This window comes from Athene noctua, chromosome 38 (assembly GCF_965140245.1).
Source record: "Athene noctua chromosome 38, bAthNoc1.hap1.1, whole genome shotgun sequence".
Classification (NCBI taxonomy): Eukaryota; Metazoa; Chordata; class Aves; order Strigiformes; family Strigidae; genus Athene; species Athene noctua.
In genome coordinates, this window is record NC_134074.1 from 498,343 (window position 1) to 639,424 (window position 141,082).

Sequence of the window (141,082 nt, forward strand, 5' to 3'; positions counted from 1 at the left end):
CCCCCCACACCCCCCCATAACCCCCCTGACCCCCTGACCCCCCCAAACTCACCCACACCCCCCTACAGCCCCCCCACACCCCCCCATAGGCCTTTATAGCCCCCTCACACCCCCCCCATAGCCCCCTACACCCCCCCCATAACCCCCCTGACCCCCCCAAACTCCCCCACACCCCCCCAAACCCCCCTGACCCCCCCCAAACCCCCCCTATAGCCCCCCTGGCCCCCCCCAAACCCCCCCACACCCCCCCCATAGGCCTCTATAGCCCCCCCACACCCCCCCCATAGCACCCTACACCCCCCCAAACTCCCCCACACCCCCCCCATAGCCCCCCCACACACCCCCCCATAGGCCTTTATAGCCCCCCCACACCCCCCCATAACCCCCCTGGCCCCCCCCACACCCCCTCCCTAGGCCTTTATAGCCCCCCCACACCCCCCCATAACCCCCCTGGCCCCCCCCACACCCCCCCCATAGCCCCCCCACAGGCCCCTCCAGGCCCTGCCACCCCCCCCCACAGGCCGTTCCTGCCCCTCTAGGCGCCCCCCCCCCCACACCCCCCCCCCCCACCCCTTAACCCCCCCCCCCAGCCCCGGGCGTCGCCGCCGATGACGTTACCGGACGCTTCCCGCGCGCCGCATGACGCCGCGTCCCCCGCCCCAGGGCCGCTCTGTCCGCCGGCGGACGCCGCCTCTACTCCTCCCGCTTCCGTTCAGACGCCACGCCCACTCACTTCCGGTGACGTGAAGCCACGCCCCTTCCTTCCGTCCTTCCCCCTCCCTCCCCGCCTCGATCGTTTTCCCCGCCCTTTCCTTTCGGCATGACCTTTGGCCACTTCCGGCGGCGCTCTAGCCCGCTCCTCCAACGCCTCCTCTCGGTCCTCCAAACCCCAGTTGGAGTCCTCCAAACCGCTTTTCCCCGAGAGCTTTTTATTTTTCCTTTTTTTTTTTCTCCCCCCTCACCTCCTCTTTCCCTTCCGTGAGCCCGCCGCCTTGTGTTTGGTTTTTTATTTATTTATTTATTTTTGTTTGCGGATTGCTTCTCTATGGTCACATTCCCGGACGTGACGTCAAAAAAAAAAGCGGGACTTCCGCTTCCGGGCGCCTCGGGGCGAAGGGTTGGGTGGTGGTTGGAGGAGGAGGAGGAAGAAGAAGAAGAAGAAGGGGAAAGGGAGAGGGGGGGGGGAAGGGGAAGGGGGGGGCCGGCTGCTCGTTGTGGTTCGGAGGAGCCATGGAGGTGAGGAAGGGGAGGAGGAGGAGGACGTGGGGGGCTGAGGGGTCGTTTGTGAGGGGAAAATGGGCCGGGGGGGACACCCAGGGAGGAATTTGGGGCGGGAGGGAGGGAATTGGGGTCTGGGGGGGGGTACCCGTGGGGGTAGTTGGGGTGGTGGGGGGCATTTATGGGGGTAGTTGGGGCAGGAGGGAGGGGATTTTGGTCTGGGGGGGCACCCGCGGGGGTATTTGGGTGTTGGGGGGGCGCCCGCGGGGGGATTTGGGTGTTGGGGGGACGCCCGCGGGGGTATTTGGGTGTTGGGGGGGCGCCCGCGGGGGTATTTGGGTGTTGGGGGGGCGCCCGCGGGGGTATTTGGGTGTTGGGGGGGCACCCGCGGGGGGATTTGGGTGTTGGGGGGGCGCCCGCGGGGGTATTTGGGTGTTGGGGGGGCGCCCGCGGGGGTATTTGGGTGTTGGGGGGGCGCCCGCGGGGGTATTTGGGTGTTGGGGGGGCGCCCGCGGGGGTATTTGGGTGTTGGGGGGGCGCCCGCGGGGGTATTTGGGTGTTGGGGGGGCACCCGCGGGGGTATTTGGGGCGGGAGGGAGGGAATTTGGGGTGGGGGGATGACCCAGGAGGGAATTGGGGGCCGGGGGGGGCACCCACGGGGGGATTTGGGGTAAGAGGGAGGGAATTTGGGTCTGGGGGGGGCACCCAGGAGGGTATTGGGGTGGGGGGGGGCACCAGTGGGGGTATTTGGGGCAGGAGGGAGGGAATTTGGGTCTGGGGGGGGCACTCATGGGGGTATTTGGGGTAGGAAAGAGGGAATTCAGGGCCGGGGGGGCACCCACGAGGGTATTTGGGTCCGGAGGGGGGCACCCTTGAGGGATCTTAAATCATGGGGGGGGCCCCCCACGGGTATTTTCCATCCCTGGGGGGGGGTATATGGGTTCCCCCCACCCCACAGACCCCCCCCAAATCTTTGTACCCCCACCCTCTCCAGTTTCCAGGTGGAAGCGACAACTATTTGGCCATCACGGGCACGGCACATCCCTTCCTCACCGGGGCTGAGGTGAGAACGGACAAAATTTAACCAAAACCCCGTGAAATTTCCTCAAAACGCAGCCCCGGAAACGGGCGGTTTGGTGGAAGGGGATGGGAGGGGGGAAAAAAATGGTTTTTTTTGGGAGGAATTGGGGTGAAACGCTCAAAAACGTGGAGTTTTAAGGGAGAAAATAGGTCGAAACGATGGAGACGTTGTGTAAAACGGCGGCAAAATTCTCTCCGAAAGGGTTTGAAGGGCGGAAAAATGCTGCAAAATGGGAAAAAACGGCATCGAGATGGGATAGGATAGCTCAAAACGGCAGCAATGTGCCTCAAAAATAGCTCGATAGGAACAAAGTTCCTCAAAATAAGCCCCAAAGTAGCGGCAGCGCGCTTCGAAATCCTTCAAAACGGCGATAAAATCCCCCAAAATAGCAGCAGTGTGCCCCGAAATTCCTCAGACTAGCAATCAAATCCCCCAAAATCGCGGCAATATGCCCCAAAATCCCTCAGAATAGCAGTAAAATCCCCCAAAATCGCAGCAGTATGCCCCAAAATCGCAGCAGTATGCCCCAAAATCGCAGCAATATGCCCCAAAATCCCCCCAAATCGCAGCAATGTGCCCCAAAATTTCTCAAAATAGCAATAAAATCCTCCCAAATCACAACAATATGCCTCAAAATTGCAGCAATGTGCCTCAAAATTCCTCAGAATTGCAGCAATATGGCCTAAAATCCCCCAAAAATTACAACAGTGTGCCCCAAAATTCCTCAGAATAGCAATGAAATCCCCCAAAATTGCAGCAGAATCCCCCAAAACTCCCTGAAATCGCGGCGATGTGCCCAAAAATCCCTCAAAATTGCAGCAATATGACCCAAAATCCTTCAAAAATCACATCAATATGATCCAAAATCCCCCAAAATCGCATCAGTATGCCCCAAAATCCTGCAAAATCCCAACAATGTATTCCAAAATTGCAACAAAATGCCCCAAAATCCCCCAAAATCGCAGCAGTGTGCCCCAGAATTCCTTAAAATCGTAACTATGTGCCCCAAAATCCCCTAAAATCGCAGCACTATACCCCAAAATCCCCTAAAATCGCAGCAATGAGCCCCAAAATCCCTCAAAATTGCGGCCAAGTGCCCCAAAATTGCAGCAAAATCCCCCAAAATCGTAGCATTATGCCCCAAAATCCCTCAAAATCGTAGCAATAGGCCCCAAAACTCCAACAACGTGCCCAAAAATTGCAACAAAATGCACAAAAATCCCCCAAAATCACAGCCCCGTGCCCCAAAGTCCCCCAAAATTGCGGCAGAATGCCCCAAAATCCCCCAAAATTGCAGCAGTCTGCCCCAAAATCCCCCAAAATTGCAGCAGTCTGCCCCAAAATCACCCAAAAATCGCAGCAAAATGCCCCAAAATCCCTCAAAATTGCAGCACTGTGCCTCAAAATCCCTAAAAAATTGCAGCAAAGTGCCCCGAAATTCCCAGAAAACGCAGCAAAATGCCCCAAAATTCCTCAAAATTGCCACAATGTGACCCAAAATTCCTGAAAATCGTAGCAATAGGCCCCAAAACTCCAACAATGTGCCCAAAAATTGCGACAAAATGCACAAAAATCTCCCAAAATCACAGTGCCGTGCCCCAAAATCCCTCAAAATTTCATCAAAATGCCCCAAAATCCCTCAAAATCGCAGCATAATGCCCCAAAATCCCTCAAAATCGCAGCAAAATGCCCCAAAATCCCTCAAAATTGCAACAATGTGCCCCAAAATTGCAGCAAAATGCCCCAAAATTCCCCAGAATCGCGGCAATTTGCCTCAAAATCTCTCAAAACCGTAGCAATAGGCCCCAAAATTCCAACAATGTGCCCAAAAATTTCAACAAAATGCCCCAAAATTGCAGCAAAATGCCACCAAAATCCCTCAATATCGCAGCAAAGTGCCCCGAAATTCCCAGAAATCGCAGCAAAATGCCCCCAAATCCCTCAAAATCGCAGCAGTATGACCCAAAATCCCGACAATGTGCCCCAAAATTGCAATAAAATGCCCCAAAATTGCAGCAAAATGCCCCAGAATTCCCCGAAATCGCACCAAAATGCCCCCAAATCCCTCAAAATTGCAACAACGTGCCCCAAAATCTCTCAAAATCTCAGCAATATTACCCAAAATCCCAACAATGTGCCCAAAAATTGCAACAAAATGCCCCCAAAATCCCTCAAAATCGCAACAATATTACCCAAAATCCCTCAAAATCGCAGCAAAGTGCCCCAAAATCCCTCAAAATCGCCACAGTGTGCCCCAAAATTGCAACAAAATGCCCCAAAATCCCCCAAAATCGCAGCAATATGCCCCAAAACACCAACAATGTGCCCCAAAATTTCAAGAAAGGGACCCAAAATTGCAGCAAAATCCCTCAAAATCGGAGCAAAATGCCCCAAAATCCCTCAAAATCGCAGCAATATGCCCCAAAAAAATGACACTGTGCCCCAAAATTGCAGCAAAATGCCCCAAAATCCCTCAAAATCGCCAGTGTGCCTCAAAATTCCACCAATATGCCCCAAAATCGCAGCAAAATGCCCCAAAATCCCCTAAAATCGCAGCAATATGCCCCAAAACACCAACAATGTGCCCCAAAATTGCAGCAAAATGCCCCAAAATCCCTCAAAATCGCAGCGATGTGACCCAAAATCCCGACAATGTGCCCCAAAATTTCAACAAAATGCCCCAAAATTTCAACTTAACCCCCCAGAATTGCAACAAAATTGCAGCAAAATCCCTCAAAATCGGAGCAAAATGCCCCAAAATCCCTCAAAATTTCAACAAGGTGCCCCAAAATTGCATCAAAATGCCCCAAAATTGCAGCAAAATGCCCCAAAATTGCAGCAAAATGCCCCAAAACCGCGGCGATTTGCCCCAAAATTTCAACAAAACGCCCCAAAATTTCAACAAAACGCCCCAAAATTTCAACAAAATCCCCCAAAATTGCATCAAAACGCCCCAAAATCTCCCGGAATCGCAGCAATTTGTCCCAAAATCGCAACAATTTGCCCCAAAAAGCTTAAACTGGCTGAAACCCCCCCAATCGCTTTTTATTGTCATAAAAAAGGAAAATCCGCTGTTTTCTCCCAAAAAGGGCAGCGAGGAACGAAACCTCCCCCAAAAATCCCTTTTTTAGGCCTAAAAATGCCACAAAACGGCCACGCCCCCCCCCCCAATTTTTTGCGATTTTAGTAAAAACGGGAAAAATTCCGTTTACTCACCAAAATCGCGATTTTCATGAATCTGCGCCAAAACTCCCTAAAAATGGCGGTTTTTGGCCCAAAACGCCTTCAAATCGGAGGAAAACGACCCTTTTTTTTTTTTTAAATTTACTAAAAATGGGAAAATTAAACATTTCCCCACAAAAATCGCCGTTTTGCTGAGGAACGGGCGCAAAAACTGCCTGAAAATTCACATTTTGAGGCCTAGAAATGGCCCCAAAATATCCCATAATGCCCCCAAAAATTAATTTTTATTTAATTTTTATTATTATTTCTTAATTTTAAGCTTTCTTTGAATTTTTGGAAATTTAAAAAAATCTTAATTATTTCGTATTTTTTAAAAAAAATTTAAAATCATTTTTAATTTAAAAATTTTAATTTTAAAAATTTATAAAAATATTTAAATCATATTTTTGAAATTTTCAACTTTCCGTATTTTGAAAATTTATAAAATTTTCAGTTTTTTGGCTTTTTTACATTTTTGGAAGTTTTTTAACTTTAAAATTAAAATCATCTATTTTGGACTTTTAAAATTTCTTTAAATTAAAATATTTTTCACATATTAAACCTTAAAATTTTTTAATTTAGTTTTTTAAAAAAATTTTTTGAACAGGAAGAAATTAAAATTTAAAAATTAATTTTAATTAATTAATATTAATTATAAATAACGTGTAATTGATATATAAATATATTAATAATTAACTATAATTTTAATTAATTTTAAAATTAGTTTTTAAAATTTATAAATTCTTAAAATTTACAAATTAATTCTTAAAATTTACAAATTAATTCCAAAAATTTACAAATTCCAAAAATTTACAAATTCCGAAAATTTACAAATTAATTCCGAAAATTTACAAATTAATTCCGAAAATTTACAAATTAATTCCGAAAATTTACAAATTAATTCTGAAAATTTACCAATTAATTCCGAAAATTTACCAATTAATTCGTAAAATTTACCAATTAATTCGTAAAATTTACCAATTCGTAAAATTTACCAATTCGTAAAATTTACCAATTCGTAAAATTTACCAATTCCAAAAATTTACCAATTCCTAAAATTTACCAATTCCAAAAATTTACCAATTCCTAAAATTTACAAATTTTAAAAATTTCTTCCATTTTTTTCCATTTTTTAAAATGTTTTAAATTTCTAAACGTGTTTTTAAATTCACATTTTCAGTTAAATTTTTCCAATTTTAATTTTTACAGTTTTTTATTCTGAATATTATTATTCGTAATTATCTCCCCAAAAAAATTATTTTCCAACCTATTTTTAATTTTTCGTTTTCTTGGGGTTTTATTTTTTATTTTTTAAAAAGTTTTCAATTTTAAAAAATATTTTTAAATTAACCTTTTTGGTTATAATTTAAAAATTTAAATTTTTACAATTTTTTTATTCTGAATTTTATTATTCATAATTTTTATAAATATATTTTCCAACCTATTTTTTTAATTTTTCAATTTCTTTGGTTTTTTTTTAAATTTTTAAAAATGTTTAAATTTTAAAAAATATTAACATTTTCAGTCACGTTTTATACAATTTTTAATTTTCACAATTTTTATTCTGAATATTATTACTTTTCACTATTTTTCTTTTCAAATATTTTTAAACCGATTTTTAATTAATTTCTCGGGGTTTTGGGGTTTTTTAAAATTTTTTAAAATGTTTAAAATTTAATTTTTTATAGTTTTAATTTTTAAAAATTGTTTTTTAAAAATTTAATTTAAAAAATTGTTTGCGATTTCATTTTTTAAATTTTAAAATTCCATTTTTAACAATTTCTTAAAATATAGTTACTAATGTTTAAAGTTTAATTTTTAATTTTTTAAAAATTTTTTAAGAAATCAAATTTTAAAATTTTTTAAATTGTTTCTTAATTGTTTAAAGATTAATTTTAAAAAAACTTTAAAATTTTAATTTAAAAAACTTTAAAATTTTAATTTTAAAAACTGAAATTTTAATTTTAAAAACTTTGAAATTTTAATTTTAAAAACTTTGAAATTTTAATTTTAAAAACTTTGAAATTTAACTTAAAAATCGCTTAAAATTTAATTTTTATAAGTTTCAAATTTAATTTTTTTCATTTTATAAAGTTTCACTTTTAACATTTTTTAAAATTTAAATTTTTTACGCTTTGAATTTCATTTTTAAAAGCGTTTTAAAACTTAATCTTCCAAAGTTTCTTTAATTTTTAAAAATTTTTTAAAACTTTATGAATTTTTTTAATTTAATTTTTTTACGTTTTTTGAAATTTGGTTTTTAAAAATTCTAATATTTAGTATTTGAAGTATTTTAAAATCTAATTTTAAAAAATTCTTAGATTTTCCAAAGTTGCTTAAAATTTTTTTAAAGTTGCTTAGAATTTTTTAATATTGTTTACAATTTAATTTATTAAATTCTATAAAATTTAAACTTCAAAATTTTTTAAAATTTAAATTTTTTACTGTTCTAATAGTTTAATTTTTAGAATCTTTTTATATCTCGATCTTCCAAAGCTTTTTAAATTCAGCTCTTTCCAATTTTTTTATCTTTAATTTTTAAAGATTTTAAAATTTAATTTCAATTTTTTTAATTTCAAATTTTTTAGATTTCAATTTTTTAGATTTCAATTTTTTGAATTCCAATTTTTTTAAATTTCAAATTTTTTTTAATTTCAAATTTTTTTAGATTTTCAAGTTTTTGAAAAAATTTCAATTTTTTTTAAATTTCAATTTTTTTAGATTTCAATTTTTTTTTAAATTTCAGGGTTTTTTTTAATTTCGGGGTTTTTTTAATTTCGGGGTTTTTTAATTTCGGGGTTTTTTTAATTTCGGGGGTTTTTTGCAGTTTTTTTTTAAATTTCAATTTTTTTAAATTAGAACTTTTTTAAATTTGAATTTTTTCAAAATTTCAATTTTTTTAAATTTGAAATTTTTTTAAAATTTGCATTTTTTAAATTTAAATTTTTTAAATTTGAATTTTTTACAGTTTGAATTTTTTTAAATTTGAATTTTTTTTAAATTGAAATTTCTTTAAATTTAAATTTTTTTTAAATTTGAGGTTTTTTTAAATTTGAGTTTTTTTAAATTTGAGTTTTTTTAAATTTGAATTTTTTTAAATTTGAATTTTTTTAAATTTGAATTTTTTTAAATTTGAATTTTTTTAAATCTGAATTTTTTTAAATCTGAATTTTTTTAAATTTCACTTTTTCAAACCTCAATTTTTTCAAACCTCAATTTTTTCAAATCTCAACTTTTTCAAATTCCAACTTTTTCAAACTCCAACTTTTTCAAATTTGGATTTTTTTAAAATTTCGATTTTTTCAAATTCCGACTTTTTCAAATTCCGACTTTTTCAAATTCCGACTTTTTCAAATTCCGACTTTTTCAAATTCCGACTTTTTCAAATTCCGACTTTTTCAAATTCGGATTTTTTCAAATTTGGATTTTTTTTAAATTTGGATTTTTTTTTAATTTGGATTTTTTTTAAATTTCATTTTTTTAAATTTCACTTTTTCAAATTTCAATTGTTTCAAATTTCAATTGTTTCAAACCTCAATTGTTTCAAACCTCAATTGTTTCAAATCTCAATGTTTTCGAATCTCAATGTTTTCGAATCTCAATTTTTTCGAATCCCAACTTTTTCGAATCCCAACTTTTTCGAATCCCAACTTTTTCGAATCCCAACTTTTTCAAATTTGGATTTTTTTTAAATTTCGACTTTTTCAAATTCGGATTTTTTTTAAATTTGGATTTTTTCAAATTTGGATTTTTTCAAATTTGGATTTTTTCAAATTTGGATTTTTTCTAAATTTGGATTTTTTCAAATTTGGATTTTTTCAAATTTGGATTTTTTTAAATTTGGATTTTTTCTAAATTTGGATTTTTTTTAAATTTCAATTTTTTCAAATTCCCAATTTTTTTTAAATTTCCCAATTCTGTTCAAATAACTAACTCTCCCCTCCGCCCCCCCGCAGACCTTCCACACGCCCAGCCTGGGCGACGAGGAGTTCGAGATCCCGCCCATCGCGCTGGACGCCGACCCCTCATTGGCCGTCTCGGACGTGGTCGGCCATTTTGAAGATCTGGGGGAGCCCGGGGGGGGCGCCGCCGACCCCCCGTTCCCGCCGCCCCCTTACGGGGTGCAGAGCCTCGACATGCCCGTCGGGATCCCCCACGGCCTCATGGAGCAGGGCGCGGCCCTGCTGCCGGGGGGGCTCGCCATGGTGAGACGCAAAACGGGGCAAAAAACCCCGGAAACGGGCGAGGCGGGGGCGGGGGGCAAATAAAGGCGAAAGGGGGGGGGGGAAAAAAAGGAACAACTGGGGGTATTAATGTGTTGGGGGGGGGTATTAATGTGTTTTGGGGGGTATTAATGTGTTTTGGGGGGTATTAAGGCAGTTTGGGGGGGGTATTTAGGGTTTGGGGGGGGTATTTAGGGTTTTTGGGGGGGTATTAAGGGTTTTTGGGGGGTATTTAGGGTTTTTGGGGGGTATTAAGGCAGTTTTGGGGGTAATAAGGGTTTTTGGGGGGGTAATAAGGGTTTTTGGGGGGTATTAAGGGTTTTTGGGGGGTATTTAGGGTGTTTTGGGGGGTATTAAGGCAGTTTTGGGGGTATTTAGGGTTTTTGGGGGGGTATTTAGGGTTTTTGGGGGGGTATTTAGGGTTTTTTTGGGGGTATTTAGGGTTTTTGGGGGGTATTTAGGGATTTTTGGGGGGTATTTAGGGATTTTTGGGGGGTATTTAGGGATTTTTGGGGGGTATTTAGGGTTTGGGGGGGTATTTAGGGATTTTTTGGGGGTATTAAGGGTTTTTGGGGGGGTATTAAGGATCTTTTGGGGGTATTAAGGGTTTTTTGGGGGTATTAAGGGATTTTGGGGGGTATTACAGGTTTTTGGGGGGTATTACAGGTTTTTGGGGGGTATTTAGGAATTTTTTGGGTGGTATTTAGGGTTTTTGGGTGGTATTAAGGGTTTTGGGGGGGTATTTAGGGTTTTTGGGGTGGTATTTAGGGTTTTTGGGGGGGTATTTAGGGTTTTTGGGGTGGTATTAGGGTTTTTTTGGGGGTATTAAGGTTTTTTTGGGGGTATTAAGGTTTTTTTGGGGGTATTAAGGTTTTTTTGGGGGTATTAGGTGTTTTTTGGGGGTATTAAGTGTTTTTTGGGGGTATTAAGTGTTTTTTAGGGGTATTAAGTGTTTTTTGGGGGTATTAAATGTTTTTTTGGGGCATATTAAGGGTTTTTTGGGGGTATTAAGGGGCTTTTTTGGGGGTATTAAGTGTTTGGGGGGGTATTAGGTGTTTTTTGGGGGGTATTAAGGGTTTGGGGGGTATTAAGGGTTTTGGGGGGTAATAACTTTTGGAGGGGGGTATTAAGGCTTTTTTTGGGGAGCATTAAGTGATTTTGGGGGCAGCATTAAGGATTGGGGGGGGGGGGCCATTAAGCGTTTTTTGGGGTATTAAGGCCGTTTTGGGGGGGGGGGGGTGTATTAAAAACTTTGAGGGGTCGTGCAGGGTTTTGGGGCGCCTGAAGCATTTTTGGGGCGTCCCCCCAAAAAAAAAAAAAACCATTCCAGGAGCTGGATCACACGATGGGGGCTCAGTACACGGCGCCCCCCCCCGTCACCATCGACGTCCCCATGGCCGCCCTCAGCCCGGGGGGGCTGCTGGGTCCCGCCCAACTCACCACTATCGACCAGTCCGAGCTCAGCTCCCAACTGGGGCTCAGCCTGGGAGGAACCGGAACCGGCAACGGGACCGGGGGGGCCACAGGTCAAGGGGGAACCCCAACTTTAAGCGCGGCCCCCCCCTCCGTTCCGTCCCCCGAGGAGCGCCTCTCGCCCACCCCCTCGCCCACCGGCTCGCTGCAGGAGGAGGAGGCCGAGGATTTCCGCAGGGTGAGGAGACACCGGCACCCCAAAAATCCCAAATCCCCCCCCAAAGAACCCCAACTGGCTTTTTTTGCGGTGAAAAACACCCAAAACGGCGCTTTTTTGCGGTGAAAAACACCAAAACGGCGCTTTTTTGCGGTGAAAAACACCAAAACGGCGCTTTTTTACACTGAAAAACACCAAAACGGCGCTTTTTTGCGGTGAAAAACACCAAAACGGCGCTTTTTTACACTGAAAAACACCAAAATGGCTTTTTTTAACATTAAAAAACCCAAAATGTTTGGGTTTTAGTATGAAAAACACCAAAACGGCGCTTTTTTACACTGAAAAACACCAAAATGGCGCTTTTTTACGCTGAAAAACACCAAAATGGCTTTTTTTTAACGTCAAAAACACCCAAAACGGCGCTTTTTTGCGCTGAAAAACACCAAAACGGCGCTTTTTTGCGCTGAAAAACACCAAAATGGCTTTTTTTAACGTTAAAAAACCCAAAATGTTTGGGTTTTAGTATGAAAAACACCAAAACGGCTTTTCTGTGCTGAAAAACACCAAAGCGGCTTTTTTTTAACATTTAAAAACCCAAAATGTTTGTGTTTTAGTATGAAAAACACCAAAATGTCGCTTTTTTGTGGTGAAAAACACCAAAACGGCGCTTTTTTGCGGTGAAAAACACCAAAACGGCGCTTTTTTGCGGTGAAAAACACCAAAACGGCGCTTTTTTGCGGTGAAAAACACCAAAACGGCGCTTTTTTGCGGTGAAAAACACCCAAAACGGCGCTTTTTTACACTGAAAAACACCAAAATGGCTTTTTTTAACATTAAAAAACCCAAAATGTTTGGGTTTTAGTATGAAAAACACCAAAACGGCGCTTTTTTGTGGTGAAAAACACCAAAACGGCGCTTTTTTGCGGTGAAAAACACCAAAACAGCTTTTTTTTAACATCAAAAACACCAAAACGGTGCTTTTTTACACTGAAAAACACCAAAATGGCTTTTTTTAACATTAAAAAACCCAAATTGTTTGCGTTTTAGTATGAAAAACACCAAAACGGCGCTTTTTTACACTGAAAAACACCAAAATGGCGCTTTTTTACGCTGAAAAACACCAAAATGGCTTTTTTTTAACGTCAAAAACACCCAAAACGGCGCTTTTTTGCGCTGAAAAACACCAAAACGGCGCTTTTTTGCGGTGAAAAACACCAAAACGGCGCTTTTTTGCGGTGAAAAACACCAAAACGGCGCTTTTTTGCGGTGAAAAACACCAAAACGGCGCTTTTTTGCGGTGAAAAACACCAAAACGGCGCTTTTTTGCGGTGAAAAACACCAAAATGGCGCTTTTTTACACTGAAAAACGCCAAAACGGGTTTTTTTTAACATCAAAAACACCAAAACGGCGCTTTTTTACACTGAAAAACACCAAAACGGCGCTTTTTTACACTGAAAAACACCAAAATGGCGCTTTTTTACACTGAAAAACACCAAAACGGCTTTTTTGTGCTGAAAAACACCAAAGCGGCTTTTTTTTAACATTAAAAAACCCAAAATGTTTGTGTTTTAGTATGAAAAACACCAAAATGGCGCTTTTTTACACTGAAAAACACCAAAATGGCGCTTTTTTGCGGTGAAAAACACCAAAACGGCGCTTTTTTGCGGTGAAAAACACCAAAATGGCTTTTTTTAACATTAAAAAACCCAAAATGTTTGGGTTTTAGTATGAAAAACACCAAAACGGCGCTTTTTTACACTGAAAAACACCAAAATGGCTTTTTTTTAACATCAAAAACACCAAAACGGCGCTTTTTTGCAGTGAAAACCACCAAAATGGCTTTTTTTAAACGTTAAAAAACCCAAAATGTTTGCGTTTTAGTATGAAAAACACCAAAACGGCGCTTTTTAACGTTAAAAAACACCAAAACGGCTTTTTTTTAACATCAAAAACACCAAAACGGCGCTTTTTTGCAGTGAAAAACACCAAAATGGCTTTTTTTTACGTTAAAAAACCCAAAATGTATGGGTTTTAATACGAAAAACCCCAAAATGCCTTTTTTTAGACTTAAAACCCCAAAATGCCATTTTTTTATGTTAAAAACCCCAAAATACCTTTTTTGAGACTTAAAAACCCCAAACTGCCATTTTTTTAATACCAAAAACCCCCAAGTGCCATTTTTTTATATTAAATACCCCAGAATGCCACTTTTTATGTTAAAAACCCCAAAATGCCATTTTTTAACATTAAAAGCCCCAAAATGCCATTTTTTAGCTTTAAAAAACCCAAAATGCCTTTTTTGAGTCTTAAAAACCCCAAACTGCCATTTTTTTACGTTAAAACCCCCAAAATGCCATTTTTTAACATTAAAAACCCCAAAACAGCTTTTTTTAATATCAAAAACCCCCAAATGCCATTTTTTATGTTAAAAACCCCAAAACAGCTTTTTTTACACTTAAAACCCCCAAAATGCCATTTTTTAACATTAAAAACACCAAAACGCCATTTTTTTAATATCAAAAACCCCCAAACGCCATTTTTTTATGTTAAAAACCCCAAAACAGCTTTTTACACTTAAAACCCCCAAAATGCCAGTTTTTTAACATTAAAAGCCCCAAGATGCCATTTTTTTAATATTAAAAACCCCAAAATACCTTTTTTTACACTTAAAAACCCCAAAACAGCTTTTTTTACACTTAAAACCCCCAAAATGCCATTTAACATTAAAAACCCCAAAATGCCATTTTTTTAACATTAAAACCCCCAAAATGCCATTTTTTTACACTTCCAAACCCCCAAACGACATTTTTTTAATATCAAAAAACCCCAAACGCCATTTTTTTATGTTAAAAACCCCAAAACAGCTTTTTTTACACTTAAAACCCCCAAAATGCCATTTTTTAATATTAAAAACCCCAAGATGCCATTTTTTTAATATTAAAAACCCCAAAACAGCTTTGTTTACACTTAAAACCCCCAAAATGCCATTTTTTAACATTAAAAACCCCAAGATGCCATTTTTTTAATATTAAAAACCCCAAAATGCCATTTTTTTTAACATTAAAAGCCCCAAAACAGCTTTTTTTACACTTAAAACCCCCAAAATGCCATTTTTTAACGTTAAAAACCCCAAGATGCCATTTTTTTAATATTAGAAACCCCAAAATACCTTTTTTTACACTTAAAAACCCCAAAACAGCTTTTTTTACACTTAAAACCCCCAAAATGCCATTTTTTTAACATTAAAAGCCCCAAAACAGCTTTTACACTTAAAACCCCCAAAATGCCATTTTTTAACATTAAAAGCCCCAAGATGCCATTTTTTTAATATTAAAAACCCCAAAATACCTTTTTTTACACTTAAAAACCCCAAAACAGCTTTTTTTACACTTAAAACCCCCAAAATTCCATTTTTTTAACATTAAAAACCCCAAAACAGCTTTTTTTACACTTAAAACCCCCAAAATGCCATTTTTTAACATTAAAAACCCCAAAACAGCTTTTTTTAATATCAAAAACCCCCAAATGCAATTTTTTATGTTAAAAACCCCAAAACAGCTTTTTTTACACTTAAAACCCCCAAAATGCCATTTTTTAACATTAAAAACCCCAAAATGCCATTTTTTAACATTAAAACCCCCAAAACGCCATTTTTTTACACTTCCAAACCCCCAAACACCATTTTTTTAACATTAAAACCCCCAAAATGCCATTTTTTAACATTAAAACCCCCAAAATGCCATTTTTTTAACATTAAAAACCCCAAAACAGCTTTTTTTACACTTAAAAACCCCAAAATGCCATTTTTTAATATTAAAACCCCCAAAATGCCATTTTTTTAACATTAAAAACCCCAAAACAGCTTTTTTTACACTTAAAACCCCCAGAATGCCATTTTTTAACATTAAAAACCCCAAAATGCCATTTTTTTAATATTAAAAACCCCAAAATACCTTTTTTTACACTTAAAAACCCCAAAATACCTTTTTTTACACTTAAAAACCCCAAAACAGCTTTTTTTACACTTAAAACCCCCAAAATGCCATTTTTTTAACATTAAAAACCCCAAAACAGCTTTTTTTACACTTAAGACCCCCAAAATGCCATTTTTTAACATTAAAAACCCCAAAACAGCTTTCTTTTAATATCAAAAACCCCCAAATGCCATTTTTTATGTTAAAAACCCCAAAACAGCTTTTTTTACACTTAAAACCCCCAAAATGCCATTTTTTAACATTAAAAACACCAAAACGCCATTTTTTTAATATCAAAAACCCCCAAACGCCATTTTTTTATGTTAAAAACCCCAAAACAGCTTTTTTTACACTTAAAACCCCCAAAATGCCATTTTTTTAACATTAAAAACCCCAAAACGCCATTTTTTTAATATCAAAAACCCCCAAACGCCATTTTTATATGTTAAAAACCCCAAAACAGCTTTTTTTACACTTAAAACCCCCAAAATGCCATTTTTTAACATTAAAAACCCCAAGATGCCAATTTTTTACACTTCCAAACCCCCAAACGCCATTTTTTAACATTAAAACCCCCAAAATGCCATTTTTTGAACATTAAAAACCCCAAAACAGCTTTTTTTACACTTAAAACCCCCAAAACGCCATTTTTTAACATTAAAACCCCCAAAACGCCATTTTTTAACATTAAAACCCCCAAAACGCCATTTTTTAACATTAAAACCCCCAAAACGCCATTTTTTAACATTAAAACCCCCAAAACGCCGTTTTTTTAACATTAACCCCCCCAAATAGCGTTTCTTCCCCCTCAACCCCCCCGTAACCGCGTTTCGTTTATTTTTTTAAAACCTTAAAAACCCGTTTAAAAAAAAAAAAATCTGAATTTTTTTTTTTTCACCCTTTCCCCTTTTTCTCTTTTTCAGACCCCTGCCCCTAACCCCTCCCCCCCCGCCCTCCCGGCCCCGCCCACCCCGGCCCCGCCCCCGGGGGAGGGGCCTCGCCGGGGGAAGCCCTCCAAGAAGCCCAAGAAGAAGAAGGACCCCAACGAGCCCCAGAAGCCCGTCTCGGCCTACGCCCTCTTCTTCCGCGACACCCAGGCGGCCATTAAGGGCCAGAACCCCAACGCCACCTTCGGGGAGGTCTCCAAGATCGTCGCCTCCATGTGGGACAGTCTGGGAGAGGAGCAGAAGCAGGTGAGGCGCCGGGAGACACCCCAAAAAATTTGAGGGAAATCCCCCCAAAATTGGATGAAAAATCCCCCAAAAATTTGAGAGCGGGAACCGACGTTTTGAGCGGGAAAAACAAATGGAGGTGAGGGACATGGTGGTGGAGGGGAAAAGTGGGGAGACGCCGGTATTTTGGGGGGCTAGAGGACACCCCGAAAAGTTTGTGGAGGTTTGGGAACCAAAATTTGAGGGAAAACCTGCCAAAATTTGAGGGAAAACGCCAAAATTTGAGGGAAAACGCCAAAATTTGAGGGAAAACGCCAAAATTTGAGGGAAAACCTGCCAAAATTTGAGGGAAAACGCCAAAATTTGAGGGAAAACGCCAAAATTTGAGGGAAAACGCCAAAATTTGAGGGAAAACGCCAAAATTTGAGGGAAAACGCCAAAATTTGAGGGAAAACGCCAAAAATTTGAGAGCGGGCGGCGACATTTTGAGCAGGAAAAACAAATGGAGGCGAGGGACGTCGTGGTGGAGGGAAAAAGTGGGGAGACGCCGGTATTTTGGGGGGGCTAGAGGACACCCCGAAAAGTTTGTGGAGGTTTGGGAACCAAAATTTGAGGGAAAACCCCCAAATTTGAGGGAAATTCCCCAAAATTGGATGAAAAATCCCCCAAAAATTTGAGAGCGGGAACCGACGTTTTGAGCGGGAAAAACAAATGGAGGCGAGGGACGTCGTGGTGGAGGGAAAAAGTGGGGAGACGGCGGTATTTTGGGGGGCTAGAGGACACCCCGAAAAGGTTGTGGAGATTTGGGAACCAAAATTTGAGGGAAAACCTGCCAAAATTTGAGGGAAAACGCCAAAATTTGAGGAAAACGCCAAAAATTTGAGAGCGGGCGGCGACATTTTGAGCGGGAAAAACAAATGGAGGTGAGGGACGTCGTGGTGGAGGGAAAAAGTGGGGAGACGGCGGTATTTTGGGGGGCTAGAGGACACCCCGAAAAGTTTGTGGAGATTTGGGAACCAAAATTTGAGGGAAAACCTGCCAAAATTTGAGGGAAAACCTGCCAAAATTTGAGGGAAAACCTGCCAAAATTTGAGGGAAAACCTGCCAAAATTTGAGGGAAAACCTGCCAAAATTTGAGGGAAAACCTGCCAAAATTTGAGGGAAAACCTGCCAAAATTTGAGGGAAAACCTGCCAAAATTTGAGGGAAAACCCCGCCAAAATTTGAGGGAAAACCCCGCCAAAATTTGAGGGAAAACCCCGCCAAAATTTGAGGGAAACCCCGCCAAAATTTGAGGGAAACCCCGCCAAAATTTGAGGGAAACCCCGCCAAAATTTGAGGGAAACCCCGCCAAAATTTGAGGGAAACCCCGCCAAAATTTGAGGGAAACCCCGCCAAAATTTGAGGGAAACCCCGCCAAAATTTGAGGGAAACCCCGCCAAAATTTGAGGGAAACCCCGCCAAAATTTGAGGGAAACCCCGCCAAAATTTGAGGGAAAACCTCCCAAAATTTGAGGGAAAACCTCCCAAAATTTGAGGGAAAACCTCCCAAAATTTGAGGGAAAACCTCCCAAAATTTGAGGGAAAACCTCCCAAAATTTGAGGGAAAACCTCCCAAAATTTGAGGGAAAACCTCCCAAAATTTGAGGGAAAACCTCCCAAAATTTGAGGGAAAACCTCCCAAAATTTGAGGGAAAACCTCCCAAAATTTGAGGGAAAACCTCCCAAAATTTGAGGGAAAACCTCCCAAAATTTGAGGGAAAACCTCCCAAAATTTGAGGGAAAACCTCCCAAAATTTGAGGGAAAACCTCCCAAAATTTGAGGGAAAACCTCCCAAAATTTGAGGGAAAACCTCCCAAAATTTGAGGGAAAACCTCCCAAAATTTGAGGGAAAACCTCCCAAAATTTGAGGGAAAACCTCCCAAAATTTGAGGGAAAACCTCCCAAAATTTGAGGGAAAACCTCCCAAAATTTGAGGGAAAACCTCCCAAAATTTGAGGGAAAACCTCCCAAAATTTGAGGGAAAACCTCCCAAAATTTGAGGGAAAACCTCCCAAAATTTGAGGGAAAACCTCCCAAAATTTGAGGGAAAACCTCCCAAAATTTGAGGGAAAACCTCCCAAAATTTGAGGGAAAACCTCCCAAAATTTGAGGGAAAACCTCCCAAAATTTGAGGGAAAACCTCCCAAAATTTGAGGGAAAACCTCCCAAAATTTGAGGGAAAACCTCCCAAAATTTGAGGGAAAACCTCCCAAAATTTGAGGGAAAACCTCCCAAAATTTGAGGGAAAACCTCCCAAAATTTGAGGGAAAACCTCCCAAAATTTGAGGGAAAACCTCCCAAAATTTGAGGGAAAACCTCCCAAAATTTGAGAGCGGGAGCCGACGTTTTGAGCGGGAAAAACAAATGGAGGCGAGGGACGTCGTGGTGGAGGGAAAAAGTGAGGAAAAGTGGGGAGACGGCGGTATTTTGGGGGGCTAGAGGACACCCCGAAAAGTTTGTGGAGATTTGGGAACGAAAATTTGAGGGAAAACCCCAAAATTTGATGAAAAATCCCAAAAATTTGAGAGCGGGCGCCGACGTTTTGAGCGGGAAAACCAAATGGAAGTGAGGGACGTCGTGGTGGAGGGGAAAAGTGGGGAGACCCCGATATTTCGGGGAGCTAGAGGCCCCCCAAAATAAAATCATGGAGGTTGGGGGACCCCAATTTATGCGGGGGGGGGGGACCCCAAAATTTAAGGGGGGACCCCGAAAATTTGATTGGAATTAAAATAGACGCGTGGATCAACGTCACGGTTGAAGACGCAACTCAAGAGCCTGGAACCCCCAATTTGGGCAGGAGGGCAGCGGGGGGCCCCCCCCTTTTTCCCCTTAACGAATTCGGGGGGGGGTTCCCCTCAAAAATTTGGGGGCGCGCGCCCCCTTTTTTAACCTTTTTCCCCAGGTCTACAAGCGTAAGACGGAGGCGGCCAAGAAGGAATATCTGAAGGCGTTGGCGGCCTATCGCGCCATCTTGGTAAAAAACCCCCCCGCCATTTTGTTTTAACATTGCGGGGGGGGGGGGGGGGTCTCCCTAAAACGGGGGTGACGCCGTTAAGCGCCCCCCCCCGGACTTTTTTTTGGGGGGGGGAATATTTAAATTTTTAATTTTTTCGTAGACGTCGACGGAACCGCCGGAACCCGAACCCAGCGCCACGCCGCCGCCCCCCCCTACCGCCACGCCGCCCCCCCCGGCTCCTTCCTCCTCCCCGGCCCCCCCAACTCCATCCTCCTCCTCCCCAGATCCCCCCAATATCCCTTCGACCCCCCCAAACCCCCCCCAGGCCACCGTCCCCCCTCCCAACATCACCAAAATCATCATCCCCAAGCAGATGCTGCCGCCATCTTTGGCCGTTTCTTCTCAAGGCGGCGTGGTCACCGTCATTCCCGCCACCGTGGTGACGTCGAGGGGAGGGGGGGCGACGTCTGGGGGGGCGGGTGGTAGCGGGGGGGTCACCCCGATTCATTTAACGCCCCCCCCGCAAATCGTCACCCGTTCGGTCCTCCAAGCCGCCGCCGCTCAACTGCCCCGTCTGCAGCCGCCCCCCCTCCAACAAATGCCCCCCCCGCAACCTCCCCCTCAGCCAATCACCGCCGTCCTTACTGCGCCCCCCCCTTTACAGGCCATGCAGCAGCCCCTCCCTCAACAAAAACCCCGACCGCCCCCCCAAACCCCCCCCCAAACCCCCCCTCCCCTCCAAATCAAAATTCTGCCCCCTCCAGCCCTTCAGATCCAACCCCTCCATCTGCCCCCCGAGGAAATGGGGGGGTCACCCCAAAATGGCGGCGGAGGGGGGGGCGGGGGGGGCCCCCCAGTCGCCGCTCCGGTCGCCAATTCGGTGACAAATGTCGGGGGCCCCCCCTCGGCTTCTCAGATCCCCCCCGAGAGCGTGGAGATGATCGCCGGGGACGTGGTGCCCGAGGTGAGGGGGATTATTTTTTTTTTTTTTTTTTGGGGGGGGGGGGGCTAGAAAATGGGGTGAAGTGGGTCAAAATTTGGGGAGGGGGGGGGCACAAAGTAGGGGTAAAGTGGCTCAAAATGTCGGGTTTGGGGCTAGAAAATGGCGGGGGGGGGCACAAAGTGGGGTGAAGTGGCTCAAAAATTGGGGTGGGGGGGGCCACAAAATGGCGGAGGGGGGGGCCACAAAATGGCGGGAGGGGGGCAGAAAGTGGGGTGAAATGGCTCAAAATTTGGGGGGGGGGCAGAAAGTGGGGTGAAATGGCTTCAAAATTGGGGTGGGGGGGGCCACAAAATGGCGGAGGGGGGCAGAAAGTGGGGTGAAATGGCTCAAAATTTGGGGGGGGGGGGGCACAAAGTGGGGTGAAATGGCTTCAAAATTGGGGGGGGGGGTGTTCAAGGGGGAATGGGAGGTTCGGGGGGGGGGGGGCACTTGAACCCCAAAATTTGTCTCTTGAGACCCCCCCCCGACCCCAAAATCTGCCTTTAGCCCCCCCCCGAACCCTAAAATCTGTCTCTGAACCCCAAAATCTGCCTCCGAGACCCCCCCAAACCCCAAAATCTCTGTTTGAGCCCCCCTGAACCCCAAAATCTGCCTTTTAGCCCCCCAAACCACAAAATCTGCTTGAGACCCCCCCCAAACCCCCAAAATCTGCCTCTGAACCCCAAAATCTGCCTTTTAGCCCCCCCAGACCCCAAAATCTCGCTTTGAACCCCAAAATCTGCCTTTTACCCCCCCCAAACCCCAAAATCTCCCTCTTGAAACCCTTCTGCACCCCAAAATCTGCCTTTTAGCCCCCCCAGACCCCAAAATCTGCCTCTGAGACCCCCCCAAACCCCAAAATCTGCCTCTGAACCCCAAAATCTGCCTTTTAGCCCCCCAAACCACAAAATCTGCTTGAGACCCCCCCCAAACCCCCAAAATCTGCCTCTGAACCCCAAAATCTGCCTTTTAGCCCCCCCAGACACCAAAATCTCGCTTTGAACCCCAAAATCTGCCTTTTACCCCCCCCAAACCCCAAAATCTCCCTCTTGAAACCCTTCTGCACCCCAAAATCTGCCTTTTAGCCCCCCCAGACCCCAAAATCTGCCTCTGAGACCCCCCCAAACCCCCAAAATCTGCCTCTGAACCCCAAAATCTGCCTTTTAGCACCCCAAACCACAAAATCTGCTTGAGACCCCCCCCAAACCCCCAAAATCTGCCTCTGAACCCCAAAATCTGCCTTTTAGCCCCCCCAGACACCAAAATCTCGCTTTGAACCCCAAAATCTGCCTTTTACCCCCCCCAAACCCCAAAATCTCCCTCTTGAAACCCTTCTGCACCCCAAAATCTGCCTTTTAGCCCCCCCAAACCCCAAAATCTGCCTCTGAGACCCCCCCAAACCCCCAAAATCTGCCTCTGAACCCCAAAGTCTGCCTTTTACCCCCCCCGAACCCCAAAATCTGCCTTTTAGCCCCCCTAAACCCCAAAATCTGCCTCTGAACCTCAAAATCTCCCTCTGAGACCCCCCCAAACCCCAAAATCTCTGTTTGAGCCCCCCTGAACCCCAAAATCTGCCTTTTAGCCCCCCCAAACCCCAAAATCTCCCTCTTGAAACCCTTCTGCACCCCAAAATCTGCCTTTTAGCCCCCCAGACCCCAAAATCTGCCTCTGAGACCCCCCCAAACCCCCAAAATCTGCCTCTGAACCCCAAAGTCTGCCTTTTACCCCCCCGAACCCCAAAATCTGCCTTTTAGCCCCCCCAGACCCCAAAATCTGCCTCTAAGACCCCCCCAAAACCCCAAATCTCTCTCTGAACCCCAAAATCTGCCTTTTACCCCCCCCAAACCCCAAAATCTCCCTCTTGAAACTCTTCTGCACCCCAAAATCTGCCTTTTAGCCCCCCCAGACCCCAAAATCTGCCTTTTAGCCCCCCGAACCCCAAAATCTGCCTCTGAGACCCCCCAAACCCCCAAAATCTGCCTCTGAACCCCAAAGTCTGCCTTTTACCCCCCCGAACCCCAAAATCTGCCTTTTAGTCCCCCCAGACCCCAAAAATCTCTCTCTGAACCCCAAAATCTGCCTTTTAGACCCCCCCAACCCAAAATTCTGCCTCTGAGACCCCCCCTAGACCCCAAAATCTGCCTCCGAACCCCAAAATCTCCCTCTGAGACCCCCCCGAACCCCCAAAATTTCCCTCTTGAAACCCTCCTCAACCCCCAAATCTACCCCTCAGCCCCCCCCAGCACCCCAAAATCTCCCTCTGGCCCCCCCCTAGCCCCCCAAAACCCCCCTAAACCCCACATCATCCCGTTATCCCGACAGAATACTTTCGGGGGTATCCCCCTCCCCTTTATTTTTGGGGTGATTTTGGGGTTTTTTCGTGCAGGTTGAGTCCCCCACGCAGATGGCGGTGGAACTGGTGGCCGAATCGCCGGTAGCCGAGGACTCGCCCCGTTGCGTCCGGGCCGGTTGCGACAACCCCCCGGTAGCCTCCGGAGACTGGGACGAGGAATATTGCAGCAGCGAGTGCGTCGTCAAACACTGCCGGTCAGTTATTTTTTTTTTTTTGGGGGGGGACACCCACAAAACACCCCAAAAAAACAAAAAAAACAAACCCAAAATCCTTCAAATTTCGCCTTTTTTCTCCCCGTTTTTGACACACGCGCCCCCCCCCCAGGGACGTTTTCCTCGCCTGGCTCGCCGCTCGCAACGCCGGCAACAGCGTCGTCTTCGTCAAATAACACCCACCCCCAAATTTTGGGGTCCCCGCTGCCTGTACCCCAATAAAATTTAAGGGACCCCAACCCTGAGTCTTTGTTGTTAAATGGGCGGGAGCGATTTGGGGCGGTTTAGTGGGATTTTGGGGGGGTGAGAGGGTGTGCGTGTGCGCTGGCACGAGCGGTGCGTCTCTTCGGCTTTGAAGGTGCCCCAAAAATGCACCTTTGTGCCCCAAAAATCCTCCTTTGTGCCCCAAAAATCCTCCTTTGTGCCCCAAAAATGCACCTTTGTGACCCAAAAATCCTCTGTGAGCCAAAAAAGCACCTTTGTGCCCCAAAAATCCTCCTTTGTGCCCCAAAAATCCTCTTGTGCCCCAAAAACGCACCTTTGTGCCCCAAAAATCCTCTTTTGGACCCAAAAATGCGCCTTTGTGACCCAAAAATCCTCTTTTGGACCCAAAAATGCACCTTTGTGACCCAAAAATCCTCTTTTGGACCCAAAAATGCCCCTTTGTGCCCCAAAAATCCTCTTTTGTGACCCAAAAATCCTCCTTTCTGCCCCAAAAATCCTCTTTTGTGACCCAAAAATGCACCTTTGTGACCCAAAAATGCCCCTTTGTGCCCCAAAAATCCACCTTTGTGAGCCAATAATCCTCTTTTGTGACCCAAAAATCCACATTTGTGCCCCAAAAATCACCCCTTGTGCCCCAAAAAGCCCCCATTTGCTACCAAAAATCCCACTTTCTGCACCAAAAATCCTCCTTTGGGCCCCCAAAATCCTTTGTGCCCCAAAAATTCACCACTTTCGCCCCAAAATCCCCACTTTCGCCCCAAAATCCCCACTTTCGCCCCAAAATCCCCACTTTCGCCCCAAAAATCCCTCTTTTTTCCCAAAAATCCCACTTTATGCTCCAAAAACGTGTTGTGCCCCAAAAATCCCACTTTGTGCCCCAAAAACCCTCCTTCTGACCCAAAATCCCCCTTTATGCCCCCAAAATCCCCCTTTATGCCCCCAAAACACCACTTTATGCGCCAAAAATCCCTCTTTTGCCCAAAACCCGCCCAAAAACCCCAAAATCCTTCAAATTTCGCCTTTTTTCTCCCCGTTTTTGACACGCGCCCCCCCCCAGGGACGTTTTCCTCGCCTGGCTCGCCGCTCGCAACGCCGGCAACAGCGTCGTCTTCGTCAAATAACACCCACCCCCAAATTTTGGGGTCCCCGCTGCCTGTACCCCAATAAAATTTAAGGGACCCCTCCCCTGAGTCTTTGTTGTTAAATGGGCGGGAGCGATTTGGGGCGGTTTAGTGGGATTTTGGGGGGGTGAGAGGGTGTGCGTGTGCGCTGGCACGAGCGGTGCGTCTCTTCGGCTTTGAAGGTGCCCCAAAAATGCACCTTTGTGCCCCAAAAATCCTCCTTTGTGCCCCAAAAATGCACCTTTGTGACCCAAAAATCCTCTGTGAGCCAAAAAAGCACCTTTGTGCCCCAAAAATCCTCCTTTGTGCCCCAAAAATCCTCTTGTGCCCCAAAAACGCACCTTTGTGCCCCAAAAATCCTCTTTTGGACCCAAAAATGCGCCTTTGTGACCCAAAAATCCTCTTTTGGACCCAAAAATGCACCTTTGTGACCCAAAAATCCTCTTTTGGACCCAAAAATGCGCCTTTGTGACCCAAAAATCCTCTTTTGGACCCAAAAATGCGCCTTTGTGACCCAAAAATCCTCTTTTGGACCCAAAAATGCGCCTTTGTGACCCAAAAATCCTCTTTTGTGACCCAAAAATGAACCTTTGTGACCCAAAAATCCTCTTTTGTGACCCAAAAATGCACCTTTCTGCCCCAAAAATCCTCTTTTGTGACCCAAAAATTCACCTTCGTGCCCCAAAAATGCACCTTTGTGCCCCAAAAATCCTCTGTGACCCAAAAATGCACCTTTGTGACCCAAAAATCCTCTTTTGTGACCCAAAAACCCACCTTTGTGAACCAAAAATCCCTTTTGCCACAGAAATCCCTCTTTGTGCCCCAAAAATCCCTCTTTTGCCCCAAAAATCCCTCTTTTTGCCCCAAAAATCCCACTTTTTGCCTCAAAAATCCCACTTTTTGCCTCAAAAATCCCACTTTTTGCCTCAAAAATCCCACTTTTTGCCTCAAAAATCCCACTTTTGCCACAAAAATCCCGCTTTTGCCCCCCAATTCCCTCTTTGTGCCCCAAAAATCCCTCTTTTGCCCCAAAAATCCCTTTTTGCCTCAAAAATCCCACTTCTTGCCTCAAAAATCCCACTTTTTGCCTCAAAAATCCCTCTTTTTGCCTCAAAATTCCCTCTTTGTGCCCCAAAAATCCCTCTTGCCCCAAAAATCCCTCTTTTGCCCCCAAAATCCCCATTTATGCCCCAAAAATCCCCATTGCGCCCCAAAAATCACTTTTTGTCCCCAAATCCCCATTTATGCCCCAAAATTCCCCATTTCTGCCTCAAAACCCCCACTTTGTGCCTCAAAACCCCCACTTTTGCCTCAAAACCCCCACTTATACCCAAAAAAATCCCACACTGTGACCCCAAAATCCCACTTTTTCCCCCCAAACCCCCCTCAGCCGCCATTTTGTTGCTGAGGGCAAGCCGGGGCAGGCGGCGGGGGGGGGAGTCTCATTTTTCCCCCGTTTCCCCCAAAAAAAACCCATCGGGGCTGCCCCAAAATCACTGAAACCAAACCCCCAGAGTCCCCTTTTTCATTTTATTCCCCCAAACCGCTAAAATCTCCTCGTTTTACCCCAAAAATCACCCCCCACACGCTACATATTTTTGGGTTTGGAGATGATGCCGTCGGGATAATGCTGCTTGAACTGAGCCACCACGTCGGGGTCCAACAGGTGGATCCCGTCCAGTTGGTTGCCCAAAGTGATCCTGGAAAACCCCCAAAATCGCTAAAAATCGACCCAAAAATCCTCCTTTGGGCGCCGAAATCCTCCTTTGCGCCTCAAAAATCCCCTGTTGTGGCCCAAAAATCTCCTGTTTTGCCAAAAAAAAAAATCCTCATTTGTACACCAAAATCCTCCTTCGTGCCCCAAAAATCCACCATTTGCACCCCAAGAATCTGTGCCCCAAAATCCCCATTTATGACCCCAAAACCCCCACTACACCCCAAAAATTCCCCTTTATGCTCCAAAAATCCCCCATTGCACCCCAAAATCACTTTTTTGTCCCCAAATCCCCATTTATGCCTCAAAATTCCCCATTTATGCCTCAAAATTCCCTCTTTTGCCCCAAAAATCCCACTTTTTGCCTCAAAAATCCCACTTTTTGCCTCAAAAATCCCACTTTTTGCCTCAAAAATCCCACTTTTTGCCTCAAAAATCCCACTTTTGCCCCAAAAATCCCACTTTTGCCCCAAAAATCCCACTTTTGCCCCCAAAAATCCCACTTTTGCCCCAAAAATCCCTCTTTTTGCCTCAAAATTCCCTCTTTGTGCCCCAAAATTCCCTCTTTTTGCCTCAAAAATCCCTCTTTGTGCCTCAAAAATCCATCTTTTGCCCACAAAATCCCTCTTTTTGCCTCAAAAATCCCACTTTTGCCCCAAAAATCCCACTTTTGCCCCAAAAATCCCACTTTTGCCCCAAAAATCCCTCTTTGTACCCCAAAAATCCCTCTTTTGCCCCAAAATTCCCTTTTTGCCTCAAAATTCCCTCTTTTGCCTCAAAAATCCCACTTTTTGCCTCAAAAATCCCACTTTTTGCCTCAAAAATCCCCATTTATGCCCCAAAAATCCCCCATTGCGCCCCAAAAATCACTTTTTGTCCCCAAATCCCCATTTATGCCCCAAAATTCCCCATTTCTGCCTCAAAACCCCCACTTTGTGCCTCAAAACCCCCACTTTTGCCTCAAAACCCCCACTTATACCCAAAAAAATCCCACACTGTGACCCCAAAATCCCACTTTTTCCCCCCAAACCCCCCTCAGCCGCCATTTTGTTGCTGAGGGCAAGCCGGGGCAGGCGGCGGGGGGGGGAGTCTCATTTTTCCCCCGTTTCCCCCCAAAAAAACCCATCGGGGCTGCCCAAAAATCACTGAAACCAAACCCTCAGAGTCCCCTTTTTCATTTTATTCCCCCAAACCGCTAAAATCTCCTCGTTTTACCCCAAAAATCACCCCCCACACGCTACATATTTTTGGGTTTGGAGATGATGCCGTCGGGATAATGCTGCTTGAACTGAGCCACCACGTCGGGGTCCAACAGGTGGATCCCGTCCAGTTGGTTGCCCAAAGTGATCCTGGAAAACCCCCAAAATCGCTAAAAATCGACCCAAAAATCCTCCTTTGGGCGCCGAAATCCTCCTTTGCGCCTCAAAAATCCCCTGTTGTGGCCCAAAAATCTCCTGTTTTGCCAAAAAAAAAAATCCTCATTTGTACACCAAAATCCTCCTTCGTGCCCCAAAAATCCACCATTTGCACCCCAAGAATCTGTGCCCCAAAATCCCCATTTATGACCCCAAAACCCCCACTACACCCCAAAAATTCCCCTTTATGCTCCAAAAATCCCCCATTGCACCCCAAAATCACTTTTTTGCCCCAAATCCCCATTTATGCCCCAAAAATCCCTCTTTGTGCCCCAAAAATCCCTCTTTGTGCCCCAAAAATCCCTCTTTGTGCCCCAAAAATCCCTCTTTTTGCCTCAAAAATCCCTCTTTGTGCCCCAAAAATCCCTTTTGCCACAGAAATCCCTCTTTGTGCCCCCAAAATCCCTCTTTTTGCCTCAAAAATCCCTCTTTTTGCCTCAAAAATCCATCTTTTTGCCTCAAAAATCCATCTTTTTGCCTCAAAAATCCATCTTTTGCCCCAAAAATCCCACTTTTGCCCCAAAAATCCCACTTGCCCCCAAATTCCCTCTTTGTACCCCAAAAATCCCTCTTTTGCCCCAAAATTCCCTCTTTTTGCCTCAAAATTCCCTCTTTTGCCTCAAAAATCCCACTTTTTGCCTCAAAAATCCCCATTTATGCCCCAAAAATCCCCATTGCGCCCCAAAAATCACTTTTTGTCCCCAAATCCCCATTTATGCCCCAAAATTCCCCATTTCTGCCTCAAAACCCCCACTTTGTGCCTCAAAACCCCCACTTTTGCCTCAAAACCCCCACTTATACCCAAAAAAATCCCACACTGTGACCCCAAAATCCCACTTTTTCCCCCAAACCCCCCTCAGCCGCCATTTTGTTGCTGAGGGCAAGCCGGGGCAGGCGGCGGGGGGGGGAGTCTCAATTTTCCCCCGTTTCCCCCCAAAAAAACCCATCGGGGCTGCCCAAAAATCACTGAAACCAAACCCCCAGAGTCCCCTTTTTCATTTTATTCCCCCAAACCGCTAAAATCTCCTCGTTTTACCCCAAAAATCACCCCCCACACGCTACATATTTTTGGGTTTGGAGATGATGCCGTCGGGATAATGCTGCTTGAACTGAGCCACCACATCGGGGTCCAACAGGTGGATCCCGTCCAGTTGGTTGCCCAAAGTGATCCTGGAAAACCCCCAAAATCGCTAAAAATCGACCCAAAAATCCTCCTTTGGGCGCCGAAATCCTCCTTTGCGCCTCAAAAATCCCCTGTTGTGGCCCAAAAATCTCCTGTTTTGCCAAAAAAAAAAATCCTCATTTGTACACCAAAATCCTCCTTCGTGCCCCAAAAATCCACCATTTGCACCCCAAGAATCTGTGCCCCAAAATCCCCATTTATGACCCCAAAACCCCCACTACACCCCAAAAATTCCCCTTTATGCTCCAAAAATCCCCCATTGCACCCCAAAATCACTTTTTTGTCCCCAAATCCCCATTTATGCCTCAAAATTCCCCATTTATGCCTCAAAATTCCCTCTTTTGCCCCAAAAATCCCACTTTTTGCCTCAAAAATCCCACTTTTTGCCTCAAAAATCCCACTTTTGCCCCAAAAATCCCACTTTTGCCCCAAAAATCCCACTTTTGCCCCCAAAAATCCCACTTTTGCCCCAAAAATCCCTCTTTTTGCCTCAAAATTCCCTCTTTGTGCCCCAAAATTCCCTCTTTTTGCCTCAAAAATCCCTCTTTGTGCCTCAAAAATCCATCTTTTGCCCACAAAATCCCTCTTTTTGCCCCAAAAATCCCACTTTTGCCCCAAAAATCCCACTTTTGCCCCAAAAATCCCTCTTTGTACCCCAAAAATCCCTCTTTTGCCCCAAAATTCCCTTTTTGCCTCAAAATTCCCTCTTTTGCCTCAAAAATCCCACTTTTTGCCTCAAAAATCCCACTTTTTGCCTCAAAAATCCCCATTTATGCCCCAAAAATCCCCCATTGCGCCCCAAAAATCACTTTTTGTCCCCAAATCCCCATTTATGCCCCAAAATTCCCCATTTCTGCCTCAAAACCCCCACTTTGTGCCTCAAAACCCCCACTTTTGCCTCAAAACCCCCACTTATACCCAAAAAAATCCCACACTGTGACCCCAAAATCCCACTTTTTCCCCCCAAACCCCCCTCAGCCGCCATTTTGTTGCTGAGGGCAAGCCGGGGCAGGCGGCGGGGGGGGGAGTCTCATTTTTCCCCCGTTTCCCCCCAAAAAAACCCATCGGGGCTGCCCAAAAATCACTGAAACCAAACCCTCAGAGTCCCCTTTTTCATTTTATTCCCCCAAACCGCTAAAATCTCCTCGTTTTACCCCAAAAATCACCCCCCACACGCTACATATTTTTGGGTTTGGAGATGATGCCGTCGGGATAATGCTGCTTGAACTGAGCCACCACGTCGGGGTCCAACAGGTGGATCCCGTCCAGTTGGTTGCCCAAAGTGATCCTGGAAAACCCCCAAAATCGCTAAAAATCGACCCAAAAATCCTCCTTTGGGCGCCGAAATCCTCCTTTGCGCCTCAAAAATCCCCTGTTGTGGCCCAAAAATCTCCTGTTTTGCCAAAAAAAAATCCTCATTTGTACACCAAAATCCTCCTTCGTGCCCCAAAAATCCACCATTTGCACCACAAGAATCTGTGCCCCAAAATCCCCATTTATGACCCCAAAACCCCCACTACACCCCAAAAATTCCCCTTTATGCTCCAAAAATCCCCCATTGCACCCCAAAATCACTTTTTTGTCCCCAAATCCCCATTTATGCCTCAAAATTCCCCATTTATGCCTCAAAATTCCCTCTTTTGCCCCAAAAATCCCACTTTTTGCCTCAAAAATCCCACTTTTTGCCTCAAAAATCCCACTTTTTGCCTCAAAAATCCCACTTTTTGCCTCAAAAATCCCACTTTTGCCCCAAAAATCCCACTTTTGCCCCAAAAATCCCACTTTTGCCCCCAAAAATCCCACTTTTGCCCCAAAAATCCCTCTTTTTGCCTCAAAATTCCCTCTTTGTGCCCCAAAAATCCCTCTTTTGCCCCAAAATTCCCTCTTTTTGCCTCAAAAATCCCTCTTTGTGCCTCAAAAATCCATCTTTTGCCCACAAAATCCCTCTTTTGCCCCCAAATTCCCTCTTTGTACCCCAAAAATCCCTCTTTTGCCCCAAAATTCCCTCTTTTTGCCTCAAAATTCCCTCTTTTGCCTCAAAAATCCCACTTTTTGCCTCAAAAATCCCCATTTATGTCCCAAAAATCCCCATTGCGCCCCAAAAATCACTTTTTGTCCCCAAATCCCCATTTATGCCCCAAAATTCCCCATTTCTGCCTCAAAACCCCCACTTTGTGCCTCAAAACCCCCACTTTTGCCTCAAAACCCCCACTTATACCCCAAAAAAATCCCACACTGTGACCCCAAAATCCCACTTTTTCCCCCCAAACCCCCCTCAGCCGCCATTTTGTTGCTGAGGGCAAGCCGGGCAGGTGGCGGGGGGGGAGTCTCATTTTTCCCCCGTTTCCCCCCAAAAAAACCCATCGGGGCTGCCCCAAAATCACTGAAACCAAACCCTCAGAGTCCCCTTTTCATTTTATTCCCCCAAACCGCTAAAATCTCCTCGTTTTACCCCAAAAATCACCCCCCACACGCTACATATTTTTGGGTTTGGAGATGATGCCGTCGGGATAATGCTGCTTGAACTGAGCCACCACGTCGGGGTCCAACAGGTGGATCCCGTCCAGTTGGTTGCCCAAAGTGATCCTGGAAAACCCCCAAAATCGCTGAAAATCGACCCAAAAAAAAAAATAAATAAAATTACAAAATCCCCCCCCCCAAAAAAATAGACAAATTTTACCAGTTGGGTTGGACGTTGTGGGGGCGCCCGAAGAGCTCGATTTTGCGGGTGCCGGGCGAGAGGCGCTCGATCATCCCGTAGATCTCGTCGGGTTTGTGGCTGGTGGAACGCACCTTGGGGAGGGGGGGGGGGTAGGAGGTTTTGGGGTCCCCCCCGGAAATTTTGGGGTCCCCCCCGATGTGTTTAAACCCCCCCAAAAAAAACTAAAAACGGGTGCGTTTGGGTTTTTTGGGTTTTTTGGTTTTTTTTTTTTTACCTCGGCCACGATGACGTCGCAGTCCAGGCCGCGGTTGAAGCCCTGAGGGTTTCCCTTCACGCCCACCTGGAGGGGGGGACCCCAAAATTTGAGATCTGCACCCAAAATTGCAGCTAGGACCCCGTCTGCACCCCAAAATCCCACCCAGGATTCCCCCCGCACCCCGAATCCACCCATTTCACCCCAAAATTCCACCCTGGGACCCCCCGCATCCCAAATCCACCCGTTTCAACCCAAAATCCCATCCAGGAGCCCCCCCTGCACCCCAAATCCACCCGTTTCACCCCAAAATTCCACCCTGGGACCCCCCGCATCCCAAATCCACCCGTTTCACCCCAAAATTCCACCCTGGGACCCCCCTGCACCCCAAATCCACCCGTTTCACCCAAAAATCCCACCCAGGATTCCCCCCGCACCCCGAATCCACCCATTTCACCCCAAAATTCCACCCTGGGACCCCCCGCACCCCAAATCCACCCGTTTCACCCCAAAATCCCATCCAGGAGCCCCCCCTGCACCCCAAATCCACCCGTTTCACCCCAAAATTCCACCCTGGGACCCCCCTGCACCCCAAATCCACCTGTTTCACCCCAAAATCCCACCCAGGATTCCCCCCGCACCCCGAATCCACCCATTTCACCCCAAAATTCCACCCTGGGACCCCCCTGCACCCCAAATCCACCCGTTTCACCCCAAAATCCCACCCAGGATTCCCCCCGCACCCCGAATCCACCCATTTCACCCCAAAATTCCACCCTGGGACCCCCCGCATCCCAAATCCACCCGTTTCAACCCAAAATCCCACCCTGGGACCCCCCGAATCCCAAATCCCCCCAATTTCACCCCAAAATCCCCCCCAGTGCCCCCCCCACCCCAAATCCCCAATTTCACCCCAAAATCCCACCCAGGACCCCCCCCGCACCCTAAATTCCCCCCATTTCACCCCAAAATTCCACCCTGGGACCCCCCTGCACCCCAAATCCCCCTGTTTCACCCCAAAATCCCACCCAGGACCCCCCCGCACCCTGAATTCCCCCCATTTCACCCCAAAATCCCTCCCAGTGCCCCCCCGCACCCCAAATCCCCCCATTTCACCCCAAAATCCCCACCTGCGCCCCCCCACACCCCAAAATCCCCCATTTTCCCCCCAAAATCCCCCCCAGCACCCCCCCACACCCCAAAATCCCCCAATTTCCCCCCAAAATCCCCCCCAGCGCCCCAAAATCCCCCAATTTCCCCCCAAAATCCCCCCCAGCGCCCCAAAATCCCCCAATTTCCCCCAAAATCCCCCCAGCGCCCCAAAATCCCCCCAATTTCCCCCCAAAACCTCCCCGAGCACCAGAAGCCTCAAAACCTATTATTTTTTTTTTAAATCTTTTCGAGGCGATTTTAACAAAATCTACAACTTTTCGGGCTTCCCCTGAGCTGTTTTTTGGGGCGCTGGGGGGCTGATTTTTGGGGTGAAAAGGGGGGATTTTGGGGTGCCCCCCCCCGTACCAAGCAGTGCTCTTTGCCGTGGTTGAGCCAATGGCCGGTGCGGCCCGTGCGGATGATTCGCTGTAATTGGTTCGTTTTCACCCAAATTATCTCGTCGACTCGCTCGTACCTTTAAATTTTTAATTCATTTTTTTGGGGGTCAAAAAAGACATTTTGGGGGGTTTTGGACCACCCTAAACTCACCCCCAGAGGTTGAGGCACTCGCGGCCCAGCTCCATGGCTCTGGGAAAAAAAAAAAATAAACAAAAAAAAAAAAAAAAAAAAGAGGTTTTGGGGTGAAATGAGGGGATTTAGGAAAGGTTTAAGGGGTTTGGGGGGGAAATGAGGGGATTTAGGAAAGGTTTAAGGGGTTTTGGGGGGAAATGAGGGGATTTAGGAAAGGTTTAAGGGGTTTGGGGGGGAAATGAGGGGATTTAGGAAAGGTTTAAGGGGTTTAGGGGGGGTTTAAGGGGTTTAGGGGGGAAATGAGGGGATTTAGGAAAGGTTTAAGGGGTTTAGGGGGGGTTTAAGGGGTTTAGGGGGGAAATGAGGGGATTTAGGAAAGGTTTAAGGGGTTTAGGAGGGGCTTAAGGGGTTTTGGGGTGAAATGAGGGGATTTAGGAAAGGTTTAAGGGGTTTAGGAGGGGCTTAAGAGGTTTTGGGGTGAAATGAGGGGATTTAGGAAAGATTTAAGGGGTTTAGGAGGGGCTTAAGGGGTTTTGGGGGGAAATGAGGGGATTTAGGAAAGGTTTAAGGGGTTTAGGAGGGGCTTAAGAGGTTTTGGGGTGAAATGAGGGGATTTAGGAAAGATTTAAGGGGTTTAGGAGGGGCTTAAGGGGTTTTGGGGGGAAATGAGGGGATTTAGGAAAGGTTTAAGGGGTTTAGGAGGGGCTTAAGGGGTTTTGGGGTGAAATGAGGGGATTTAGGAAAGGTTTAAGGGGTTTAGGAGGGGCTTAAGGGGTTTTGGGGGGAAATGAGGGGATTTAGGAAAGGTTTAAGGAGTTTTGGGGGGAAATGAGGGGATTTACGAAAGGTTTAAGGGCTTTTGGGGGTTTTAAGGAGTTTAGAGGGGGTTTAAGGGGTTTTGGGGGGGCTTTGGGGGAGATGAGCGGTTTTGGGGTAAAATGAGGGGGTTTAGGAAGGGTTTGAGGGGTTTAGGAAGGGTTTAAGGGGGTTTAGGAAGGGTTTAAGGGGGTTTAGGAAGGGTTTAAGGGGTTCAGGGGCGTGATGAGGGGATTTGGTGGGAAATTAGGGGGTTTTGGGAAAGTTTAAGGGGTTCGGGGGGGCTCGGGGGTGGTTTTGGGGGGAAATGAGAAGGTTTAGGAGAGGTTTAAGGGGTTCGGGGTTGGTCCGGGGGGGGCGATGTGGGGTTTTTGGGGGGAAAAGAAGGGATTTAGGGAGCCCTAAGAGTCTTCAGGAGGATAATCGGGGGGGGGGGTGTCCCCTAAAATTACCTTCCGGTGACCCAGAGGAAGAGGAACCCCTCGTCCTGCAGGACGGGGATGTTGAGGCGCCTCATCTCGTCGTCGGTCAAAGTGCCGTAAGGCAGCTCCATGTGGATGTCCCAGGGGGGGTCGGCCATCACCACGGCGAATTTCCCCAAAATGCTGACGTCCAGGTAACGGATATCGCAACAAATCCACTGAAAAATCCCGGCGGGGACACACACGCACCCCCCCCCGATGGGTCAGCGTGGGGTTAAAGTGGGGGTTTGGGGTGGGGGGCGGAAAGAAAAACGGTGAGGGAAAGGCGAGGAGGGGGGGGAAAAAAAAAAAAAAGTGGGATTCAAAATGGCGGACGGACGCTCAAAATGGCGGCTGGCCCTGGGGAAGTGGCGGGAAATGGCGGCGCCTCCCTCAGGGAAATGGTGGGAAAGGTGGAAAATGGCGGGAAAGGTGGAAAATGGCGGCGCCTCCCTCAGGGAAATGGCCGGAAAGGCGGGAAATGGCGGGAAATGGCGGCGCCTCCCTCAGGGAAATGGCGGGAAAAGCAGAAAATGGCGGCGCCTCCCTCAGGGAAATGGTGGGAAATGGCGGCGCTTCCCTCAGGGAAATGGCGGGAAGGCAGAAAATGGTGGCGCCTCCCTCAGGGAAATGGCGGGAAAGGCGGAAAAATGGCGGCGCTTCCCTCAGGGAAATGGCGGGAAATGGCGGCGCTCCCTCAGGGAAATGGCGAGAAATGGCGGGAAATGGCGGCGCTTCCCTCAGGGAAATGGCGGGAAATGGCGGCGCCTCCCTCAGGGAAATGGCGGGAAAAGCAGAAAATGGCGGCGCCTCCCTCAGGGAAATGGCCGGAAAGGCGGGAAATGGCGGCGCTTCCCTCAGGGAAATGGCGAGAAATGGCGGCGCTTCCCTCAGGGAAATGGCGGGAAAAGCAGAAAATGGCGGCGCCTCCCTCAGGGAAATGGCGGGAAATGGTGGGAAATGGCGGCGCCTCCCTCAGGGAAATGGCGGGAAATGGCGGCGCTTCCCTCAGGGAAATGGCGGGAAAGGCAGAAAATGGTGGCGCCTCCCTCAGGGAAATGGCGGGAAAGGCGGAAAAATGGCGGCGCTTCCCTCAGGGAAATGGCGGGAAATGGCGGCGCTTCCCTCAGGAAATGGCGGGAAATGGCGGCGCCTCCCTCAGGGAAATGGCGAGAAATGGCGGGAAATGGCGGCGCTTCCCTCAGGGAAATGGCGGGAAATGGCGGCGCCTCCCTCAGGGAAATGGCGGGAAAGGCGGAAAATGGCGGCGCCTCCCTCAGGGAAATGGCCGGAAAGGCGGGAAATGGCGGCGCTTCCCTCAGGGAAATGGCGGAAAATGGCGGCGCCCCCCCCCTCAGGTAAATGGTGAGAAACGTGGAAAATGGCGGGAAAACCAGAAAATGGCGGCATTCTCCCCCTTGGAAAATGGCGGGAAAATGCGTAAAATGGCAGCACCCCCCCTCAGGAAAACTGCAGGAAAATGGAGGGAAAAGGCGGAAAATGGCAAGAAAAGGAGAAAAAAGGAAGGAGACGTGGAAAATGGCGGCGCCCCCTTCAGGAAAATGGTGGGAAAAGGCGGGAAAATTGCAGGAAAATGGCGGGAAAACAAAAATGGCGGCAAAACCCAAAAATAGCAGGAAAAGGCAGAAATGGTAGCGCCCCCCCCCCCCCCTCAGGAAAATGGCGGGGAAAGCAGAAAAAGGCGAGAAAATTGGCAACGCTCGCCACAGGAAAATGGCGGGAACAGGCGGAAAATGGTGGGAAAAGGCGGAAAAGTGAAGAAACAGCAGTGCCCCCCCCTCAGGAACATGGCGGGAAAACCAGAAAATGGTGGCGTTACCTCAGGAAAACGGTGGGAAAAGGCCCAAAGTGGGCGGGGAAAAAGGCCCAAAGTGGGCGGGGAAAAAGGCCCAAAGTGGGCGGGGAAAAGGCCCAAAGTGGGCGGGGAAAAAGGCCCAAAGTGGGCGGGGAAAAAGGCCTAAAAGGGGCGGGAAAAAGGCCTAAAAGGGGCGGGGGAAAAAGGCCCAAAGTGGGCGGGGGAAAAAGGCCCAAAGTGGGCGGGGAAAAAGGCCCAAAGTGGGCGGGAAAAAGGCCTAAAAGGGCGGGAAAAAGGCCTAAAAGGGCGGGAAAAAGGCCTAAAAGGGCAGGAAAAAGGCCTAAAAGGGCGGGAAAAAGGCCTAAAAGGGCGGGAAAAAGGCTAAAGTGGGCGGGAAAAAGGCCTAAAAGGGGCGGGGAAAAAGGCCTAAAAGGGGCGGGGAAAAAGGCCTAAAAGGGGCGGGGGAAAAAGGCCCAAAGTGGCCGGGGAAAAAGGCCCAAAGTGGCCGGGGAAAAAGGCCTAAAAGGGGCGGGGAAAAAGGCCTAAAAGGGGCGGGGAAAAAGGCCTAAAAGGGGCGGGGAAAAAGGCCCAAAGTGGGCGTGGAAAAAGGCCCAAAGTGGGCGGGGAAAAAGGCCCAAAGTGGGCGGGAAAAAGGCCTAAAAGGGCGGGAAAAAGGCCTAAAAGGGCGGGAAAAAGGCCTAAAAGGGCGGGAAAAAGGCCTAAAAGGGCGGGAAAAAGGCCTAAAGTGGGCGGGAAAAAGGCCTAAAAGGGCAGGAAAAAGGCCTAAAAGGGCGGGAAAAAGGCCTAAAAGGGCGGGAAAAAGGCCTAAAGTGGGCGGGAAAAAGGCCTAAAAGGGGCGGGGAAAAAGGCCTAAAAGGGGCGGGGAAAAAGGCCTAAAAGGGGCGGGGAAAAAGGCCTAAAAGGGGCGGGGAAAAAGGCCTAAAAGGGGCGGGGAAAAAGGCCTAAAAGGGGCGGGGAAAAAGGCCTGAAAGGGCGGGAAAAAGGCCCAAAGTGGGCGGGAAAAAGGCCTAAAAGGGCGGGAAAAAGGCCTAAAGTGGTCGGGGAAAAGGCCTAAAAGGGGCGGGGAAAAAGGCCTAAAAGGGGCGGGGAAAAAGGCCTAAAAGGGGCGGGGAAAAAGGCCTAAAAGGGGCGGGGAAAAAGGCCTAAAAGGGGCGGGGAAAAAGGCCCAAAGTGGGCGGGGAAAAGGCCTAAAGTGGGCGGGGAAAAGGCCTAAAGTGGGCGGGGAAAAGGCCTAAAAGGGCGGGAAAAAGGCCTAAAAGGGCGGGAAAAAGGCCTAAAAGGGGCGGGGAAAAAGGCCTAAAAGGGCGGGAAAAGGCCCAAAGTGGGTGGGAAAAGGCCCAAAGTGGGCGGGAAAAAGGCCTAAAAGGGCGGGAAAAAGGCCTAAAAGGGGCGGGGAAAAAGGCCTAAAAGGGGCGGGGAAAAAGGCCTAAAAGGGGCGGGGAAAAAGGCCTAAAGTGGGCGGGAAAAAGGCCTAAAGTGGGCGGGGAAAAAGGCCTAAAGTGGGCGGGGAAAAAGGCCTAAAAGGGCGGGAAAAAGGCCTAAAAGGGCGGGAAAAAGGCCTAAAAGGGGCGGGGAAAAAGGCCTAAAAGGGGCGGGGAAAAAGGCCTAAAAGGGGCGGGGAAAAAGGCCTAAAAGGGGCGGGGAAAAAGGCCTGAAAGGGCGGGGAAAAAGGCCCAAAGTGGACGGGAAAAAGGCCTAAAAGGGCGGGAAAAAGGCCTAAAGTGGTCGGGGAAAAGGCCTAAAAGGGGCGGGGAAAAAGGCCTAAAAGGGGCGGGGAAAAAGGCCTAAAAGGGGCGGGGAAAAAGGCCTAAAAGGGGCGGGGAAAAAGGCCCAAAGTGGGCGGGGAAAAGGCCTAAAGTGGGCGGGGAAAAGGCCTAAAAGGGCGGGAAAAAGGCCTAAAAGGGCGGGAAAAAGGCCTAAAAGGGCGGGAAAAAGGCCTAAAAGGGCGGGAAAAAAGCCTAAAAGGGCGGGAAAAAGGCCTAAAAGGGCGGGAAAAAGGCCTAAAAGGGCGGGAAAAGGCGTAACGCGCGGTTACCTGAGGGGGGAAGAGTCGATCGGCGCCGGCGTCGGCGCCGGGGGCTCTGGTGAGGTCCTGGGGGGGGCTGCGGTCGCGGGGGTGGCTCTGAGGGGGGGTCCGGGGCGGCGTTTCCGGGGGGGCGTCGATCTCGTAGTGGACGTACTTGCAGGTGTCCATGTGGAAGCAGGTGTTGAGGAAGGAGCAGTCGCCCAGGGATTCGTCCGTGTGCTTGTTGATGATGCGGCTGTGAGGGGGGCAAAAAAAAATGTGAAAAAAAAGAAAAAAAAAAGTTAAAAAATAAGGATTTTGGGTTTTGGGGGGGGTTTGGGGGGAATTGAGGGGATGGAAAGGGGAAAATTGGGGGTTTAAAGGAAAATGGGGGTGGTAGAGGGGGGTATGGGGGCGACAAAGGGGGATTTGGGGGAAAATTGGGGCGATAAAGGGGGTTTGGGGGAAAATTGGGGCGATAAAGGGGGTTTGGGGGAAAATTGGGGCGATAAAGGGGGTTTGGGGGAAAATTGGGGCGATAAAGGGGGTTTGGGGGAAAATTGGGGCGATAAAGGGGGATTTGGGGGAAAATTGGGGCGATAAAGGGGGATTTGGGGGAAAATTGGGGCGATAAAGGGGGTTTGGGGGAAAACTGGGGCGATAAAGGGGGTTTGGGGGAAAACTGGGGCGATAAAGGGGGATTTGGGGGAAAACTGGGGCGATAAAGGGGGTTTGGGGGAAAACTGGGGCGATAAAGGGGGTTTGGGGGAAAATTGGGGCGATAAAGGGGGTTTGGGGGAAAACTGGGGCGATAAAGGGGGTTTGGGGGAAAACTGGGGCGATAAAGGGGGATTTGGGGGAAAATTGAGGGATTTAGGTTTTGGCGGGAGTTGAAGGGGATTTGGGGGGAAACTGGGAGGTTTATGGGGGATTTGGGGGAAAGGAAGAGGAAAATTGGGAGTTTAAAGGAAAATGAGAGGGGTAAAGGGGGATTTTGGGGAAGATTGGGGCGATAAAGGGGGATTTGGGGAAAAATTGGTGCGATAAATAGGGTTTTGGGGAAAATTGGGGCAATAAAGGGGGTTTTGGGGAAAATTGGGGCAATAAAGGGGGTTTTGGGGGGTTTTAGGGGAATTTGGTGAGGTGATGGATGGAGACCATGGTGGGGGATGAAGACCGTGGGGGGGGTGGATGGACGGAGGCCATGAGGTGATGAAGACCACGGTGGGGTGGATGAAGCCCACGGGATGATGGAAGAAGCCCACGAGGTGATGGAGGAAGACTACGAGGTGATGGAGACCATGAGGAGAGGGATGAAGACCGCGAGATGGCGGCGGAAGACCGCGAGATGGCGGAAGACACCCACAAGATGGCGGAAGACACCCACAAGATGGCGGAAGACACCCACAAGATGGCGGAAGACCACGAAATGATGGAAGAAGCCCATGAGATGGTGGAGGAAGACCACAAGATGGCGGAGATCACCCACAAGACGGCGGAGGACACCCACAAGATGGCGGAGGAGGACAATGGGATGATGGACGAAGGCCACAAGACGGCGGAAGACGCCCACAAGATGGCGGAAGACGCCCACAAGACGGCGGAAGACGCCCACAAGATGGCGGAAGACGCCCACAAGATGGCGGAAGACCACGAAATGATGGAAGAAGCCCACGAGATGGCGGAGGACGCCCACAAGATGGCGGAAGACGCCCACAAGATGGCGGAAGACGCCCACAAGACGGCGGAGGACGCCCACAAGACGGTAGAAGACCACGAGATGATGGAAGAAGCCCACGAGATGGCGGAAGAAGCCCACGAGATGATGGAGGACGCCCACAAGATGGCGGAGGACGCCCACAAGATGGCGGAAGACGCCCACAAGATGGCGGAAGACGCCGATGGGGCGTGGCCAACTGACCGGAAGTGAAGTTTGCGGCAGGGCCTGTCGGCGCCGGTGGCCTTGACGCACTCCTCCTTGGTTCCGTGGTCGCAGAACTCCTGCACCTGGGCGCGGCCCCGCGACCGGAACTTCTCCACGATGGATTGCTCCTTGGCCGTCGTCGTGTTGAGGAGCTCCAGGATCTCCTGGCTGACCTTTGGGGGGGGACACAAAAAAAGTTTGGGGGGTGAGCGAGTGGGGTCGCCCCCCCAAAAAAAAAAATCCCCGACACCCCAAAAAAAAAAAGAAAAAAAAAAAAAAAAAGGAACCGCCAGCTCCGAGGCGGGGAGACGGGGCCAAGACGTTCCCAACGCGATGGCGGAACCTCCAGAACTCAACGTTTGGAAGAGGACCCAAGAGTGTTCCCCAACATTTTGGGGGTTAAATCAACTTTTTTTTGGTGGAATCTCCAAAATTCAACGTTTTGAGGGAACACCCAAGACTCTTCCCCAACATTTTTGAGGTAAAAACACTTATTTCTTGGCAGAACCTCCAAAACTCAACGTTTTGAGGAGCACCCAAGACTTTCCCGCCACATTTTTGAGGTAAAAACACTTATTTCTTGGCGGAACCTCCAAAACTCAACGTTTGGAAGAGGACCCAAGAGTGTTCCCCAACATTTTTGGGGTTAAATCAACTTTTTCTTGGTGGAATCTCCAAAATTCAACGTTTTGAGGGAACACCCAAGACGTTTCCGCCACATTTTTGAGGTAAAAACACTTATTTCTTGGCAGAACCTCCAAAACTCAAAGTTTTGAGGAGCACCCAAGACTTTCCCGCCACATTTTTGAGGTAAAAACACTTATTTCTTGGCGGAACCTCCAAAACTCAACGTTCGGAAGAGGACCCAAGAGTGTTCCCCAACATTTTTGGGGTGAAATCAACTTTTTCTTGGTGGAAGCTCCAAAATTCAACGTTTTGAGGGAACACCCAAGACTTTCCCGCCACATTTTTGAGGTAAAAACACTTATTTCTTGGCAGAACCTCCAAAACTCAACGTTTTGAGGAACACCCAAGACTTTTCCGCCACATTTTTGAGGTAAAAACACTTATTTCTTGGCAAACCTCCAAAACTCAACGTTTTGAGGGAACACCCAAGACTCTTCCCCAACATTTTGGGGGTTAAATCAACTTTTTCTTGGTGGAATCTCCAAAATTCAACGTTTTGAGGGAACACCCAAGACTTTTCCGCAACATTTTTGGGGTAAAATCACCTTTTTCTTGGCGGAACCTCCAAAACTCAACGTTTGGAAGAGCACCCAAGACTCTTCCCCAACATTTTTGGGGTGAAATCACCTTTTTCTTGGCGGAACCTCCAAAACTCAACCCCTGAGGAGCACCCAAGGCTGTTCCTCACCATTTTTGGGGTGAAACCACCCTCTTTTTCTCCTCACCGCCGTCTCCAAGCCCTCCCCCCTTTATAACCCACCGCCCCCCGCCATGGCCGCCGCCATATTTTTTTTTTTTTTCCCCCGGAGAGCGTTCCCCCCACCTTCTTGCTCTGCTGCTCCTTCGTGGACTGCTGACTCAGCAAACTCTCAATCTCCAAATCCACGTCAGACGCTTGTTTCCGGGATTTTTTCGCCGTTTCCTTCCCCGTTTCTCCCGCCCCCGCCGCCGCCGCCGTCGCCGTCCCGCCGCCATCTTGTTCCGCCCTTCGCTTCCTTCCGGCGTTTTCTTTCCCAGAGGATCCTCCGTTTTCCGTGCCGGCCCCCGTCATGGCCGAAAGTTTGGAGTGATCGGCGTAAGTGACCAAGGTGGGTTGGGAGGGGTCGTCTTGAAGCAACCCCCTCCTCACCTCGATCAGTTCTTGGGCCGCGAATTTTTGGAGCAAACTCTCCACCCCGCGTTGGGTGACGGGGGCGTCGGGCTAAACTCCGCCCCACCCCGAAAAAAAAAAAAAAGTTAAAAAATTAAAAATTTATGAAAAAAATAGGAGATTCGGTTAAACAAAAAAAAAAAAAAGCGGGGGGGCAGGGGGAAAAAAAAAAAAAAAATTAGGAGGAAGGATCTAAGAGGGACTTACGGTGGCGATGGCGCGGCAAATGGCGACGGCGTCGGTGGGGAGGGGCAGGGCGAGGTCGGCAAGATGGCGGAGGAGCCGCCGCTCGAGGGCGGGGTCATTGGTGATGTCACCGCCCGGGGGACTCCCATTGGCCCCCCCCAGAGTCGTTCCGGCCCCTCCTCCTCCTCCTGTTCCTCCTCCTCCTTCGCCGACGACGGGGAAAATGGGGGGTCCTGTGCCCCCTCCCCCGCTAATGGCGGCTGTCAGGGCGGGGCCACCGGTGGGTGGGGCTGGGGGGGCGGGGCTGGAGGTGCGGGGCGGGGCGGCCAGGGAGGGGTCTGGGGGAGAGGAGGAGGAGGAGGAAGTCAGGGGAGGTGGCACCCCAAAATTTTAGGGATGCCCTTTGACCCCTGACCCCCCCAATTAATTCATGAGCCCCCCAATTAACCCCTGACCCCCTCATTAACCCCCGACCCCCCCACTTCAATTCCTGACCCCTCATTAACCCCTGACCTCCTCATTAATCCCCGACACCCCCCAAATTAATTCCTGCCCCCCCCCCCCCAATTAACCCCTGACCCTCATTAACTCTCTCACTCCCCCCAATTAATTCCTGGCCCCCTCATTAACCCCCAACTAACCCCTGACCCACTAATTAACCCCCGACCCCCACAATTAACCTCTGACCCCCCCCAATTAATTCCTGACACCCCCCCATTAACCCCTGACCCCCTAATTAATCCTCAACCCCCCTAATTAACCCCTGACCCCCCCAGTTAACCTCTGACCCCCTAATTAACCCCCAACCCCCTCAATTAACCCCTGATCCCCTCCAATTAACCCCTGACCCCCATTAACTCTCTCACTCCCCCCAATTAACCCCCGACCCCCCCCAAATTAATTCCTGACCCCCTCATTAACCCCTGACCCCCTAATTAACCCCCGACCCCCCCCCAAATTAATTCCTGACCCCCCCAATTAACCCCTGACCCCCCCAATTCACCCCTGACCCCCTAATTAACCCCTGACCCCCTAATTAACCCCTGACCCCCCCAAATTAATTCCTGGCTCCCTCATTAACCCCCAACCCCCCCCCAATTAACCCCTGACCCCTTAATTAATCCTCAACCCCCCCTAATTAACCCCTGACACCCCCCCCCAGCGCCATCACCCAGCGGATCCTGTTTCCGGCGCCGCTGCAGCCGCTCCCGCAGGGAATCCAGCTGCTTCTTGTGGGCCTGGATCGAGCTCCACGTATCCGACATGGCGGCACCGCCACCGGGAACCGGGAGCGGGAACCGGGAACCGCCGGCGGGAACCGGGAACCGCCGCCGGGAACCGGGAACCGCCGCTTCCCCTCGCCCGGATCCGGAAGGCGCCGGAAGGCCTTGAAGCCGCCGCCGCCATTTTGAGTGAGGGCACAACGCCCGCGTTCTTCACCGGGGAGCCATGGCAACGGCCGCCATGTTGAGTGAGGGCACAACGCCCGCGTTCTTCACCGGGGAGCCATGGCAACGGCCGCCATGTTGAGTGAGGGCACAACGCCCGCGTTCTTCACCGGGGAGCCATGGCAACGGCCGCCATGTTGAGTGAGGGCACAACGCCCGCGTTCTTCACGGCGGCGCCATGGCAACGGCCGCCATTTTGAGTGAGGGCACAACGCCCGCGTTCTTCACGGCGGCGCCATGGCAACGGCCGCCATTTTGATTGAGGGCACAACGCCCGCGTTCTTCACGGTGGCGCCATGGCAACGGCCGCCATTTTGATTGAGGGCACAACGCCCGCGTTCTTCACGGCGGCGCCATGGCAACGGCCGCCATTTTGATTGAGGGCACAACGCCCGCGTTCTTCACGGCGGCGCCATGGCAACGGCCGCCATTTTGAGTGAGGGCACAACGCCCGCGTTCTTCACGGCGGCGCCATGGCAACGGCCGCCATTTTGAGTGAGGGCACAACGCCCGCGTTCTTCACGGCGGCGCCATGGCAACGGCCGCCATTTTGAGTGAGGGCACAACGCCCGCGTTCTTCACCGTGGCGCCATGGCAACGGCCGCCATTTTGAAAGCTGGCTCCGCCTTTAACACTGCGCCACGGCGACGGCCGCCATCTTTGTTAAGGGCGCCCGCCGCCATCTTGTGGCTTGGCAGCGCCAGATTTAAACGGAGGGGGCGGGCGAGCGCACGACACCCTTTTTTTTTTTTTTTTTATCATCCTTTTTTTGGGGTGAAAACCCCCTTTTTTTGAAGGCCAACCCCCTCCCTTCTCCCATCGCACCCCCCAAACCATAATCAGGACGCAGCGGTGTTGGGGGGGGGGAGGCGGTTGGAAATTGGCTTTAATATAAACTAGGCGGGAGGGGGATTTTTGGGGTGCAGGAGGGGGATTTTGGGGGTCGACGCGGGTTTTGGGGTACAGGAGAGAATCTCCCACCCCCCCCCCAAACCCCCCCACCCCGTTTCTCCGCTAATTAAAACTAATTTTCCGCCTGCCCTTGGTTTTCGGGGTCCCCCTCGGCGGCGGTCGGGGCCCCCCCGGGGTCTTGCGGGGGTGCGGGAGGTGGGGGGGATGTTTTTGGGGTCCCCCTTGAAGTTTTGGGGGGACCCCCCCCGGAAAATAAAGGGGGACATTGGTTCCAGAAAGCCATAGGGGTCCCCCCGCTGTTGTTCCCCCCACGTGGGATTGGGGGGGGTGGACGGTTTTGGGGTGTCGAGGTCCAGTTTGGAGGAGCCTGTTTGGGGTAAAAAAGAAAAAAAAATTAAAAATAAAATAAAAAAAAATAAGGGGGTGTCAGTGCCTCGAAGGAGACACCAAAACCCTCAGGACACCCCAAAAAACCTAAGGTGGGGGGGGGCACACCCACTCCCCCCAAAATCCCATTTTCTTGCGGGGAAGAAGTAAAAAAAAAAAAAATAGTAATTTGACCAAAAAAATGTTAAATTTGGGGGGGAATCCCCCAAACTCAACCCCGTTCCCCAGAGTGAACCCCTAAACCCCTTTTCATTTAGGGGACACCCCCCCAAACACTTCCCCTTACATCAGGGTTCTCCGAAAAAAAAAAATTTCCCCTCAAAAAAAATAAATTTTCAGCAAAAAACCACATTTTTCCCTTCAATACCCCCCTCTTTCCCGAGAAAAAAAATATCCCCCCAAAAAAACATTTTTCCGTCAAAAAAATCCCTTTTCCACCCAAAAAAAACCCGCGTTTTCCCCTCAAACCCCTCATTCCCCTCAGAAAAAAAAAAATTCCCCAAAAATAACCACTTTCCCCCAAAATAAAACATTTTCCCCTCAAAAGAAACGCTTTTCCCCAAAAAAACCTGCATTTTGCCGTCAAAAAACTCCATTTTCCCCTCAGAAAAAATTCCCCCCAAAAACCCACTTTGCCCAAAAAAACCACATTCTCCCCCAAACACCCTATTTTCCCCTGAAAATACAACTTTGCCCCAAAAAATTCGCATTTCCCCTGGAAAAAACACATTTTCCCCAAACAAAACCCCTGCATTTCCCTTAAAAAAAAAAAAAATACCCCCCAAAAAAACATTTTCACCCCAAATCCCACATCTTCCCCCCTCAAAAACACTTTTCCCCCAAAAAACCTGCATTTTCCCCTCAAAAAACCAACTTTCCCCTCAGAAAACCCACATTTCCCCCCCAAAATAAACATTTTCCCCCAAAAAGCCCGCATTTTCCCCAAAAAAACCTTTTCCTCAAAAAACCTGCCCCTCAAAAATACGCCATTTCCTCCCAAAACCCCACATTTTCCCGCAGAAAAAAAAAAAATTCCCCTAAAATCCTGCATTTTCCAAAAAAAACCCTTTTCCTCAAAAAAACCTGCATTTTCCCCTCAAAAAACCACCCATTTTCCTCCCAAAACCCCATTTTTTCCCAAAAAAACCCTACATTTTCAAAAAAACCCACATTTTCCCAAAAAAATTCCCCACTTTCCCCTCATAAAACCCATTCTCCCCCAAAAAAAACATTTCCTCCCCAAAAAAATTTCCCCCCCAAAAAAATTCCCCCCCCAAAACCCCCACTTTTCTCTAAAAAAACCTTTTCCCTCAAAAAAAACCCTTTTCCCTCAAAAAAGTTTCCCTAAAAAAAACCATTTTCCCCTCAAAAAAAAAAATTTCCCTCAAAAAAAACATTTTCCCTCAAAAAAAAACATTTTCCCTAAAAATCCCCGCATTTTCCCTAAAAAAAACCATTTTCCCTCAAAATCCCCGCATTTTCGCTCAAAAAACCCACATTTTCCCTCAAAAAAATCATTTTCCCCCCAAAAACCCACATTTTCCCTCACAAAAATACCATTTTCCCTCACAAAAATACCATTTTCCCTCACAAAAATACCATTTTCCCTCACAAAAATACCATTTTCCCTCACAAAAATACCATTTTCCCTCACAAAAATACCATTTTCCCTCACAAAAATACCATTTTCCCTCACAAAAATACCATTTTCCCTCACAAAAATACCATTTTCCCCCCAAAAAAACCCCACGTTTTCCCTCAAAAAATATTTTCCCTCAAAAAAACCCTTTTCCCCACAAAACCCCATTTTCCCTCAAAATCCCCGCATTTTCCCTAAAAAAAATTTTCCCTCAAAAAAAATCATTTTCCCCCCAAAAAACCACATTTTCCCTCACAAAACCCATTTTCCCTCAAAAAAATAGCATTTTCCCCCCCAAAAAAACCATTTTCTCCCCCCAAAAAAACTCCCACATTTTCCCTCAAAAAAACCCCATTTTCCCCACAAAACCCCAAATTTTCCCTCAAAAAAACCATTTTCCCTCAAAATCCCTGCATTTTCCCTCAGAAAAAAACCATTTTCCCTCAAAAATAATAATTTCCCCCCAAAAAACACACATTTTCCCTCACAAAACCCATTTTCCCCCCCAAAAAAAACCATTTTCCCTCAAAAAACCCCATTTTCCCTCAAAAAACCCCATTTTCCCTCAAAAAACCCCATTTTCCCTCAAAAAACCCCATTTTCCCTCAAAAAACCCCACATTTTCCCTCAAAAAACCCCACATTTTCCCTCAAAAAACCCCACATTTTCCCTCAAAAAACCCCACATTTTCCCTCAAAAAACCCCACATTTTCCCTCAAAAACACCCATTTTCCCTCAAAAACACCCCACATTTTCCCTCAAAAACACCCCACATTTTCCCTCAAAAACACCCCACATTTTCCCTCAAAAAAACCCCACATTTTCCCTCAAAAAAACCCTTTTCCATCAAAAAAAACTTTTCTCCCAAAAAATACCATTTCCCCCCCGAAAAAAAATTTTCCCTCAAAAAACCACCATTTTCCCCCCAAACCCCTGCATTTTCCCCCCAAAACCCCGCATTTTCCCCCCAAAAAAAAACTTTTCCCTCAAAAAAACCCCTTTACCCTCAAAAAAGTTTCCCTCAAGAAAAAAATTTTCCCTCAAAAAAAACATTTTCCCTCAAAAATCCAGCATTTTCCCCCCCAAAAAAACCATTTTCCCTCAAAATGCCCAAATTTTCCCTCAGAAAAAAAACATTTTCCCTCAAAAAAAATAATTTCCCCCAAAAAAACTCACATTTTCCCTCACAAAACCCATTTCCCCCCCAAAAAATACCATTTTCCCTCAAAAAACACCCATTTTCCCTCAAAAAAACCCACATTTTCCCTCAAAAAAACTCACATTTTCCCTCAAAAAAACCCACATTTTCCCTCAAAAAAACCCACATTTTCCCTCAAAAAAACCCATTTTCCCTCAGAAAAACCCATTTTCCCTCAGAAAAACCCATTTTCCCTCAAAAAAACCCACATTTTCCCTCAAAAAACCCCACATTTTCCCTCAAAAAACCCCATTTTCCCTCAAAAAACCCCACATTTTCCCTCAAAAAACCCCATTTTTCCCCCTAAAAAAAACCATTTTCCCTCAAAAAAACCCCATTTTCCCTCAAAAAACCACATTTCCCCCCCCAAAAAAACGCATTTTCCCTCAAAAAAACCCTTTTCCATCAAAAAAAACTTTTCTCCCAAAAAATACCATTTCCCCCCCCAAAAAAAATTTTCCATCAAAAAACCACCATTTTCCCCCCAAAACCCCGCATTTTCCCCCCAAAACCCCACATTTTCCCTCAAAAAAAACCTTTTCCCTCAAAAAAACCCGTTTTCCCTCAAAAAAACCCGTTTTCCCTCAAAAAAAACCATTTTCCCTCAAAAAAAAACATTTTCCCCTCAAAAAAAAAATTTCCCTCAAAAAAAACATTTTCCCTCAAAAAAAACATTTTCCCTCAAAAAAAACATTTTCCCTCAAAAAAAACATTTTCCCTCAAAAAAAACATTTTCCCTCAAAAATCCGGCATTTTCCCCCCCAAAAAAAACATTTTCCCTCAAAATGCCCGCATTTTCCCTAAAAAAAAAAAATTCCCTCAAAAAAAATCATTTTCCCCCAAAAAACCCACATTTTCCCTCACAAAACCCATTTTCCCCCCAAAAAAATACCACTTTCCCTCAAAAAACACCCATTTTCCCTCAAAAAACCCCACATTTTTCCCCCTAAAGAAAACCATTTTCCCTCAAAAAAAAACCCATTTTCCCTCAAAAAAAAACCCATTTTCCCTCAAAAAAAAAAACATTTTCCCTCAAAAAAAACCCATTTTCCCTCAAAAAAAAACCCATTTTCCCTCAAAAAAAAACCCATTTTCCCTCAAAAAAAACCCCATTTTCCCTCAAAAAAAAACCATTTTCCCTCAAAAAAAACCCCATTTTCCCTCAAAAAAACCCATTTTCCCTCAAAAAAACCACATTTTCCCTCAAAAAAACACATTTTCCCTCAAAAAAAAACCATTTTCCCTCAAAAAAAAACCATTTTCCCTCAAAAAAAACCCCATTTTCCCTCAAAAAAACCCATTTTCCCTCAAAAAAACCACATTTTCCCTCAAAAAAACCACATTTTCCCTCAAAAAAAAAAACCATTTTCCCTCAAAAAAAACCATTTTCCCTCAAAAACCCCCTTTTACCTGTTTCCTCGCCCCCTCTTGTCCTTCCTCCCCTCCTCCTCCTCCTCCTCCATCATCCCTTTTGGGTTCCGCCGCCATTTCAGGACGTTCCTCTCCCGCCATTTTGTCTTCCTCCTCCTCTTCCTCCTCCTCCTCCTCCTCCTCCTCCTCCTCAGTCAGGGGGTCCCGCTTGGGGCTACTCCCGCCCCCCGATTCTTCCTCTTCGGATCCTTCCTCCTCCTCTTCCTCCTCCTCTTCCTCCTCCTCCTCCTCCTCCTCCTCGTTTCGGGGCGTCGCCCCTTGCTGATCGCCGCCAACGCTTTGAGGCGAAACCCCAACGATTTGGGGCGTCCCCCCGCCGGCGCCGTTGGGTAACTGCCCCCCTAAATGCAACCGAACGTGTTGCTGGAGGTTGAGCGCGTTGGTGAATCTCTTTTGACAGAGGGGACAAGAATTTGGGGGACCCCCGCGATGACCCCCAAAATGAGCCCGTAAATTCCCCCGGGTGGAAAAACAACGCCCGCAAATTTTACAACGGAACGGCCGTTCCGCCCCGCCGAAAAAAATTCCCGAAACGGTTCCTCCGTGTTGACCGAAATGTAACCTCAAAGCCCTCGGGCAACTTAAAACCCGACGGCAAACCGGACACTGGTGACGCGGCGACGAATCGGTCGAGGAAGACCCCGAGGCCGAAGAAAAGTTGGGCGGCGGGTCGATTTTTTCGACCAGTTGTTGAAGTTTCGACGTTTCCGACGGAGTCGTTTCGGTAAAAAACGGAGAACCCTTCAACCGACCCGTTAAAAAAGTCCAACCGGGCGATTTGCCCGGCGGCGTGTTCTCGTCGCCCGTTTTGGCTCGGCCTTCGGCGGCCTTCAAGAGGAGGAGTTTGTGGAAGGCGGTGAGGTGGTGGGTGGCCGCCGTCAGGGGTTGGGTAGCCACGGTGAGGTGGTGGGTGGCGGCGTTGAGCGGTTGGGGGAGGGCGAGGGGTTGGGTGGCCGCGTTGAGCGGTTGGGTGGCCGCGTTGACTTGGTTGGCCACCGCGTTGACTTGGTTGGCCACCGCGTTGACTTGGTTGGCCACCGCGTTGACTTGGTTGGCCACCGCATTGACTTGGTTGGCCGTTGCGTTGACTTGGTTGGCCACCGCGTTGACTTGGTTGCCCGCCGCCACATTGACTTGGTTGCCCACCGTGTTGACTTGGTTGCCCGTTGCATTGACCTGGTTGCCCGCCGCCACATTGACTTGGTTGCCCGTTGCGTTGACTTGGTTGCCCACCGTGTTGACTTGGTTGCCCACCGTGTTGACCTGGTTGCCCGTTGCGTTGACCTGGTTGCCCGCCGCCACGCTGACCTGGTTGCCCGCCGCCACGTTGACCTGGTTGCCCGTCACGTTGACTTGGTTGCCCGCCGCCGCGTTGACTTGGTTGCCCGCCGCCGCGTTGACTTGCCCAGCCCCGCCGCCATGTTGGCCAGCCCCGCCGCCCGCGTTGAGATGTTGAGCAGCCACGTTGAGTTGACCGCCGGCCGCAGACGGTTGGCCGGCCCCGACGAGATGTTGGCTAGCCGCGGCGAGGCGTTGGCCAGCTCCGGCGAGCTGTTGGCTACCCGCCGGCGCCGGGAGGAGGTAATCGAGATGTTGGGGGACGGGGTGGGGGTTCATCTGCACGTGGGGGTATTTCTCGCGATGCCGATGAAAATGAACTTTCAGGTTGCCCCGGGTGGTAAAACGGTTGCCGCAAACGTTACATTTGTAGGGTCTTTCGCCGGTGTGAGACCGGAGGTGGATTTGACGGGCGCTGTCGCTACCGAAAGCTTTGCCGCAAAACCCGCACTCGTGACGGGGGGTCCCCGAGTCCCCCCCGAGATTTTTGGGGCGCAAAAGACCCGGCGAAGAACCTCCGGCCAACGCCGGGAGGAAAGCGGTAGCCACGGGATGGGGTTCGGTTTTGAGGCCCCGGGCGGCGGCGGCGGCGGGAAAAGGAGGGAAGAGGTGAAAAAAATGGGGTTTGGGGGGGTCGTTTTTAGGAGGAAAAGGGGGTAAAGGGGTTTTGGGGTGCTCGAGGGTCCCCAAAAGTAGAACTTGCCGGCAGATTTCTTCCGTCATTTGCATCTGGTGGAGTTGACGTTGTTGGAGGACCCGGAGTTCTTCCAGGATCAACGGGAGGTTGAGGGGGGCCCCCCCGGATTGAGGGGGACCCCCGTTGGGTGGAGGGGGGTTGGGGGGCGGCGGGGGGTCCGCTTCGGCGTCCATTCCTGGGGGGGAGGAGGAGGAGGAGGAGGAGGAAGAGGAAGGGGCGACAGGACACGGGTGGGGGGCCGGGGAGGAGGAGCCTGCGGGAGGAGGGAAAGACCCCCCCCGAAATCAGGTGGGGCACCCCAAAAATCTATCCTTCCCCCCCCGCCCTCCCTCCTCATCCTCCTCATCCCTTTGCGATCCACTGGAATTATGCGGGGTGGGAGCCCCCCCTCAAAAAAAAAAATTAAAAAAAAAAATTAAAAAAATCAAGTTATTCCCCTTCAAAATCACGATTATCGGCCCCCCCCAAAAAAAATCTTGAGCCCGCAACCCCGAGGTCACGGGGATTGGTTCACCCAAAATGCTCATTATTCGCCCCAAAATGTTCCCCTTCCCGGCAGCTGCGCCCCCCCTAAAATCCACGCCGTGCCCCCAAAATCCAACGTTGTTCCCCACAAATCCCCATTATCGCCCCCAAAACCCTCATTATCCCCCTCAAAATCCACCATTATGCCCCAAAATCCACCATTATGCCCCAAAATCCACCATTATGCCCCAAAATCATTATTGCCCCCCAAAATCCCCATTATCCCCCCCAAAAAGCCCCGTTATCCACTCAAAACCCCCTTTATCCCCCCCAAATTATCATTATCCCTCAAAAACCCCCATAATCACCCCAAAATCATCATTATCCCCCCAAAACCCCCTTTATGCCCCCAAAATGATCATTATGCCCCACAAAATGCCCATTATTCCCCCCAAAATGCCCATTTTCCCCTCAAAATCATCATTATGCCCCCCAAAGTCCCCATTATCCCCCCCAAAGTCCATCACTATCACCCCAAAAATCCCCACTATCCCCTCAAAATCATTATGCTCCCCAAAATCCCCATTATCCCCCCCCCCAAAAAAACATTTTCCCCTCAAAAACCAACATTATGCCCCCAAAATCCCCATTATCCCCACAAAATCATCACTATGCCCCCAAAACCCCCATTATTCCCCCCAAAACCCCCAATATGCCCCCCAAATCATCATTATCCCCCCAAAATCACCATTATGCCCCTAAAATCATCATTATGCCCCCCAAAACCCCCATTATCCCTCCAAAAATCACCATTATCCCCCAAAAAAGCCCCCTTAGCCCCCCAAATCCCCCAATATCCCCCCCAAAATCATCATTATCCCCTCAAAATCCTCATTTTGCCCCCCAAACCCACAATATGCCCCCCAAACCCCCATTATGCCCCCCAAACCCCCATTATCCCCCTTAAAAATCACCATTATCCCCCCAAAAATCACGATTATCCCCTCAAAATCATCATTTTGCCCCCCAAAACCCAATATCCCCCCAAATCCCTATTATGCCCCCCCAAATCCCCATTATCCCCCCAAATCCCCCATTATCCCTCAAAAAATCACCATTATCACCCCAAATCCCCCAATATCCCCCCAAAATCATCATTATCCCCTCAAAATCATCATTTTGCCCCCAAAGCCCCTCAATATCCCCCCCAAATCCCCATTATCCCCCAAAAAACCTCAGTATCCCCCCAATATTATCAATATTCCCCCCAAAACCCCCATTATCCCCCAAATCCCCCAATATCCCCCCAAAATCATCATTATCCCCTCAAAATCATCATTTTGCCCCCCAAAACCAACAATATCCCCCCAAATCCCCATTATGCCCCCCCAAATCCCCACTATCCCCCCAAAACCCTCAATATCTCCCCAATATCATCATTATGCCCCCCCAAACCCCCATTATCCCCCCAAATCCCCCAATATCCCCCCAAAATCATCATGATCCCCTCAAAATCATCATTTTGCCCCCAAAGCCCCTCAATATCCCCCCCAAATCCCCATTATGCCCCCCTAAAACCCCCATTATCCCCCCAAAAATCACCATTATCCCCCCAAATATCCCCCCAAAATCACCATTATCCCCACAAAATCCCCAAATATCCCCCCAAAATCACCATTATCCCCCCCAAACCCCCTTTATCCCCCCAAAACCCCCATTATCTCTCCAAATCCCCTTCAGCCCCCCCCAAAACCCCCGATATCCCCCCAAAACCCCATTTTATCCCCCCAAAAATCACCATTATCCCCCCAAATCCCCAAATATCCCCCCAAAATCACCATTATCCCCACAAAATCCCCAAATATCCCCCCAAAATCACCATTATCCCCCCAAAACCCCCATTATCTCCCCAAAACCCCTTCAGCCCCCCCCAAAACCCCCGATATCCCCCTCAAATCACCATTAAGCCCCCCCAAACCCCCTTTATCCCCTCAAAACCCCATTTTATCCCCTCAAAACCCCTCATTATCCCCCCAAAACCCCCATTATCCCCTCAAAACCCCCCATTATCCCCTCAAAACCCCATTTTATCCCCCCAAAACCCCCCTTTATCCCCCCCCCCCCCCGCAATCCGCGGACAGACGGACACGGCGGCGGCGGCGAGGCAATGGCGGGGCCTTGAGGCAGAAGGATGGCGGAGGAAGGCGGAAGATTATAAAATGACCGGACAGACGGACACGGAACAGCCGGCCCGAGGGTTCCCCGAGTCACGGACAGACCGAAGGACACGGAGGAACCCCGGTGGAAGGGACGGACAGAGGGACAGAGAAAGGGTGGGGGGGGAAAGGGCGGGAAAACCGCGGCCTAAACGCTATGGCGGCGGCGGTAGGGAGGGGGGGGGGGGTGTTGTGTCTGTCTGTCTGTCTCTTCCCTCACCCACCTCCCGGCTCCGCCATCGCTGTGGGGGTGTCCCCCCCCGTCTAAAAAATAAAATAATTCCCCTTTGGGGAGGAAGAGGAGGGGATGAAGGCGGATGTGGGGGGGGGAAAGGGGGTACCCACCTCCCACCCCTCCCCTTTGCTACAAAATGGCGGCGGCGGGAGGGGAGGGGAAATGGCGGGAGGGGGCTCGGAGGAGGAAGAAGGAGGGAGGGGGGGGGGGAAATCCCTGTGGGGGGGTTTCACCCTTTAATTTTATTATTTTTATTATTTTTTTTGGGGGGGGGGACACATTTTATAGCGCCCTGCGTTACCTAGCAACCGCACGGAGAAAAACGGGGTGAAAAAAGGGGAATTTGGGTCTGGGGCCGCTGCCTTCCCCCCCCCCCTTCAAAAAAAAAAGGCAGATTTGTGCCCCCCCCAAAAAAAATTATTATTTTTTTGGCGCCCTGACAAGATTTTAGGGGGGGTCCCTGAGGGACTTTTGAGCCTTTTTAACCACTTTTTAACAACTTTTGTCTGTTTCCGTCTTTTTTTTTTTTTAAAAAAAAAGAAGTTTTGGGGAATCCTCTTAAATCACTTTTCAACACCCCCCCCCCGCCCCTCAATTTTGGGGGGGTCCCCGCTTTATTTTTATTTTTTGGGAGGGGGGGGAACAACTTTCCCAACTTCCTCCTCACGCCGATCCTTTCCGCCCCCCCCCCCGCCCCGAAAAAAACTCATTTTTAAACTTTTTTTCCCCAAAAAAACCGCCCCCCCCCCCGGCTAAAATCGAGGGGATTCTCCCCCCCCCCCACTTTCCAGAATTTAGGGGACCCCCCCCAAAAAAAAAAACCTCAAACCCCCCCAAAAAATACCGTGGTTGGAGCCCAGGAGCTGCTGCGGCTGCTGCTGCTTGCGGCGAGGCATCCCCCGAATTCAATTTTTTTGGGGAAAAAAAACCCAAAAACGGGGGTCACAGTATAAAAAATTAAAAAAAAATAAGGGGGGGGGACAGGGACAAAAAAAAAAGGGGGGGGAACACCCCAAAAAAAGTCCTTTCCCCCGTCCCGGAGCCCCCCAAAGCGGGGCCCCACCAGGGACACGCCTCCCCCCCCCCCTCCTTTTTTCTTTCAAAAACCTTTTTTTTTTTTTTTTTCCCAAAACCGCCTTTATTTCCCCCATTTTCCTCACTTTAACCCCTTGCCTCCCTGGGGGGTGGGGGGGTATTTGGGGGAGGTCTGGGTTTATTTTGGGGGTGTATGTTTGTTTTTGGGGAGTGTCTAGTTGATTTTTTTTTTGGGGGGGTACACACTGAGTTTTTGGGGTTAAAAACTTAAATTTTGGGGGATTAAATATTTTGGAAAAGTTACTAATTTTTGGAGGGATTATCAATTCATTTTGGGGGATTTCCACTTATTTTGGAGGATGTACATTTATTTGGGGGGGTCTCTGCTTATTTTGGGGAGGTCATATCGATTGGGGGGGGTCCAAACTGAATTTTTTGGGTTAAAAATTTAACTTTTAGGGGATTAAATCTTTTGGAAAAGTTACTAATTTTTTGAGGGATTATCAACTTATTTGGGGGGATTGCCACTTATTTTGGAGGATGTACATTTATTTGGGGGGGTCTCACCTTTTTTTGGGGGGGTCATATCGATTTGGGGGGGTCCACACTGATTTTTTTGGGGTTAAAAACTTACTTTTGGGGATTAAACACTCATTTTGATGAAGTTACTATTTTTTGAAGGGTTATCAACTTATTTGGGGGGATTGCCACTTATTTTGGAGGATGTACATTTATTTGGGGGGGTCTCACCTTATTTTGGGGGGGTCATATCGATTTGGGGGGGTCCACACTGATTTTTTGGGGGTTAAAAACTTACTTTTGGGGATTAAACACTCATTTTGATGAAGTTACTATTTTTTGAAGGGTTATCAATTTATTTTGGGGGATTTCCACTTATTTTGGAGGATGTACATTTATTTTGGGGGCCTCTGCTTGTTTTGGGGGGGTCATATCGATTTGGGGGGGGGGTCCAAACTGAATTTTTTGGGTTAAAAATTTAACTTTTAGGGGATTAAATCTTTTGGAAAAGTTACTAATTTTTGGAGGGATTATCAACTTATTTTGGGGGATTTCCACTTATTTTGGAGGATGTACATTTATTTGGGGAGGTCTCACCTTATTTTGGGGGGGTCATATCGATTGGGGGGGGGTCCACACTGATACTTTTGGGGTTAAAAACTTCACTTTTGGGGGATTAAACCCTTATTTTAGAGAGCTATAAATTTATTTTAGAGCTTTGTAAACTTAAATTTTATGGGCTATAAACTTATTTTTTAATGGGTTTTTATTGCGGGGGGGGGTGTGGGCTCACTTTTGGGGTGTCTAATCGATTTTCTGGGGGGTGCACACATTTTTTGGGGTGAAATACTACCTTTTTGGGGGCGCAGATTTATTTTGGGCTCTATACTTATTTTTCGGGTGTGTAAATAGATCTAAATAAATCTATAAATATATAAATAAATATTTTGGGGCAGTGTCTGCTTTTTTTGGGGGGGTGTTTACTTATTTTTGGGGTTAAATACCTTTTTTTTGAAGGTTACCCACTTATTTTGGGGGGGTTACCCACTTTTTTTGGGGGGGGTTACCCACTTATTTTGGGCTTGCACCCTTATTTTTTGGGCTTAAATATTTATTTTGGGGGAGTCTGTTATTTAGCGGCGGTGGATAAATCCTTGGGGGGGGGGGGCGGTTCTATACTTATTTTTTGAGGCAAAATCTACAAATTTTGGGTGCGGGCTTAATTTTGGGGGGTACCTACTCATTTTTGGGGCCTCACAGACTTATTTTTTTGGGGGGGGAGCCCCTCAAGCCAAGGGGGGAGTTTTATTGGGGCGATTTAATGAATATTAATAAGGAACCGGGCCACAAAGGGGTTGATTTTGGGGGAAATTCCCTCATTTTTGGGGTGATTTTTTTTTTTCCTTACCTGGGGGGGGGTGTTTGTGCAGAAGTTGGGGTGCGTCGCCTCTAGACGTCCTGGGGGGGGTAAAAATGGGGTGAATGCAGCGACCCCCCCCCCTCACATTGTTGTGTGTCCCCCCCCCAAGTTTTGGGGACACCCCCCCCCCCCCCCCCCCCCGAGGCCTACCCCCAGCCCTGAGGCCTAAACCCCCCCCCCGAGGCCTAAACCCCCCCCAAGGCCTTTCCGCCGCCCTCAAGCCTCCGCCCTCCGTCCCCCCCCCGCGTTTTAAACCCACCCCGAGCCGGTTGCTAAGGAAAAACCCGCGGTTGCTAAGGAAAAACCCGCGGTTGCTAAGGAAAAATCGCGCGGTTGCTAAGGAAAAACCGCGCCGTTGCTTGAGGGGAGGCACTTCCGGGTTTACCGAAGCCACGCCCCCCCTCCGGGCTCCGAGGGACCAATCAGCGCGCGTTGCTAGGCAGATTAGAGCGCCATTTCGGAGGCGCGGGGGGCCTAAACCCGTTCGGTTTCTTGATTTTCTTTAAATTTTTTTTTTTTGAGATTTTTTTTGTGTCGATTTTCTGGTTAATTGGTTTAATTTTGGGGCAGCCCCCCTGGGCCCCTCCCCCCAAAAAAGAGGATTTAAATTTGCTGGTTTGTTGGTTTGGGTTTTTTTTTTCCCCAAAAAAAAGTTCAATATTTTTTCAGGCAACACCAAGAAAAGAAATAATAATAAATAAATTTTTAAAAAATAAAGTTGTGCGTCTTTCTTCCAAATATAAGAATAATAATAAAAATAAAATAGACCGGATAACAATAATAATAATAATAATAATAATAATAATAATAATAATAATAATAATAATAATAACAACAATAATAACAATAGTAATAATAATAATAATAACAATAATAAGAATAATAATAAATAAATAGGGACAAAAATAACTTTAATAATTAAAATTTAATAATACAAGTTTAGTAGTGTATAATTTCTATAAAAACAATACAAGAAACGTCATGAAAACCACAATAACCGTAATTAAAATCAATACCAGCCATAATTATTAAATTGCACCTATTTCTGCTAAAAATCAGAATTAAAAAAAAAATCAAACGGAGCGGAGCCTTGCGAAAAATCAAACCGATAAAATCCCGATTCTGGGAAGAAAAATGGAGAAAGAGAAAGAAGGAGAAAAAGGAGAGAAGAAAAAGGAAAAGAAAAAAGAAAAAGCAAAATAAAAATAAAAAGAAAAAGAAAAAGAAAAAGAAAAAGAAAAAGAAAAAGGAGTAAAAAATGGGAAAAAGAAGGAGAAAAAGAAAAAAGAAAAAAAACGAGGAAAAGAAAAAAGAAAAGAAAAGAAAAGAAAAGAAAAGAAAAGAAAAGAAAAGAAAAGAAAAGAAAAGAAAAGAAAAGAAAAGAAAAGAGAAAAGGAAAAAAAAAACAAGAAAAGAAAATGAAAAAGAAAAAGTAAAAGAAAAAAAGAAAAAGAAAAAAAAAAGTCGCGTGTGTTTCTCCTAATAAAAATAATAATAATAGAAAATGACGTGGAAGTTCTCTCACCCGTGGGCCTGGGTGGGAGAAGAATCGAGAAAAACCATGAAAAATAAAAAAAACATGAAAAATAAAAAACCATGAAAAATAAAAAATCATGAAAAATAAAAAATGAAAAATAAAAATCATGAAAAATACAAAATCATGAAAAATAAAAAATCATGAAAAATAAAAAATCATGAAAAAAAAAGAAAAATAAAAAATCATGAAAAATAAAAAATAATGAAAAGTAAAAAATGAAAAATAAAAAATAATGAAAAATGAAAAAAAAAAAAAAATAATGAAAAATAAAAAATGAAAAATAAAAAATAATGAAAAACAAAAAATAATGAAAAATACAAAATCATGAAAAATAAAAAATGAAAAATAAAAAATCATGAAAAATAAAAAACCATGAAAAATAAAAAACCATGAAAAATAAAAAATGAAAAATAAAAAATCATGAAAAATAAAAAATGAAAAATAAAAAATAATGAAAAACAAAAAATAATGAAAAATAAAAAACCATGAAAAATAAAAAACCATGAAAAATAAAAAATGAAAAATAAAAAATCATGAAAAATAAAAAATCATGAAAAATAAAAAATGAAAAACAAAAAATAATGAAAAATACAAAATCATGAAAAATAAAAAATGAAAAATAAAAAATCATGAAAAATAAAAAATCATGAAAAATAAAAAAACATAAAAAATAAAAAGTAATGAAAAATAAAAAATGAAAAATACAAAATCATGAAAAATAAAAAATAATGAAAAACAAAAAATAATGAAAAATACAAAATCATGAAAAATAAAAAATAATGAAAAATAAAAAATCATGAAAAATAAAAAATAATGAAAAACTAAAAAAAAGAAAAATAAAAAACCATGAAAAATAAAAAATGAAAAATAAAAAATAATGGAAAATAAAAAATCATGAAAAATAAAAAATCCTGAAAAATAAAAAATAATGAAAAATAAAAAATAATGAAAAATAATTTTTAAAAATCAATATTTTAAAAATAATTTTTAAAATAATTCAAAATAATTTAAAAATAAAACAATGAGAAATAATGAAAAATGCTAAAAATAATAAAAGATAATTTCAAATTATTTTGAAATAAGAGAATTGGAACTATTCATAAAAAGAACAATAGAAATAATAAAAATTAAACATTGATAAAAAATAATAATGGAAATAAAAATGAAAACAAGACGAGAAAATTCATCAAAGGAAAAATAATCGCAATAAAAATAAAAATTCTGAAGATGAAAGTCGTGAGAATGAGAAAAGAAAATGAAAAGGATCAGATTAAAAATAAAAGTAATAAAATTATAAATAATACAAGTCAAAAAAATAAAAACTGAAGTAATAAAATAATAGAAATTAAAATAAAAATGATAAAGGTAAAAATAAGAAAATGAAAAGAACGAAAGTAATAAAAATAAAAATTAAAAATAAGATTAAAATAATAAAAGTGATAAAAATACAAATAATAGACGTAATAAAAATTAAAAATTAAAAAAAATAATATCAAAGTAATAAAAGTGATAAAAATACGAATAATAGAGTAAAAAATAAAAAATAAAAATAATAAAAATAAGATTAAAATGAGAAAAGTGCTGAAAATGCAAATAATAGAAGTAATAAAATAATAAAAAATTTAAAATGAAAATAAGGTTAAAATCTTAAATCGGAATAATAGAAGTTATAAAAATAATTAAAAATAATAAAAATAATATTAAAAGAATAAGTGAGAAAAATACGAATAATAGAATAAAAAAATAAAACAATAAAAAATAAAAAAATAAAAATAAGTTTAAAACTTTAAGTGATGGAAAATATAAATAATAGAAGTAATAAAATTAAAAATTTTAAAAATATTGAAATAAGTGTTAAAAAATAGAAATAATCAAATTAAAAAATAAAACATTAAAATAAGATTAAAATATTAAGTGATGAAAATAGAAATAAGTAATAAAATAATTAAAAATTAAAAATAATAAATGATATTAAAATCATTATTGATAAGAGTACAAATAATCGAATAAAAAAATTAAAAATAAAAATAAAATGAGATTAAAATAATCAAAGTGATGAAACCACAAATAATAGAATAAAAATAATAAAAAATTTAAAATAATAAAAATAAGATTCAAATAATAAGTGATAAAAAATAGAAGTAATAGAATTAAAAAAAAGAAATAAAAAATAAAAATAAGATTAAAATATTAAAAGTGACGAAAATAATCGGAGTCGTAAAAATAATAAAAAATTTAAAATGATAAAAATAAGATTAAACTAAGAAAAGTGATAAAAATACAAAAAATAAAATAAAAATATTCAAAATTTGAAAGTAATAAAAATAAGATTAAAATAATAAGTGATAAATATTCCTGAAATAGCACTAATAAAAATAATTAAAATAATAAAAATACCAAATTTATATTAAAATAATAATTTATATTAAATTAATAAAGATTCGAAATAAAATATTATATTAAAATAATAATTGATATTGAAGTAATAATTGATATTAAAATAATCAAATCAAAATCATCATTTATATTAAAATAATAATTTATAGTAAAATAATCAAAATCCGAAATAAAAATAATATATTAAAATAAGAATTTCTATTAAAACAATAATTTATATTAAAATAATATAAGCCGAAATAATAATTGATATTAAAATAATAATTGATATTTAATAAAATTTCGAAATAAAAATAAGATATTAGAATAATAATTGATATTAAAATAAGAATTTATATTAAAATCATATAAACCGAAATAATAATTGATATTAAAATAATAATTGATATTAAAATAATAATTGATATTAAAATAATAAAAATTCGAAATAAAAATAAGATATTAAAATAATAATTTTTATTAAAATAAGAATTTAGATTAAAATCATATAAACCGAAATAATAATTGATATTAAAATAATAATTGATATTTAATAAAAATTCGAAATAAAAATGAGATATTAAAATAATAATTGATATTAAAATAATTTATATTAAAATAATATAAACGGAAATAATAATTGATATTAAAAGAATAATTGATATTAAAAGAATAATTGATATTAAAATAATAATTGATATTAAAAGAATAATTGATATTAAAAGAATAAAAATTCGAAATAAAAATAAGATCTTGAAATAATAATTGATATTAAAATAGGAATTTATATTAAAATAATCTAAACCGAAATAATAATTGTTATTAAAATAATAATTGATATTAAAATAATAAATATTCGAAATAAAAATAAGATTTTAAAATAATAATTGATATTAAAATAATTGATATTAAAATAATATAAACCGACATAATAATTGATATTAAATTAATTGATATTAAAAGAATATAAACTGAAATAATTGATATTAAAATAATAATTGATATTAAAATAATAAAAATTCGAAATAAAAATAATATCTTGAAATAATAATTGATATTAAAATAATAAAAATTCGAAATAAAAATAATATCTTGAAATAATAATTGATATTAAAATAATTTCTCTTAAAACAATAAAAATCAAAATAATAATTTCTATTAAAATGATAATTTATTTTAAAATAACCAAAAAATCAAAATAAAATAACATCTTAAATTAATAATTTATATTAAAATAATTAAAAATTCAGAATAAGAAGCTATAACAATTGAAAAATAATAAAAATAATAAAAATAATAAAAATAATAAAAATAATAAAAATAATAAAAATAATAAATCATGAACATTTAAAAATGAGTGAGATTTACTCGAAGAAAAGTCTTAAAACCACGAATAATACGAGTAATAAAAAAAAAAAAAAATCAAAATTTTAAAAATCCGAAAAATAATCAAATTTAGAATATTAAAAATAATCAAATTTAGAATATATAAAAATAATTAAAATAATGAAATAAAAATAATTTTTAATCCGGACGCCAACCCCGCGTTTCCCCTAAAACAGCAGCAAAGTTTAAACAGCAAATTAATTTTTTTTTTTTCCCAAAAAACAGGAAAAAAGAAAAAATTCTTTTTAATGGATAAAATAATTAACAATTAATTAACACAATTAATTAACACAATTAACCGCCCCCGCTCCCACCTGCTGCCTCCGCCACGTCTCGCTGCTTTGGGGCCGCGCCGGGGGGGGCAGAACCTTTTTCTCTGCAAAATCCGCCCGTTTTGGGGCTTCCCCGCGCAGCTGCTGCTGCCAAAAATACCCATTTTTGGACCTGAAACCCTAAAAAGGGCTTTTTTTTCCCCAAAAAATTGAAGCTTTGCTCTCATTTTCGGGCTTTGAGTGAACAGCTGCTGCTCTCGGCACCTGAATTTCGGGGTGTCGTTCAGTTCAACTCCCTCAAATGGGGCGAAAATTAGAAGTTATTAGGGCTAATAATTGATTTATTAGCGCTAATCATTAAGTAGATCGGGCCTAAAAATTAATTTTAACCCCCAGACCCCTAAATTTGAGCTGATAATTAATTTATTAGGGCTAATAATTCAGTATATCTGGCCTTAAAATGAAATTTAATCCTCAGCGCCTTAAATTAGGGCTAATAATTAATTTATTAGGGCTAATAATTAAGTATAGCAGGGCTTAAAATGAAATTTAATCCCCAGCGCCTTAAATTAGGGCTAATAATTAATTTATTAGGGCTAATAATTAAGTCTTTCAGGTCTTAAAATGCAATTTAATCCCCAGAGCCTTAAATTAGGGCTAATAATTAATTTATTAGGGCTAATAGTTAAGTATATTAGGGCCTAAAATGAAATTTAATCCCCAGCGCCTTAAATTAGGGCTAATAATTAATTTATTAGGGCTAATAGTTAAGTATATTAGGGCCTAAAATGAAATTTAATCCCCAGCGCCTTAAATTAGGGCTAATAATTAATTTATTAGGGCTAATAGTCAAGTATATTAGGGCCTAAAATGAAATTTAATCCCCAGCACCTTAAATTAGGGCTAATAATTAATTTATTAGGGCTAATAATTAAGTATAGCAGGGCTAAAAATGAAATTTAATCCCCAACCTCCCTAAATTAGGGCTAATAATTAATATATTAGGGCTAATAATTGAGTATATCCGGCCTTAAAATGAAATTTAATCCCCAGATCCCTAAATTAGGGCTAATAATTAATTTATTAGGGCTAATAATTAACTATATCCGGGCTTTAAATTAAATTTAATGCCAAGACCCCTAAAATGGGGCTAATAATTAATTTATTAACGCTAATAATTAAGTAGATCAGGGCTTAAAATTAAATTTAATCCTCAGTCCCTTAAATTAGGGCTAATAATTAATTTATTAGGGCTAATAATTAAGTAGATCAGGTCTTAAAATGAAAATTAATCCCCAGATCCCTAAATTAGGGCTAATAATTAATTTATTAACGCTAATAATTAAGTAGATCAGGGCCTAAAATAAAATATAATCCCCAGCCCCCTAAATTAGGGCAAATAATTAATTTATTAAGGCTAATAATTAAGTATATCAGGGCTGTGGAGATTTGGGGCAAATAGAGATTTGGGGTGAAAATGGGTGAGATTTGGGGCAAATGGTTGAGATTTGGGCAAATCCAGTCAAAACTTGAGGCAAAAAAGTTGATATTTGGGGCAAAAATGGATGATTTGGGGCAGAAACAGCCACAATTTGGGGCAAATGGTTGGATTTGGGGCAAAAATGGCCGAGGTCTGAGGTAAAAATTGTTTAGTTTGGTGCAAAAGGTCAGTGTTTGGTAAATCTAGTCAAGATTTAAGGCAAAAAGTCAAAGTTTGGGGCAAATTGTCTAGATTTGATGCAAATAGTTGAGTTTTGGTGCAGAAACTGCCAAGATTTGAGGCAAATGGTTGAATTTTGGGCAAAAAAAGCCGAGGTCTGAGGTAAAAAATATTTAATTTGGTGTAAAAGGTCAGTGTTTGGTAAAACTGGTCAAGATTTGAGGCAAAAAGTCAAAGTTTGGGGCAAATTGTTAAGACTCAGTGCAAATAGTTGAGTTTTGCGGCAGAAACAGCCAAAATTTGGGGCAAATGGTTGGATTTTGGGCAAAAATAGCCGAGGTCTGAGGTAAAAAATATTTAATTTGGTGCAAAAGGTCAGTGTTTGGTAAATCTGGTCAAGGTTTGGGGTAAATAATCAAAGTTTGGGGCAAATTTTCAAGACTTGATGCAAATAGTTGAGTTTTGGGGCAGAAACGGCTGAGATTTGAGGCAAAAGTTGGGATTTTGGGCAAAAATAGCCGAGGCCTGAGGTAAAAATGGTTGAGTTTGGCCTAAGAAGGTCAGTGTTTGGTAAAACTGGTCAAGATTTGAGGCAAAAAGTCAAAGTTTGGGGCAAATTGTCAAGACTCGATGCAAATAGTTGAGTTTTGGGGCAGAAACAGCCAAGATTTGAGGCAAATGTTTGGATTTTGGGAAAAAATAGCCGAGGTCTGAGGTAAAAATTGTTTAGTTTGGTGCAAAAGGTCAGTGTTTGGTAAATCTGGTCAAGGTTTGGGGTAAATAATCAAAGTTTGGGGCAAATTGTCAAGACGATGCAAATAGTTGAGTTTTGGGGCAGAAACGGCTGAGATTTGAGGCAAAAGTTGGGATTTTGGGCAAAAATAGCCGAGGCCTGAGGTAAAAATGGTTGAGTTTGGCCTAAGAAGGTCAGTGTTTGGTAAAACTGGTCAAGATTTGAGGCAAAAAGTCAAAGTTTGGGGCAAATTGTCAAGACTCGATGCAAATAGTTGAGTTTTGGGGCAGAAACAGCCAAGATTTGAGGCAAATGTTTGGATTTTGGGCAAAAATAGCCGAGGTCTGAGGTAAAAATTGTTTAGTTTGGTGCAAAAGGTCAGTGTTTGGTAAATCTGGTCAAGGTTTGGGGTAAATAATCAAAGTTTGGGGCAAATTGTCAAGACTTGATGCAAATAGTTGAGTTTTGGGGCAGAAACGGCTGAGATTTGAGGTAAAAGTTGGGATTTTGGGCAAAAATGGCTGAGCTCTGAGGTAAAAACTGTCGAGATTTGCTGCACATGAGCAATGATTGGCAGAAGCGGTCAAGTTTGGGGTAAACAGTCGAAGTTTGGGGCAAAAATGCTTGAGACTAGGGGCAACCGGTGGAGGTTTGAGGCAAAACCCGTTGAGATTTGCTGCCTGGGGTCAGGGTTTGGTACAACCGGTCAAGGTTTGGGGCAAATAATCAAAGTTTGGGGCAATATCAGCCAAGGTTCAAGGCAAATGGTTGGATTTGGGGTAAAAATGGTGGAGGTTTGAGGTAAAACCCGTTGAGATTTGCTGCACATGGCCAAGGATTGGTGCAACCGGTCAAGGTTTGGGGCAAACAGTGAAAATTTGAGGCAAAAACCGTTTTTGCCCCAAGTCTTGACTCCTTGCCTTGAGTCTTGACTGGTTTTGCCCCAAACCTCAACAGTTTGCGCTGATTCTCAACCATTTTGCCCCAAAACTAAGGGTGTTTGCGCCAAACTTGACTGGATGTACCAATCATTGATCTTGTGCAGCAGCTCTCGGCCATTTTTACCTCAGACCTCGACCGTTTTTACCTCAAGTCCAACCGTTTGCCTCAAATCTCGGCTGTTTCTTCCCCAAACCTCGACTCTTTTTGCCCCAAACCTTGACCGTTTGCACTGAGTCTCAACCATTTGCCCCAAACTTCCCTGTTTTTTGCCCCGAACCTTGACTGGTTGTACCAAACGTTGACCGTTAGCAGCAAATCTCAACCGTTTGCCCTGACTCTTAATCTTTTTTTTGCCTCAAACCTCAACCGTTTGCCCCAAACATTGATTATTGGCCCAAATTTTGACTGGTTGGACCGAACATGGACTGTTTGCAGCAAATCTTGACCGTTTGTGCCTCAAACTTCAACCGGTTGCCCCGACTCTCAACCGTTTTTGCCCCAACCCTTGAGGGACGCTCCCGCTCGGGGCAGGATGTTCCTGGCCGGGTCCCGGCTTTGTGTCGACGCCTGGACTGGGCACAGAGAGTGTAGGGGGTGCAAATGGTGCATGATGGGGGCGAGGGGCTGGGTGTGGGGCAGGGCCTGGGAAGAGGCTGGGACGTGGGGACACGGCGCAGGGGTGTCGGGGCTCGGGGCCAACAGCTGCATCACGAGCATCTTAGGTGATGTTGAAGGTGTTGGGGCCAAAAACCAGGATTTGGGGTCAAATTTAAGGCGCCCAGTCCCGACATCGACCCGCCGGGGGTTCCCCTGGCCCCAGCCCCGGGGGAGCAAATCTGGGCCCACTGGGGGTCTGGGCTCAGGGCAGGGCCCGGCCTCAGGGTGAGGGTCTGGGCTCAGAGCCGGGGTCGCGCAGGGCTCCAGGATCGGGGCCGGGTCCCGGCTGGGCCCAGACCCCCGGGGGGTCCCTGACCCTCGTCTGTAAGGCCTCCGGTTTCACCTTCAGCAGCTTCGACATGCAGTGGGTGCGACAGGCGCCCGGGAAGGGGCTCGAGTTTGTTGCTGCTGTTGGCACCATTGGTGACACCTACTACGCGCCGTCGGTCCGCGGCCGCTTCACCGTCTCCAGGGACGACGCCCAGAGCACGGTCACGCTGCAGATGAGCAGCCTCCGGGACGACGACGCGGCCACCTACTACTGCGCCAAAGAGCCCGGTAGTGCTGGTGGCCCCGAGCCCCAAGACCCCTCCGCCGTGTCGCCAAACCCTCCCAAACCCGCTGAACCCAGCCCAGATCCTCGCCCCGAGTCTTCACCCTTCGCCCCAAACCTCGACTTTCTGCACCAGGAGTCACCCTTTGCCCCAAACTTCAACTGCTCCACCCAAATCCTCAACCACTCGCCCCCTGGTCTCGACCGTTTTTGCACCAAATCTCAACCATTTGCCCCCAAACTCATCAATTTTCACCCCAAGTCTCAACCAGTTGCCCCAAATCTCGACCATTTTTACCCCAAATCTTGACTGTTTGCATTGAGTCTTGACTGGTTTTGCCCCAAACCTCAACTCTTTGCACTCATTCTCAACCATTTTGCCCCAAACTTCAACTACTTTTGCCCCAAACCTTGACTGGTTGTACCAAACCCTGACCACAGGCAGCAAATCTCAACGGGTTTTGCCTCAAACCTCCACCGGTTGCCCCTAGTCTCAAACATTTTTGCCCCAAACTTTGACTGTTTACCCCAAACTTGACCAGTTCCGCCGACCATTGCTCATGTGCAGCAAAACTCGACTATTTTTACCTCAGACCTCGGCCATTTTTGCCCCAAATTCAACCATTTGCCCCAAATCTCGGCTCTTTCTGCCCCAAACCTCTACCATTTGCACTGAGTCTTGACAATTTGCCCCAAACTTTGACTTTTTGCCTCAAATCTTGACCGGTTTTACCAAACACTGATCTTTTGCAGCAAAACTCAACCGTTTTTTCTTCAGATCTTGGCCATATTTACCCCAAATCCAACCATTTCCCTCAAAATTTGGCCATTTCTGCCCCAAGCCTTGACTGTTTGCACTGAGTCTCAACCATTTGCCCCAGACTTTGACTATTTGCCCCAAAACCTTGACCGGTTCTACCAGACATCGACCATTTAGAAGCAAATCTTCAACATTTTTGACTCAAACCTCAAACAGTTGACTGAGCCTCAACCATTTTTGCCCCAAATTTTGAGGATTTGCCCCAAAATTCGAGGGGTTGTACCAAATATGGAACATAAGCAGCAGAACCCAACGGTTTTTAACCCTCCACTTTCTCATCGTCCTCCTCCTCACTTCCTCCCAGGTAGGGCCCAGCCTAGGAACGTCCCTCTCTGGGCGCAGATTTGGGGGTCGATGCCGGGATCGGGTGCATGAATTTTGGCCTTTTTTCATCTTCCGCAGGGCTGCGGGCGGCTGTGGGATTGGTCGAGACCGGAGGAGGCCTCCGGGCCCCCGGGGGGTCCCTGACCCTCGTCTGCAAGGGCTCCGGCTTCACCTTCAGCAGCTTCGGCATGATTTGGGCGCGACAGGCACCCGGGAAGGGACTCGAGTGGCTCGCGGGTATTAGCAGCAGTGGTGGTACCACAAGATACGCGCTGTCGGTCAAAGGTCGCTTCACCATCTCCAGGGACAACGCCCAGAGCACGGTCACGCTGCAGATGAGCAGCCTCAGGGACGACGACACGGCCACCTACTACTGCGCCAAAAGTGCTGATAGTAGTGATGTTGGTGCTGGCACGGAGCCCCGACACCCCTGGGACGTGTCCCCAAACCCCGACACAAAACCCAGGACTTGTCTCAGGCCCGGACCCTCGCACCAAGCACAGAACCCTTCCTCGACCCCAAATCCTGGGCTTTTGGCCCCAAACCCCGCCCTCTGTCTCATCTCTCAGGGCACCAGCGTCACCCCCAGCAGCTCCGACACATCCCGGGGGCACCGGGGAGGGGGCTGGAGTGGGGGCAGAACTGCCCGGCAATGGGGGGGACAGAGGACGGGGCTGTGGGGCCGAATCCAGCCAGGCCTGGAGCCGAGGATTTGGGCTCCATGGAGGGGTTGGGTGGCTGCAAAAGGTCCGGCTTTGGGGCAATTACTCTGGGCTGGGGGCAAGCGGGGGAGCCCGAGGGCGAGGGCTGGGGGCGGGATCGGGGTCAAGGCCGGGGGCAACGGCCCAGGGTGGGTGCAGGGGCCCAGGAGCAGGGGGGGAGATTCGTGAAGGGGCCGGGACGTGGGGACACGGCGCAGGGGTGTTGGGGCTCGGGGCCACCACCAGCACCAGAATCAGTTCCGCCATCTTTGGCGCAGTAGTAGGTGGCCGTGTCGTCGTCCCTGAGGCTGCTCATCCGCAGCGTGACCGTGCTCTGGGCGTCGTCCCTGGAGATGGTGAAGCGGCAGCGGACCGACGGCGCGTACTCTGTGCCACCACCGCTGTTAATTCTTGCGGCGAACTCGAGCCCCTTCCCGGGCGCCTGTCGCACCCAGAACATCCCGAAGCTGCTGAAGGAGAAGCCGGAGGCCTTACAGACGAGGGTCAGGGACCCCCCGGGGGTCTGGGCCCAGGCGGACCCGGCCCCGATCCTGGAGCCCTGCTCGACATTTGGTCCAAGCCCAGACCCTCACCCTGAGCCCGGGCCCTGCCCTGAGCCCAGACCCCAGTGGGCCCAGATTTGCTCCCCCGGGGCTGGGGCAACGGAACCCCGAGGGGGCAATACCGGGACCACGTGCCTCAATTTTGGCCTTTTTTTCTCTTCCGCAGGGCTGCGGGCGGCCGTGGGATTGGTCGAGACCGGAGGAGGCCTCCGGGCCCCCGGGGGGTCCCTGACCCTCGTCTGCAAGGCCTCCGGCTTCACCTTCAGCAGCACCTGGATGCAGTGGGTGCGACAGGCGCCCGGGAAGGGACTCGAGTGGGTCGCGGGTATTACCAGCGGTGGTAGCACCTACTACGCGCCGTCGGTCAAAGGTCGCTTCACCATCTCCAGGGACAACGCCCAGAGCACGGTCACGCTGCAGATGAGCAGCCTCAGGGACGACGACACGGCCACCTACTACTGCGCCAAATACGCTGGTAGTGGTGGTGGCACCAACCTCGGCTCTGAGCCCCAACACCCCTCCGCTGTGTCCCCAAACCCTCCCAAACCCGCTGAACCCAGCCCAGATCCTTGTCCCAGTTCTTGACCGCTTGACCCAAACCTTGACTTTTTCCACCGTTTCTTCACCGTTTGTCCCAAACTTCAACTGTTCCACCCAAAACCTCAAACATTTGTCTCCAAGTCTCGACCAATTTCTCAGCAAAACTCAAATATTTCCCCCCAAATTGTCTATTTTCACAGCATGACAGACTCCAGGGATCATCTTGGTTGGGAAACGCCTTGAAGGTCACCGAGTCCAACCCCTCTGTAGATCCTTGGGGCAAAGATTTTGGGGCCGATGTTGGGATTTTGGGGCAGAAGTTGGGATTTTGGGGCAGATGTTGGGAGTTTGGGGCCAATGTTGGGAGTTTGGGGCCGATGTTGGGAGTTTGGGGCCAATGTTGGGAGTTTGGGGCCAATGTTGGGAGTTTGGGGCCAATGTTGGGAGTTTGGGGCAGATGTTGGGAGTTTGGGGCAGATGTTGGGATTTTGGGGCAGACGTTGGGTTTCTGGGATGCAGGTGGGTGACACTGATGGTTGGGGGGAGGATTTCAGGCAGACGCAGGATCTGGGGGTGCAGGGTGGGGATTTCCAGGCTCTGGGCAGGGGCCCGGGAGCGGTGCGAGGATTTGGGGGAGGTTCCAGGTGCCTGTTGTCGCCAGAACATTGCGGAGCTGCTGGGGTGAGGTCAGAGCCCTGGCAGAGGATGTGCAGGGCCGGGCTTGGGGCCAAAAGCCCAGGATTTGGGGTCGAGGAAGGGTTCTGTGCTTGGTGCGAGGGTCCGGGCCTGAGACAAGTCCTGGGTTTTGTGCCGGGGTTTGGGGACACGTCCCAGGGGTGTCGGGGCTCGGTGCCAGCACCAACATCACTACCATAAGCACTTTTGGCGCAGTAGTAGGTGGCCGTGTCGTCGTCCCTGAGGCTGCTCATCTGCAGCGTGACCGTGCTCTGGGCGTTGTCCCTGGAGATGGTGAAGCGACCTTTGACCGACGGCGCGTACCAGGTGCTACCACCGCTGTGAATACCCGCGACGTAATCGAGCCCCTTCCCGGGCGCCTGTCGCATCCATCCCATGGCGAAGCTGCTGAAGGTGAAGCCGGAGCCCTTGCAGACGAGGGTCAGGGACGCCCCGGGCGCCTCATTTGCCCCAAATCTTGACCGTCTCTGCCCCAAATCTTGACTCTTCGCACTGAGTCTCAACCATTTGCCCCAGTCTGGACTATTTGCCCCAAACCTCGACTGCTTGAACCAAACATGGGTCATAGGCAACAAAACTCAACAATTTTACCCCTCCTCCTCCTCCTCCTCCTCCTCGCCCCCTCCCAGGCCTAGATCCAATCCCATTGACACCCTTCTAGGCTGTGGATTAGGGTTTTGATGCCGGGATCAGGAGCCTCAATTTTGGCCTTTTTTGTGTTCCGCAAGGTTGGGGGCGGCCGTGGGATTGGTCGAGACCGGAGGAGGCCTCCGGGCCCCCGGGGGGTCCCTGACCCTTGTCTGCAAGGGCTCCGGCTTCACCTTTAGCAGCACCTACATGAGATGGGTGCGACAGGCGCCCGGGAAGGGGCTCGAGTGGGTTGCGGGTATTTGGAGCGATGGGGGTAACATAGAGTACGCGCCGTCGGTCGAAGGTCGCTTCACCATCTCCAGGGACAACGCCCAGAGCACGGTCACGCTGCGGATGAGCAGCCTCAGGGACGACGACGCGGCCACCTACTACTGCGCCAAAGATGGCGGAACTGATTCTGGTGCTGGTGGTGGCCCTGAGCCCCGACACCCCTGGGATTTGTCCCTAAATCCTGGCACAAAACCCAGGACTTGTCTCAGGCCCGGACCCTCGCACCAAGCACAGAACCCTTCCTCGACCCCAAATCCTGGGCTTTTGGCCCCAAGCCCGGCCCTGCACATCCTCTGCCAGGGCTCTGACCTCACCCCAGCAGCTCCGCAATGTTCTGGCGACAACAGGCACCTGGAACCTCCCCCAAATCCTCGCACCGCTCCCGGGCCCCTGCCCAGAGCCCGGAAATCCCCACCCTGCACCCCCAGATCCTGCGTCTGCCTGAAATCCTCCCCCCAACCAGCAGTGTCACCCACCTGCATCCCAGAAACCCAACATCTGCCCCAAACTCCCAACATCGGCCCCAAATTCTCAATATCTGCCCCAAATTCCCAACATCTGCCCCAAACTCCCAACATCTGCCCCAAATTCTCAATATCTGCCCCAAAATTTGTGCCCCAACAATCCACATGTTGGTTGGACTCGGTGATCCTCAAGGTCTTTTCCAGTTGAGATGATCCTTTGCGTCTGAACACAGACGAGTTTGGGGTAAAGGGTCCGGCTTTGGGGCAATTAGTCTGAGCTGGGGCAAGTCCTGGGTTTTGTGCTGGGGTCTGGGGAGGATGTTGGGAATTGGGGACACATCCCAGGGGTGTCGGGGCTCGGTGGCACCATAAGCACCATAATAACCAGCAGCAGCTTTGGCGCAGTAGTAGGTGGCCGTGTCGTCGTCCCTGAGGCTGCTCATCTGCAGCGTGACCGTGCTCTGGGCGTTGTCCCTGGAGATGGTGAAGCGACCTTTGACCGACGGCGCGTAGTAGGTGTAACCACCACTGTTGCTAATACCCGCGACGTAATCGAGTCCCTTCCCGGGCGCCTGTCGCACCCATCCCATGTAGGTGCTGCTGAAGGTGAAGCCGGAGGCCTTGCAGACGAGGGTCAGGGACCCCCCGGGGGCCCGGAGGCCTCCTCCGGTCTCAACCAATCCCACGGCCGCCCACAGCCCTGCGGAAGTCAAAAAAAGTTCAAATTTAAGGCGCCCAGTCCCAGCATCGACCCGCCGGGGGTTCCCCTGGCCCCAGCCCCGGGGGAGCAAATCTGGGCCCACTGGGGGTCTGGGCTCAGGGCAGGGCCCGGCCTCAGGGTGAGGGTCTGGGCTCAGAGCCGGGGTCGCGCAGGGCTCCAGGATCGGGGCCGGGTCCCGGCTGGTTCCAGAACCTCGGGGGGTCCCTGCGCTTCCTCCGCTCCCGCCCCCCGTCCCCCCTGTGCTGGGAACGCCGGGGTCTGCCTGCGGAGCTGCCGCCAGCGCCGGGATCCGGCCCATGAAGGACCGACCGGGGGCGAAGCGACAGCGAAGGCTCCGCGGGGACCTGCAGGTGTGCGGGGACGGGAACTGAAAGAGCAACGCGGGCCCCAAGGTCGAACGGTTCTGAATGGCTGAAAGATGTGAAAAACTACGGGGTGGAGCCGCTGGGGGTCCCTGACCCTCCTCTGCAGGGGCTGCGGCTGCTCCGGCAGCAGCTTTGGGACGGGATGGAGGCGACAGGCGCCCGGGAAGGGGCGCGAGGACGTCGCGAGTATTAGCAGCGATGGTGGTTACACAGTGTACGCGCCGTCGGTCCGCGGCCGCTTCACCATCTCCAGGGACAACGCCCAGAGCACGGTCACGCTGCAGATGAGCAGCCTCAGGGACGACGACACGGCCACCTACTACTGCGCCAAAAGTGCTGCTGGTTATTATGGTGCTTATGGTGCCACCGAGCCCCGACACCCCTGGGATGTGTCCCCAATTCCCAACATCCTCCCCAGACCCCAGCACAAAACCCAGGACTTGCCCCAGCTCAGACTAATTGCCCCAAAGCCGGACCCTTTACCCCAAACTCGTCTGTGTTCAGACGCAAAGGATCATCTCAGCTGGAAAAGACCTTGAGGATCACCGAGTCCAACCAACATGTGGATTGTTGGGGCACAAATTTTGGGGCAGATATTGAGAATTTGGGGCAGATGTTGGGAGTTTGGGGCAGATGTTGGGAGTTTGGGGCAGAAGTTGGGAGTTTGGGGCAGATGTTGGGATTTTGGGGCAGATGTTGGTTTTCTGGGATGCAGGTGGGTGACACTGATGGTTGGGGGGAGGATTTCAGGCAGACGCAGGATCTGGGGGTGCAGGGTGGGGATTTCCGGGCTCTGGGCAGGGGCCCGGGAGCGGTGCGAGGATTTGGGGGAGGTTCCAGGTGCCTGTTGTCGCCAGAACATTGCGGAGCTGCTGGGGTGAGGTCAGAGCCCTGGCAGAGGATGTGCAGGGCCGGGCTTGGGGCCAAAAGCCCAGGATTTGGGGTCGAGGAAGGGTTCTGTGCTTGGTGCGAGGGTCCGGGCCTGAGACGAGTCCTGGGTTTTGTGCCGGGGTTTGGGGACACGTCCCAGGGGTGTCGGGGCTCGGTGTCACCACCATAACCAGCACCACCACCGTAAGCATCTTTGGCGCAGTAGTAGGTGGCCGTGTCGTCGTCCCTGAGGCTGCTCATCTGCAGCGTGACCGTGCTCTGGGCGTTGTCCCTGGAGATGGTGAAGCGACCTTTGACCGACGGCGCGTACCGGGGGTCACCATCACTGTAAATACCCGCGACCCACTCGAGTCCCTTCCCGGGCGCCTGTCGCACCCACTGCATGAAGTAGCTGCTGAAGGTGAAGCCGGAGGCCTTGCAGACGAGGGTCAGGGACCCCCCGGGGGCCCGGAGGCCTCCTCCAGTCTCGACCAATCCCACGGCCGCCCGCAGCCCTGCGGAAGAGAAAAAAAGGCCAAAAGTGAGTCACCCGATCCCAACATCGACCCCCAAATCTGCTCCCAGGGAGGGAGTTTCCTGGGCTGGGCCCTACCTGGGAGGGTGCGAGGAGGAGGAGGAGCAGGAGGAGGAGAAGGTGGAGGGTAAAAACCGTTGGGTTCAGCTGCTTTTGTTTCATTTTTGCTACAACCTGTAAAAGTTTGGGGCAAATCTTCAAATTTTGGGGGAAATAGTTGAGACTCAGCACAAACAGTCAAGGTTTGGGTCAAAAATAGTTGAGTTTTGGGGCAAACATCGGTAAGATTCGGGCAAGTGGTGGAGGTTTGAGTCCAGAACGGGGAAGATTTGCCTCTGAACAGTCGATGTCAACCATTTCCTCCCAGCTCATCTGTTTTCACCCCAAGTCTCAACCATTTGCCCCAAACCTCAACCGTTCCTGCCCCAAGGCTTGGCTCTTTGTCCTGACTCTCAACCATTTTTGCCTCAAAACTCAACCGCTTGCCCCAAGTCTCCACAGTTTTTGCCACAAACCTCCATTCTTTTGACTGTTGACACTGGGCCTCAACTGCTTTTGCCCCAGAATTGGACAGTTTGCCCCAAACCTTGACCGGTTGTACCAAACCCTGACCACAGGCAGCAAATCTCAACGGGTTTTGCCTCAAACCTCCAGCGATTGCCCCTAGTCTCAACTGGTTTTTGCCCCAAACTTCGACTGTTTACCCCAAACTTGACCAGTTCTGCCGATCATTGCTCATGTGCAGAAAATCTTGACAGTTTTTACCTCAGACCTCAACTATTTTTACCCCAAATCCAACCATTTGCCCCAAATCTTGACAATTTCTGCCACAAATCTTGACTCTTCGCACTGAGTCTCAACCATTTGCCCCAGTCTGGACTATTTGCCCCAAACCTCGACTGCTTGAACCAAACATGGGCCACAGGCAGCAAAACTCAACCCTTGTTACCTCTCCACCTCCTCCTCCTCCTCCTCGCCCCCTCCCAGGCAAGATCCAATCCCATCGACTCCCTTCTAGGCTGTGGATTAGGGTTTTGATGCCGGGATCAGGAGCCTCAATTTTGGCCTTTTTTGTGTTCCGCAGGGCTGCGGGCGGCCGTGGGATTGGTCGAGACCGGAGGAGGCCTCCGGGCCCCCGGGGGGTCCCTGACCCTCGTCTGCAAGGGCTCCGGCTTCGATTTCAGCAGCTTCTTCATACACTGGATGCGACAAGCCCCGGGAGAGGGGCTCGAGTACGTCGCGAGTATTCGCAAGGATGGTGGCACCTGGTACGCGCCGTCGGTCCGCGGCCGCTTCACCATCTCCAGGGACGACGCCCAGAGCACGGTCACGCTGCAGATGAGCAGCCTCAGGGACGACGACACGGCCACCTACTACTGCGCCAAAGATTATGATGCTGCTGGTAGTGGTAGTGGTGGTGGCACCGGGCCCCAACACCCCTGGGAGGTGGCCCCAAACCCCGGCACAAAACCCAGGACTTGTCTCAAGTCTGGACCCTTGGACCGAGCACAAAACCCTTCCTCGACCCCAAACCCACCTGCTCCGGCGCCAGATGAGCAAAAGACACAAATTCTGAGGCCAACATGGTCAAGGTCTGGGAAAACGTTTGAGACTTGGGGCAAAAGCAGCTGAATTTCAGGGTAAAAATCGTCAAGTTTGGGGGCAAATGGTTGAGATTTGGTGCAAAAATGGTGGAGACTCGGGGGCGAGTGGTTGAGGATTTGGGTGGAGCAGCTGAAGTTTGGGGCAAAGGGTGACTCCTGGTGCAGAACGTCGAGGTTTGGGGCGAAGGGTGAAGACTCGGGGCAAGGATCTGGGCTGGGTTCAGCGGGTTTGGGAGGGTTTGGGGACACGGCGGAGGGGTGTTGGGGCTCGGGGCCGAGGTTGGTGCCACCACCACTACCAGCTTCTTTGGCGCAGTAGTAGGTGGCCGTGTCGTCGTCCCTGAGGCTGCTCATCTGCAGCGTGACCGTGCTCTGGGCGTTGTCCCTGGAGATGGTGAAGCGGCCGTGGACCGACGGCGCGTAGTCTGTCCAACCACCAGTGTCCCAAATACCCGCAACCCACTCGAGCCCCTTCCCGGGTGCCTGTCTCATCCATCCCATCCCGAAGCTGCTGAAGGTGAAGCCGGAGCCCTTGCAGAGGAGGGTCAGGGACGCCCCGGGCGCCTCATTTGCCCCAAATCTTGACCGTCTCTGCCCCAAATCTGGACTCTTCGCACTGAGTCTCAACCATTTGCCCCAGTCTGGACTATTTGCCCCAAACCTCGACTGCTTGAACCAAACATGGGCCACAGGCAGCAAAACTCAACCCTTGTTACCTCTCCACCTCCTCCTCCTCCTCCTCGCCCCCTCCCAGGCAAGATCCAATCCCATCGACTCCCTTCTAGGCCGTGGATTTGGGGGTTGATACCGGGATCAGGAGCCTCAATTTTGGCCTTTTTTGTGTTCCGCAAGGTTGGGGGCGGCCGTGGGATTGGTCGAGACCGGAGGAGGCCTCCGGGCCCCCGGGGGGTCCCTGACCCTCGTCTGCAAGGGCTCCGGCTTCGCCCTCAGCAGTTTCGCCATGGACTGGGTGCGACAGGCGCCCGGGAAGGGCCTCGAGTTCGTCGCCAGCCTTCACAGCGATGGCAGTAGCGCTTTCTACGCGCCGTCGGTCCAAGGCCGCTTCACCGTCTCCAGGGACGACGCCCAGAACACGCTGGAGCTGCAGATGAGCAGCCTCAGGGACGAGGACACGGCCACCTACTACTGCGGGAAAGAGCCTGGGGGCAGCTCGGCCCCGCCCGCGCCTGGGAAATCCCCCGCCCGGGGGGTTTTGGGCGGGAGCAGCCATGCCGGGCTCTGCCCCGTTCCCCTGCCCCGGGCCCGACGGCCTGAGCTGCCCCCGGACCCTCCCCTGAGCCCCGAGCCCTGCCCCGACCCCGCTCCGGGCACCCAGACCCCGGCCTGCACCTGCCAGCTCCAGCCCGGGGACTCCTAAGCCCTGCCCGGAGCCTAAAACCCCCCGTGCTCACCCCAAACCTCTGCTCAGGCCCAAACCCCTGAGCTCAGCCCAGACCCCAGCGTCTCGCTGGGACGTGGGTGAGCCGCGTCCCCGAATTCCAGACAATCTCCCCAAAACTCTTCAGCTGAGCCTGAGCATCCCTGCGCTGTGCCCAGAGTCCAGCCTCCACCCCAGGGACCCCCTAAACCCAGCCTGGAGCCCAAATCCTTGACTAGACCAGGCTGGATTTGGCCCCGCAGCCCCATCCTCTGTCCCCTCCCACCCCCAGGGAGTTCTGCCCCCGCTCCAGCCCCTTCGTGGGCTCCCCCAGAACGTGCTGGAGCTGCTGGGGGTGACGCTGGTGCCCTGAGAGATGAGACAGAGGGTGGGGTTTGGGGCCAAAAGCCCAGGATTTGGGGTCGAGGAAGGGTTCTGTGCTTGGTGCGAGGGTCCGGGCCTGAGACAAGTCCTGGGTTTTGTGCCGGGGTTTGGGGACACATCCCGGGGGTGTTGGGGCTCGGGGCCACCACCAGCACCAGAATCAGTTCCGCCATCTTTGGCGCAGTAGTAGGTGGCCGCGTCGTCGTCCCTGAGGCTGCTCATCCGCAGCGTGACCGTGCTCTGGGCGTTGTCCCTGGAGATGGTGAAGCGACCTTCGACCGACGGCGCGTACTCTATGTTACCCCCATCGTTCCAAAGACTCGCAACCCACTCGAGCCCCTTCCCGGGCGCCTGTCGCACCCATGCCATGTAGGTGCTGCTGAAGGTGAAGCCGGAGGCCTTGCAGACGAGGGTCAGGGACCCCCCGGGGGCCCGGAGGCCTCCTCCGGTCTCGACCAATTCCACGGCCGCCCGCAGCCCTGCGGAAGAGAAAAAAAGGCCAAAACTGACATGCCTGGTCTCATAAACGACCTGCAACTTCTCGCTTGTGGAGGGCGTCAGCGGGGCTGGGTCATGGAATCCCAGAATCCTCTCGGTTGGAAAAGCCCTTGAAGACCCTCCAGTGCAGCCACGAACCTCACCCTGACCCTTGTCTGGGCCCAGCCGGGACCCGGCCCCGATCCTGGAGCCCTGCGCGACCCCGGCTCTGAGCCCAGACCCTCACCCTGAGGCCGGGCCCTGCCCTGAGCCCAGACCCCCAGTGGGCCCAGATTTGCTCCCCCGGGGCTGGGGCCAGGGGAACCCCCGGCGGGTCGATGCCGGGACTGGGCGCCACAATTTTGGCCTTTTTATCTCTTCCGCAGGGCTGCGGGCGGCCGTGGGATTGGTTGAGACCGGAGGAGGCCTCCGGGCCCCCGGGGGGTCCCTGACCCTCGTCTGCAAGGCCTCCGGCTTCGATTTCAGCAGCTTCGACATGCTGTGGGTGCGACAGGCGCCCGGGAAGGAGCTCGAATACGTCGCGGGTATTACCGACAGAGGTAGCGCCTACTACGCGCCGTCGGTCGAAGGTCGCTTCACCATCTCCAGGGACAACGCCCAGAACACGCTGGAGCTGCAGATGAGCAGCCTCAGGGACGACGACACGGCCACCTACTACTGCGCCAAAGAAGCTGATGGTAGTGGTTATCCTGGTGACACCGAGCCCCGACACCCCTGGGATGTGTCCCCAAACCCCGGCACAAAACCCAGGACTCGTCTCAGGCCCGGACCCTCGCACCAAGCACAGAACCCTTCCTCGACCCCAAATCCTGGGCTTTTGGCCCCAAGCCCGGCCCTGCACATCCTCTGCCAGGGCTCTGACCTCACCCCAGCAGCTCCGCAATGTTCTGGCGACAACAGGCACCTGGAACCTCCCCCAAATCCTCGCACCGCTCCCGGGCCCCTGCCCAGAGCCCGGAAATCCCCACCCTGCACCCCCAGATCCTGCGTCTGCCTGAAATCCTCCCCCCAACCATCAGTGTCACCCACCTGCATCCCAGAAACCCAACGTCTGCCCCAAACTCCCAACATCTGCCCCAAACTCCCAACATCTGCCCCAAAATCCCAACTTCTGCCCCAAACTCCCAACTTCTGCCCCAAACTCCCAACTTCTGCCCCAAAATCCCAACATCAGCCCCAAAATCTTTGCCCCAAGGATCTACAGAGGGGTTGGACTCGGTGACCTTCAAGGCGTTTCCCAACCAAGATGATCCCTGGAGTCTGTCATGCTGTGAAAATAGACAATTTGGGGGGAAATATTTGAGTTTTGCTGAGAAATTGGTCGAGACTTGGAGACAAATGTTTGAGGTTTTGGTTGGAACAGTTGAAGTTTGGGACAAACGGTGAAGAAACGGTGGAAAAAGTCAAGGTTTGGGTCAAGTGGTCAAGAACTGGGACAAGGATCTGGGCTGGGTTCAGCGGGTTTGGGAGGGTTTGGGGACACGGCGGAGGGGTGTTGGGGCTCGGAGCCGGGCTCGGGGCCACCACCAGGACCAGCTTGTCTGGCGCAGTAGTAGGTGGCCGTGTCGTCGTCCCTGAGGCTGCTCATCTGCAGCGTGACCGTGCTCTGGGCGTTGTCCCTGGAGATGGTGAAGCGACCTTGGACCGACGGCGCGTAGGTTGTGGTGACTCCATCGGGGTAAATACCCGCCACGAACTGCAGCCCCTCCCCGGCCGCCTGTCGCACCCAGAACATGACGTAGGGGCTGAGATCGAAGCTGGAGGCCTTGCAGACGAGGGTCAGGGACCCCCCGGGGGCCCGGAGGCCTCCTCCGGTCTCGACCAATCCCACGGCTGCCCACAGCCCTGCGGAAGAGAAAAAAAGGCCAAAATTGAGGCACGTGGTCCCGGTATTGCCCCCTCGGGGTTCCGTTGCCCCAGCCCCGGGGGAGCAAATCTGGGCCCACTGGGGTCTGGGCTCAGGGCAGGGCCCGGGCTCAGGGTGAGGGTCTGGGCTTGGACCAAATGTCGAGCAGGGCTCCAGGATCGGGGCCGGGTCCGCCTGGGCCCAGACCCCCGGGGGTCCCTGACCCTCGTCTGTAAGGCCTCCGGCTTCTCCTTCAGCAGCTTCGGGATGTTCCGGGTGCGACAGGCGCCCGGGAAGGGGCTCGAGTTCGCCGCAAGAATTAACAGCGGTGGTGGCACAGAGTACGCGCCGTCGGTCCGCGGCCGCTTCACCATCTCCAGGGACAACGCCCAGAGCACGGTCACGCTGCGGATGAGCAGCCTCAGGGACGACGACACGGCCACCTACTACTGCGCCAAAGATGGCGGAACTGATTGTGGTGCTGGTGGTGGCCCCGAGCCCCAACACCCCTGCGCCGTGTCCCCACGTCCCGGCCCCTTCACGAATCTCCCCCCCTGCTCCTGGGCCCCTGCACCCACCCTGGGCCGTTGCCCCCGGCCTTGACCCCGATCCCGCCCCCAGCCCTCGCCCTCGGGCTCCCCCGCTTGCCCCCAGCCCAGAGTAATTGCCCCAAAGCCGGACCCTTTGCAGCCACCCAACCCCTCCATGGAGCCCAAATCCTCGGCTCCAGGCCTGGCTGGATTCGGCCCCACAGCCCCGTCCTCTGTCCCCCCCATTGCCGGGCAGTTCTGCCCCCACTCCAGCCCCCTCCCCGGTGCCCCCGGGATGTGTCGGAGCTGCTGGGGGTGACGCTGGTGACCTGAGAGATGAGACAGAGGGCGGGGTTTGGGGCCAAAAGCCCAGGATTTGGGGTCGAGGAAGGGTTCTGTGCTTGGTGCGAGGGTCCGGGCCTGAGACAAGTCCTGGGTTTTGTGCCGGGGTTTGGGGACACGTCCCAGGGGTGTCAGGGCTCGGTGCCACCACCATAACCAGCACCACCACCACTATCAGCACTTTTGGCGCAGTAGTAGGTGGCCGTGTCGTCGTCCCTGAGGCTGCTCATCCGCAGCGTGACCGTGCTCTGGGCGTTGTCCCTGGCGATGGTGAAGCGACCTTTGACCGACGGCGCGTAGTAGGTGCTACCACCACCGCTGCTGATATATGCGACGAACTCGAGCCCCTTCCCGGGCGCCTGTCGCACCCAATTCATGGCGTAACTGCTGAAGGTGAAGCCGGAGCCCTTGCAGACGAGGGTCAGGGACCCCCCGGGGGCCCGGAGTCCTCCTCCGGTCTCGACCAATCCCACAGCCGCCTGCAGCCCTGCGGAAGGCGAAAGGTGAAAATTAATGTCCCCGGTCCTGAACATCCCTCCCAGCACCAGGGTCCCAGATTTGCTCCCCCGAGGCTGGTGCCAGGTGGGAGCAGGGACTGAGGGGACCTTGGGGGTCTGCCCTTTGCCCCCTTCCCTTGTGCCTCCTCTTCCAACGGCTCCGGCTTCACCTTCAGCAGCTTCACCCTGAACTGGGTGCGACAGGCGCCCGGGAAGGGGCTCGAGTGGGTCGCGGGTTTTGGCAGCGATGGTGGCACCGCAGACTATGAACCGGTGGTCCAAGGTCGCTTCACCATCTCCAGGGACGACGCCCAGGGACGATGACACGGCCACCTACTACTGCGCCAAAAATGCTGATGGTGGTGGCGGCCGCGAGCCGGGCCCCGTGTCCCCAGATCCCAACATCCTCCTGAAATCCTTTCCCTGAGTTTCAGCATCCCTGCTCTTAAGGCCAAAAATCTCATTATCTTCCTCAAAATCCCATTATTTTCCCCCCAAATCCTAGCTCAAACCCAGACACAACTGCCCTGCATCCCAAAATGTCAAGATTTTCCAAAAATCCCAACATATTCCCCCAAAATCCCATTATTTTCCCGCAAAATCCTTGCTCCAAACCCAGACACACTAGCCCGCATCCCAAAATATGAAGATTTTCCCAAAATCCCAACATATTCCCTCAAATTCTCGTTATTTTACCCCCAATTCCTTACTCCGAACGAAGACACAACTGCCCTGCATCCCAAAATACGAAGATTTTCCCCCAAATCCCATCATCTTCCCCAAAATCCTTTCCCTGAGCATCAATATCCATGCTCCAAATCCAAAAATCCCATTTTCTTCCCCAAAATCCTTGCTCCAAACCCAGAGTTGCTCTTCATCCCCAAAATATCAAGATTTTCCCAAAATCTCAACATATTCCCCCAAAATCCCATTATTTTCCCCCAAAATCCCGTTATCTTTCCCCAAATCCCATTATTTTTCCAAAAATCCCGTTATCTTCCTCAAAATCCTATTATTTTCCACAAAAACTCATTATTTTCCCCCCAAAATCCCATTATTTCCCCCCAAATCCCATTATCTTCCCCCAAAATCCCATTATTTTCCCCCAAAATCCCCAGATCTTCCTCAAAATCCCATTATTTCCCCCAAAATTTCATTATCTTCCCCAAAATTCCATTATCTTCTCCAAAATACCGTTATTTTCTCCCAAAATCCCATGATCTTCCTCAAAATCCCATTATTTACCCCAAAATATCATTATTTTCCCCATAATCCCATTGTTTTCCCCCAAATCCCATTATTTTCCCCCCAAATCCCGTTATCTTCCCCAAAATCACATTATCTCCCCCCAAAACCCATTATCTTCCCTAAAATCCGATTATTTTCCTCCAAATTCCATTATTTTACCCCAAATCCCATTATCTTCCCCCAAAGCCCATGATCTTCCTCAAAATCCAATTATTTCCCCCAAAATCCCATTATCTTCCCCAAAATCTCATTTTTTTCCCCAAAATCCAATTTTTTCCCCCAAATCCCATTATCTCCCCCCAAATCCCATTATCTTCCCCAAAATCCCATTATTTACACCCAAAATATCATTATCTTCCCCAAAATCCCATTATCTTCCCCAAAATCCCATTATTTACACCCAAAATACCATTATCTTCCCCAAAATCCCATTATTTTCCCCAAAATCCCATTATTTACACCCAAAATACCATTATCTTCCCCCAAATCCCATTATTTTCCCCAAATCCTATTGTTTTTCCCCCAAATCCCATTCTTTTTCCCCAAAATATCATTATTTTCCCCAAAATCCCATTATCTCCCCCCAAATCCCAATATTTACCCCCAAATATCATTATTTTCCCCCAAATCCCATTATTTTCCCCAAAATCCCATTATTTACCCCCAAAATCCCATTATCACCCCCAAAATCCCATTATTTCCCCCCAAATATCGTTATTTTCCCCAAAATCCCACGATCTTCCCCCAAATCCTTGCTCCAAGCCCAGACACAACTCCCCTACATCCCAAAATACGGAAATTTTCCCAAAATCCCAACATTTTCCCCCAAATCTGTGCCTCAGGCTGAGGGAGGGCAAAGGTTCCGGCAGCAGCGAAGAGCAAGGAATCCCAAAAACCCTTATTTTCGGGTTTTTTACCCCAAAACTACACCGCAGGGAGGGCAATTAATTAATTAAATTAAAATGATTTAATTAATAGGCCAGAAGGGGGCGCTGTGGAGTTTGGGATGAAATAATTGGGGAGAAAATTAAATAATTCGGGATAAAATTAAAAAATTGGGGGTAAAATGAAATAATTTGGGCTAAAATTAAATAATTCGGGCTAAAATAAAAAAATTGGGGGTAAAATGAAATAATTTGGGCTAAAATTAAATAATTCGGGCTAAAATAAAAAAATTGGGGGTAAAATGAAATAATTTGGGCTAAAATTAAATAATTCGGGATAAAATTAAAAAATTGGGGGTAAAATGAAATATTTTGGGCTAAAATTAAATAATTCGGGATAAAATTAAAAAATTGGGGGTGAAATGAAATAATTTGGGCTAAAAGTAAATAATTCGGGATAAAATTAAAAAATTGGGGGTGAAATGAAATAATTTGGGCTAAAATTAAATAATTCGGGATAAAATTAAAAAATTGGGGGTAAAATGAAATAATTTGGGCTAAAATTAAATAATTCGGGCTAAAATAAAAAAATTGGGGGTAAAATGAAATAATTTGGGCTAAAAGTAAATAATTCGGGATAAAATTAAAAAATTGGGGGTAAAATGAAATATTTTGGGCTAAAATTAAATAATTCGGGATAAAATTAAAAAACTGGGGGTAAAATGAAATATTTTGGACTAAAATTAAATAATTCGGGATAAAATTAAAAAACTGGGGGTAAAATGAAATATTTTGGGCTAAAATTAAATAATTCGGGATAAAATTAAAAAATTGGGGGTAAAATGAAATATTTTGGGCTAAAATTAAATAATTCAGGATAAAATTAAAAAATTGGGGGTAAAATGAAATATTTTGGGCTAAAATTAAATAATTCGGGATAAAATTAAAAAATTGGGGATAAAATGAAATATTTTGGGCTAAAAGTAAATAATTCGGGATAAAATTAAAAAATTGGGGGTAAAATGAAATATTTTGGGCTAAAATTAAATAATTCGGGATAAAATTAAAAAATTGGGGGTGAAATGAAATATTTTGGGCTAAAATTAAATAATTCGGGATAAAATTAAAAAATTGGGGGTGAAATGAAATAATTTGGGCTAAAAGTAAATAATTCGGGATAAAATTAAAAAACTGGGGGTAAAATGAAATATTTTGGACTAAAAGTAAATAATTTGGGATAAAATAAAAAAATTGGGGATAAAATGAAATATTTTGGGCTAAAATTAAATAATTCGGGATAAAATTAAAAAATTGGGGGTAAAATGAAATAATTTGGGCTAAAAGTAAATAATTTGGGATAAAATTAAAAAATTGGGGGTAAAATTAAATAATTTGGGATAAAATTATATAATATGGAGTAAAATTAAATAAAATGGGGTAAAAATAAATAATTTGGGATAAAATTAAATAATTTGGAATAAAAAATAACAAGAGTGCCCTGCAGAGCTTGCAATTAAATAATTTGGGATAAAATTAAATAATATGAGATAAAATTAAATAATTTGGGGTAAAATTAAATAATTTGGGATAAAAAAAAAACCTTGAGTACACTGCAGAGTTTGCAATTAATTAATTTGGGGTAAAATTAAATAATTTGGGGTAAAATTGAATAATCTGGGGTAAAATTAAATAATTTGGGGTAAAATTTAATAATTTGGAATAAAAAATGACTTAATGGTGCACTGTAGAGTTCGCAATTAATTAATTTGGGCTAAAATTAAATAATATGACATAAAATTAAATAATTTGGGGTAAAATTAGAAAATATGGGATAAAATGAAATAATGTGGAATAAAATTAAATAATATGGGATAAAATGAAATAATATGGGATAAATTTAACTGATTTGGGATAAAATTAACTAATGTGGAATAAAATTAATTAATTTGGGATAAAATTAACTAATGTGGAATAAAATTAATTAATTAATATGGGATAAAATGAAATAATGTGGAATAAAATTAATTAATGAATATGGGATAAAATTAAATAATATGGGATAAAATTAACTAATTTGGGATAAAATTAACTAATGTGGAAGAAAATTAATTAATATGGGATAAAATGAAATAATATGGGATAAAATTAACTAATTGGGGATAAAATTAAATAATGTGGAATAAAATTAATTAATTTGGGATAAAATTAAATAATATGGGATAAAATTAAATAATATGAGACAAAATTAACTAATTCGGGATAAAATTAAATAATATGAGACAAAATTAACTAATTTGGGATAAAATTGAATAATCTGGGATAAAATTAAATAATATGAGACAAAATTAACTAATTTGGGATAAAATTGAATAATATGAGACAAAATTAATTAATATGGGATAAAATTGAATAATCTGGGATAAAATTAAATAATATGAGACAAAATTAACTAATTTGGGATAAAATTAAATAATATGGGATGAAATTGAATAATTTGGGATAAAATTAATTAATATGGGATAAAATTGAATAATTTGGGATAAAACTAAATAATATGGGATAAAATTAAATAATATGAGACAAAATTAACTAATTTGGGATAATATTGAATAATTTGGGATAAAATTAATTAATATGGGATAAAATTGAATAATTTGGGATAAAATTAAATAATTTGGGATAAAATCGAATAATTTGGGATAAAATTAAATAATATGGATAAAATTAAATCATATGATAAAATTAAATCATATGAGACAAAATTAATTAACTAATTTGGGATAATATTGAATAATTTGGGATAAAATTAATTAATATGGGATAAAATTGAATAATTTGGGATAAAATTAAATAATTTGGGATAAAATCGAATAATTTGGGATAAAATTAAATAATATGAAATAAAATGAAATCATTTGGGATAAAATGAAATCATTTGGGATAAAACTGAATCATCTGGATAAAATCAAACAATTGACGATAAAATCAGCTAATTTGGGATCCTTTTTTTTTTTTTTTTTTTTTTTTTTTTTTAAAAAAAATCGGCTCGCATTAATTAATTCGGAATAAAACGAACCAATTTGGGATCCGACGAAACCATTTCCGACGATTAAAAAAATTAAAAAATGCCCCAAGGCCTCGCCGCGGCCCTTGCGACCGATTAACCGACCTTAATTAACGCAATTAAAAAATCTGGCGCCAAGCCTCAATCCCCCCCCCCCGGGGAGAGGAGTCCCCCACCCGCCTTCTCCCGCGCGTAATTAACGATCCGCGGCGAACGAGTGAAAAACACAAAACCGCCCGGCGGGCGCGCGCGCGAGGCGCGAATGAATATTTAAGGAGGTGGGCGGGGCGTCACGCTCGTATGCAAATTAACGGCGCCTCCACGGCCTTAAAACCCCCCGAAGCCTTTCTGGCGGCACATCCCCACCCTTCTCCTTCCACCATGGGCACCCGCTTGGCCTCCACCCTCCTCCTCCTCCTCGTGGCCCTGCCAGGTAGGCCCCAACCCCGTCTGAAGGTGGAATTTTGGGGGAAAAAATTGCCGATTTAGGGCGGATTCATTAATTTTCGGCCTTTTTTTTTTTTTATTTCCGCAGGGCTGCGGGCGGCCGTGGAATTGGTCGAGACCGGAGGAGGCCTCCGGGCCCCCGGGGGGTCCCTGACCCTCGTCTGCAAGGCCTCCGGCTTCACCTTCAGCAGCTTTGCTATGGGGTGGGCGCGTCAGGCGTCCGAGAAGGGCCTGGAGTACGTCGCGAGTAGTAACACCGGTGGTGACACCTACTACGCGCCGTCGGTCCGCGGCCGCTTCACCGTCTCCAGGGACGACGCCCAGAGCACGGTCACGCTGCGGATGAGCAGCCTCAGGGACGACGACGCGGCCACCTACTACTGCGCCAAAGCTGCTCACGGCGGCGCCGAAACGGCCACACGGACGACAAAAACTCCGCTAGCCGCCCCCCCCCCCCTGAAAATCACCCAACCGACCCCGGGGAAGAGGAAGAGGAAGAGGCCACGAGGCCGCTCGGCGCCGCGCTCGGACGCGCTCGAGCGGCGGCGGAGGCGGATGAAAGGGGGAGGAGGAGGGGGGGCGGGGAGGAAGAGGGTTTGGAAGGGCACCCAAGAGACTTTGTAGAGCACCCAAGAGCGTTTGAGGGCGCCCAAGAACCTTTGAGGGCTCCCAAGAATATTTGTAGGGCACCCAAGAGCGTTTGAGGGCACCCAAGAGGCTTTGAGGGCGCCCAAGAATGTTTGTAGGGTGCCCAAGAACCTTTAAGGGCACCCAAGAAACTTTGAGGGCACCCAAAAAACTTTGAGGGTGCCCAAGAGCGTTTGAGGGCGCCCAAGATACTTTGTTGGTCACCCAAGAGCCTTTGAGGGCACCCAAGAACCTTTGAGGGCACCCAAGAGCGTTTGTAGGGTGCAAAAAAGAGTTTGAGGGTGCCCAAGAGTCTTTGTAGAGCACCCAAGAGCCTTTGAGGACACCCAAGAGACTTTGGGGGCACCCAAGAACCTTTGAGCGCACCCAAGAACCTTTAAGGGCACCCAAGAGTCTTTGAGGGCACCCAGGAACCTTTGAGGGCACCCAAGAACCTTTGAGGGCACCCAAAAAACTTTGAGGGTGCCCAAGAGCGTTTGAGGGCACCCAAGAATGTTTGTAGTGTGCCCAAGAACCTTTGACGGCACCCAAGAGTCTTTGAGGGCACCCAAGAGCCTTTAAGGGCACCCAAGAGCCTTTGAGGGCACCCAAGAGTGTTTGAGGGCACCCAAGAGCATCTGTAGGGTGCCCAAGAACATTTAAGGGCGCCCAAGAGACTTTGCTGGGCACCCAAGAACCTTTGAGGGCACCCAAGAACCTTTGAGGGCACCGGAGGACCTTTGAGGGCACCCAAGAATGTTTGTAGGGTGCCCAAGATTCTTCGAGGGCACCCAAGAGCCTTTGAGGACACCCAAGAGCCTTTAAGGGCACCCAAGAGCATTTGTTGGGCAATCAAGAGCATTTGAGGGCACCCAAGAATGTTTGTAGGGTGCCCAAGAACCTTTGAGGGCACCCAAGAACCTTTGAGGGCACCCAAGAGCATTTGTAGGGTGCAAAAAAGAGTTTGAGGGCACCCAAGAGTCTTTGAGGGGACCCAAGAACCTTTGAGGACACCCAAGAGACTTTGTTGGGCACCCAAGAATCTTTGAGGGCCCCCAAGAACCTTTGAGGGCACCCAAGAGCATTTGTAGGGTGCAAAAAAGAGTTTGAGGGTGCCCAAGAGTCTTTGTAGAGCACCCAAGAACCTTTAAGGGCACCCAAGAGCCTTTGAGGGCACCCAAGAGTCTTTGAGGGCACCCAAGAACCTTTGAGGGCACCCAAAAAACTTTGAGGGTGCCCAAGAGCCTTTGAGGGCACCCAAAAAACTTTGAGGGTGCCCAAGAGCCTTTGAGGGCACCGGAAAACCTTTAAGGGCACCCAAGAATGTTTGTAGGGTGCCCAAGAACCTTTAAGGGCACCCAAGAGCCTTTGTAGGGTGCAAAAAAGAGTTTGAGGGTGCCCAAGAGTCTTTGTAGAGCACCCAAGAATCTTTGAGGGCACCCAAGAGTCTTTGAGGGGACCCAAGAACCTTTGAGGGCACCCAAAAAACTTTGAGGGTGCCCAAGAGCCTTTGAGGGCACCCAAGAGGCTTTGAGGGCACCCAAGAACCTTTGAGGGCACCCAAAAAACTTTGAGGGTGCCCAAGAGCCTTTGAGGGCACCCAAAAAACTTTGAGGGTGCCCAAGAGCCTTTGAGGGCACCGGAAAACCTTTAAGGGCACCCAAGAATGTTTGTAGGGTGCCCAAGAACCTTTAAGGGCACCCAAGAGCCTTTGTAGGGTGCAAAAAAGAGTTTGAGGGTGCCCAAGAGTCTTTGTAGAGCACCCAAGAGTCTTTGAGGGCACCCAAGAACCTTTGAGGGCACCCAAGAACTTTTGAGGGCACCCAAGAACCTTTGAGGGCACCCAAGAATGTTTGTAGGGTGCCCAAGAAACTTTGAGGGCACCCAAAAATCTTTGAGGGCACCCAAGAACCTTTAATGGTGCCCAAGAGCCTTTAAGGGCACCCAAGAGCCTTTGCAAGGAGCCACGACCCCTGCACGGCACCCAATCACCTTCACCTGGCACCCACACCCTAGCTTCCATGAGCCCCCCCCCCCCCAAAAAAATCCCTGTGTTGGCCCCCCCAAAAAAATCCCACGGAAATTTTGGACAGTTTTGACCCCCAAAATGGAGATTATTTGGACCTTTTGGCCCATCTCGGCCTAAATCTGGGCCTGGTTTGGCCCTTTTGCCACTCTTGACCCAAATCCGGGCCCAATTTGGCCCTTTTAGGCCCTTCTCCACCCAAACCTGAGACCTATTTGTCCCTTTTGGCCCCTCTCAACTTAAACCTGGGCCCAAAATTTGCCCCTTTTGGCTCCTCTCGGCCCAAATTTGGGCCTGGTTTGGACATTTTCGCCCTTCTCAACCCAAACTTGGGCCCAGTTTGTCTCTTTTGGCCTTTTTCTACCCAAACCTGGGCCCAGTTGGGCCCTTTTGGCCCCTCTTGACCCAAATTTGGGCCTGGTTTGGCCCATTTGGCCCCTCTTGGCCCAAACCTGGGCCCAAAATTTGCCCCTTTTGGCCCCTCTGTCTGAGCCTAAGAGTGGTTTGGCCCTTTTGATCCCTCTTGGCCCAAACCTGGGCCCAAAATTTGCCCCTTTTGGCCCCTCTGGGCCCAAACCTGGGCCTGATTTGGCCCTTTTGATCCCTCTTGGCCCAAACCTGGGCCTAAAATTTGTCCCTTTATGCTCCTCTTGCCCCAAACCTTGGCCTGGCTTGGCCCTTTTGATCCCTCTTGCCCCAAACCTGGGCCCAATTTGGCCCTTTTGACACCTCTCAACTTAAACCCGGGCCCAAAATTTGCCCCTTTTGTCCCCTCTCAGTCTGAGCCTAAGACTGGTTTGGCCCTTTTGATCCCTCTTGGCCCAAACCTGGGCCCAGTTTGTCCCTTTTGGCCCCTCAACCCAAATTTGGGACCAATTTGGCCCTTTTGACCCCTCAACACAAACCTTGGCCCAAAATGTGCCAATTTTGGCCTCTCTTGGCCCAAACTTGGGCCCAGTTTGTATCTTTTGGCCCTTTTCTACCCAGACTTGGGCCCAGTTTGGCCCTTTTGGCCCCTCTTGACCCAAATCTGGGCCTGGTTTGGCTCTTTTGGCCCTTTTCAACCCAAACCTGGGACTTATTTGTCCCTTTTGGCCCCTCTTGACCCAAATTTGGGCCTGGCTTGGACCTTTTGATCCCTATTGGCCCAAACTTGGGCCCAGTTTGGCCCTTTTGGCCCCTCAACCCAAATCTGGGCCCAAAATTTGCCAATTTTGGCCTCTCTTGGCCCAAACTTGGGCCCAATTTGTCTCTTTTGGCCCTTTTCTACCCAGACCTAGGCCCAGTTTGGTCATTTTGGCCCCTCTTGACTCAAATTTGGGCCTGGTTTGGCCCTTTTGGCCCCTCTTGACCCAAATCTGGGCCTGGTTTGGCCCTTTTCACCCTCCTCAACCCAAATCTGGGCCCAGTTTGTCTCTTTTGGCCCTTTTATACCTGGACCTGGGGCCCCTTTGGCCCCTCTTGCCCCAATTCTGGGCCCAATTTACCCCTTTTGGCCCCTCTCAACCCAAATTTAGGCCTGGTTTGGCCCTTTTTGGCCCTTTTCGACCCAAACCTGGGCCCAAAATTTGCCCCTTTTGGCCCCTCTTACCCCAAATCTGAGGATTCTTTTCCCGTTACAACAATTTAAGTCAGAAATCTGGCAATATTTTTCCCCTTTCTGGCGAGTTTGGCCCCAAATCTGTGTTCGCTATGATATTTCTCAGAATTTTTCCACCAAATTTCGCATTTCTCCGCCATTTTCAGCCAATTTTTCCTCCAAATCTCAAAATTCACATTTACGGCCAATTTGGCCCCAAATCTCGAAATTTTTTTCCACCAAATATTCTCATTCCTCTGCCATTTTCCCTCCGAATCTCAAAATTCTCTTTTACGGCCTTTTTTGCTCCAAATCTCAGAATTTTTCCCCTAAACTTAATTCACTTTTCTCCACTTTTTACAGCCTTTTTTTGCTCCAAATCTCAAAATTCACATTTACGACCAATTTGGCCCCAAATCTCAGATTTTTTTTCCACAAAACATTTTCATTCTTCTGCCATTTTCCCTCCGAATCTCAAAATTCTCTTTTACGGCCATTTTTGCTCAAAATCTCAGAATTTTTCCACCAAACCTTCACATTTCTCCACCATTTTCAGCCAATTTTTCCTCCAAATCTCAAAATTCTCTTTTACGGCCATTTTTGCCCCAAATCTCAGATTTTTTCCCCTAAACTTAATTCACTTTTCTCCACTTTTTACAGCCTTTTTTTGCTCCAAATCTCAAAATTCACATTTACGACCAATTTGGCCCCAAATCTCAGATTTTTTTTCCACAAAACATTTTCATTCTTCTGCCATTTTCCCTCCGAATCTCAAAATTCTCTTTTACGGCCATTTTTGCTCAAAATCTCAGAATTTTTCCACCAAACCTTCACATTTCTCCACCATTTTCAGCCAATTTTTCCTCCAAATCTCAAAATTCTCTTTTATGGCCATTTTTGCCCCAAATCTCAGATTTTTTTCCAAAAAACATTTTCATTCTTCTGCCATTTTCCCTCCGAATCTCAAATTTCTCTTTTATGGCCATTTTTGCTCAAAATTTCAGAATTTTTCCACCAAACCTTCACATTTCTCCACCATTTTCAGCCAATTTTTCCTCCAAATCTCAAAATTCTCTTTTATGGCCATTTTTGCCCCAAATCTCAGATTTTTTTCCAAAAAACATTTTCATTCTTCTGCCATTTTCCCTCCGAATCTCAAAATTCTCTTTTACGGCCATTTTTGCTCAAAATCTCAGAATTTTTCCACCAAACCTTCACATTTCTCCACCATTTTTGGCAATTTTTCCTCCGAATCTCAAAACTCTCTGCTTTTTAGGGCCATTTTTCCTCGGAATCTCAGATTTTTTCTCCACCAAAACCCCACATTTCTCTTTTAGGCCCATTTTTTTGCTCCAAATATCGCAATTTCTCACTCAATTGTGCCCTGAAAAGGAGCTTTTCCCACTTTTTATGGATATTTTGGCCCCTCACGGGGTTGGTTTTGTCCTTTACGCTTCTTTTAGCAAAAAATTACGGGAAGGTTTTGCTCTCCGTGGCCATTTTGCCCCCAAAATTGGGATGTTTTGTCCGTTTAGAAAACTTTTGGCGTTATTTTGGGGCTACGGGAGGGACGAGCTCGGCCTGTGGCCGCTGGGGCGTGTGGCCCCGCCGAGGAGGGGGCTGGGCCGGGGGGGATTTTTGGGCTGAATCGGGGGGATTTTGTCCCACCCTGTGTCACCGTGGGTGCTGGTAATAATTGGGGTACTGATCACGGTGGGGCAGGGGGGGACAAAAACGCTGCCGCGGGTTCGACTCCACTCCCGGGGGGACCAGGCCCCGCTTGGGCCCACTTCCCCTTCCTGACCACTTCCGCACTAAATTTAGGCCTGGTTTTGCCCTTTTTTTGTTGTTTTTGCAGCAAATTCCGGGTTAGTTGTCCTATTATGCCCTTTATTTTTCTCTATCCTGGCGTATTTTCCCTTTTTTTGAGCGATTTTAACAAAAAATTTGGGGCTGCTTTGCCTCTTTTGGCCAGTTTCAACCCAAATCCGGGCATGCTTTGCCTTTTAGGCCCAGTTTTGAAAAAAATTAGGAATCCTTTTTACTTTTATGACCATTTTTGCCCCCAGTTTGGGCATAATTTTCCTTTCTGGAGGGTTTTCACCCCAAATCTGGGGATATTTTCTCTCTACTGACCATTTTCACCCCAAATCTGAGGATTTTTTTCCAATTTTGACCATTTTCACCCCAAATTTGGGCATTATTTTCCCTCTCCTGATCATTTTCACCCCAAATCTGAGGATTTTTTCCTATTTTGACCATTTTCACCCCCAATCTGAGGATTTTTTCCCTCTCCTGACCATTTTCACCCCAAATCTGAGGATTTTTTTCCAATTTTGACCATTTTCACCCCAAATTTGGGGATTATTTTCCCTCTCCTGATCATTTTCACCCCAAATCTGAGGAGTTTTTTCCTATTTTGACCATTTTCACCCCAAATCTGAGGATTATTTTCCCTCTCCTGATCATTTTCACCCCAAATCTGAGGATTTTTTCCAATTTTGACCATTTTCACCCCAAATTTGGGCATTATTTTCCCTCTCCTGATCATTTTCACCCCAAATCTGAGGATTTTTTCCTATTTTGACCATTTTCACCCCAAATCTGAGGATTATTTTCCCTCTCCTGATAATTTTCACCCCAAATCTGAGGATTTTTTCCAATTTTGACCATTTTCACCCCAAATTTGGGCATTATTTTCCCTCTCCTGATCATTTTCACCCCAAATCTGAGGATTTTTTCCTATTTTGACCATTTTCACCCCCAATCTGAGGATTTTTTCCCTCTCCTGACCATTTTCACCCCAAATCTGAGGATTTTTTTCCAATTTTGACCATTTTCACCCCAAATTTGGGGATTATTTTCCCTCTCCTGATCATTTTCACCCCAAATCTGAGGAGTTTTTTCCTATTTTGACCATTTTCACCCCAAATCTGAGGATTATTTTCCCTCTCCTGATCATTTTCACCCCAAATCTGAGGATTTTTTCCAATTTTGACCATTTTCACCCCAAATTTGGGCATTATTTTCCCTCTCCTGATCATTTTCACCCCAAATCTGAGGATTTTTTCCTATTTTGACCATTTTCACCCCAAATCTGAGGATTATTTTCCCTCTCCTGATAATTTTCACCCCAAATCTGAGGATTTTTTCCAATTTTGACCATTTTCACCCCAAATTTGGGCATTATTTTCCCTCTCCTGATCATTTTCACCCCAAATCTGAGGATTTTTTCCTATTTTGACCATTTTCACCCCCAATCTGAGGATTTTTTCCCTCTCCTGACCATTTTCACCCCAAATCTGAGGATTTTTTTCCAATTTTGACCATTTTCACCCCAAATTTGGGCATTATTTTCCCTCTCCTGATCATTTTCACCCCAAATCTGAGGATTTTTTCCTATTTTGACCATTTTCACCCCAAATCTGAGGATTTTTTCCCTCTCCTGATAATTTTCACCCCAAATCTGAGGATTTTTTTCCAATTTTGACCATTTTCACCCCAAATTTGGGCATTATTTTCCCTCTCCTGATCATTTTCACCCCAAATCTGAGGATTTTTTCCTATTTTGACCATTTTCACCCCAAATCTGAGGATTTTTTTCTAATTTTGTCCATTTTCACCCCAAATCTGAGGATTTTTTCTAATTTTGTCCATTTTGACCCCAAATCTGAGGATTTTTTCCAATTTTGACCATTTTCACCCCAAATTTGGGATTTTTTTCCCTTTCCTGTCCATTTTCCCCCCAAATCTGAGGATTATTTTCCCTCTCCTGACCATCTTCACCCCAAATCTGGTCATTTTTTTTACACCATTTACCATATTTGGAAGACACAGTGCGACATTTTCCCTTTTATGATCGTTTGCACCCCAAAACCGTTGCTATTCTTCTACTTAGTCCCAGTTTTAACTCAAATCTGGGCACGTTTTCCCTCTGTGCCTACTCTGACAGCAAATCTAGAACTTTTTGACTGTTTATACCCTTTTTTCCCCCAGAAATGAGGCCGGTTTTGCTTCTCATCCCCAGCGTTGACTCGAAATATCGGAATATTTCACCCTCTATGGCCCTTCCGTCAACAAACATGAGGATGTTTCTCCTTTTATGGCAATTTTCCTCCTAAAACTGGGCCTGGTTTTGCTCTTTATGGAAATCTCAACAAATCTGAGCATTTTTTTCGCAATTTATTCCCAGTTCTGCCGCCAAATCTGGGGATATTTTTCCCTTTTTGGGTTAGTTCGGGTGCGGTGGGGATAAACTCAACCTGTGGCCGCTGCGGCGCGCGGCCTCGCCGAGGAGCGGCCTAGGCCCGGGGTGGGGTGGGTGGATTTTGGGTTGAATCGGGGGGGATTTTGTCCCACCCTGTGTCACCGGGGGTGCTGGGGGCAGTCGGTGGCTCGGCGCTAAACACGCCGCTGCAGGAGGTGACAAAAATGCTGCCGGGGGTTCAACTCCACACCCCGGGGGGGACCAGGCCCCGCTTGGGCCTACTTCCCCTTCCTGACCACTTCCGCACTAAATTTAGGCCCGGTTTTGCCCTTTAGGGCCGTTTTTGCACCAAATATATCCCCGTTTTTCCTCTTAGAACCATTTCTGCGCCTATTTTGTCCTTTATTATCCATTTTTCGAAGCAAATCTGGCGACGTTTTACCCAATTTTCCCAATTTAGCCCAAACTCGGGCGCGCTTTGACCCTTCTCCCAACTCTTGACCCAAATCTCAGACCCTTTCCGATAATTTTGACCCAAATCTTCGCCCCGGCTTGGCTTCTTGCCTTCACCATTACCCAAATCATGAGGGTTCTTTTGCTCTTTTTCAGTGTTTTTGCCCCAAATTTGGGTCTGCTTGTGCGTTTCGTGCCCTTTTACCCCTTCCTAAACCCTTCCGCAGCACTTGGGGGGGAATTTTTCCTTTGAGGATGTTTCTTTGCCCCAAAATTAATATTTTTTGCTTTAGGATTGATTTTGCCCTCACTCTGAGGATGATTTTTCCTTTTTTGGGGGAAAATTCTGGAGGAAATTTGATTAAATTTATTTATTTAATTAAATATCCTTTATAAATATTTTTTCCCCCAATCTGAGGGTGGTTTTGCCTTTTACCCCGCGTCTTGCCTGAATCCAGGGATGCTTTTACCTCAAAAATCTTTTTTTTTAAGCAATTGTGGAGAATGTTTTATATTTTAAGCCCAGTTTTGCTCCCAAGTCTGGGGTTATTTCTCCTTTTTTGGGGTGATTTCTCCGTTTTGGGGTTATTTTGGGGCTACGGGAGGGACGAGCTCAGCCTGTGGCCGCTGGGGCCGTGCCGAGGGGATTTTGGGCTGAATCGGGGGGATTTTGTCCCACCCTGTGTCACCGGGGGTGCTGGTGCTGGTGCTGCTGTTGCTCACGGTGGTGCAGGCGGTGACAAAAATGCCGTTTTTTCCCCTTTCTGCCCCATTCCGCAGGAAATCTGCGACACAAATCGCTGCTGCCTGCGCCCGGGGGGCCCTTCCCAGGGGACCAGCCCCCGCTCGGACCCCCTTCCCCTTCCTGCCCACTTCCGCCCCAAATCGGGGCACATTTGGGCTTTTTTCGACCTTTTCCCCCAGCTCCGGCCCTCTGACACCCTTTATGGCCACAGGTGACCAAAAATGACTTTTTTTTTTTTTTTTTTTTTCCCCCCGTTCAACATCGTTTTGGCTAAAAGCGGTGACGCCTTTCCTTTCAGGACCGTTTTTTTGCCCCAAATCTGAGCACATTTGGTCTTTATTGCCCATTTTTCAACAGTTCTGCGGATGTTTTCCCCCCATTGGGTCAGTTTTGCCCCAGTCTGGGCAGGTTTTGCCTGTTTCTGCCGGTTTTCGCCCCATTCTGGGCATGTTCAGGCTCCTCTGTCCAGTTTTGTCCCCAGCTGGTCGATGCTTTGGCCCATTTTGCCCAGTTTTGGCCCAATTCTGTGCAGGATTTGGCCCTTTTTACCAATTTTGACGTAATTCTGGTGAGACTTTGGCCCTTTTTGCTCATTTTTTTCACAATTTTGAGGAATTTGAGCTGTTTTCATCCAGTTTTGACCCAATTCTGGGCAGGCTTTTCCCATTTTTGCCAATTTTGACCCAATTCTTGTGAGACTTTGGCCCTCTTTGCCCAGTTTTATCCCAATTCTGGAAGAATTTGGCCCTTTTTCCCCAATTTTGTCCCAATTCTGGGCGGGTTTTTGCCCTTTTTGCCCAGTTTTGGCCCAATTCTGAGCAGGATTTGGCCCTTTTTACCAATTTTGACCTAATTCTGGGCACACTTTGACCCTTTTTGTCCATTTTTGACCCAATTCTGGCCAGGCTTTGGCTCTTTTTACCAATTTTGACCCAATTCTGGGCACACTTTGCCCATTTTTTGCCAATTTTGACCCAATTCTGGCAGGCTTTGGCTCTACTTTATCAGTTTTGACCCAATTCTGAGCAGGCTTTGGCCTTTTTTTACCCAAATTTGACCCAATTCTGTGCAGGTTTTGGCCCTTTTTGTCCAGTTTTGACCCAAATCTCGGCAGTCTTTGGCCCATTTTGCCCAATATTGTCCAAATTCTGGACAGGTTTTGGCCATTTTTTTTCCAATTTTGACCCAATTCTGAGCAGGCTTTGGCCCTTTTTGCCAATTTTGACCAAATCCTGGACAGGTTTTGGCCCTTTTTGCCCAGTTTTGACCAATTTCTGGGAAGGCTGGACTATTTTCACCCAATTTTGACCCAATTCTGGGTAGATTTTTGCCTTTTTTGCCCAATTTTCACCCAATTCTGGGCAGGCTTTACCCTCTTTTTCCCAATTTTGACCCAATTCTGGGCAGAATTTGGCCCTTTTTGCCCAGTTTTGACCCAATTCTGGGCAGACTTCGGCTATTTTCATCCAGTTTTGACCCAATTCTGGGTAGGTTTTATCCATTTTTGCCCAATTTTGACCCAATTCTGGGCAGACTTTGGCCCTTTTCATCCAAATTTGACCCAATTCTGGGCAGGTTTTGGCCATTTTTGACAATTTTGCCCCAATTCTCAGCAGACTTTGCGTCTTTTTGCCCAGTTTTGCCCCAATGCTGGGCAGGTTTTGCCCCTTTTCCCCACTTTTGACCCAAACCTGGGCATCTTTTCCCCCTTTTTTACCAGTTTTACATCCAAAATGCCAATTTTTTATTTTTTACGACCATTTTCCCCAACCATAACAAAGTTTTTCCCTTTTATGTTGCCTCGAGCAGCAATTCTGGGGATCTTTCCCCTTTTAACCCCATTTTTGCCCCCCCAGGAGCAAACTCTTGACTTTCACCCCCAATTTTCCCCAATTTTAGGACGATTTTGCCTTTTTTGCTGCCTGCTGCAGCCAACCTGGGGTTGTTTTTACCTTTTTTTTGGGTTATTTTGGGGCCTGTGGCCGCTGGGGCCGCGCCGAGGGGATTTTGGGCTGAATCGGGGGGATTTTGTCCCACCCTGTGTCACCGGGGGTGCTGGTGCTGGTGGTTGGGCTGACACCGTGGTGCAGGTGGTGACAAAAACGTTATTTTCCCTCTTTCCTCCCATTTCTGCAGGAAATCCCTTGAAGCTTTGACCCTTTCCGGCCCTTTTTGGGCCCAAATTCTGGGGACGGTTTGACCTTCCAGGTCGTTTTGCCTCAAATCTTTTTAAACTCGAGACAATTTTACCCAAAATCTGGGGTTGGTTTTTATCCTTTATGGCCATTTTTGCACCTCAAATTAAGATATTTCCACCTCCGGTACCACTTTTGCCCAAATAATGAGCTTTTTAAACATTTTTCCCTCCCGTTTCCCACTCCCCTAATGTAGATTTTCCTCTTTAGAGACACTTTTACCCCCAAATTTTGACATTTCCGCGCCTTTTGTGCCCATTTTTCCCTACTTCGGGGCATCTTTTCCCATTATGCTCATTTTTACCCCCGCTGTGCCCGTGGTTTGCTCTTTGGGTCATTTTTTCCCCCAAAATCTGAGGGAGATTTTCTCTTTCCGACCACTTTTGCCCCCCAAAATCGGGATGTTTTTCCCTAGATCTGAAGTTTTCCCCCAGATTTGGGGATGTTTTGCCCCTTAGGGCTGTTATTTCCCGAAACACCCGCATAATCCACCCCTTTTTTTTCACCACTTTGACCAAAAATCTGAAGTTTCAGTTGCCCGGATAACCCGTTCTGCCCCAAATTCCGGAATATTTTCGCCGGTTTTACCCCAAATCTGAGGAATTTTTTCCCTTTATGACCATTTTCGCCCGCTATAGGTGGATGCTTCTCCCTTCTCGTTTGTTCTGCCGCAATAGTCGGATTTTTTATTTTTTATTTTTTTCTCTTTACGGTCAATTTTCCTGACAATTTGTGGAGTTTTTTTTCAATTTTGGGGCAATTTTCCAGGAAATTATTTTTTTTTTAAAATCTCTTTTGAGGGTTATTAATTCTTTTTGGGGGTTATTTATCGTTTTTGGGGTTATTTTGGGGCTACGGGAGGGACGAGCTCGGCCTGTGGCCGCTGGGGCGTGCGGCCCCGCCGAGGAGGGGGCTGGGCCGGGGGCATTTTGGGCTGAATCGGGGGGATTTTGTCCCACCCTGTGTCACCGGGGGTGCTGGTGCTGGTACTCCTGAAGCTCACGGTGGTGCAGGCGGTGACAAAAATGCCGTTTTTTCCCCTTTCTGCCCCATTCCGCAGGAAATCTGCGACACAAATCGCTGCTGCCTGCGCCCGGGGGGCCCTTCCCAGGGGACCAGCCCCCGCTCGGACCCCCTTCCCCTTCCTGCCCACTTCCGCCCCAAATCGGGGCACATTTGGGCTTTTTTCGACCTTTTCCCCCAGCTCCGGCCCTCTGACACCCTTTATGGCCACAGGTGACCAAAAATGACTTTTTTTAATTTTTTTTTTTCCCCCCGTTCAACATCGTTTTGGCTAAAAGCGGTGACGCCTTTCCTTTCAGGACCGTTTTTTTGCCCCAAATCTGAGCACATTTGGTCTTTATTGCCCATTTTTCAACAGTTCTGCGGATGTTTTCCCCCCATTGGGTCAGTTTTGCCCCAATCTGGGCAGGTTTTGCCTGTTTCTGCCGGTTTTCGCCCCATTCTGGGCATGTTCACGCTCCTCTGTCCAGTTTTGTCCCCAGTTGGTTGATGCTTTGGCCCATTTTGCCCAGTTTTGGCCCAATTCTGCGCAGGATTTGGCCCTTTTTACCAATTTTGACGTAATTCTGGTGAGACTTTGGCCCTTTTTGCTCATTTTTTTCACAATTTTGAGGAATTTGAGCTGTTTTCATCCAGTTTTGACCCAATTCTGGGCAGGCTTTTCCCATTTTTGCCAATTTTGACCCAATTCTTGTGAGACTTTGGCCCTCTTTGCCCAGTTTTATCCCAATTCTGGAAGAATTTGGCCCTTTTTCCCCAATTTTGTCCCAATTCTGGGCGGGTTTTTGCCCTTTTTGCCCAGTTTTGGCCCAATTCTGAGCAGGATTTGGCCCTTTTTACCAATTTTGACCTAATTCTGGGCACACTTTGACCCTTTTTGTCCATTTTTGACCCAATTCTGGCCAGGCTTTGGCTCTTTTTACCAATTTTGACCCAATTCTGGGCACACTTTGCCCATTTTTTGCCAATTTTGACCCAATTCTGCGCAGGATTTGGCCCTTTTTACCAATTTTGACCCAATTCTGGTGAGACTTTGGCCCTTTTTGCTCATTTTTGACCCAATTTTGAGGAGTTTGGGCTGTTTTCATCCAGTTTTGACCTAACTCTGGGCAGGCTTTGTCCATTTTTGCAAGGTTTTGACGCAATACTGTCCATTTTTTCCCAATTTTGTCCAGATTCTGCGCAAGCTTTAGTACTTTTAGCCAATTTTAACCCAATTCTCGTGAGACTTTGGCCCTTTTTGCCTAGTTTTGTCCAAATTCTGGGCAGGCTTTGGCCCTTTTTTCCCAATTTTGGCCCAATTCTGGGCAGGCTTTGGCCCATTTTGCCCAATTTTGTCCAAATTCTGGGCAGGCTTTTACCCTTTTTGCCCAGTTTTGACCCGATTCTGTCAGGCTTTGACCATTTTTTGCCAATTTTGACCCAATTCTGAGAACACTTTGTCCTTTTTGTCCCCAGTTTCGACCGAAATCTGGAGATTTTTTGCCATTTTTTGAGTAATTTTGGGTACGGAAAGAACAAGCCCAGCCTGTGGCCTCTGGCGCGTGCCGAGGAGGGGGTCACGCGCGGTGGGAGGGGGGGGCGGAATTTTTGGGCTGAATCGGGGGGATTTTGTGCCGCTTTGTGTCACCGTGGCTGTCGGTAGCGGTAGTTGGGGGGACGATCACGGTGGGGCAGGGGGGGACAAAAACGCTGCCGCGGGTTCGACTCCACTCCCGGGGGGACCAGGCCCCGCTTGGGCCCACTTCCCCTTCCTGACCACTTCCGCACTAAATTTAGGCCTGGTTTTGCCCTTTTTTTGTTGTTTTTGCAGCAAATTCCGGGTTAGTTGTCCTATTATGCCCTTTATTTTTCTCTATCCTGGCGTATTTTCCCTTTTTTTGAGCGATTTTAACAAAAAATTTGGGGCTGCTTTGCCTCTTTTGGCCAGTTTCAACCCAAATCCGGGCATGCTTTGCCTTTTAGGCCCAGTTTTGAAAAAAATTAGGACTCCTTTTTAATTTTATGACCGTTTTTGCCCCCAGTTTGGGCATAATTTTCCTTTCTGGAGGGTTTTCACCCCAAATCTGGGGATATTTTCTCTCTACTGACCATTTTCACCCCAAATCTGAGGATTTTTTTCCAATTTTGACCATTTTCACCCCAAATCTCGGATTATTTTCCCTCTCCTGTCCATTTGCACCCCAAATCTGGGGATTTTTTCCCTTTCCTGTCCATTTTCACCCCAAATCTGGGATTTCTTTCCCTCTCCTGACAGTTTTCACCCCAAATCTGAGGATTCTTTTCCTATTTTGACCATTTTCACCCCAAACCTGAGGATTTTTTCCTATTTTGACCATTTTCACCCCAAATCTGAGAATTTTTTCCTATTTTGACCATTTTCACCCCAAATCTGAGGATTTTTTCCCTCTCCTGATAATTTTCACGCCAAATCTGAGGATTTTTTCCAATTTTGTCCATTTGCACCCCAAATCTGAGGATTTTTTCCAATTTTGACCGTTTTCAACCCAAATCTGAGGGTTTTTTCCCTCTCCTGTCCATTTTCACCCCAAATCTGGGATTTTTTTCCCTCTCCTCACAATTTTCACCCCAAATCTGAGGATTTTTTTCCAATTTTGTCCATTTTCACCCCAAAATCTGAGGATTTTTTCAAATTTTGTCCATTTTCACCCCAAATCTGGGGATATTTTCCAATTTTGATCATTTTCACCCCAAATCTGAGGATTTTTTTCTAATTTTGTCCATTTTCACCCAAAATCTGAGGATTATTTTTTCCAATTTTGTCCATTTGCACACCAAATCTGAGGATTTTTTTCCCTCTTTTGATCATTTTCACGCAAAATCTGAGGATTTTTTCCGATTTTGACCGTTTTCACCCCAAATCTGAGGATTTTTTCCAATTTTGATCATTTTCACCCCAAATCTGGGATTTTTTTTCCCTTTTTTTATCATTTTCACCCCAAATCGCCTATTATTTTCCCTCTCCTGACCATTTTCACCCAAATCTGGGAATTATTTTCCCTCTCTTGACCATTTTTCCCCCAAATCTGGAGATTTTTTTTCTCTTTTTTGACATTTTTCTCCCAATCTCCACATGCCGTTACCTTTTTTTTCCCAGTTTCTCCCCAAATCTGGACACGTTTTCCTTCCTCGGGGTATTTTTAAACCCAATTCTGGACACTCTTTGACTCTTTTTGGCCAATTTTAGCCCAAATCTTAACACCCTTTGGCCCTTTATGCCTTATTTTGTCCCAAATTTGGGCCTTTTTGTGCCCTTTTTCCCTTTCTGGCCAGCTTTCAACCCAAAATAGTTGGGTTTTTTTTTGCTTTTACCCCCCTTTTTTTACCCAAATCTGCGGGTGCTTTTTCAAATTATCAATTTTCTGCACCGATTTTTGGGGTGTTTTCCTTTTTTTGTGGCCAATTTTGCCCCAAATATTGACAATCTTCGGGCTTTTTACCTAATTTTACCCAAATCTCTGAATAATTTTCCTTTTTTTGCCCGTTTTTACCCCAACGTGGCGCTGCTTTGTCCCCCAAGACCAGCTTTTCCCCTATTTTTGCCATTTATTTCCAGTTTTGCCCCAAATATTGGCATCTTTTTACCTTTTATGGATGTTTTCCCCTAAATACGACGATAATTTTGCCGTTTATTTTTTTTTTTTTTTAAAAAAAGATCATTTTTCCCTTTATGGCAATTTTTGTAGCGAATGTGGGGAGATTTTACCTCTTTTTGGCCATTTTTACCCCAAATATTCGCGTATTTTTGCCTCTTTTAAACATTTTCACACCAAATATTCACAATTTTTTGACTTTTTAAACAATTTTCTCCCCAAATATTCACATATTTTTGCCTCTTTTGGCCATTTTTCCACAAATATTTGCATATTTTTGCCTCTTTTAACCATTTTCACCCAAATATTTGCATGGTTTTGCCTCTTTTAACAATTTTTACCCCAAATAGTCACATTTTTTGGCCTCTTTTGGCCATTTTTCCACAAATATTTGCATATTTTTGCCTCTTTTAACCCTTTTCACCCAAATATTTGCACATTTTTGCCTCTTTTTGGCCAATTTCACCCCAAATATTTCCATGCTTTTGCCTCTTTTAACCGTTTTCACCCCAAATATTTGCATGTTTTTGCTCTTTTTACCATTTTCACCCCAAATATTTGCAGGTTTTTCCCTCTTTTAACTATTTTAACCCCAAATAGTCACATTTTTTTGGCCTCTTTTGGCCATTTTCACCCCAAACATTTTCATGCTTTTCCCTCTTTTAACCATTTTCACCCCAAATTTTCCCATATTTTTGCCTTTTGACCGTTTTCACCCAAATATTTTCACGCTTTTGCCTCGTAACCATTTTTACCTCAACTATTTGCATGGTTTTGCCTCTTTTAACCCTTTTCACCCCAAATATTCACTTTTTTTTTTTTTTTTTCTCTTTTGGCTATTTTCACCCCAAATATTCACATTTTTTGGCCGATTTTGCCCGTTTTCACCCCAAACATTCCCATATTTTTACCTTTATGCCCATTTTTTTTTTTCCCTCCATACCCTCATTCCTCATCCGGACATTATGAGCCTAAACATCCTTTTTTCCTCTTTTTTTTTTTTTTTTTATCCACTTTTTACCCCATACACTTTTACTTTTTCCCTTTGTGGCTCATTTTTCCCTTTTTTAAATTTATTTTTTATATTTTTTTGGGGCAAAACACCCACATTCTGCGCGCCGCACCCGACGGAAAAAATAAACCAACGCACATCGATTTCCATCCGCGTGATTAAAAAAAAAAATAATCAGGGCAAAAATCCACCGATTTTAAAATGTTTTGGATGCCACTCCGGGTTAAAAATGCCTGAAATTGGTTAAAAAATGGGTTTTAGACCCAAAAATTGGCCTGGGGGTGGGGTTTTTGTACGGCGGGAGGTGGGTTTTGTGTCACCGTGGCCATGCTGGTGGTATCGACGCGTGGGGCAGCGGCGTCATCGTCACCGTCTCCTCCGGTAAGTCCTCGACCCCAACACCTCGTCGTGACAAATTTTGGGGTTTTTTGCCCCAAATCTTGGCCTTCGGGGGCCGAAAATGGGGCAAAACGTCGGTCAGGGGGGTGAAAATGTCATTTTTTTATTTTTTTGGTGGAGGCGTTTGGGGGAAATGTCTGTTTGAAGGCGATTTGGGGTGAAAATGTCGGTTTTTTGGGGGTTTTTTTGAAAGTGGGGGAGTCGATGGGTAAAAATGGGGAGAAATAGTGATTTTTGAGGGGTTTTTTTTGGTGAGGGGCGAATCACCCTGAGGAATTTTGAGGGTGGAATTGGGGGAAAAAAAAAAAAAAAATGTTGATTTTAGAATCTGTCGTTAAGGCGAAAAATTAATCCGTGAGTGGTTTGAGGGGAGATTTGGGGCCAAAAGTTGGGTTTTGGGGGGAATTTTGGGAGGGGAAAAATGCGATTTGGGGCCAAAAGTTGGGTTTTGGGGGAATTTTGGGAGGGGAAAAATGCGATTTGGGGGAAAAAAAGTTGGTTTTGGGGATGTTCGGGAGGGGAAAAAATAGATTGGGGGAAAAAAGTTGATTTTTGGGTCTTTTTTTGAGGGAAAAATGAGGTCGGAGGTGATTTGATGGTGAAAAATAGGTCCAAAATCTAATTTTTAGGGGTTTTAGGGCAAAAAATCAACCTGTCGGTGATTTAATGGCAGATTTGAGGAAAAAAAGTTGATTTTGGGGAATTTTTTCGAGGGAAAATATATTTGGGGGAAAAAAGTTGATTTTTGGGGAAAAATTAGGTCAGAGGTGATTTGATGGTGAAAAATAGGTCCAAAAATCTAATTTTTAGGGTTTTTAGGGCAAAAAATCAACCTGTCGGTGATTTAATGGCAGATTTGAGGAAAAAAAGTTGATTTTTGGGTCTTTTTTTGAGGGAAAATAGATTTGGGGGAAAAAAGTTGATTTTGGGGGAAAAATTAGGTCGGAGGTGATGTGATGGTGAAAAATAGGTTAAAAAATCTAATTTTTAGGGTTTTTAGGTCAAAATAATCAACCTGTAGGTGATTTAACGGCAGATTTGAGGGAAAAAAGTTGATTTTTGGGTCTTTTTCTGAGGGAAAAGAGATTTGGGGGAAAAAAGTTGATTTTGGGGGAAAAATTATGTCGGAGGTGATGTGATGGTGAAAAATAGGTTAAAAAATCTAATTTTTAGGGTTTTTAGGTCAAAATAATCAACCTGTAGGTGATTTAATGGCAGATTTGAGGAAAAAAAGTTGATTTTTGGGTCTTTTTTTGAGGGAAAAGAGATTTGGGGGAAAAAAGTTGATTTTGGGGGAAAAATTATGTCGGAGGTGATGTGATGGTGAAAAATAGGTTAAAAAAATCTAATTTTTAGGGTTTTTAGGTCAAAATAATCAACCTGTAGGTGATTTAATGGCAGATTTGAGGGAAAAAAGTTGATTTTTGGGTCTTTTTCTGAGGGAAAATAGATTTGGGGGAAAAAAGTTGATTTTTGGGGAAAAATTAGGTCAGAGGTGATTTGATGGTGAAAAATAGGTTAAAAATCTAATTTTTAGGGGTTTTAGGGCAAAAAATCAACCTGTCGGTGATTTAATGGCAGATTTGAGGAAAAAAAGTTGATTTTTGGGTCTTTTTTCGAGGGAAAATATATTTGGGGGAAAAAAGTTGATTTTTGGGGAAAAATTAGGTCGGAGGTGATTTGATGGTGAAAAAATAGGTTAAAAAATCTAATTTTAGGGGTTTTTTTTGCAAAATAATCAACCTGACGGTGATTTAAAGGCAGATTTTTTGGGAAAAATTTTAATATTTAAAATATTTTTATTTTTAATATTTAATCTTTTAATGAAATTTATTATTTTTAATCTTTAATATTTTCATGCAACTTCTTATTTTTAATGTTTAAACTTTTCATGCAATGTGTAATTTTTAATCTTATTATTTTTAATATTTAATCTTTTTATCCCATTTATTAGTTTTCCGATTTAATATTTTCACGGAACTTATTATTTTGAATATTTCAATTTTTTTCGTGTGATTTATTATTTTTAATATTTTCATGTAACATTATTTTCAATATTTCATCTTTTCATGAGATTTATTATTTTTAATATTTAATATTTATTGTGATTTCTTTTTTTTTTTTTAATGAAATTAAATTTTAAGCAGGCCCTTGAAGAGGGTTTTGCCCATTTTTGCCCATTTTTGCCCATTTTTGCCCCTTATTACGATTGCTATTTTTCATCCTTATTTACCAAATTCCCTCATTAAATCCAATTTTTAATTAATTATCACCACTCAGGGTCGCTGGGATTGTCTTAGAAGGGGCCATTTTGGGTTAAAAAACATCGGTTTGGGGAGTTGCGTGAAAAATGGTGATTTTTTGAGGAGATTTCTGAGCTGTTCTCTTCGAAAAAAAAAATCGGAATGAAAAATAGGTCGAAAAACACCAGAATTGGGTTTTTAAGCGCAGAGGGAAATTTATAAATAGGGGGAAAAAATATAAATTATTAAATTTATTAATTCAATATAAAGGATGATGAAGTTTTTGGGGAGGATTTAATTTAAATTTGTGAAATAATTTTTATTTTTCTTGTGGTTTGTTGGTTTTTTTTTTACATTTTGCGATGAAAATGGAATTATCGTAAAACCTGGGGATGATTTTGGGGGGTTTAAAGGGTTTTTAGGAGAAATTTGAGGTGGGTTAAGGTGCGGGTTGGGAGGTTTAACGTCATTAAAAATTTTATTTATTTATTTATAGAAGAAAAATCTCGATTATAAAAATTGATCAAACACCTGAAAATAGATCAAATCGAAATAAAAGATTTTAAAATTGTAAATAGAAATATAAAGAATATAAATATATTTTTATATTAATATAAAAAGATTAAAAATTATTAATGTAAAATAGGAATATATAGAATATATGTAAGATGGATGAAATAGATATTAATATAAAAATATATTAATATAAAAATATATTAATATAAAAATATGAAAATCGAAAAATAGAAAAATAAAAAATAGAAAAATAAAAAATAGAAAAATAAAAAACAGAAAAATCGAAAAATAAAAAATAGAAAAATAGAAAAATAAAAAACAGAAAAATCGAAAAATAAAAAATAGAAAAATAAAAAATAGAAAAATAGAAAAATAAAAAAAGAAAAATCGAAAAATAAAAAATAGAAAAATAAAAAATAGAAAAATAGAAAATAGAAAAATAAAAAAAAGAAAAATCGAAAAATAAAAAAAAGAAAAATCGAAAAATAAAAAATAGAAAAATAAAAAAAAGAAAAATCGAAAAATAAAAGATAGAAAAATAAAAAATAGAAAAATAGAAAATAGAAAAATAAAAAAAAGAAAAATCGAAAAATAAAAAAAAGAAAAATCGAAAAATAAAAAATAGAAAAATAAAAAATCGAAAAATGAAAAATAGAAAAATAGAAAAATAAAAAATAGAAAAATAGAAAAATCGAAAACTAAAAAATAGAAAAATAGAAAAACAAAAAATAGAAAAATAAAAAACCAGAAAAATCGAAAAATAAAAAACCAGAAAAATCGAAAAATAAAAAATAGAAAAATAAAAAATAAAAAACCAGAAAAATCGAAAAATAAAAAATCGAAAAATAAAAAAATAAAAATCATAGAAAAATAAAAAAGAAAAATAAAAAGTAGAAAAACAGAAAAATAAAAAATAGAAAAATAAAAAAATAGAAATTTGTCTTTGCGATGGCTGAGCTTTGGCTGCAGGTGGCTGGTTTTCAACCCAAAATTGCCCAAAATAGCGCGGATTTAGTTTCGAAAAACAACAAGAAACGAGAAGTGGCGGTTTTCGCTTGAATTCCTCTTTTTTTCATTGAATGTTTTTTTTAACTTTTTTAAGAAAAACAACAAAAAAAAATGATTCCTACTCAACCAGGCTTGAAAAAAAAATCACCACCTGCTTTGGGTCCAAAAAAGCCATTTTTGGGTACGGGGTAAACAGCCGCTTTGGGGTGAATTCAGGTGGGTTTGGGTAAAGTTGTTTTTGCTGAAAAGGGGAAATTTTTTCTTTTTTTAGCGAAATTTTGTGAAGGTAGAAAAAAAAAAAAAAAGCAGATTTAGGCCAAAATCGTTGGGTGGAAAAATGTCGAGTTTGGTAAAATTCAGAAATTGCGAATTAATGTATTTCTTGTGGTAAAGGGAAATATTTGTCTTTTCGGAGAAATTTAATTAATCAAAATATTTAATAGAAAAATATCGACTGTCAATAATTGATAGAAAAAGATTTGCTAGAAAAATATTTAATAGAAATATAGTTAATAAAAATAAATTAATAGAAATAAATTTAATAGATTTATTTTTAATAGATTTATTTTTAATATATTTACTAAAAATATAAATATAATAAAAATAAATAAAAATATTGAATATAAATATATTTAATAAAAATGTTTGCTAGAAAAATATTTAATAAAAATATTTAATATAAAAATCTTTAATAAAAATATTTGCTAGAAAAATATTTAATTAAAATATTTCATATAAATATTTAATATAAAAATCTTAAATAAAAATATTTGCTAGAAAAATATTTAATAAAAATCTTTAATAAAAATATTTACTAGAAAAATAATAAAAATATTTAATATAAAAATCTTTAATAAAAATATTTAATGGAAAAATATGTAATAAAAATATTTACTAGAAAAATATTTAATTACAATATTTAATATAAATATTTAATATAAAAATCTTAAATAAAAATATTTCCTAAAAAAATATTTAATAAAAATATTTAATATAAAAATCTTTACTAAAAATATTTGCTAGAAAAATATTTAATAAAATTATTTAATATAAATATTTAATATAAAAATCTTTAATAAAAATATTTAATGGAAAAATATTTAATAAAAGTATTTACTAGAAAAATATTTAATAAAATTATTTAATATAAAAATCTTTACTAAAACTATTTGCTGGAAAAATATTTAATTAAAATATTTAATATAAAAATTTAATATAAAAATCTTAAATAAAAATATTTAATGGAAAAATATTTAATAAAAATATTTAATAAAAAAATCTTTAATAAAAATATTTCCTAGAAAAATATTTAATATAAATATTTAATGGAAAAATATTTAATAAAAATATTTACTAGAAAAATATTTAATTAAAATATTTAATATAAATATTTAATATAAAAATCTTAAATAAAAATATTTCCTAGAAAAATATTTAATAAAAGTATTTAATATAAAAATTTTTAATAAAAATATTTACTAGAAAAATATTTAATTAAAAATATTAGAAAAATATTTTTTAAAAGATTTCATAGAAAAATATTTACTAGAGAAATATTTAATTAAGATATTAAATATAAATATATTTAAATTAAATACTTAATAGAAGAATATTTAATTACAAATATTAGAAAAATATTTTAAAAAATATTTAATAGAAAAAAATTTAATTAAAAATATTAGAAAAATATTTTTTAAAAGATTTCGTAGAAAAATATTTAATGGAAAAAAATTAATTAATTAATTAAATTTTTTAATTATATATAATTAAATTTTAATTATTTATTATATAATTTTTTAATTATTTAAATTATATTAAATAATTAATATAAGAATATTTAATTACAAATATTAGAAAAATATTTTTAAAAAGATTTCATACAAAAATATTTACTAGAAAAATATTTTAATTACAATAAATATTTTCATATTTAATATTTTATATTTAATAATATAAAATAATATAATTAAAAATATTTACTAGAAAAATATTTAATTCAAATAAATATTTAATATTTAATATTTTATTAAATTCAATATATTTATATTTAATATAAATACTTAATATAAGAATATTTAATTAAAAATTTTAGAAAAATATTTTAAAAAATATTTAATAGAAAAATATTTACTAGAAAAATATTTACTAGAAAAATATTTAATTAAAATATTAAATATAAATATATTTCAATTAAATAATTAATAGAAGAATATTTAATTAAAAATTTTAGAAAAATATTTTAAAAAATATTTAATAGAAAAATATTTACTAGAAAAATATTTACTAGAAAAATATTTAATTAAAATATTAAATATAAATATATTTAAATTAAATAATTAATAGAAGAATATTTAATTAAAAATATTAGAAAAATATTTGTAAAGATTTCATAGAAAAATATTTAATAGAGAAACATTTAATTAAAATATTAAATATAAATATATTTAATCTAAATAATTAATAGAAGACTATTTAATTAAAAATATTAGAAAAATAATTGTAAAAAGATTTAATGGAAAAATATTTAATAAATATTTAATTAAAATATTAAATATAAATATATTTAATCTAAATAATTAATAGAAGAATATTTAATTTAAAATATTAGAAAATATTTGTAAAAAGATTTCATAGAAAAATATTTAATTAAAAAGATTTTAATAATATTTTTATATATTATTAAAAACATTATTAAAAAAAATCTATAAATATATATTTAATATATATTTTATATAACATATATATTTTATATTTTATATCTTTTAATTTTTTATATTTTAATAGATTTTCAAAATTAACGTAAAATATAGAAAAATAAAAATAGACAACAATTATAAAAAATCTCGAAAATGAAAGAGAAATATGTCAAAATATTTACTATAAAATATATAAATATGAATATTATAATTGACCAAAATATTAAGAAATAAAGTGAAATATCAATAGATTTTTTTTTAATGACTAAAAAATACAGAAATATAAAAATAGAGAAAAATTATCAAAATCGAGAAAATGAAATAGAAATAGATTAAAATATCACTATAAAATATATTGATAGAAATAGAAAAAATAGTCAATTTTAATGTTTTTTCCCAATTTTTAATGAATCGCGAGTAATTGATTCAAAATATTAATTAATCGATAGCAAGATATTAATTTAGAGATCTAAAGATATTAATTAATATCAAGATATTAATTGATTGATATCGAGGTATTAATTAATCAAGGGCAAGATATTAATTGTTTCTATCAAGATATTAATTAATCAATATCAAGATATTAATCGATTGATAAAAAGATATTAATTAATCAAGAGCAAGATATTAATCGATAGATATGAAGATATTAATTAATCAATATCAAGATATTAATTGATTGATATCGAGGTATTAATTAATCAAGAGCAAGATATTAATTTTTTCTAGCAAGATATTAATATTAATTAATCGATATCAAGATATTAATCGATTGATAAAAAGATATTAATTAATCGATATCAAGATATTAATCGATTGATATAAAGATATTAATTAATCGATATCAAGATATTAATTGATTGATATCGAGGTATTAATTAATCAAGAGCAAGATATTAATTGTTCTATCAGGATATTAATTAATCGATATCAAGATATTAATCGATTGATAAAAAGATATTAATTAATCGATATCAATATATTAATTTATTGATATCGAGGTATTAATTAATCAAGAGCAAGATATTAATTGTTTCTATCAGGATATTAATTAATCGATATCAAGATATTAATCGATTGATATAAAGATATTAATTAATCAATGTCAAGATATTAGTCGATTGATAAAAAGATATTAATTAATCAATGTCAAGATATTAATCGATTGATATCGAGGTATTAATTAATCAAGAGCAAGATATTCATTGTTTATATCAAGATATTAATTAATCAATACCGAGATATTAATTTACAGATCTAAAGCTATTAATTAATCAAGAGCAAGACACTAATTGATCGCTCTCAAGATATTAATTAATCAACAGGAAGATTATTAACCCGCGCAGCAATTAATTAAGTTCTTAGAGTCGGGCAAAATATTTAATTGTTTGGTTTTTTTTTTGGCACTAATTAATATTTTTAATGAGATTTTGGGGGTTGTAATTAGAAGCTAACGAGCGGAGTCTAATTACCGGAGAGTAGTTAATTACCTGGGGGTAATTATTATTAATTAATTCTTAATATTTAATTCTTCGTTCATCGTTCTTAATTCTTAATTATTAATTGTTAATTAGTAATTATTGATTAATTAATTGTTAATTAATCCTTGGGGGGCTTGTTAATGAGGGATGGCTATTCATTAATGAGGTTAATTAATTAGAGCCGGAGCTCCAGCAGTCCCAGTATGGGTCCGCTACTGGTCCCAGTTCATACTGGTCCGGTACTGGTTTTACAAAGGAGCTATGGGGCAGCCATGGGGCGTCGGTACTGGTTTGATACTGGTTGATACTGGTCCCGTACTGGTTTTACAGAAGGAGTTAGGGGTGCCGGTACTGGTCCCAGTGCTGGTACTGGTCCCGTACTGGTCCCAGTGCTGGTACTGGTCCCGTACTGGTTTTACAGGAGCAGCTAGGGGTGCCGGTACTGGTCCCAGTGCTGGTACTGGTCCTGTACTGGTTTTACAGGAGCAGGTAGGGGTGCTGGTACTGGTCCCAGTGCTGGTACTGGTCCCATACTGGTTTTACAGGAGCAGGTAGGGGTGCCGGTACTGGTCCCAGTGCTGGTACTGGTCCCGTACTGGTTTTACAGGAGCAGCTAGGGGTGCCGGTACTGGTCCCAGTGCTGGTACTGGTCCCATACTGGTTTTACAGGAGCAGCTAGGGGTGCCGGTACTGGTCCCAGTGCTGGTACTGGTCCCGTACTGGTTTTACAGGAGCAGCTAGGGGTGCCGGTACTGGTCCCAGTGCTGGTACTGGTCCCATACTGGTTTTACAGGAGCAGCTAGGGGTGCCGGTACTGGTCCCAGTGCTGGTACTGGTCCCGTACTGGTTTTACAGAAGCAGCTAGGGGTGCCGGTACTGGTCCCAGTGCTGGTACTGGTCCTGTACTGGTTTTACAGAAGCAGCTAGGGGTGCCGGTACTGGTCCCAGTGCTGGTACTGGTCCCGTACTGGTTTTACAGGAGCAGCTAGGGGTGCCGGTACTGGTCCCAGTGCTGGTACTGGTCCCATACTGGTTTTACAGAAGCAGCTAGGGGTGCCGGTACTGGTCCCAGTGCTGGTACTGGTCCCGTACTGGTCCCAGTGCTGTACTGGTCCCATACTGGTTTTACAGAAGCAGCTAGGGGTGCCGGTACTGGTCCCAGTGCTCGTACTGGTCCCGTACTGGTTTTACAGAAGCAGCTAGGGGTGCCGGTACTGGTCCCAGTGCTGGTACTGGTCCCATACTGGTTTTACAGAAGCAGCTAGGGTTGCCGGTACTGGTCCCAGTGCTGGTACTGGTCCCGTACTGGTCCCAGTGCTGGTACTGGTCCCGTACTGGTTTTACAGAAGCAGCTAGGGGTGCCGGTACTGGTCCCAGTGCTGGTACTGGTCCCGTACTGGTTTTACAGAAGCAGCTAGGGGTGCCGGTACTGGTCCCAATGCTCGTACTGGTCCCGTACTGGTCCAAGTGCTGTACTGGTCCCGTACTGGTTTTACAGGAGCAGCTAGGGGTGCCGGTACTGGTCCCAGTGCTGGTACTGGTCCCGTACTGGTTTTACAGGAGCAGCTAGGGGTGCCGGTACTGGTCCCAGTGCTGGTACTGGTCCCATACTGGTTTTACAGGAGCAGCTAGGGGTGCCGGTACTGGTCCCAGTGCTGGTACTGGTCCTGTACTGGTTTTACAGGAGCAGCTAGGGGTGCTGGTACTGGTCCCAGTGCTGGTACTGGTCCCGTACTGGTTTTACAGAAGCAGCTAGGGGTGCCGGTACTGGTCCCAGTGCTGGTACTGGTCCTGTACTGGTTTTATAGAAGCTGCTAGGAGTGCCGGTACTGGTCCCAGTGCTGGTACTGGTCCCGTACTGGTTTTACAGGAGCAGCTAGGTGTGCCGGTACCGGTCCCAGTGCTGGTACTGGTCCTGTACTGGTTTTACAGGAGCAGCTAGGGGTGCTGATACTGGTCTCTGTACTGGTTTTAGCGAAGCAGCTGTGGGGTTCGTCTACTGGTCCTGTAGTTTTTGATACTGGTCGGATACTGGTTTTGCAGTAGCATCTCTTGGTCGGCTATGGGTTGCTGGTACTGGTTTATACTGGTTAGGTACTGGTTTTACAGAATCAGCTCTAGTTCATCCATGGGGTGCTGGTACTGGTTTATACTGGTCGGGTACTGGTTTTAGAGTAGCATCTCTTGGGCAGCTATGGGTTGCTGGTACTGGTTTATACTGGTTGGGTACTGGTTTTACAAAAGCAGCTCTAGGTCATCCATGGGGTGCTGGTACTGGTTTATACTGGTCGGGTACTGGTTTTACAGGAGCAGCTATGGGATGGCTGTGGGATGCTGGATCTGTCCCAGTACTGATACCAGTTGGTACTGGTCTGATACTGGTCCTGCAGAAGCAGCTATGGGGTGGATGTGGGGTGCTCATACTGGCCCAGTACGGGGCAACTGGGAGGCCCAGTACTTGTACTGGTCCAGTGCTGATACTGGTCCTACAGCCCTGGGGGGGGGGGGGGGGGTGGCTCTGGGGTGCGGTGCTGGTCCCATACTGGTCTCATACTGGTTTGGTCCTGGTATTGCAGAAGGAGCCATGGGGGGGGGATGTGGGTTGCTGGTCCTGGCCCAGTATGAGGAAGCTGATACTGGTCCGGTACTGGTCCCAGGGGTTTTGTACCAAAATGTGGGTTTTTTGCACAGAAATTGTGGTGGTGGGGTGTGTCTTTGCACCAAAATGGCGGGTTTTGCACCAAAATGGCGAATTTTGCACCAAAATGGCGAGTTTTGCACCAAAATGGCGAATTTTGTACCCAAATGCTGTGTTTTGCACCCAAAATGACGCCTTTTGCACGAAAATGTTGTGTTTTGCACCCAAACGGGGGGATTCTTCGCCTCAAAATTGTGGGGTTTGCACAAAAATGTGGAGTTTCGCACCAAAAATGGGGGGTCCTTTGCCTCAAAATGGCGGGTTTTGCACAAAAATGGTGTGTTTTGCCCCCAAACTGGGGGGTTTTGCCTCAAAATGTCCTTGGTTTTCCCCAAAAACCTCGTGTTTCGCCCCCAAATGGGCGGATTCTCGCCTCAAAATGGCGCCTTTGGGACAAAAATGTTGTGTTTCACCCCAAAAATGTGGATTTTTGCCTCAAAATGGCGCCTTTTGTACAAAAATGTTGTGTTGCGCCCCAAAAATGTGGATTTTTGCCTTGAAATGGCGCCTTTTGTACAAAAATGCTGTTTCGCCCCAAAAATGTGGATTTTTGCCTCAAAATGGTGCCTTTTGTACAAAAATGTTGTGTTTTGCCCTCAAAATGTGGGGTTTTGCCTCAAAATGTAGGGTTTTTTTCCCAAAAAACTCACGTTTCCCCTCAAACGGGCAGATTCTCCCCTCAAAATGGCGCCTTTGGTACAAAAATGTTGTGTTTCGCCCCCAAAATACGGATTTTTGCCTCAAAATTGCGCCTTTTGTACAAAAATGTTGTGTTTCACCCCCAAAAATGTGGGCTTTTGCCTCAAAATGGCGCCTTTTGTACAAAAATGCTGTGTTTTGCCCCAAAATATGGATTTTTGCCTCAAAATGGCGCCTTTTGAACAAAAATGTTGTGTTTCGCACCCAAAACATGGATTTTTGCCTCAAAATGCCGCCTTTTGAACAAAAATGTTGTGTTTCGCACCCAAAACATGGATTTTTGCCTCAAAATGCCGCCTTTTGAACAAAAATGTTGTTTCGCACCCAAAACATGGATTTTTGCCTCAAAATGCCGCCTTTTGAAAAAAAATGTTGTGTTTTGCACCCAAAACATGGATTTTTGCCTCAAAATGCCGCCTTTTGTACAAAAATGTCATGTTTCGCCCCCAAAATGTGGATTTCTCCCTCAAAATGGCGCCTTTTGTACAAAAATATTGCTTTTACCCCCCAAAACATGGGGTTTTGCCTCAAAATGCCGCTTTTTCTACAAAAATGTGTCTCGCCCCCAAAATGTGGGTTTTTTGCCTCAAAATGCCGCTTTTTCTACAAAAATGTGTTTCGCCCCCAAAATGTGGGTTTTTTTGCCTCAAAATGCCGCCTTTTGAACAAAAATGTTGTTTTGCACCCAAAACATATGTTTTTGCCTCAAAATGCCGCCTTTTGTACAAAAATGTCGTGTTTCGCCCCCAAAATGTGTTTTTTTCCCTCAAAATGGCGCCTTTTGTACAAAAATATTGCTTTTACCCCCCAAAACATGGGGTTTTGCCTCAAAATGCCGCTTTTTCTACAAAAATGTGTCTCGCCCCCAAAATGTGGGTTTTTTGCCTCAAAATGCCGCTTTTTCTACAAAAATGTGTTTCGCCCCCAAAATGTGGTTTTTTTTGCCTCAAAATGCCGCCTTTTGAACAAAAATGTTGTGTTTCGCACCCAAAACATATGTTTTTGCCTCAAAATGCCGCCTTTTGTACAAAAATGCCGTGTTCCGCCCCCAAAATGTGTTTTTTTCCCTCAAAATGGCGCCTTTTGTACAAAAATATTGCTTTTACCCCCCAAAACATGGGGTTTTGCCTCAAAATGCCGCTTTTTCTACAAAAATATGTTTTGCCCCCAAAATGTGGTTTATTTGCCTCAAAATGCCGCCTTTTGAACAAAAATGTTGTGTTTTGCACCCAAAACATGGATTTTTGCCTCAAAATGCCGCCTTTTGTACAAAAATGTCATGTTTCGCCCCCAAAATGTGGATTTCTCCCTCAAAATGGCGCCTTTTGTACAAAAATATTGCTTTTACCCCCCAAAACATGGGGTTTTGCCTCAAAATGCCGCTTTTTCTACAAAAATGTGTCTCGCCCCCAAAATGTGGGTTTTTTGCCTCAAAATGCCGCTTTTTCTACAAAAATGTGTTTCGCCCCCAAAATGTGGGTTTTTTTGCCTCAAAATGCCGCCTTTTGAACAAAAATGTTGTTTTGCACCCAAAACATATGTTTTTGCCTCAAAATGCCGCCTTTTGTACAAAAATGTCGTGTTTCGCCCCCAAAATGTGTTTTTTTCCCTCAAAATGGCGCCTTTTGTACAAAAATATTGCTTTTACCCCCCAAAACATGGGGTTTTGCCTCAAAATGCCGCTTTTTCTACAAAAATGTGTCTCGCCCCCAAAATGTGGGTTTTTTGCCTCAAAATGCCGCTTTTTCTACAAAAATGTGTTTCGCCCCCAAAATGTGGTTTTTTTTGCCTCAAAATGCCGCCTTTTGAACAAAAATGTTGTGTTTCGCACCCAAAACATATGTTTTTGCCTCAAAATGCCGCCTTTTGTACAAAAATGCCGTGTTCCGCCCCCAAAATGTGGTTTTTTCCCTCAAAATGCCGCCTTTTGAACAAAAACATTGCGTTTCGCCCCCAAAACGTTTGTTTGTTTGTTTTTCCCTCAAAACCTCGTTTTTTTCCCCCAAACCCCTCACGTTCCCCCCAAAACCCTTCTCCCCTCAAAATGGCGCCTGTTTCCCCAAATCCTCCCTTTTTCCCCCCCCAAAAAAATCCTTTGGGTGTGTCCCCCCCTCACCGCGTCCCCCCTTAACGCCTTTTTCACCCCCCCTCCCCCCTCCTTCAGAGCCTTCCCGCCCCCCCGGCCTCTTCCCGCTGGTTTCTTGTGGCCCGGTGGCCACCGCGGACCTCTACTCCGTGGCCTGCGTGGCCGTCGGCTTCCTCCCCGACGATCTGGCCTTCACCTGGACCGACTCCCGTAACAAAAGCGTCACGGACGGCGTGGCTACCTACCCTTCCGTTTTGGCTACCGGGAAGTACACGGCCGCTAGCCACCTCAACTTGCCCTTGAGCCAAGGGAAGGCCCAACAGCCCTTCTACTGCCGAGCCGCGCACCCCCAGGGCACGCGCGTCGTCGAGGTCACCAACCCCGGTGAGTGGCCACTGAGGGGGGGGGGGGGCAACTAGCCACACCCCTTTGCCTCGCCGTTGTCCCACCCGGAGTTATCCCGCTTCACAAATTCCCGCCCCCAACACCTCAACCTTGGGCATTGGGGCGCTTCCCGGAGTCGCGACCCGGGTTTTTATCCCAGTTCCGGAATCGTGTTCCGGGTTTTTATCCCGATCCTGGAGTCGTTTTCCGGGTTTTAATCCTGATCCTGGAATCGCGTTCCGGGTTTTTATCCCGATCCTGGAGTCGTTTTCCGGGTTTTAATCCTGATCCTTGAGTCGTTTTCCGGGTTTTAATCCTGATCCTTGAGTCGTTTTCCGGGTTTTTATCCCGATCCTGGAATTGTGTCCCGGGTTTTTATCCCGATCCCGGAATCGTGTCCCGGGTTTTTATCCTGATCCTTGAGTCGTTTTCCGGGTTTTTATCCTGATCCTTGAGTCTTTTTCCGGGTTTTTATCCTGATCCTGGAATCGTGTCCCGGGTTTTTATCCTGATCCTTGAGTCGTTTTCCGGGGTTTTATCCCGATCCTGGAGTCGCAACCCGGGTTTTTATCCCGATCCTGGAATTGTGTCCCGGGTTTTTATCCTGATCCCGGAGTCGCGTCCCGGGTTTTATCCCAATCCCGGAGTCGTTTTCCGGGTTTTTATCCCGATCCTGGAGTCACGTCCCGGGTTTTTATCCTGATCCTTATGTCGTTTTCCGGGTTTTTATCCCGATCCCGGAGTTGCGTCCCGGGCTTTTATCCCGATCCCGGAATCGCGTCCTGGGTTTTTATCCTGATCCTTGAGTCTTTTTCCGGGTTTTTATCCCGATCCTGCAATCGTGTCCCGGGTTTTTATCCTGATCCTGGAGTCGCGTTCCGGGTTTTTATCCTGATCCTGCAATCGTGTCCCGGGTTTTTATCCCAATCCCGGAGTCATTTTCCGGGTTTTTATCCCGATCCTGGAGTCACGTCCCGGGTTTTTATCCTGATCCTTGAGTCGTTTTCCGGGTTTTTATCCTGATCCTTGAGTCTTTTTCCGGGTTTTTATCCCGATCCTGCAATCGTGTCCCGGGTTTTTATCCCGATCCCGGAGTCGTGTCCCAGGTTTTTATCCCGATCCTGGAATCGCGTCGCGGGTTTTTATCCTGATCCTGGAGTCGCGTTCCGGGTTTTTATCCTGATCCTGGAATTGTGTCCCGGGTTTTTTTCCTGATCCCGGAGTCGTGTCCCGGGTTTTCATCCCGATCCTGGAGTCGCCTCCCGGGTTTTTATCCTGATCCTTGAGTCTTTTTCCCGGTTTTTATCCCGATCCAGGAATTGTGTCCCGGGTTTTTATCCTGATCCCGGAGTCACGTTCCCGGTTTTTATCCCGATCCTGGAATTGTGTCCCGGGTTTTTATCCTGATCCCGGAGTCACGTTCCCGGTTTTTATCCCGATCCTGGAATTGTGTCCCGGGTTTTTATCCTGATCCCGGAGTCTTGTCCCGGGTTTTTATCCCAGTTCCGGAATCATGTTCCGGGTTTTTATCCTGATCCTTGAGTCGTTTTCCGGGTTTTTATCCCGATCCCGGAATCATCTCCCGGGTTTTATCCCTCTCCCGCCCCCAATCCCGGCATTCCCTCCCCTCCCATATTTCCCTCCCCCTCCCCTCATTGAAATATTAATTTTCTTTTTTTTTTTTTTTTTTCCCCAATCCCCCTTTTTTCTTTTTTTTTTTTTTTTTCCCCTTTAAATCCCCTCCCCCCACCCTTAGGCTCCGCCCCCCACCCCCCCACCCTCACCCTGCACCCCCCCTCCCGCGAGGATTTCGAGGGGCCCTTCCGCAACTCCACCCTCCTCTGCCAACTCCGCGGCGCCCCCCGACCCCCCAACGCCATCCGCTGGTTCAAAAATGGCGTCCCCTTCCAACATGGCGTCCAGACAGAGGATTGGCTGGGCGGCAGCCCGGCTGCTTACGTCATCAACAGCCGGGTGGGCGTCACCGAGGCCGAGTGGGACGCCGGCACCGTCTACGGCTGCCAAGTGGGGGAGGAGTTCCGCAACACCAGTAAAGCCTTGGAGTGCGGCTGTGAGTGGAGGGGAGGGGGCGTGGTCAAAGGGGGTGGAGGGCGGGGGGTGGGGTGGGGTGGGGTGAGGTGAGTTTTGGGTTGAGTTGGGTTGGGTTGGGTTGAGTTGAGTTCTTGGGTGGAGTTGTTGGGTTGAGTTGAGTTGTTGGGTTGAGTTGTTGGGTTGAGTTGGGTTGGGTTGAGTTGAGTTCTTGGGTGGAGTTGTTGGGTTGAGTTGAGTTGTTGGGTTGAGTTGAGTTGGGTTGAGCTGAGTTTTGGGTTGAGTTCTTGGGTTGAGTTGGGTTGGGTTGGGTTGAGTTGAGTTGTTGGGTTGAGTTGAGTTGGGTTGAGTTGAGTTGGGTTGAGTTGTTGGGTTGAGTTGAGTTGTTGGGTTGAGTTGAGTTGGGTTGAGTTGTTGGGTTGAGTTGAGTTCGGTTGAGTTAAGTTGGGTTGAGTTTTGGGTTGAGTTGAGTTGTTAGGTTGAGTTGTTGGGTTGAGTCGAGTTGTTGGGTTGAGTTGAGTTGGGTTGAGTTTTGGGTTGGGTTGAGTTGGGTTGAGTTGAGTTGGGTTGAGTTGTTGGGTTGAGTTGAGTTGTTGGGTTGAGTTGTTAGGTTGAGTTGAGTTGGGTTGGGTTGAGTTCTTGGGTTGAGTTCTTGGGTTGAGTTGAGTTGTTGGGTTGAGTTGAGTTGGGTTGGGTTGAGTTGTTGGGTTGAGTTGAGTTCGGTTGAGTTGAGTTGGGTTGAGTTTTGGGTTGAGTTGTTAGGTTGAGTTGTTGGGTTGAGTTGAGTTGTTGGGTTGAGTTGGGTTGAGTTTTCGGTTGAGTTGAGTTGGGTTGAGTTGAGTTGGGTTGAGTTCTTGGGTTGAGTTGAGTTGTTGGGTTGAGTTGTTAGGTTGAGTTGAGTTGGATTGGGTTGAGTTGTTGGGTTGAGTTCTTGGGTTGAGTTGAGTTGTTGGGTTGAGTTGAGTTGGGTTGAGTTGAGTTGGGTTGAGTTTTGGGTTGAATTGAGTTGTTGGGTTGAGTTGAGTTGCGTTGAGTTGAGTTGGGTTGAGTTTTGGGTTGAATTGAGTTGGGTTGAGTTTTGGGTTGAGTTGAGTTGTTGAGTTGAGAGTTGAGTTGTTGAGTTGAGTTGAGTTGGGTTGAGTTGAGTAGGGTTCGGTTGAGTTGTTAGGTTGAGTTGAGTTGGCTTGAGTGGAGTTGGGTTGAGTTTTGGGTTGCGTTTTGGGTTGAGTTGAGTTGTTGAGTTGAGAGTTGAGTTGCGTTGAGTTGTTGAGTTGAGAGTTGAGTTGCGTTGAGTTGTTGAGTTGAGAGTTGAGTTGCGTTGAGTTGTTGAGTTGAGAGTTGAGTTGCGTTGAGTTGTTGAGTCGAGTCGAGTCGCCTTTGGGCCACTCAACCCCTTCAACCAATCGCCATCTTGCAGTCAACCCCACGGGCACCGACGAGATCAAGGTCGAGGTGGTGCCGCCCGTCTTCGCCGACATCTTCCAATCCAAAGTCGCCAAATTAACCTGCAAAGTCGCCAACATGCCGAGCGCCGAAGGCTTGGGCGTGGCCTGGCGGAAAGAAAATGGCCAAGAGTTGACCACTAAAATGTCGCCTCAAGTTTTACAAGCCAATGGGCTCTTCGGAGCCGAGGGCGTGGCCAGCGTTTGCGCCGACGAATGGGAGAAGGGCGAGACCTACACGTGCAAGGTGACGCACCCCGAGCTGCTCTTCCCCGCCGAGGTCAAACTGCAGAAAACAGCCAGTAAGGAGGGGAAAGGGGGGCGGGGTTAAAGAGGGTGTGGTCAGGGGGGGTGGGCGGAGTCAGGGGGTGAGGGGGGAGCGTCGAGTTTTGGGGGGATTTGGCGGGAAAATGGAGGCGATTGGGGGGGGCAATTGGGAGGGGAAACGGGGGAGGTTGAAGGCCTCAATATTTTATTTTATTTTTTTTTGAATTTGGGGGGAAATGGGTCCCATTGTGTCACTTTTTTTAAAAAATTTGGAGGGAAACGGGTGCGGTTGTGTCACTTTTTTAGAAATTTGGGGCAAAACGGGTCCGATCGCGTCAGATTTTTGTTAAAAATATCAGGAAAATGGGTGAGATTGATTCGCTTTTAATTTTTTTAAAATTTGGGGAAAATGGGTCCCATTGTGTCACTTTTTTAAAAAATTTGGAGGGAAACGGGTGCGGTTGTGTCACTTTTTTAGAAATTTGGGGCAAAACGGGTCCGATCGAGTCAGATTTTTTTAAAAATATCAGGAAAATGGGTGAGATTGATTCGCTTTTAATTTTTTTTAAATTTGGGGAAAATGGGTCCAATTGTGTCACTTTTTTAAAAAATTTGGAGGGAAACGGGTGCGGTTGTGTCACTTTTTTAGAAATTTGGGGCAAAACGGGTCCGATCGCATCAGATTTTTAAAAAAATATCAGGAAAATGGGTGCGATTGTGTCACTTTTAATTTTAAAAAAATTTGGGGAAAATTGGCCCATTTGTGTCACTTTTTAAAAAGTTTTAGGGAAAATGGGTCCAACTGTGTCACTTTTTAAAAAAATTTGGAGGGAAACGGGTGCGGTTGTGTCACTTTTTTAGAAATTTGGGGAAAAACGGGCCCGATCGAGTCAGATTTTTTTAAAAATATCAGGAAAATGGGTGAGATTGATTCGCTTTTAATTTTTTTTAAATTTGGGGAAAATGGGTCCAATTGTGTCACTTTTTTAAAAAATTTGGAGGGAAACGGGTGCGGTTGTGTCACTTTTTTAGAAATTTGGGGCAAAACGGGTCCGATCGCATCAGATTTTTAAAAAAATATCAGGAAAATGGGTGCGATTGTGTCACTTTTAATTTTAAAAAAATTTGGGGAAAATTGGCCCATTTGTGTCACTTTTTAAAAAGTTTTAGGGAAAATGGGTCCAACTGTGTCACTTTTTAAAAAAATTTGGAGGGAAACGGGTGCGGTTGTGTCACTTTTTTAGAAATTTGGGGAAAAACGGGCCCGATCGAGTCAGATTTTTTTAAAAATATCAGGAAAATGGGTGCGATTGTATCGCTTTTAATTTTTTAAAAATTTGGGGAAAATGGGTCCAATTGTGTCACTTTTTTAAAAAATTTGGAGGGAAATGGGTGCGGCTGTGTCACTTTTTTAAAAATTTTGGGAAAAATAGGTGCGATTCCATCACTTTTTTATTTTTCAAGGGAAATTCAATCCCCCCTCCACTCATTTTTTCAAGCCCAAGGGCTAAAATTTCACCATTTTGGGTCAAATTTGAGGAAAATGAGGATTGAGTCGCACCTCCATTTATTTTTTCAACCCCGAGGCCTAAAATTTCACCTTTTTTGGGGCAAAATTGAGGAAAATTAGGATTCAATCCCCCCTCCACTCATTTTTTCAACCCCAAGGGCTAAAATTTCCCCATTTTTGGGGCAAAATCGAGGAAAATGAGGATTCAATCCCCCCTCCACTCATTTTTTCAACCCCAAGGGCTAAAATTTCCCCATTTTTGGGGCAAAATCGAGGAAAATGACGATTCAATCCCCCCTCCACTCATTTTTTCAACCCCAAGGGCTAAAATTTCACCATTTTGGGTCAAATTTGAGGAAAATGAGGATTGAGTCGCACCTCCATTTAGTTTTTCAACCCCGAGGCCTAAAATTTCACCTTTTTTGGGGCAAATTTGAGGAAAACGAGGATTCAGTCCCCCCTCCACTCATTTTTTCAACCCCGAGGCCTAAAATTTCACCATTTTGAGGCAAATTTGAGGAAAATGAGGATTCAATCCCCCCTCCACTCATTTTTTCAACCCCGAGGCCTAAAATTTCACCATTTTGAGGCAAATTTGAGGAAAATGAGGATTCAATCCCCCCTCCACTCATTTTTTCAACCCCGAGGGCCAAAATTTCCCCATTTTTGGGGCAAAACCAAGGTCAAGACCGATTCCGCCTCCCCTCCCTTCATTTCCTCCAAGCCAAGGGGTGCGTCCGCACTCTTTTTTTTTTTTTTTTTTTGCCCAAATCGCCCCAAATTTCCCCTCTCTTGCAGGCCACGACGCCAAAGCTCCCTCCATCTACGTTTTCCCTCCCGCCACCGAGCAACTTTCTCTCCGCGAAGCCGCCACCGTCTCGTGTCTGGTCAAGGGCTTCAACCCCCCCGACCTCTTCGTCCGGTGGCTCCGTAACGGCGAACCGGTGCCCGAACCCGATTACGTCACCATGACGCCCGTCCCCGAGGCCCAAACTTCCGTCTCGTACTTCACCTACAGCTCCTTGACCGTCAGGGCCGAGGACTGGGCCGCCGGCAACATCTTCACTTGCCTCGTTGGCCACGAGCAACTCCCTTTACAAGTGGCCCAAAAATCGGTGGACAAGGCCTCGGGTAAACCCACCGCCGTCAACGTCTCCCTGGTGCTCACCGACACCGCCAGCGCCTGCTACTAAATCCCTCCCTCCCCTCCCTCCTGTGTATTTTGTTGTCGTTGTTTTCCCCGAAAGCGAGGAATTTCTATTAAAAAAAAAAAAAAAAAAAAAAAAAAGCGACCAGCTAGCCGCCAAAAAAAAAAAAAACAAACGACTAGCTAGCCCCAAAAATTGACCGGCTAGCTGCAAAAAAAAAAAAAATAATGACCAGCTAGCCCTAAAAATTGACTAGCTAGCTCCAAAAATTGACCGGCTAGCCACCAAAATTGACCCACTGGCCACCAAAATTGACCAGCTGGCCCTAAAAACTGACCAGCTAGCCCCCAAAATTGATCAGCTAGCCCTCAAAATTGATCAGCTAGCCCTCAAAATTGACCAGCTAGCCCTCAAAATTGATCAGCTAGCCCCAAAAACTGACCAGCTAGCCCCAAAAATTGGCCAGCTAGCCCTAAAAATGGACCAGCTAGCCCCAAAAACTGACCAGCTAGCCCCAAAAATTGCCCAGCTAGGCTGAAAAAAGAATCATCTAGGCCAAAAAATTGACCAGCTAGGCCCCAAAAAAGGACCATCTAGGCCCAAAAGTGACCAGCTCATCCCAAAAAGTGACCAGCTAGGCCCAAAAAATGATTATTTAGGCCCAAAAAGTGATTATTTAGGCCCAAAAAGTGATTATTTAGGCCCAAAAAGGGACCATCTAGGCCCAAAAAATGATCAGCTAGGCCCAAAAAATGATTATTTAGGCCCAAAAAGTGATCAGCTAGGCCCAAAAAATGATCAGCTAGGCCCAAAAAATGATTATTTAGGCCCAAAAAGGGACCATCTAGGCCTCCAAAAGGACCAGCTTAGGCCCAAAAATGACAAACTAGGCCCCAAAAAGGACTGGCTCGTCCCTAAAAGTGGCCATCTAGGCCCAAAAAGGACCAACTAGGCGCAAAAATTGACCAGTTAGGCCCAAAAAGGACCAGCTCGTCCCAAAATGTGACCATTTAGGCTCCAAAAGGACTACCTAGGCCCAAAAATGACCAGTTAGGCCCCAATGTACCATCTAGGCCGCAAAAAGGGCCAGTTAGGCCTCAAAAAGGGCCAATTAGGCCCCAAAAAAGACCAGTTAGGCCCCAAAATTACCATCTAGGCCACAAAAATATCCACTTAGGGCAAAAAGGACGAGTTAGGCCTCAAAAAGGACCAGCTTGTCCCAAAAAGTGACCAGTTAGGCCCCAAAAAAGAACCAGCTTGTCCTAAAAAGTGACCAGTTAGGCCCCAAAATTACCATCTAGGCCGCAAAAATGACCAGTTAGGCCCAAAAAGGGCCAGTTAAGCCTCAAAAAGGGCCAGTTAGGCCCAAAAAAGACCAGTTAGGCCCCCAAATTACCATCTAGGCCTCAAAAATGACCAGTTAGGCCCAAAAAGGACCAGTTAGGCCCCAAAAAGGGCCAGTTAGGCCCCAAAAAGGACCTGCTTGTCCCAAAAAGTGACCAGTTAGGCCCCAAAAGTGACCAGTTAGGCCCCAAAATTACCATCTAGGCCTCAAAAATGACCAGTTAGGCCCAAAAAGGACGAGTCAGGCCCCAAAAAGGACCAGTTAGGCCCCAAAATTACCATCTAGGCCTCAAAAATGACCAGTTAGGCCCAAAAAGGGCCAGTTAGGCCCAAAAAAGGACAAGTTAGGCCCCAAAATTACCATCTAGGCCGCAAAAATGACCAGTTAGGCCCAAAAAGGGCCAGTTAGGCCCAAAAAAGGACAAGTTAGGCCCCCAAATTAAAATCTAGGCCGCAAAAATGACCAGTTAGGCCCAAAAAGGGCCAGTTAGGCCCCAAAAAGGACCAGTTAAGCCCCAAAAAGGACCCGCTTGTCCCAAAAAGTGACCAGTTAGGCCCCAAAAGTGACCAGTTAGGCCCCAAAAAGGACCAGTTAGGCCCCAAAAATTACCATCTAGGCCTCAAAAATGACCAGTTAGGCCCAAAAAGGACAAGTTAGGCCCCAAAAATTACCATCTAGGCCTCAAAAATGACCAGTTAGGCCCAAAAAGGACAAGTTAGGCCCAAAAAGGACAAGTTAGGCCCCAAAATTAACATCTAGGCCTCAAAAATGACCAGTTAGGCCCAAAAATGACCAGTTAGGCCCCAAAAATGACCAGTTAGGCCCCAAAAAGGACCAGTTAGGCCCCAAAATTACCATTTAGGCCTCAAAAATCACCATTTAGGCCCAAAAAGGACAAGTTAGGCCCCAAAACTACCATCTAGGCCTCAAAAATGACCATTTAGGCCCAAAAATGACGAGTTAGGCCCCAAAAAGGACCAGTTAGGCCCCAAAAAGGACCAGTTAGGCCCCAAAATTACCATCTAGGCCTCAAAAATCACCATTTAGGCCCAAAAAGGACAAGTTAGGCCCCAAAATTACCATCTAGGCCTCAAAAATGACCAGTTAGGCCCAAAAATGACCAGTTAGGCCCCAAAAAGGACCAGTTAGGCCCCAAAACTGACCAGTTAGGCCCAACTGACCAATCAGCTAGCCCCTCCACTCCCCCCCCTCAAAAAAAAAAAAAAAATGACCACTAGGCCCGCCCAAAAATTGACCGGCTAATCCCGAAACGCGACCAGCTGGCCGCCAAAAAAAAAAAAAAAAAACCAAAAAAAAAAGATAAAAAAGCAATAAAACGATTTTTTTTCTGGAAAAAAAAAAAAAAAAGCGCCACCACGCCCGATCTTTGCGTTGGGGGAGGGGCCTGGGGAGGGGGGAGGGGCAGTGTATTCCTGGGGGTTTTGGGGTTTTTGGGGGGTTTTTGGGGGGTTTTGGGGGTTTTTGTTGTTTTTTTTTTTAAGGGGGGGCTGCTTGGTGGCGCTGTGGGGGTGTCGTCTGCTTCCTCATCTTCCTCACCTTCCTCATCCTCCTCATCCTCTTCATCGTCCTCATCCTCCTCGTCCTCCTTCATCCTCCTCATCCTCCTCATCCTCCTTCATCCTCCTCATCCTCTTCATCCTCCTCATCCTCCTTCATCCTCCATCATCCTCCTCATCCTCCTCATCCTCCTCATCCTCCTTCATCCTCCTCGTCCTCCTCATCCTCCTCATCCTCCTTCATCCTCCTCATCCTCCTTCATCCTCCTCGTCCTCCTTCATCCTCCTTCATCCTCCTTCATCCTCCTCATCCTCCTCGTCCTCCTTCATCCTCCTCATCCTCCTCATCCTCCTTCATCCTCCTTCATCCTCCTTCATCCTCGTTCATCCTCCTCATCCTCCTTATTCTCCTCATCCTCCTTCATCCTCCTCATCCTCCTCATCCTCCTTCATCCTCCTCATCCTCCTCATCCTCCTCATCCTCCTCATCCTCCTCATCCTCCTCATCCTCCTTCATCTTCCTTCATCCTCCTCATCCTCCTCATCCTCCTCATCCTCCTCATCCTCCTTCATCCTCCTTCATCCTCCTCATCCTCCTCATCCTCCTCGTCCTCCTTCATCCTCCTTCATCCTCCTCATCCTCCTCGTCCTCCTCATCCTCCTTCATCCTCCTCATCCTCCTCATCCTCCTCGTCCTCCTTCATCCTCCTTCATCCTCCTCATCCTCCTCGTCCTCCTCATCCTCCTTCATCCTCCTTCATCTTCCTTCATCCTCCTCATCCTCCTCGTCCTCCTCATCCTCCTTCATCCTCCTTCATCTTCCTTCATCCTCCTCATCCTCCTCATCCTCCTTCATCCTCCTCATCCTCCTCATCCTCCTTCATCCTCCTCATCCTCCTCATCCTCCTCGTCCTCCTTCATCCTCCTTCATCCTCCTCATCCTCCTCGTCCTCCTCATCCTCCTTCATCCTCCTCATCCTCCTCATCCTCCTCGTCCTCCTTCATCCTCCTTCATCCTCCTCATCCTCCTCGTCCTCCTCATCCTCCTTCATCCTCCTTCATCTTCCTTCATCCTCCTCATCCTCCTCGTCCTCCTCATCCTCCTTCATCCTCCTTCATCTTCCTTCATCCTCCTCATCCTCCTCATCCTCCTTCATCCTCCTCATCCTCCTCATCCTCCTTCATCCTCCTCGTTCTCCTCATCCTCCTCATCCTTCCGTCCCCTCGCAGGCAGCTGCAGCCTCTTTTTTTTTCCCCAAAAAATTTCTGCAAAAATTTACAACTCAGGGGACCCCCCCCCTTTATTTTTTTGGGGGAAAAAGGGGAAATTTGTCCCTGACCACCTTTTTGGGTCAAAAAATGGCGATTTAGGGACAGATGGTGAGGAGACTGAGAAACCGGGGGCGGTGGGGGGGGGTGTGGCGCTGCGTGTACAACCCAGATTTTGGGGTACAAATGGCAGATTTTGGGGGTGTGGCCCAGATTTTGGGGTTCATAGCCAAGCTTTTGGGGCATAAACCCCAAATTTTGGGGTGAAAAGCCCAGATTTTGGTGTAAAAACCCGATTGCAGGGCGCACACCCCAGATTTTGAAGTTTAAACCCCAAATATTTGGGTGAAAACCCCGCATTTTGGTTCAAAAGCCCGATTTTAGGGCATACACCCCATATTTGGAGGTTTAAACTCCAAATTTTGAGGTGAAAACTCCATATTTTGGTGTAAAAACCGATTTTTAGGGCACACACCCCAAATTTTGAGGTTTAAACCCCAAATTTTGAGGTGAAACCCCCCGATTTTGGTGTAAAAACCCGATTTTAAGGCGCACACCCCAGATTTTGGGGTATAAACCCCAAATTTTGGGGTAAAACTCCTAGATTTTGGAGTAAAAACCACATTTCAGGGCGTACACCCCAAATTTTGAGGTACAAATCCCAAATTTTGAGGTGAAACCCCCAGATTTCGGTGTACAGTCCCGATTTTGGGATACGCTCTCCAGACTTTGAGGTAGAAACCCCAAATTTTGAGGTGAAACCCCCAAATTTTGGTGTAAAAACCCGATTTCTGGGCGCACACCCCAAATTTTGATATATTAACCCCAAATTTTGAGGTGAAAATCCCACATTTTGGTGTACAAACCCGATTTCAGGGCGCACACCCCAGATTTTGACATATAAACCCCAAATTTTGGGGTGAAAAACCCAGATTTTGGTGTAAAAACCCGATTTTGATGTAGGAACCCTAAATTTTGAGGTGAAACCCCCAGATTTTGGTGTAAAAACCCGATTTTAGGGCGCACACCCCAGATTTTGGGGTATAAACACCAAATTTTAGGGTAAACCCGCCAGATTTTGGACTACACCCCCAATTTTGAGGTACAAATCCCAAATTTTGAGGTGAAACCCCCCGATTTTGGTGTAAAAACCCGATTTTGGGATACGCTCTCCAGATTTTGAGGTAGAAACCCCAAATTTTGAGGTAGAAACCCCAAATTTTGAGGTGAAAATCCCAGATTTTGGTGTAAACCCCAATTTCAGGGCACACAGCCCAGATTTTGGACTATAAACTCCAAACTTTGAGGTGAAAACTCCAGATTTTGGTGTAAAAACCCGATTTTGACGTAGGAACCCTAAATTTTGAGGTGAAACCCCCAGATTTTGGTGTAAAAACCCGATTTTAGGGCGCACACCCCAGATTTTGGGGTATAAACACCAAATTTTAGGGTAAACCCGCCAGATTTTGGAGTACAAACCCAATTTTAGGGCGTACACCCCCAATTTTGAGGTACAAATCCCAAATTTTGAGGTGAAACCCCCCGATTTTGGTGTAAAAACCCGATTTTGGGATACGCTCTGCAGATTTTGAGGTAGAAACCCCAATTTTTGAGGTAGAAAACCCAAATTTTGAGGTGAAAATCCCACATTTTGGTGTACAAACCCGATTTCAGGGCGCACACCCCAGATTTTGACGTATAAACCCCAAACTTTGAGGTGAAAACTCCAGATTTTGGTGTAAAAACCCGATTTTGATGTAGGAACCCTAAATTTTGAGGTGAAACCCCCAGATTTTGGTGTAAAAACCCGATTTTAGGGCGCACACCCCAGATTTTGGGGTATAAACACCAAATTTTAGGGTAAACCCGCCAGATTTTGGAGTACAAACCCAATTTTGGGCGTACACCCCCAATTTTGAGGTACAAATCCCAAATTTTGAGGTGAAACCCCCCGATTTTTGTGTAAAAACCCGATTTTGGGATACGCTCTGCAGATTTTGAGGTAGAAACCCCAAATTTTGAGGTAGAAACCCCAAATTTTGAGGTGAAAATCCCACATTTTGGTGTACAAACCCAATTTCAGGGCGCACACCCCAAATTTTGAGGTAGAAACCCCAATTTTTGAGGTGAAACCCCCAGATTTGGGGGAGTGGGGGGACACCCTCCAGATTTTAGCCTCCAGACCCCACATTTTGCCCATCGCCCCCCCCCCCCCGCCATATTTTGGGGTAGAAATCCCCAATTTCGAGCTTTTAACCCCCAGATTTCAGGGGGCTGCCCCCCTAAATTTCGGGGTACACCCCCCCCATGCCCCCCCCAACCCCTCCTCGCTTGCTAAACCCCGCCCCCCTCCCCAGAATGCACTCCCCCCCCCCATCCTCACAAATAACCAAACCACCCCCAAATCAACCCAAAACGTGCGCTCCCACCCCCCACCCCATTGCACCCCAGGGCGCTGCCCCCCAGGGGTGCCCCCCCCCAGCCAGATGACGTCACTAACCCCCCTCCCCTTCTTCTTGTCCCCCCCCCCAAAGCATTCCTCGACGGTTTCACGGAGGCGGAGGAGGAAGATCTCAACAACCTCTGGGCCACGGCCTCGACCTTCATCGTCCTCTTCATCCTCAGCCTCTTCTACAGCGCCACCGTCACCCTCATCAAGGTACGCAACTTCCGGCACCCCCAAAATCCTCCTTTTTTACCCCATTTTGGCCAAATCCCTATTTTTTTTCCTCTATTCTCACAAAAAAAAAAAAAAAAAAAAAAAAAAATTCATGTTTTTTCCCTCCCAGATCTTGAAAAAAAAAAAAAAAATCCTGATTTTTTTCCCCCCAGATCGTAAAAAAAAAAATAAAATCGGATTTTTCCCTCGATCCTTGCCAAAAAATTAAAATTTAAAAAAAAAAAAAAATCCCTATTTTTGTCCCTAAGTCTTGTTAAAACTCCCTGGTTTTCCCATCCTCCAAAAAAACAAAAATCCCAATTTTTTATCAATTCGTCCAAAACCTCATTAATTTTCCCCCAATCCTTGCAAAAAAATCCCTATTTTTTTCTTCAATTCTCCCCAAAACTCCCTGTTTTACCCAAATCCTTGCGAAAAATCTTTCGTTTTCCTCCACTTGCAAAAAAATCCTTTTTTCCCCCCAATTCTGACCAAAAAAAAATCCTCCTTTTCTCCCCCAATCCTTGCAAAAAAAATCTGATTTTTTTTTTTTCCCCTCCATCCTCACAAAACTCCCTATTTTTTCCCAAATTCTGGCAAAAACTCCCTATTTCTGTCAGATCTTTGCCCCAAAATCCCTTTTTTCCCCCAATGCATGCAAAAAAATCGCTATTTTTTTACTCCATTTTGGACAAATCCCTATTTTTTTCCTCTATTCTCGGAAAAAAAAAAAAAAAATCTCTGTTTTTTCCCTCCCAGATCCTGCAAAAGAAAAAAAAAAAAAACGTTTTTTCCCCGATCCTTGGGGGGAAAAAAAAAAAAAAATTCCTATTTTTGTAATTCTTGTAAAAAAACCCAATTTTTCCACATCCTCAAAAAAAAATTTAAAAAGCCGATTTTTTTCTTCAATTCTGGCAAAAAAAAAAACCCGAATTTTTTCTTCAATTCTGGCCAAAAAAATCCCGATTTTTTTCTTCAAGTCTGGCCAAAAAAATCCCGATTTTTTTCTACAATTCTGGCCAAAAAAACCCCGATTTTTATCTTCAATTCTGGACAAAAAATCCCGATTTTTTTCTTCAATTCTGGCAAAAAAAAAAAAAAATCCCTATTTTTTTTCTTCAATTCTGGCAAAAATTCCCGATTTTTTACTTCAAGTCTGGCCAAAAAATCCCGATTTTTTTCTTCAAGTCTGGCAAAAAAACCCTCGATTTTTTTCTTCAATTCTAGCAAAAAAAAATCCCGATTTTTTTTCTACAATTCTGGCCAAAAAATCCCGATTTTTTTCTTCAATTCTGGCAAAAAAATCCCGATTTTTTTCTTCAATTCTAGCAAAAAAAAATCCCGATTTTTTTCTACAATTCTGGCCAAAAAATCCCGATTTTTTTCTTCAATTCTGGCAAAAAAAAAAAAAAAAATCCCTATTTTTGTAATTCTTGTAAAAAACCCCAATTTTTCCACATCCTCAAAAAAAATTTAAAAAACCGATTTTTTTCTTCAATTCTGGCCAAAAAAATCCCGATTTTTTTCTACAATTCTGGCCAAAAAATCCCCGATATTTTTCTTCAATTCTGGCCAAAAAAACCCCGAATTTTTTCTTCAATTCTGGCCAAAAAAATCCCGATTTTTTTCTTCAAGTCTGGCAAAAAAATCCCGATTTTTTTCTACAATTCTGGCCAAAAAACCCCCGATTTTTATCTTCAATTCTGGACAAAAAATCCCGATTTTTTTCTTCAATTCTGGCAAAAAAAAAAAAATCCCTATTTTTTTTCTTCAATTCTGGCAAAAATTCCCGATTTTTTACTTCAAGTCTGGCCAAAAAATCCCGATTTTTTTCTTCAAGTCTGGCCAAAAAACCTCGATTTTTTTCTTCAATTCTAGCAAAAAAAATCCCGATTTTTTTTCTTCAATTCTGGCCAAAAAAATCCCGATTTTTTTCTTCAATTCTGGCCAAAAAATCCCGATTTTTTTCTTCAATTCTAGCAAAAAAAAATCCCGATTTTTTTTCTACAATTCTGGCCAAAAAATCCCGATTTTTTTCTTCAATTCTGGCAAAACAATCCCGATTTTTTTCTTCAATTCTAGCAAAAAAAAATCCCGATTATTTTCTACAATTCTGGCCAAAAAATCCCGATTTTTTTCTTCAATTCTGGCAAAAAAAAAAAAAAATCCCTATTTTTGTAATTCTTGTAAAAAACCCCAATTTTTCCACATCCTCAAAAAAAATTTAAAAAACCGATTTTTTTCTACAATTCTGGCCAAAAAAAACCCGATTTTTATCTTCAATTCTGGACAAAAAATCCCGATTTTTTTCTTCAATTCTGGCAAAAAAAAAAAAAAAATCCCTATTTTTTTTCTTCAATTCTGGCAAAAATTCCCGATTTTTTACTTCAAGTCTGGCCAAAAAATCCCGATTTTTTTCCCCTTATCCTGAAAAAAAAAATAAATCCCTATTTTTGTCCCTAATTCTTGCAAAAAAACCCTAAATTTTCCCCCATCCTCAAAAAAAATCCTTATTTTCATCAATTCTTCCAAACCCTCCCAATTTTCCTTAAACCCTTGCGAAAAATCCCTATTTTTCCCCAAAATCTTGCAAAAAAACCGCATTTTTCCCCATCCTGACTAAAAAAATCCCCGTTTTCCCCCATGCCCACAAAAAAAATCCCCATTTTTTCCCCCAATCCTTGCAAAAAATCTGATTTTTTTCCCCCCTCCTCACAAAAATTCCCTATTTTTTCCCCAATCCTTCCCTAAAAATCGCTATTTTTTCCTTACGCTCTTACCAAAAATCCCGATTTTTCCCCAAATTTTCCTTCTCTTCCTGGCAAAAAATCCCCATTTTTCCCCCTAAACCCTTACCAAAATCTTTAAATTTTCCCCCAATCATTCAAAATTCCCCATTTTCCTCTTATTCCTTCCAAAAAATCCCAATTTTTTCCCCAAAATCCTTAACTTTTCCCCAAAATCCTTAATTTTTCCCAAAAATCCTTAATTTTTCCCCCTTTTTTTTACCCCAACACTCCCTCTTTTTTTTTTTTCCCAATTTGTGAATTTTTTTCCATCCTTTTATTTTTAATTTATTTTTTTTTAACGGGATTGCGACTAATCGGGAAAATCCAAATTATTACTAATTCCGTAGAAATTAACAAAATTCGCAAAATAACGATTTTTATTTTTTTTTTCCCCATTCCAGGTAAAATAATCCTTTCTCCACCCGACGGACGTTGACGGAATTTTTCGGGATTCTCCCCAAAAAATTCTCTCCCCCCTCCCCAACTTGTACTTCCCCCGTCCTCCCCTTTGTAAATATTTTCTCACCCCAAAAATAAAATTTTCTTATTTTCCTCCCATTTTCCGCGTGATTTTTTTTTTTTTTTTCTTAAAATTCACCCGCTTTGGGGTGAATTTGGGTGGGCGCCATCTTGGGGACTCATTTTGAGGGGGGGGGGGGGTCGTAGTGGGGGGTGCGTGCTCCTAGGAGTAGTTTTGGGGGGAATCGATGGCGTGTGGACTCTTAGGAGATGGTTGGGGGGGGGTTTGCAATGAGTTTTGTACTCCTAGGAGTAGTTGGGGGGGGGCTGAGGTGGGGTACGTACTCCTAGGAGTAGCTTGGGGGGGGGGGTTGCAATGAGTATTGTGCTCCTAGGAGTAGTTTGGGGTGGGTTTACCTTGGCCTGCTTACTCCTAGGAGCAGTTTAGTCGGTGCTACAACCAGTTTTATTCTCCTACGAGTAGTTTTATCCAGATTTTTACACATTATGTGCTCCTAGGAGTAGTTTGCAGGGGTTTACCTGGGGCTACTTACTCCTAGGAGTAGTTTTGGGGGCGGTTTCCTTCAGGCACATGCTCCTAGGAGCAGTTTAATTGGAGTTACAACCAGTTGTATTCTCCTACGAGTAGTTTTATCCGGATTTTTACACATTGTGCGCTCCTAGGAGTAGTTTGGGTGGGGATTACCTTGGCCTGCTTACTCCTAGGAGCAGTTTAGTCGGTGCTACAACCAGTTTTATTCTCCTACGAGTAGTTTTATCCAGATTTTTACACATTATGTGCTCCTAGGAGTAGTTTGCGGGGGTTTACCTGGGGCTACTTACTCCTAGGAGTAGTTTTGGGGGCGGTTTCCTTCAGGCACATGCTCCTAGGAGCAGTTTAATTGGAGCTACAACCAGTTGTATTCTCCTACGAGTAGTTTTATCCGGATTTTTACGCCTTGTGCGCTCCTAGGAGTAGTTTGGGTGGGGATTACCTTGGCCTGCTTACTCCTAGGAGCAGTTTAGTCGGTGCTACAACCAGTTTTATTCTCCTAGGAGTAGTTTTATCCGGATTTTTACGCCTTGTGCGCTCCTAGGAGTAGTCTGGGGGGGTTCCCATGGGGTCTTTACTCCTCGGAGTAATTTAGGGGCGTGTCCTCCTCTCCTCACTTCTCCTCCTCCTCCTCACCCCCTCCCCTCCCAGATCCCGTGACCCCGCCCCTCGTCTACTCCACCGTTCCGTGTTGCCCGGCCGCCGCCGCCATCTTGACCTGTTTGGTGACCAACTTCTACCCCGAGGATCTCCAGATCAAATGGTTCCCCGAGGCTACTACTCGCCCTCTGGCTTTGACCAACTCCTTGGTGGCTACCAAAAGCCGTCACGTGGCTAGTAGCCACGCCACCCTCGTCGGTAGCCACGAGGCGCCGCAGTGCGTCGTGCGACACGAGGCCTCCAACTCGACGATCTCCAAGGGCTTCCCCAAAGACGGTAGGAGATGGGGCTTGAGGGCGGGGCCAAAGGGGTGTGGCGAAGAGGGGAGGGGAGGGGCGTGGCATCATGGCGTCCAATCTGTAGCCTGTAGGGCGCCGCCGTCGCCTCTACGGGTTTACGTGGTGGAGCCGAGGTGCGAGGAGGAGGAGGAGGAGGAGGAGGAAGAGTTGGAGCTTCTCTGCGTCGCTTGGAGCCCGACGGGAGAAAGGGTGAAGGTGTCGTGGTTGGTCAACGGGGTGGAGGCGTTGGCCCCGCCCCTTGAAGGGGTGGGGCTTGTGACTCCGCCCCTTGAGGAGGAGGAAGGTTGGAGGAAGGGGATGAAGATCAGCCGGGCCAGTTGGGCCAAGGGGGATGTTTACACCTGCCGGGTGACGCGGGCGGAGGGCGGAGGCGTCGTGACGCGCAACAGCAGCGTGTGCGGGGGTAAGGGGGGGGGAGGGGGGGTGGGGGAGGGGGTGGGGGGTGGGGGTGGGGTGATATGGGGGGTGGGGGGGGTGGGAGGGGTAAGGGGGGGCGACAAATGTGGTGGGGGGAGGAGGAGGAGGAGGAGGAGGTGGGTGGATGAGGAGGAGGATGAAGATGAGGAGGAGGTGGAGGAGGAGGAAGAGGAGGATGAAGATGAGGAGGAGGAGGTGGGTGGATGAGGAGGAGGATGAAGATGAGGAGGAGGTGGAGGAGGAGGAAGAGGAGGATGAAGATGAGGAGGAGGAGGTGGGTGGATGAGGAGGAGGATGAAGATGAGGAGGAGGTGGAGGAGGAGGAAGAGGAGGATGAAGATGAGGAGGAGGAGGTGGGTGGATGAGGAGGAGGATGAAGATGAGGAGGAGGTGGAGGAGGAGGAAGATGAGGAGGAGATGGATGGATGAAGAAGATGAAGAGGAGGAGGAGGTGGATGAGGAGGATGAAGATGAGGAGATGGAGGAGGAGGAGGAGGAGGAGGAAGAGGAGCAGGTGGGTGGATGAAGATGAGGAGGAGGAGGAGATGGGTGGATGAGGAGGAGGAGGAAGATGAGGAGGAGGTGGAGGAGGAGGATGAAGATGAGGAGGAGGTGGATGGATGAGGAAGATGAAGAGGAGGTGAGGATGAGGGCGATGAAGATGAGGATGAGATGGGCGGATGAGGAGGAGGAGGAGGAGATGGAGGAGGGCGATGAAGATGAAGAGCGGGTGGCTGGATGAGGAAGAGGAGGAGGAGGACGAGGAGGTGGGTGGATGAAGAAGAAGAGGAGGAGATGGGCGGATGAGGAGGAGGGATGAAGATGAGGAGATGGAGGAAGAGGATGAAGATGAGGAGGAGAACGAGGAGGATGAAGATGAGGAGGAGGCCGATGGATGAGGAAGATGAGGAGGTGGGTGGATGAGGAGGAGGATGAAGATGAGGAGGAGGGTGGGTGGAGGAAGATGCTGAAGAGGAGGAGGATGAAGATGAAGAGGAGGAGGATGAAGATGACGAAGATGAGGAGGAGGAGGGGCTGGCTGAAGCTGACGCTGACGCTGAGGAGCAGGTGGCCACCAGCGCCCCCCTGGTGGCCACCCCTTGCCCCCTCCTCATCCTCTCTCTTCCTCCCTCCCCTCCCCCTCCCCTCACAGCCTGCCGGGCCACCTCCCCTCCCCCCCAACTCGCCCTCACCCAACCCCCGTACCGGGACCTCCTGGCCGGGCGAGCGGTGGCCACGTGTCTCCTCCAGGGCCGACGCCTGGAAGGGGCCACCCTTGGGTGGGGCGGGGGAGGGGCACGGGCCACGCCCCCCCTCACTCGCCACCCCAACGGCACCCAGAGCATGCTCCTCCCCCACCCCGTCACGCTGGCCCAGTGGCTCGCTGGCCACCGGCTCGTCTGCCAGGCCACCGTCCCCTGTCACCCCCGCCTGGCCCGGGAGCTGCTGCTGGGACCCGACAGTGAGTCAACCCGGGGGGCAACTGGGGGCAACTGGGGGGGATGAGTGGGCAACTATGGGGGACTATGGGCAACTGGGGGCAACTATGGGGGGTGTACGGGCAACTATGGGCCACTGGGGGCAACTATGGGCCACTGTGGGCAACTATGGGGGTGTATGGGCAACTATGGGCCACTGTGGGCAACTATGGGGGTGTACGGGCAACTATGGGCCACTGTGGGCAACTATGGGGGGTGTACAGGCAACTATGGGCCACTGTGGGCAACTATGGGGGTGTATGGGCAACTATGGGGGCAACTAGGGGGTGTATGGGCAACTATGGGGGTGTTTGGGCAACTATGGGCCACTGTGGGCAACTATGGGGGTGTTTGGGCAACTATGGGGGAGTATGGGCAACTATGGGGGCAACTAGGGGGTGTTTGGGCAACTATGGGCCACTGGGGGCAACTATGGGGGCAACTAGGGGGTATATGGGCAACTATGGGCCACTGTGGGCAACTATGGGGGTGTATGGGCAACTATGGGCCACTGTGGGCAACTATGGGGGTGTACGGGCAACTATGGGCCACTGTGGGCAACTATGGGGGGTGTACAGGCAACTATGGGCCACTGTGGGCAACTATGGGGGTGTATGGGCAACTATGGGGGCAACTAGGGGGTGTATGGGCAACTATGGGGGTGTTTGGGCAACTATGGGCCACTGTGGGCAACTACGGGGGAGTATGGGCAACTATGGGGGGTGTATGGGCAACTATGGGCAACTGTGGGCTACTATGGGGGGTGTACGGGCAACTATGGGCCACTGGGGGCAACTATGGGGGAGTATGGGCAACTATGGGGGCAACTAGGGGGTGTATGGGCAACTATGGGGGTGTTTGGGCAACTATGGGCCACTGTGGGCAACTATGGGGGAGTATGGGCAACTATGGGGGGTGTATGGGCAACTATGGGCCACTGTGGGCAACTATGGGGGAGTATGGGCAACTATGGGGGGTGTATGGGCAACTATGGGCCACTGTGGGCAACTATGGGGGGTGTATGGGCAACTATGGGCCACTGTGGGCAACTATGGGGGGTGTACGGGCAACTATGGGCCACTGTGGGCAACTATGGGGGAGTATGGGCAACTGTGGGCAACTATGGGGGGTGTACGGGCAACTATGGGCCACTGGGGGCAACTATGGGGGAGTATGGGCAACTGTGGGCAACTATGGGGGGTGTACGGGCAACTATGGGCCACTGGGGGCAACTATGGGGGAGTGTGGGCAACTATGGGGGTATATGGGCAACTATGGGCCACTGTGGGCAACTATGGGGGAATATGGGCAACTATGGGGGGTGTATGGGCAACTATGGGCCACTGTGGGCAACTATGGGGGTGTATGGGCAACTATGGGCCACTGTGGGCAACTATGGGGGTGTATGGGCAACTATGGGGGTGTATGGGCAACTATGGAGGAGTATGGGCAACTATGGGGGTGTATGGGCAACTATGGGCCACTGTGGGCAACTATGGGGGTGTATGGGCAACTATGGGCCACTGTGGGCAACTATGGGGGGTGTACGGGCAACTATGGGCCACTGTGGGCAACTATGGGGGAGTATGGGCAACTGTGGGCAACTATGGGGGGTGTACAGGCAACTATGGGCCACTGGGGGCAACTATGGGGGAGTGTGGGCAACTATGGGGGCAACTAGGGGGTGTATGGGCAACTATGGGGGTGTTTGGGCAACTATGGGCCACTGTGGGCAACTACGGGGGAGTATGGGCAACTATGGGGGGTGTATGGGCAACTATGGGCAACTGTGGGCTACTATGGGGGGTGTACGGGCAACTATGGGCCACTGGGGGCAACTATGG

The 141,082-nt window shown here is 45.7% G+C and overlaps 3 protein-coding genes and 3 gene segments (V, D, J or C); 3 read left to right on the top strand and 3 right to left on the bottom strand.

Moving 5' to 3' along the window:
* The first annotated feature begins 1,116 nt into the window (after window positions 1-1,116).
* On the top strand, window positions 1,117-23,432 carry TOX4 (TOX high mobility group box family member 4). Its single transcript, XM_074931058.1, has 9 exons — window positions 1,117-1,236; window positions 2,213-2,281; window positions 9,478-9,726; window positions 11,075-11,395; window positions 16,273-16,542; window positions 19,466-19,537; window positions 19,680-20,483; window positions 22,888-23,048; window positions 23,179-23,432. The coding sequence occupies exons 1-9, from the start codon at window positions 1,231-1,233 to the stop codon at window positions 23,240-23,242; spliced, it is 2,016 nt and encodes a 671-aa protein (XP_074787159.1). The 5' UTR covers window positions 1,117-1,230; the 3' UTR covers window positions 23,243-23,432.
* Window positions 23,433-31,134: 7,702 nt separating this feature from the next.
* METTL3 (methyltransferase 3, N6-adenosine-methyltransferase complex catalytic subunit) lies at window positions 31,135-43,714 on the bottom strand. Of its 4 annotated transcripts, none has more exons than XM_074931057.1 (11): window positions 43,560-43,714; window positions 42,410-42,726; window positions 41,876-42,253; window positions 40,363-40,538; window positions 38,472-38,697; window positions 34,591-34,743; window positions 33,341-33,379; window positions 33,158-33,266; window positions 31,661-31,726; window positions 31,405-31,517; window positions 31,135-31,310 (listed from the first exon to the last, which is right to left on the bottom strand). In XM_074931057.1, the coding sequence occupies exons 1-11, from the start codon at window positions 43,651-43,653 to the stop codon at window positions 31,185-31,187; spliced, it is 1,797 nt and encodes a 598-aa protein (XP_074787158.1). In that variant the 5' UTR covers window positions 43,654-43,714; the 3' UTR covers window positions 31,135-31,184. The 4 variants fall into 4 exon arrangements, with proteins under 4 accessions (XP_074787158.1, XP_074787157.1, XP_074787156.1 ...); XM_074931056.1 differs by having other exon boundaries at window positions 31,135-31,330; XM_074931055.1 differs by having other exon boundaries at window positions 34,591-34,778.
* Window positions 43,715-44,667: 953 nt separating this feature from the next.
* SALL2 (spalt like transcription factor 2) lies at window positions 44,668-55,331 on the bottom strand. Of its 3 annotated transcripts, none has more exons than XM_074931050.1 (3): window positions 55,199-55,331; window positions 49,383-51,691; window positions 44,668-45,115 (listed from the first exon to the last, which is right to left on the bottom strand). In XM_074931050.1, the coding sequence occupies exons 1-3, from the start codon at window positions 55,248-55,250 to the stop codon at window positions 44,861-44,863; spliced, it is 2,616 nt and encodes an 871-aa protein (XP_074787151.1). In that variant the 5' UTR covers window positions 55,251-55,331; the 3' UTR covers window positions 44,668-44,860. The 3 variants fall into 3 exon arrangements, with proteins under 3 accessions (XP_074787151.1, XP_074787152.1, XP_074787153.1); XM_074931051.1 differs by lacking the exon at window positions 55,199-55,331 and adding an exon at window positions 54,344-54,450 and having other exon boundaries at window positions 44,669-45,115; XM_074931052.1 differs by lacking the exon at window positions 55,199-55,331 and adding an exon at window positions 54,344-54,374 and having other exon boundaries at window positions 44,671-45,115; window positions 49,383-51,613.
* A 26,346-nt stretch (window positions 55,332-81,677) lies between these two features.
* Window positions 81,678-90,646, bottom strand: LOC141972972 (Ig heavy chain V region 914-like). The segment is given in 3 exon segments: window positions 81,678-82,033; window positions 89,316-89,376; window positions 90,602-90,646. Coding segments are annotated over 3 exon segments (462 nt in total).
* Window positions 87,620-88,310, top strand: LOC141972988 (immunoglobulin heavy variable 3-23-like). The segment is given in 2 exon segments: window positions 87,620-87,672; window positions 87,775-88,310. Coding segments are annotated over 2 exon segments (588 nt in total).
* Window positions 90,647-118,824: 28,178 nt separating the features above from the next.
* On the top strand, window positions 118,825-125,840 carry LOC141972973 (Ig mu chain C region-like). The segment is given in 5 exon segments: window positions 118,825-118,867; window positions 119,072-119,377; window positions 121,134-121,448; window positions 122,844-123,170; window positions 125,444-125,840. Coding segments are annotated over 5 exon segments (1,386 nt in total).
* Window positions 125,841-141,082: the final 15,242 nt, after the last annotated feature.

Bases quoted from the DNA above. Each gene is read 5' to 3' on its own strand.
- TOX4 (XM_074931058.1), top strand. The intron at 9,727-11,074 runs GTGAGACGCAAA...AAACCATTCCAG, and splicing joins TGCCGGGGGGGCTCGCCATG to GAGCTGGATCACACGATGGG. The intron at 11,396-16,272 runs GTGAGGAGACAC...TCTCTTTTTCAG, and splicing joins AGGCCGAGGATTTCCGCAGG to ACCCCTGCCCCTAACCCCTC.
- METTL3 (XM_074931054.1), bottom strand. From the start codon at position 43,653: ATGTCGGATACGTGGAGCTCGATCCAGGCCCACAAGAAGCAGCTGGAT. The intron at 38,698-40,362 runs GTCAGTTGGCCA...CCCCCCTCACAG, and splicing joins TGCCGCAAACTTCACTTCCG to CCGCATCATCAACAAGCACA. The intron at 33,380-34,590 runs GTAATTTTAGGG...TTTTTTTCCCAG, and splicing joins TTCCTCTGGGTCACCGGAAG to AGCCATGGAGCTGGGCCGCG.
- SALL2 (XM_074931050.1), bottom strand. From the start codon at position 55,250: ATGCCTCGCCGCAAGCAGCAGCAGCCGCAGCAGCTCCTGGGCTCCAAC. The intron at 51,692-55,198 runs GTATTTTTTGGG...CTCCTCCCGCAG, and splicing joins GCTCCTGGGCTCCAACCACG to GCTCCTCCTCCCCGGCCCCC. The intron at 45,116-49,382 runs GTAAAAGGGGGT...TACCCCAAACAG, and splicing joins AAGAGGGGGCGAGGAAACAG to GCTCCTCCAAACTGGACCTC.